Here is a 110,057-nt window from a genome sequence, read left to right as displayed (position 1 = left end):
ACTTGCTGCGACACCTGCAGTTGCGCTTATGGCCTCTTGGGGCAAGAGTTACTTAGTACTGCTTTAAGTGATATTTTTGACGACTAAAGCTGGACTAAAACTAAATCAAAAGTTTTTCATGAGACTAAAACTATGACTAAAATGTCCAGATATTTTAGTCGACTAAAATAAGACTAAATAAAAATGAAAAGGAGAGACTAAGACGGCCAAAGGAGCAGCTCCATGAAGCAGAAGGAACAAGATTTAATATGATTATAATGAATATAATAAATGCAAAGTCGACTCAATTTACGTGCAGTTTTAGTCGACTTAAACTAGACTAAAATGGAAGATATTTTTTCCCTCAAGGCTTTTACTACATTAAAATATGTTGTCAAAATGAACACTGGTATCGGGTTCAGTATCGGATATTTGGAGTTGATTCTTGATATTGTATTTTTTTCCCAGTATTGGCTCCGATCTTTACCTCCCTATTCGTTCTCCCAGTTTTCAAACCGTTCAAGGCAGAGTTTGTGGAGTTTGACACATTGGCCAAAGCACCAACTCGTTTCTAGCTCACGATGCCTCCCCCACATCCTTGAATAAACCACCCTGCGCTTCTTTGTTTTCTGATGCGATTCCACGTGCGTGAACGTTCTGACCCTTCGTAAGCTTCGCTCTGATTGGTCACTGATGTAAACGGCTTTATTTTGTTTGCGGAAACCGACACCGATCTCAAATGTACTTTGCCTTTAGTAGTAATAATAATAATAATGACGATTGTATTTTGTCAAACTGGACGCCTTTTTTCTTTTTGTAGCTTTAAACAGAGGACTTCCTGGTTTCGGGGAGGAGCTGTGTTCCCATTGGACGAGGTTTCACGCGAGCCGGATGTTGATTTTCGGACCGGACTGCGGAGAATGTGCAAATGTTTCCGTCGTTCGCTGTGGAATCAAGTTGTTTCCGATTAAATGCTGGACTCTTCTCGATCCGTGTCTTTGTCTTTTTATTTAATTTATTCTCTACAGAGGGATGTTGAAATGAGAAACAGGTGCTTAAACGGAGGCCACAGTGTGTAAATGTGTCAACGGAGGATTCAAACCTGATTTCTGCTCATTTTGAAATGTATCAACCTCTTAACTCCCACCTGAACATGTTTTCTCCAGATTCTCCAAATCTAAAAGCTTCTTCAAAACAGAGGCAAACAACGAGAAGAAAATGAGGATGTAAATGCAACAAAAAAGCTAAAAAGTGTGGGGGAAAAGCGACAAAAGTGACAAAAATCCAGCACGTTCATGGCTTGTACGGTCTCTGCAGTAAAAAAAAAGAAATCCACTGAACCTCCACAAAAACACAGCAAAGATGTACTAAAGTATCCAGGAAAACAACGCGGAACACAGAAACTACAGATGCAGTTTGCAGAAGGAAAAGAAAGGAAACGCTGCTGTAACAAAATGGACAGGGAGGTTACTGCTTGTTTACACGTTGCCATGTTGTGTCCACGGAGCCGCCTTATTTAACAGTCTAACAGGCCGCCGTTTTTCCACACTGAGATATGTTCTTACCTGTCTGACCAGACAGTTACACATCAACTCGTCTAAGCTCAGGTATGAACATATCTCAGTATGGAAAAACGGTGGCCTGTTCCTTTAAGCCCTGGAGCCTATGGTCACATTAAGGTGGGCTTCCATGTCCAGGTTCAGGTTTTTGCCCCTTTTTTGTCACTTTTTTGCCCCTTTTTCGTCACTTTTTTGGCCCCTTTTTGGCCCGTTTTTTGTCACTTTTTGGCCATTTTTTTGCCCCTTATTTGTCACTTTTTTGGTCATTTTTTGTCACTTTTTTGCCAGTTTTGTGTCACTTTTTTGCCAGTTTTGTGTCACTTTTTTGCCAGTTTTGTGTCACTTTTTTGCCATTTTTTTGTCACTTTTTTGCCATTTTTTTGCCCCTTATTTGTCACTTTTTTGGTCATTTTTTGCCACTTTTTTGCCAGTTTTTTGCCAGTTTTTTGTCACTTTTTTGCCAGTTTTTTGCCATTTTTTTGTCACTTTTTTGACACTTTTTTGTCATTTTTGGCAAATGAGCTTAGCTTTCAAATGTGTCTGGTCTTTGTGCCCCGTTTGGAGCCATAGGAATATACTGGGAGAGGCCAAAATCCAACAACATCTTTGGTCGTTTTGCGTGACTGAGGGCACACACAAAGACCAGACAGGTATGTATCAACTCGTCTAAGCTCAGGTAAGAACATATCTCAGTTTGGAAAAACAGTTTCCTGTTCCTTTAAGCCCTGGAGCCTATGGTCACATTAAGGTGGGCACTGCATGTCCAGTGTTTTCCCACCAATATTTCACCAAGATCTTGTATTGATGATGACAGAGTGTGACCACTGCTCAAAACCTTCTCCAGCACATCCCAAACATTCCCAATGGGGTTCAGATCTGGACTCTGATTAATCCTGACGTCGTGCATTGTCATCTTGGAATAAGCCCTCGCCATCAGGGAGGAAGAAATCCACTGACGGAATAACCTGGTCATTCAGGATGTCCAGGTCCCTGTAGCCTCAGCCTTCGCACTTGTAATGTCGGTGAAACTAGACCTGACCAACAGCAGCAACTCCAGATCAAGGTCGTGACTTAATTATTTCATTTTATGGGCGGAGTCTAGCACTGGAATTACTCTCCCTCTTATGTATTTTAATATGAGCAAATATTTCAATATTCATTCATGAGTTCATTTCATTTCAAGTAAATCGAGATGCATCTAAATCCAAGGCCGTGGGAACCCAGGGTGCTGAGGGCGCTGCAGCACCCCCTGGTGGATAGTTTGTGAACTGCAGGCAATATTAACCTCTTAGCTCCCACCTGAGCCGAGCACATTTTCTCCAGTTTGGCTTAACCCCCAGTCCAAAAGCTTCTGGAAAAAAGGTGTTTGGAATTTGACAAAAAAAAATATGAATAATTTGAAGAAAAAGTGACAAAAAATTTACCAAAAATGACAAAAATGGACAGAAATTTGGCAAAAAAGTGAGAAAAATTTGACGAAAATTGAGGAAAAAATGGACGAAAAAGTGACAAAAAATTGACAAAAAATTGACAAAAAAATTGACAAAAATTGGACAAAAAAGTGAGAAAAATTTGACGAAAAATGGAGGAAAAAATGAACGAAAAAGTGACAAGAATTTGACAAAAAAATGCAAATAATTTCACGAAAAAGTGACAAAAAATTTACAAAAAATGACAAAAATGGACAGAAATTTGGCAAAAAATTGACGAAAAAGTGAGAAAAAATAGACAAAAAATGACAAAAAATTTACAAAAATGGGACGAAAAAGTGACAAGAATTTGACAAAAAAAATGCGAATAATTTGACGAAAAAGTGACAAAAAATTTACAAAAAATGACAAAAATTTACAAAAAAATTGAAAAAAGGTTACAAAAATTGAGGAAAAAATGGACGAAAAAGTGACAAGAATTTGACAAAAAAAAGTGTGAATAATTTGACGAAAAAGTGACAAAAAATTTACAAAAAAATCTAAAAAAAATGTGAGAAAAAAACGAAAAATTGAGGAAAAAATGGACGAAAAAGTGATAAGAAAGTGACAAAAAAGTGTGAATAATTTGAAGAAAAAGTGACAAAAAATTTACCAAAAATGGACAGAAATTTGGCAAAAAAGTGAGAAAAATTTGACGAAAATTGAGGAAAAAATGGACGAAAAAGTGACAAGAATTCGACAAAAAAATGCGAATAATTTGACGAAAAAGTGACAAAAAATTTACAAAAAAAGGCAAAAAATTGGAAAAAGAATGTGAGAAAAATTGAACGAAAAATTTAGGAAAAAATGGACGAAAAAGTGATAATAAAGTGACAAAAAAAAGTGCGAATAATTTGACAAAAAAGTGACAAAAAAGTCACGAAAATTTGACAAAAATGAGACGACTGCCCAACAAAAAAAGTGATGAAAAAAAATCTGACATGAGGAAAAAGATCCATGTAGTTTTGTAGGTCTTTCAAATGAGGCGTCACACTGGCCTACAGGATTTGGGTAAAGCTGAACTGGAGAAAATGCTCTCGGTTCAGGCGGGAGTTAAGAGGTTAATAAATAGGATTGAAAACTAAAATATCTAGTCTAAATATCTTGTCTAAATCCCACTTTATATTCCTTCACTTACCTATTCAAAAATCGTCACCTGACCTAAGCTATTCCTAGATGACTCTTTACCGTAAACGTGTCCGCATTACCGTAAGTCCCCGTCCAGAGCCCCTATATAGCGTCCTCTGCAGTGGAGCGAGAGGCCACGTCAGTTACGCACGCCCCCCCTGAGCCTGACGCAGCGCGCTCTACCGCGGAGTAACGGGACAGTCTGCGGCTCGGAGGCTCCGCGACACGAGGTAAGCCCCAAAACCGCTCCAAATGTGGCGTTTATTCACTTCCTTAAACCGCTCCAGGCTCGACCGCGCGCGAGCAAAGGCGCATAGCTGGAGCTGTGCGTCATGCGCCACTTTTGGACGTGCCAAAGTCATGCCAGGAGCGCCTCTCTCTCCCACGCGCACGCACCGTTATGCCTTTAAAGCAAAAGTGCGGATAAAGCAGATATGGGGAAGAGAAAGTGCGATGTTTAGCTTTAAAAGTCGCGTTTCTTGCGCAATGAATGAAGTTGAAGTGTTTGCGTTGAGCGTAAAGGGCGTGTCCGGACCTTAACCCCTTACCCAAATCTATCAGGCTATTTTAGGAAAGACCACACACTTAAACAAACAGCAGCAGTGTTTGAAAAGCCTGTGCTCCCAGAATAAAGGAAACACAGCTTTATGATCATTGCCTTAAATAGAAGAATGAGCCGCAGTTTAATGGATTTATCTCTGAGCTCGAAGTGCAGCAGGAGGAAAATAATGTTCCCTCGGTTTTAAAGTGTCACAGACTGAGAGAAGGTAGAGCAGAGCAGTGTTAGCATCTTGTTCTTTTCATTATGAGACGATGTTTGATTTAAAAATGTTGTTAATGTGTGATGTTTGAAGCTTTGTGGCATCAGGGGCTGGTCGTCACTTTTTGTGGCCACACCGCCTTTGCTCTGCCCAATCCCGTCAGACCTTGGAAGCTCAGCAGGGAAGGGCCTGGTCGGTACTTGGATGGGAGACCGTTTAGAAACACCAGGAAGCCTAGCGAATGTAGTGAGTGAGTGAGTGGTTGGTGGTGGTCGGAGGGGCCGATGGCGCAGACTGGTTGCCTCGCTTCTGTCAGTCTACCCCAGGGCAGCTGTGGCTACAATAGTAGCTTACCACCACCGGGTATGGAGTGAACGAATAGTGCAATGTAAAGCGTCTTTGAGTGTCCAGAAAAGCGCTATATAAAACTGATGCATTATTATTATTATTATTATTATTATTATTATTATTATTATTATTATTAAAAGCCACTGCTCAGAAGTGAAAGCTTAAATCTTTGGCTTGAAGTAGGTTTTGCTCTCATCTTTATATCTTATTGTATTAAATGTGTTTAACCCCTTAGCTTGGCCCTTGATTTTGTGTTTCTTTTTGGTCATTTTTGGTCACTTTTATTGTCATTTTTTTGTCATTTTTTTGTCATTTTTTTAATACTTTTTTGTCACTTTTTTGTCATTTTTTGTCATTTTTTTGTCGCTTTTTTGTCATTTTTTTGTGTCACTTTTTTGTCACTTTTTTGTCACTTTTTTGCCATTTTTTTGTCATTTTTTTAATACTTTTTTGTCACTTTTTTGCCACTTTTTTTGTCACTTTTTTGTCATTTTTTTGTCATTTTTTTGTCATTTTTTTAATACTTTTTTGTCACTTTTTAGCCATTTTTTTGGTCATTTTTTCTTCATTTCTTGTCACTTTCTTGCAATTTTTTTTGACACTTTTTTGTCATTTTTGGCAAATGTGCTTAGCTTTCAAATGAGGAGTTACCCTGTAATGCTCAGCTGGAGAGAATGTGCTCGGCTCCGGCGGGGGGAAAGAGGTGAATCGACAAAGACAATGTGCCCCACGTGCAGGGAGGTCGTCACAGTTTTTTCTCGAGATAAAAAGATCAAATATTTTTTTTAAATCCACCAATAAATGCACGAGGTGTTTGTGTCACTGCTTTGACAAAACTGTTCATGTAAATGAACTTAAAGGTTCAGGAAAATCCCCCAGTGGAGTAAATGATGTAAACAAACAATAATGATTAAATTAATATTATCATGTTATTATCACTGTGACCCCGGACTGAGCAGGGTTGCCAGATTACGGCGAGTGAAAATAACTGTCTGCATTATTATTGCCGAGCTCACTGTAAAATGGGCTTTTTATTACTAATTTCTTCACATTTCATCACAAATTAAATGACAAAATCTGAAATCCAACTTCTTTTTCTATAACAAGAGGCTGTTCTTCAGAAAACTTAGCTCAGTTAATTCTCTGCCTGTTACATTGTCCCCTGAATGTTACAAACTGTTCTGATCTGCTTTTGCTGCGGTTCGTCAGGTTTAGCTTCAGTAACAATGAGATCTTTTTTTTTTTATTATACATGAGTTGCACAGTGAAATTTGTCCTCTGCATCTAACCCATCCCTCAACACCACTGGGGACTCACCTCCATGAAGTGGAGCCAGGCTGGTCAGAATCCCCTGACTGGAGGATTCACCGATTGTACATGTTTTTAGTGGTAGAGTGAACCAGAGAACCCGGAGGAAACCTGCGCTACCATGCCGCCATTTAAGCTAATGTTTGTGAGTTGATGTGTACCTGTCTGGTCTTTACGTGTGTGCTCAAGTAAAGATGTTGTTAGCATTTAGTCGAAGTGCTAGAGGAGAGGAGGAGAGGCTAAATGCTAACAACATCTTTGGTCTTTGTGCGTGACTGAGCGCACACGCAAAGACCAGACAGGTATGCATCAACTCGTCTAAGCTCAGGTAAGAACATGTCACAGTCTGGAAAAACTGTCCTGTTCCTTTAAGAAGAGCCTTGAACATTCAGTCGTCCTGAGTTGAATCCTTGAGTTGAAAAGAGAGAATCCCTGTTCAAACTCGAGCGTCCGTTCTTAGTGGCTCAGTGGCAAAGTCGCGCCATCGTGTCGGTGCGAGAAGGTCCCGGGTTCAATTCCCAGTCAGTTTGTAGCACTTGTGTGTGAAGCTTCTCCCCAAAACTGCAGCTTTTCAAAGTCCTTTTCTTTAAATAATGACATTGTTAGATATTCTTTAATCCCTTAGATGCTTTGACAACACAAAAACATGGTCCATAAAACATTCAATGACATATTTAGCCCCAAATGTTCTTTAAACCTTTTGCCAACGTTGCATCTTTTTACTGTAAACACTCAGAGGAACTGAGGCCCCACAAATCCTCAAACATCCCTTTAAAGTCAGATTCATCTCGACTACAGGTTTAACAATAGACCGGTCTCCTCTACAAAGGTAAATACAAAGCTAATGCGTAAATGAAGGTCTTATATGTAAACCCTCCCCTGTGTAAAGTCATGTGGACACAGCCTGCAGTGAAATCTTATACGTAATAAAACCCGCAGAGGTTTGTGATGTGTCGGCTTTTTGTCTTTCAGATTCTGAGATTCTGCCAAGACTCGACATCCGCCGACAATCATGGTGAGTCCAGGAACGGGTTCACTGGACCCACTTTGGAGCTCGGACCCCGACACATGTGTGATGGAGGGAGTGGGATGTTTACATATACACATAATATAATAGTTCTTCCATGTTTTATAGTGTTATTAGTGTCGTCTGTCAGATTCGTTTGGTCTGCTTTGGCGAAGAAATGTGTTGATTTTACTTTTTTAGACTCACTTTTGAAAAATCTTGAAAAATGTATTCGCTAAACAAACCGAAATTGAGAACTTCCATTCAGATTAAAGAATGTTTATGTTAAATGTAGTTTAAAACGAGGACAGAGCAGGAGCGCTGCCTCTAGAGGTGGAGGTGTGTCATTACAGGGGGGTTTCTGAGGAGAACAGACTCTGTGATGGTTCTGACCTGTCTTTGGTGGAGGATGAATTCCACTTTATTCTATTGCCCAGTGTATGGTGATTTAAGAACAGCTTTGTTTGAAAAAGTTGAATGTAAGAATCCTGATTTATTTTGGTCGGCAGAAGGTGATGTGTTGAGTTGGTTATTTAGAAATGACATTGTTTTGCTTGACGAGATGTGTGGAGAAAGCACAAACAATGAGACTGAAAGCTCTGATTTTTCAGTGGAATGTATATTGTATATCAAACATATTGTTAAGACAGTCATCTTTTAAATTATGTTTATAGTGACTTTTAAGCTCATGTGGCCTGGGCTCATGCATGACACTTTGATAAAAAATATTCATTCATTCATTCATTTTTTGTCGATCGACATGATATGAGAAAAGTCGAGCACCTTTCCTGCACAGTTTCAACACAAAATGCTCAACAAATATGCACTTTGAGAATATAATCGGTTCACTGTAATACATAATATAGTAGTTCAACTTAAAATTCGATATTAAGTTTCTGCCATAAAGATTTGAGCTCATTGAAATTACCGCTATTGTTTCAATCCAGTAAGTTTTTAATGGTCCTTAAAGCTATAAATTGTTACAACTTAACAGTTTAACTTTTAACAAACCCACATGTTATGTTGGGAAAAGACGAGCACCTTTCCTGCACAGTAGCAACACAAAATGCTTAACAAGTGGTAAAAAGACAATTGTTTGAGATAAATCAAAGACGTCCCTGGGGATGTTGAAGCAGAGGTGGAGACAGTCTGGACGGGCTGGTCTTCAGTGGACACATGTTTTTACCGATAGAACAGAGACAGAGTCAGAGTCTGGTTTGAACCTCCACATGAAGAGAGTTCATGACCTCGGTGTCTGTCGGCCTGAGAAAGGGAACACTCGGTTCAAAACACAGACATGTTGTTCTTCCTCTTCGCTCTCCTCTTCTTTACACTAACATCACAGACTGGACAAACTCATTATCCTCCCACTGTGAGTGAAACACTGTCCAGCTCTATAACAATGGTCTCGCTCTTGTGTTAAAGAGTCCAGGCTGCAGAAACGTGATCAAAACACGACACCGTACAATCTGATCAGGTACAGTTGTGGTAAAGACGGCCAATAAACATTAGATAGATAGATAGATAGATAGATAGATAGATAGATAGATAGATAGATAGATAGATAGGTAGGTAGGTAGGTAGGTAGGTAGGTAGGTAGGTAGGTAGGTAGATAGATAGATAGATAGATAGATAGATAGATAGATACATAGATAGATAGATAGATAGATAGATAGATACGTAGATAGATAGATAGATAGATAGATAGATAGATAGATACGTAGATAGATAGATAGATAGATAGATAGATAGATAGGTAGATACGTAGATAGATAGATAGATAGATAGATACGTAGATAGATAGATAGATAGATAGATAGATAGATAGATACGTAGATAGATAGATAGATAGATAGATAGATAGATAGATACATAGATAGATAGATAGATAGATAGATACGTAGATAGATACATAGATAGATAGATAGATAGATAGATAGATAGATACGTAGATAGATAGATAGATAGATAGATAGATAGATAGATACGTAGATAGATAGATAGATAGATAGATAGATAGATACGTAGATAGATAGATAGATAGATAGATACATAGATAGATAGATAGATAGATAGATACGTAGATAGATAGATAGATAGATAGATAGATACGTAGATAGATAGATAGATAGATAGATAGATAGATAGATAGATAGATAGATAGATAGATAGATAGATAGATAGATAGATAGATAGATAGATAGATAGATAGATAGATAGATAGATAGATAGATAGATAGATAGATAGACTGGGCTGTACAAAATGATTGATTGATGGAGTTGGTAGATCGGGTCGTCCCATGATCGTAAGGTCGGGGGTTCGAATCCCAGCTCCTGTAGATGCCCACTGTCATTGTGTCCTTGGGCAAGACACTTCCCACTCTTTGCCTCCAGTGTCTGTGTACATCGGTGTATGAGTAGTAGTCAAAGACAGTAGACATTTCCATTCTCTCCCATGGCTCACAGGACGATCATGTAAAGAGTGGAGTAACGCGATTGAGTTTCCTGGTATTTGTACAAGAAGTGCAGGTTTACATGCGCCCCAACGTCTACACTTCTCAGGCCTTCATTGTCAGAAGCCAGTTAGAGCAGCTGTTAAAAAGACACAAGTGAGCTGTGTTTGAAATGATCTCTCTCTCACTGAACTGCAGAATGTAAACCTCACCTTGTTTGGAACATCTGACCCTGAAACCGTCTTCAGGGAGGACGGGGCTCATCACTCACATCTTATCTTCTTCTCTTCTGCATATTTCTCTCTTCCTCTTGAGTACTTTGAGCACCAGTGTGGTGATAAAGCCTGGTGTTGAGTTACAGGGTTTAGTCGCAGCTTATTCCCACATCAGTCGTTTAAATATTAAAGAAATCCTTCAGCGTGTCCCGTCGACAAGTGTGGCCGTCGCTCTGAACTGTGCGTGGGAAATACTGCGGGTTCATTGAACTCGTTTGGCGGATTTCTCTGTTCTGATCATCTAGGATTGGACTTTTCCACTCAGGAGTCAGATTAAATACAGTTTCCGGACGTGTTTATTTGATTATAGTAAAGGAACTAATCCAGTGCAAAGCCTGGAAGTTTCCTGTCCCTGAAGACGGTGATTCTTCTTCTCCATAATTGCGTCTTTGTGTTTGGTTGCTAGGCGCCGGTGTTTGCCTGTTGTCACATCCCAGGCCTTACAGCTGTTCAGTCGAGTGACAGGTGACAGAGGGGAGGGGGCGGACTGAGCATGTGCAGAGAGACGAGGGGGGGGGGGGGGCGGACTGAGCATGTGCAGTGAGACGAGGGGGGGCGGACTGAGCATGTGCAGAGAGACGAGGGGGGGCGGACTGAGCATGTGCAGAGAGACGAGGGGGGGCGTCAAGGGTGAAACTGTTTGACCATGTCCCAAAACTCAAGAGCCCGGGTGTGAAAATGGTCCCTGTTGTGACTCTTAACCCCCACCTGAACCTGGTTTTGTAGGTCTTAGCTTTCAAATGAGGCGTCACTCTGGCCTATAGGCTGTAATCTTTTAGATTTGGGTAAAGCTGAGTGAGAGGTTAAGTTGAATCTTGGAATTCTTTCATTTCAAAGACTGTTCAAAAGACTGGCTCATTTTTAGATTATATTTTTAAGAAGGCAGGAAGAAGAAGGGGAAGAAGAAGAAGATGAAGAAGAAGATGAAGAAGAAGGGGAAGAAGAAGAAGATGAAGAAGAAGATGAAGAAGAAGATGAAGAAGAAGGGGAAGAAGAAGAAGATGAAGAAGAAGATGAAGAAGAAGGGGAAGAAGAAGAAGATGAAGAAGAAGGGGAAGAAGAAGAAGCTGAAGAAGAAGGGGAAGAAGAAGAAGAAGGAGAGGAAGGGGAAGAGGAAGAAGGGGAAGGGGAAGGAGAGGGAGAGGAAGGAGAGGAAGGAGAGGGAGAGGAAGAGGAAGGAGAAGGAGAGGAAGGAGAGGAAGGAGAGGAAGGAGAAGGAGAGGGAGAGGAAGAGGAAGGAGAAGAAGAGGAAGGAGAAGGAGAGGAAGGAGAGGGAGAGGAAGAGGAAGGAGAAGGAGAGGAAGGAGAGGGAGAGGAAGAGGAAGGAGAAGGAGAGGAAGGGGAAGGGGAAGGAGAGGGAGAGGAAGGGGAAAGAAAGAAAGAAAGAAAGAAAGAAAGAAAGAAAGAAAGAAAGAAAGAAAGAAAGAAAGAAAGAAAGAAAGAAAGAAAGAAAGAAAGAAAGAAAGAAAGAAAGAAAGAAAGAAAGAAAGAAAGAAAGAAAGAAAGAAAGAAAGAAAGAAAGAACTTTATTTATTTAGCCTTTACATGTCACCATTTTACATTCACTCCTCACTCAGTGGTGCTGAGCTCCATGTGCAGCTTCAGTTTCCCCTGGGGGCGACTGACAGAAGCGCTGTCACGTCTGCACAACGTCTGCACAACGTCTGCGCCAACAGTCCCTCTGACCACCATCGTTCATTGTGACCTATTGTACATGTTTTGTTTTCTTTTGTTCATTGTGGCCTATTGTACATGTTTTGTTTTCTTTTGTTCATTGTGGCCTATTGTACATGTTTTTTTTCCCCCATTGCTTTTATGTCACTCCTTTGTCGGGTCTTTGTCACATTTTTACCACTGATCGAAAGAAAACGAGCCATGCGGACCACTCACACAGCCACTGGGTCTCCACAAGGTTAAATACACACAAATATACTCTTTTTTCCCACATAAAAGTTGCATAATGCAGCTTTAACGACCACCGTTTCCTCGAGGGCAGGTCACGCGAGCGCAATCTCTGAATAAAAACAGCCTCGACAGGTCGTTTTCCGCTCGTTTCTGCTCGTGTGCGGCTCTTTTCAGGAGCCCCCTCCCCCGGTTTAACCCTTGACCTCGGCTGTTGCAGGTGTTCAGAGGGACGGTCACCGAGGCCCCGGACTTCGACGCCGCCGCGGACGCAGAGACGCTGTTCAACGCCATGAAAGGCTTCGGTGAGTGAAGTGTCCCAGAACCGGGGCTCCCTCTGACCCGTCCCACATCCATCCTCTGTCCTCCATCTCCACAAAGGTCACGATGGAGGCCAGAGCTTCTGCCCCCAAACTCTGGAACTCACTGCCCACTCACCTCCGTCAGCTGGACTCGCTTTCTGACATCGCTTTTGCATATTTTCTGTTCATTTCTGTTTCGGGATATGGAAAAGCTTTCAAAAACATTACATGAAATTTCCTCAAATTAAAGTGATAGTCTGTAAGATTCAAGGCTTTAGAAATTGTGGGTAATTGACCGCGTGGGCCTGAATGATGTGATGCAAGTACCGTAAATGCTCTAATATAGGCCCAAGCCTTTATTTACTCAAGGGCATCTAGGACCAGGCCTTTATTGGAACCAGGCCACAATTAGAGACAGGCCTTTATTTCTACTTGAGCAAAACGGACGACCAGGAAAATGAAGAAAAACGAGATTTGTGTCCATTTGCACCTAAAATATTAGGTTCATTTATTAACATTTCAAACCCTCTCCCAGCGGCTGGAACATTGACGCCTTTTATTTTGTCGGGACAACAGGAAGTGTTTCGTTGCTGTTAGCGGAGCTTTGACATCAGTGTCACTGCAGGTTTCTGTTTCGTTTTTACCGCGGAGGTTTGAAAAGTGGCTAAATCTGTGTCAAAGTTACGCTCGGATCAGCTCCTCCGCAGTGTCCCCCTCGGCCCGGGTTCCCGTTTGTTACTTCCTGCACGTGAGTTTTCATTTACACCAGTATGAGACAAATTCCTAACATGGGGAATATTTCTACCGCTATAGTTTCTAATAAAAGCCCCGGCCTGTTTTAGAGACCGGCTTTAATTTGCCTCCGCCAGCCGCGAACCCGGCCTCTGTCAGAGACCCGGCCGCTAATGGAATACAGGCCAGTATTAGAGAATTTACGGTAATATTAAATAACTACATTGTTTCTAAAGCCGTTCCTTTGCAGATTTCAGGCACTGATCAGAGTCACCCTGGCTATAACTTTGACCAATGAGACGAGCTGTCATGTCAGCCGGCCTGTCAGGTCCAATCAGGAGGCAGGGGGAGGAGCTTGATTGTTTACTTTTTAAAGTTGGTTCTCGTTCTCCTCATTTTGCAAACTCGGAGAGGCTTTCAGGTCCTGAAAGCCTCAGGTCCAATGAGGAGGGGAGGAACTTGATTGTTCGCTTTCATATTTCACTCTCACTTTCTCCCCCCTCTACAATCTTACAGACGATCACATTAAGATCTAAAATGTCATTAAAAAGCATTAAAGGGGATTCTAACTGGCATCAAATTTTAATTACTCAGAAAATAACTACACTGTCAACAATACTGATTGATCTTAAAATAGTTCTGATTTGGCCAAAAGCCCGGGACAGTAATAATAACGGTTCACACTTGCATTGCGCTTTACAAGCCGGTGTCACAAGTTTCTCACTGTCGTCATTGTTCATTCACTCCACACTCGGTGGTGGTCAGCTACTATTGTAGCCACAGCCGCCCTGGGGCAAACTGTCAATTTACCACTTGGCTATAATGTGTTGTTTATATCCTGATCTCTTATGATGTCAGTGCCCTCTGCTGGACACGTGTGGAACCACCGTTAAAGCCACTGCGTCACTGAAAGGTCAAAGAAGCACTAATGTCAACTTTTTTTTTTTTACATAAGCAGTTGCAAAATTCACCTTTAAGATTTCAGATTTCTAGACACAACAGGCAACATTTGAATATTTTTGACAAAATTCTTGTAAAAATAATAGTTTTGGTCTCAGCTTGTCATCCCAGGATTACGGTGGGTCCGGATCCTTCCAGTTGGGAACTACTGGTTTAAGCCTTGCAACCCCTACAACCTCTACAACAGGGGTGCCCAAAGTGAGGCCCGCGGGCCAAATTCGGCCCACTGAAACAATTCTGTTGGCCCGCCAGAGAGTGACCTACTTTTGCGCTGTGTGTGGTTAAAACTCTCATCCATTCATTCTCAATTGTAAATATGGATGCAGTACACTTTGTGACCAACAGCGTCAAATTGGGGGCGCTGTTTCACTCCTTTTGGAAACACTGTTGTGGTGTTTTGGTATTTATTAATCAAAGAATGTTGTAGCATCAACTTTCAGTTTTCCAACTTTTATTGCAAAGGTTGTTGCATCGACAACAGCATATGTTAAAAATGTACTTATTTAAGAATTGATGCTGAACTGACACTTTCAAAATAATCTAATGTGGCATTTTCTTTGAGTTAATGAATGAGGTAAAGTTACTGTAGGTGCTGTAGATGGAGGTGTTTTTATTTTTTTTACACTTTGCACTAAATTGCTACAATTGTTGATTTTGTTCAACTAAAACTAGGCTTTTGCCATAGTTAACATTTGTTTTAATATAGCATGTTATTTGCATAGATAGAATCAAAAGGAAATGTAATTTGCAGTTATGTGTGTTTCGTGCTTGACATCGCAGTGTTTGGCCCGCGACTCACAGGCACTTTTTCATTTTGGCCCTCGGAAACAAAAAGTTTGGGTACCCCTGATCTGCAACCTTTACAACCTTTACAAACAGACCTGATCAAAGCCAGGGTAAGTGCAGGTCTTCATTCCTCTTCTTTCATTCCAGGCAGTGACAAAGACGCCATCTTGGATCTGGTGACGTCCCGAAGCAACGCTCAGAGACAGGAGATCATCGCCGCCTACAAGAGCAGCTTCGGGAAGGTACGACTTTTCACCCAAACTCACAAACATGTTTCCATTCCCATCGTTTCCCTTTTTGCCCCGTCCAGGACTTGATAGAAGACCTGAAGTACGAGCTGACGGGGAAGTTCGAGCGCCTCATCGTGAGCTTGATGCGGACTCCCCCGTACCACGACGCCAAAGAAATCCACGACGCCGTCAAAGTACGTCTTTGAGATACTTCCCGAGGTGAACGTTTGGGTTTTTTTGTTGGTTAAAGTTTGGTTTCGTGTCCAAAGGGAACGGGAACAGACGAGAAGTGCTTGATCGAAATTCTGGCGTCAAGAAACAACCAGCAAGTGGCGGACATGGTGGCGGCTTATAGAGACGGTGAGGAAACAGGACTAAACCGGGACTAAACCGGGACAAACTGACCCAGGTGTCTCGTGTTTCAGCTTACGGCAGGGAAATGGAGGAGGACATCATGGCGGACACTTCTGGACATTTCAAGAAGATGCTGGTGGTTCTTCTCCAGGTCCGTAATAACTGTCGCTGTTGTTAAAGGAACAGGCCACAGTTCTTCCATACTGAGATATGTTCTTACCAGAGCTTAGACGAGTTGATACGTATCAGTCTGGTCTTTGTGCCCGTGGAAAAGTGTAGTCTCTTCCAACTTCACCCCCGTTTGGAGCTATAGGAATACTTTGGGATAGGCTAAATGCTCGCAACATCTTTGGTCATTTTACGTGACTGAGCCAAAGACCAGACAGGTACGTATCAACTCGTCTAAGCTCAGGTAAGAACATATCTCAGTGTGGAAAAACGGTGGCCTGTTCCTTTAAACAGAATTGTAGGCCCCCACCCCCCTCAGCGCAAACCCTAACGCCAACCTATAACCCTAGCCTTAAATCCCACAAAAACCCTAGCCCTGCTACTCCTACATGTTTCCCTCTGGGCCAGGTAGGGCGGGCCTACTCCAGGAACACACATAAGTGCAGCACAATCATCACATACGGGTAGACATGCCACAAAGTGAAGTGATTGACATGAAAATCAACAAATCACCTTGACTATGGTAGGCCCCTGGGCAACTGTGAAGCACTTTGAATTGCCTTGTGTATGACTTGTGCTCTACAAATAAACTTGCCTTGCCACTGCTAGCCCATTAGATAAGGTGGCTCTGATGAGGATATTTACATTCTGTATTTAATTAATACCTGATTTAATATGTACAAATACATATGACTCAGAATGTTGGGTCCCATCAGAAGAAGATCGTGAACAGAACAGGAGATTTCTTTGTGTGTAAGAGTGTTCTTAGGATTTGTTCTTTTTCAGCTAAGAACAAGTTTTGTGAAAAAAAAACCTTCCTACGAGGACATTAAGAACAGTATGTGCGTAAGAACGTGTTGTGAAGGTTTGTGAACGAGGCCCATTGCCCCTTAAAGGAACAGGCCACCATTTTTCCATACTGAGATATGTTCTCACTTGAGTTTAGATGAGTTTATACGTCTGGTCTTTGTGCCCGTGGAAGAGCGTGGTCGCTTCTAACTTCACCCCAGTTTGGAGCTATAGGAATATACTGGGAGAGGCCAAATGCAAACAACATCTTTGGTCGTTATGCGGGACTGAGGGCACGCACAAAGACCAGACAGGTATGCATCATCTTGTCTAAGCTCAGGCAAGAACATATCTCAGTATGGAAAAACGGTGGCCTGTTCCTTTAAGCTGCCTCTGTGTCCTTTGATGATTCCTCTCTCTCCAAAAGAGCAGCACTGGTGGCCTTAAATCTGAGTAGTTGGCATTCAAAACATGTGTAATGTATGTAAAATGATCAAAAAGACTCCACGACAACACCTCCACGCTGACCTGCCCCGCTCTGTGCCACAGTTTGTGAAGCTCCTGCTGTAGTATTGTAATAACATGTACATTTGTCCTTTCTCAGGGGACCAGGGATGAGTCGGGAGCCGTGGACGCCGAGTTGGTGGCAGAGGACGTTCAGGTGAGAGTCAAACTTAATCTTTATGTGGAGCCCCCTCTGGTCAGGCAAGTGTACTACAGTTTAACAGTTCCTCAAGAGCAGTAAAGTGTTGGGTTTTGTATCTCCATTTCTTTAAAACGTTCATGGCAAAACCTGAACAAGATTCGAGCAGGATCCAGGTCTGAGGCTGGACTCTGACCTCCCTCTAAACTGAAGCAACGATGGCACATTCCTGACATAACCACATTTTCTGACCACATGATGAACTCTGCACAGTGTTCTACTCAAAGTTCACTCCCCTGGAAGAGCACTCAAAACTTATGAAAGAAACGACAATACTTTAAAAGTCATAACAATGAGAAGAGCTAAGGACGAAGATAAAGCCCACAGACTGGAGTCATTATGTGTTATACTGTAATGTCTTGTGTTGTTCTTATGCTGTTTCTCCACTTTGATATTTCACTCTGTAAAGGTGCACTATGCTAGTTTTTTTTATATAGAAAAAGGTTGATATTAGTGGGCAGGGGCGGACTGGGACTGAAAAACAGCCCTGGACTCTGACCAGCCTGGCCCAAGTTAGCGTAATTGTGCAGTTCCACAAATACATATTTTAACCTCTTACCTCCCGCCTTTTTAACCTAGCGCTCCCGCCTCACAGCTAGAAGGTCCCGGGTTCGATTCCCACCTGGACGGGGCCTTTCTGTGTGGAGTTTGCATGTTCACCCCGTGTCTACGTAGGTTTCCTCCGGGTGCTCCGGTTTCCCCTACCACTAAAAACATGGACAATAGATTCCCCTCTGGGGCCATGACTCCCCTGAAAAAGAGATTCTTGATCTCAGTGGGACTATCCTGCTTAAATAAAGGTCAATAACAATAATAAAAAACATTAACGAGTGCATTTTCCCCAGTTCGGCTCTATATTGGGGCGACGGTGGCGCAGATGGTAGAGCAGGTCGTCTCATGATCGGAAGGTCGGAGGTTCGAATCCCACCTCCAAAAGGTGCACACTGTCGTTGTGTCCTTGGGCAAGACACTTCACCCACATTGCCCCCAGTGTCTGCGTACATTGGTGTATGAATGAGAGTATGAATGGGTGAGTGGATCCTTGCTGTAAAGCGCTTTGAGTGCCGAATGTAGGTGGAAAAGCGCTATATAAGTTGAGACCATTTACCATTTATATTATTATTTCATCAGCAAAAAGAACGGGAAAGGTGGTCGTAGAAACAGAAGCAAAATCATTAATATAAATAATAAATAATATTGGTCCCAAAATTGAGCCTTGTGGCACACCATACTCCACGAAATTCCTTTTAGATTCATGTTTTTTTATACTGGGCTTTACCCAAATCTAAAAGCTTCTCGACTGGAGATCAACAATGTAACGTCTCATTTGAAAGCTAAGACCTACAAAAGTGATGGAAACTTTTCGTCACGTCGCCACATTTTTGTTGTTTTTTTTAATGATTTTTTCTATCATTTTTTTGTCTGTGTTTTTCTCACGTTTTTGTTGACTTTTCATCCCCTTTTTCTCGCTATTTTGATGATTTTCTTTTTAGCTTTTAGATTTGGGTAAAGCTCGGTTGAGGCGGGACTGGTGGCCCTAGAGCCAGTGGCCCTTCTGTGCTCTTCCAGAATGGACATGTGGCCAGTCCGCCCCGTTAGTGGGTGTTTGACCTTCAGTGACATCGTGGCTGCTTGGTTGGTTAGCTTAGCGCCTTTGCTAACCATCCCGGTGGCCCCAAGACGCTCCATGACCACTTTTTGATAGGTTTTTACTGCTGATTGAACCGTCTCCATGGTTACACATACATCACACAAGCATCAGATACAGACGGCATCTCGTCATAGAAGGGGGCGTGGCTTCGCCGAGGGGGAAAATAGAATCTTTAGAGAAACACAATTTTTCACTCTTTTTTGCCATTTTCTGGTGGAATATGAATTTATTTATCACAGAAATAAAGTCAAGTGTAAATCGGGCCCATATGGATATTTTCTCACAGCAGATTGTTCAGTAGAAGTGAAAAAACGGCAGTTGTAGCAAGCGCTAGCTAACCGTTAGCATTAGCCCGATGCTAACATGTAGCATGAAGTTAGCATTCTCCGTTATTCATGTATTTATGGGCTGTTGAACCACTTTGCTCCTCCCCATGTCTTTGTATCATTATTTAGTAGAAACTATGTTCATAATTCAGCATTTGTTAAATTAGTTTTTGAATAATTAGAGAAAATTTATTTTTTTCCAAAATTGTTTTCCCCCTTAACTGTTTTCAAAAATGTCCATATATGGGTGATTCCAGAGATGCCGTCTGTATCTATAGGAGCCACCGGGATGCTAAGCTAGCCACAAATACTGCCACTGGGCCACTGCAAAGTCAGATACGCACTAATATTAACTTTTATTTGATGTTAAAAGTTGCACAGTGCGCCTTAAAGAAATGATTAGCTGTTGTAAAATGATGTGGAGGTTTATTAAAGCATAGAAAGTTTACATTTGTTGTTTCTACTGTCCGTGTCAGGACCTGTACGCGGCGGGAGAGGAGCAGTGGGGCACAGACGAGGCCAAGTTCATCATGATCCTGGGAAACCGCAGTATGCCGCACCTCCGCCAGGGTATGAAGTACTACTACTACTGCTACTACTGCTACAACTTCTACTGTGTCACAAGTTTGGTAGTCTGTACTCATCCTCTCCACACTCGGTGATGGTGAGCTGCTGTTTAGCCACATTGGCAGTGTAGCTAGATGGCGGCCCTCTAAAAAAATGGCAGTGGGTAAAATGTCTGGCCCAGGGACACTCAAGCTTGTACGAGTAACTTTTTGACTGTACTTGGAGAAAATGTTTAATGCAGTCCTTTTAATGTTTAATTCTGAAGTATGTTTCCTCTTATCTGTGTTACTCGTTCCACTGTGAGTTTGTGACAGAAGATTCATATTGAACTTTATTCTTCAGAAATCTTTCTTTTTAAAGGGGCTAGGTGCAAGTTTGTCATTTTTTATGCTCACTACTGCCACCTCTGGTCTTATGTGTAACTGCACCTTCTGTATTAAAAACCCTCTAACTCCCACCTGAACCGAGCACATTTTCTCCAGTTTGGCTTTACCCCAATCCAAGAGCTTCTGGGAAAAAGGTGTGAAAATAGCAACAAAACTGAGATGAAAACAATGATGGAAATGTGCCAAAAAAGGGAGAAAACATTGACAAAAAAGTGACGAAAAATGGATGAAAAAGTGGCAAAAATGTCACAAAAATGTCACAAGAAATTGACAAAAAATTGACGAACAAATGACAAAAATGTGACAAAAAATGTGACCAAAAAAATGTGACAAAAATATGTTAAAAATTGGACAAAAAAAATGACAAAATGTGACAAAAAAATACTAAAATGTGATAAAAAAAATTGACAAAAGAAATTACAAAAAATGACAAAAAATGACAAAAAATGACAAAAAAGTTACAAAAATGACTTGAATACCCAACAAAAAAATGATGGAGAAAAAAATGTGATGACTTGAGGAAAAAGATCCTGTGACAGTGCAGTGATTTCAGAGGCAGTTCATTGTAACACATTAAAACTCCATGTAGACCCTTTAAATAATCTTTATTGCATTTTCTTGGTAAATAATCTTTGTCATAATATATGTCACCATTCATTCTTTGTTTAGTACAGACACATGAGGTCCATATTGATTCCATAAGAAAGTGACAGAAGATATTTAGCCCAAAGATGATCCAAACATCAATCCAGTGTGTCCTCGACTCAGAGCTATATCAGACATAAACCAGACCTTTTACTTCTACAGTTATTTTGAAGTAACCTTTTTCTTTCTTGACCAGTGCTCTAATCTCTGCTCAGATTGACCCATTTTGATTCTCTGTTGTTTTCTCATAGTAACATCAGGCTTGAACTAATATATTTTTGTCCGGACACTGAAACGTCTCCCTTAAAGACAAACACATCTTCCATTTTCCTCCTCAAAACTCCAAAAGAGAAACATTCCAAAAACATTGACCAAAGATTCTGATTAAATTTTGACCTGAAAACAACATGAGTCTTACTTTTGTACTGAGTCTTTTCTTCCTGTCATTTCTCCGTAGTTTTCGATGAATATGAGAAAGCCTATGAGACCACCATCGAGGACAGCATAAAGAGCGAACTGTCCGGAGACTTTGAACGCCTCATGCTGGCCGTCGGTGAGAACAAAACCCAAACTCCCCAAACTCCTCACACTCCTCATTAAACCAATCATTCATCACATGTTGTTTTTTACAGTCCAGTGCATTAGGAGCGTCCCCATGTTCTTCGCCAAACGTCTTTACAAATCTATGAAGGTAAGAAAGTGTGCTTGGAGTAGTTTTAAGGAGTAGAATAACTTTACTAGAGTTTTTGGGGATCTGTTCTTCACTTGAGGAGACTTTTGCTGAGAATTTATCACTTTCTACTTCACTACATTTCTGAAAAGGCTCTGAAGACAACAATGTGTAAATGCAGGGGCGGACTGGCCATATGTCCATTCTGGAAGAGCACAGAAGGGCCACTGGCTCTAGGGCCACCGGTCTGGCCTCTCACTTTATCTTACCCTTACCCCCGGGCGTAACCGAGCTTTACCCAAATCTAAAAGCTTAACCTCTTAACTCCCGCCTGAACCGAGAGGATCTTTTCCCTCACGTCATCAGATTCCTCATTTTTTTGGTCATTTTTTGTCACATTTTTGTCATTTTTTGGGTCATTTTTTTGTCTAATTTCTTGCATGTTTTGGTCAAATTTTTGTCAAATTTTTGTCATTTTTTGGTCATTTTTTGGTCATTTTTTGGTCATTTTTTGGTCATTTTTTGGTCATTTTTTGGTCATTTTTTGGTCATTTTTTGGTCATTTTTTGGTCATTTTTTCATCTAATTTTTTTCATTTTTTGGTCAATTTTTTTATCAATTTTTTATCAATTTTTTGTCATTTTTTGGTCATTTTTTGGTCATTTTTTTGTCACATTTTTGTCACATTTTTGTCATTTTTTTGGTCATTTTTTGGTCTAATTTTTTCATTTTTTGGTCAATTTTTTATCAATTTTTTGTAACATTTTTTTCATTTTTTGCCATTTTTTTGTCTTTTTTTGGTCATTTTTTCGGTCATTTTTCGTCTAATTTTTTTCATTTTTTTGTCAAATTTATATCAAATTTTGTCACATTTCGTTAGCCACATAGCATAATTGCCTAACTCATTTTTGTTTTGATTTTGGAAAACATGTAAAAAGACGTTTTATAGAAAACACATTGTTTTTCTCTTATTGCCATTTTAACAATACAAAATGACTTAAGCAGTTATGCTATGTGGCTAACGATTTTTGTCATTTTTTTGTCATTTTTTTGTCCTTTTTTTGTCCTTTTTTTGTCATTTTTTTGTCCTTTTTTTGTCACATTTTGGTCATTTTTTTGGTCATTTTTTGGTCAATTTTTTATCAATTTTTTGTCACATTTTTTGTAATTTTTTTGTCAAACTTTTATCACTTTTTTGTCACATTTTCACCATTGTTTTCGTCTCAGTTTTGTCACTATTTTCACACCTTTTTTCCAGAAGCTTTTGGATTGGGGTAAAGCCAAATTGGAGAAAATGTGCTCGGTTCAGGTGGGAGTTAAGAGGTTAAAGGAAAAGCATCCAAAAACAAAAATGTGCTGGAAAAGCAACAAAAAAGTGACAAAAACACAACAAAATGTGACGAAAACGTGACGACAAAGCAATGAAAAAAGCGATGAAAAAACAACAATAACATGACAAAACCCCCGAAAAACAAGAGACGAAAACACAACGAAAAAGTGACAAAAAAACGCCAAAAAGCCACAAAAAAGTAATGAAAAAGCAACAAAAACATGACAAAAATGCAGCGACAACGTGACAAAAAGCTACCATCACTTTTCTAGATTTTAGCTTTCAAATGAGGCGTTACAGTCAAGAAGCCTTTAGATTTGGGTAAAGCCGAACTGGAGAAAATGCTCTCGGTTAAGGCGGGGGGTAAGAGGTTCACATATGTATTTGTGGAAGTGTCACATTTACGCTAATTTGGGCCAGGCTGACCAGAGTCCAGGGCTGTTTTTCAGTCCCAGTCCGCCCCTGTGTAAATGTATTCATTTTAAATGCCTTATAATGCACTCTCTATGAACAGTAGGTGGCGCCACTTACACACAACAAGGAAGAAGGTTTGTCCCCGTGGTGTTGCCGTACAGAAGGGAATTTGAAAGCATTTTTGTTTTGTTTCTGAAGCTGCAAATAAATGTTTCATGACACTTATTAAACAGATTTGTACTTTGAATACTTCCTCACATGAAACTTTCGCTTAAGTAAAAATGTGAGTAGTATCTGTACTTTTACCCAAATAATGAAATGAAGTACGAGGAGAGTTGGACATTAGCTGCGATCGATTCCCATCACAGTTTTCTTTCTACAGTTAAATGTTTTGTTAAATATGGTTGGTTTGACGTCAATATTCTAGTCAGACTTTCAACTGTGTAGAAAAAATCCTCGACCACTTTATCCATGGTTAGTTTTGGCTTTAGAATGTGATGATGTCATAATGTCAGGTGGAGCAGGTGCCAATACAACTCTATGGGAGAAACACAGTTTTTGTAAGAAATCTCCAAAACCAAAATGAATAAGTAATACAACTCAAGTAAAGTACAGATCAACAACTCTCCTTAAGTGTCGTCTTTAAGTAAATGTATTTCGTTACTTTCGTTATTTTTGACGACTAAAATTGGACTAAAACTAAATTAAAAGTTTCTCATGAGACTAAAACTATGACTAAAATGTCCAGATATTTTAGTCGACTAAAATAAGACTAAATAAAAATGAAAAGGAGAGACTAAAATCATCCAAACTTCTATTGACCGTCTGAAAGAGCCTCATATCATTTAAATTCACTGCCAAAGGATCAGCTCTGAGCTTTGTTCATGTGAAGCAGCTCCATGAAGTCGAGGACCACGATTAAATATGATTATAATGAATATTATAAGTGCACATTATTAAGATTAATATTGTTATCATGAGCACCAATCAGTCAATACAATACCTTTCATGCATAAATGCAGAGTGTGTTATGTATTATTCATGCACATTGACACAAGTAATGCTACATGGGTTGATGATGATGATGATGATGATGATGATGATGATGATGATGATGATGATGAATAACAGTAATACTAACACGGTAATAAATAAGGCATAAGGAAAAAAAAAAATTATACACTTGTTATAAAGTGTAACATACTGTGATTGTTGACTTAATGTAATGCATTGTTGCATTTGATGTAAATATGAAGCCATATGTTATTATATGCAACCACATTATTATTGAAGTGAATAGGGGGTGGGAGTTAATAAGTTTGTCTTCTTCCCACTCCTTTTCGAGCTAGAATGCTGTTTTTTTGGTAATTATTATTATTGTTTTTCTCGCTTTTGTGTCTGTTTTGTGCAGCTTGAAATAAAATATTCAATCAATAAATTAGTCTTAAATTTTGTCGACTAAATTGACATGCAATTTTAGTTGACTAAAACAAGACTAAAATTGAAAAGCTTTTTTTGACTAAATCTCGACTAAAATTAAATTACATTTTAGTCAAAAGACTAAGACTAAAACTAAAATAAAATATGTAAATAAATACATTTACACTGCATCTGTATAGTAGTAACCAACATTTAAACCTGTCATATATTCACTTAAATAGATCAGAAAGGTACATTGAGGCTCGTTCTGGTGTTTGTTCAGGGCCTGGGCACCGCGGACAACACCCTGATCCGCATCATGATCTGCCGCTCCGAGATCGACATCCTGGACATCAGGGAGTGCTTCAGGCTGCGCTACGAGAAGTCCCTCTACAACATGATCAAGGTCAGAGTTCAGTCTCGATCCGAATCACCAGGACTCGCTTTACGCCTGAAAGCCGGTGTGTGAGGTGTTGTGTGTTGTGTGTTCAGGACGACACCTCTGGAGATTACAAGAGGACTCTGCTCAACCTGTGCGGAGGAGACGACGAGTGAGTGGGACGGCCTGTAGGGGGCGCCAAACCCTATACACATGTGGCTTAACTCTTCTTCTCCATTGTGTTCAGTTTGGCCGGAGAGTTCTTCCCTGAGGCGGCGCAGATGGCCTACAAGATGTGGGAAGTCAGTGCCACGACCAGAGTCAAGGTGGGTCCAGAGTCTTAGAAAACAAGAAAAAATACCTCTACTTTACGAGGGGGTATTATGCTTTTTTCAATCACATAGCACCAGTCTATATCACACTACAATGATGACCAAACCTTCTGTTGGTCTGTAAATGCAGTAAATTAGAATAACTGCCTTGTATAAAATGTCTCTCTCAAAATGGCTGTAGTGAATGTCTTGAAATAGGCCTCTGTCTCTTTAAGAACCTCTGAGCCTTTCCGACACGCCCCCTCCACACGCTGTCTGTGGCATCAGTGGGGAGGGGGTTCTGCTGAGGAGCAGTGGTTGGTTACTCGGCTGGTGACGAAAGCTCGGAGGCGTCTCCAGGAGGTGGGGGCGTTCCTAGTAGGACTCAGGCAAACCTGTCCCTAAAATGGCCGCCATCAGAGTTTTTACAGATTACTCAAAAATACGTGAATGTGCCAAGGCAACACTTCATGTTTTTAATGAGGGAATGACATAATAACATGATGGAAAGCTCGAAAAAGTCGATTTTGCATCATACCCCCCCTTTAACTAAACATCTAAATGTTGACAGAAATCTTTTAGTTTCTTTCTGGATGGTTTAAATTAGATGTTCATTTATGTGCACAGACATAGTGTTGTAAAGGTGCTTTCAATGGGAATTTTAGCTCGGATATTTGGGGAAAAAACGCTTAAATAAACAATGTGTGATTCAATGAGCACTTGCTGATCTATTAGTTACCCATTCATTATGTTTTCGATCCATAAAACATGCATTTGAGTGATGTCACCCCCCCCCCAGACCCATGTGAAACAAAGAATCTCCCGCACACACTGTGAAACTTCTTCAGGCAAATGGCTATAGGGTGGTAAAGAGCCACTGTCAAGGGGGGAGGGGTGGCCGGTACACAGGTACACAGGCCATGTAGCATCCAATACATATCAGTGCACACACAATATCTACACAGTACATCAATATAGCAATATATATACTTTATCTATGTAGGTTGTGATATACGTATAGGAAACACATATCACAGTCAGTCTAAAGAGGGAAAACTGCGTATATTCATATAACTATTTTCACCTCAGACAGAACAACAATGTGAGTGGCTTAAACAGCATCAGTACCATATATATATATATATATTTCTTTTATCATTGATTGAGGTTGAATTCATCATTTAGACCAGGGGTCGGCAAGTTTGTGTCAGGGCGGGCCGATTTTCTTCATTGCCAAAACACCAAGGGCCGAAACTCACAATTTTAGCCCAAAGTAAAGCCCAAAGTTTAGCCATTTCTCTACAAATATAAGTTTTGCTTATATTATATGATCTAATAGTGTGATCTTCTTCTGAGTGATCTTCTTGAACGCCGACTGTAGCAAGTGAATTTCTCCTTTGTGAGATCAATAAAGGATTATCTTATCTTATCTTATCTTATCTTATCTTATCTTATCTTTTGCATGGAAATGTGAAAATATTGACAGTATTTTCCACATTTTTGAGTCCATTTTATGTATTTGGTCTCTGATTTATGAATAAATGTTTCTTCAAAATCCAGTTTTATACTGGAGGGCCGAATTTGGCCCCTGGGCCTGACGTTGCCTACCCCTGATTTAGACTCTTCGGAGCCAAAGTCTGAAGGGTAAAATCCAGTCGGCCTCCCGTTGTTTTAAGAGTTCATCCCCTCTTTTTAGTTGGCTGGTATGTCCAGACTGCTCACCTCACTCCTGTAGTCTGACTCGTCTCTGTTGCTGATGAAGCCCACCACTGTTGATGAAGAGGTTTGAGTCGTACTTTGGAGAGCAGTCATGGGTCAGCAGAGTGAACAGGAGGGGGCTCAGCACACAGCCTTGGGGAGCCCCCGTGTTCAGTGTGATGGTTCTGGAGGACACGTACAGCCTGTGGTCTCGCCGTCAGAAAGTCCAGCAGCCACAGTGACGTGTTGACCCCCAGGTGGAGCAGTTTGTGTTTGAGCTGCTGTGGGATTAGAGTGTAGGGTTATAGGCATTTCGTACACAAGGAAACTCAATCATTAACATCACCACGACGGAGAGTTGCAGCTCGATCTGTAAAGGTTGTGCCGTTTTCTTTGCAGCTGAGGCCGACAGTTCGTCCCGCCTCTGGCTTTGACCCGGCGGCCGACGCCCAGGCGCTCAGGAAGGCCATGAAGGGATTCGGTAAGAAAAGAAAAGATGAAGAATGAAAAGGAATCCAACGAATCTAACCGGTTTATCTTGTGTTTTAGGGACGGATGAAGACGCCATCATCGACATCGTGGCGAACCGGAGCAACGAACAGCGACAGGAGATCAGACAAGCCTTCAAGTCTCTGCTGGGGCGGGTGAGCTACAGCAGCTGGAGAAGTATTTCTGTTGTTGTTTTAGTAGTTCATGTTTTGTGTATTCGTGCAGGACCTGATGAAGGACCTGAAGTCGGAGCTGTCGAAGAACCTGGAGCGGCTGATCATCGGGCTGATGTTGAATCCGGCTGAGTTTGACGCCAAGATGATGAGGAAGGCCATGGAGGTACGAGCGCGGCCGCCATGTTTAATATTGTGTAACGTGTTTAACCTCTTAGCCCCCACCTTAACCCCCAACTCCTGCTCAGCTTTACCCAAATCTTAAAGCTTCTCGACTGGAACTTGCAACCTCTAGGCCAGAGTAACACCTCATTATGTCTTGTTTTCACAGTTTTTTTCTTTTGTTATTGTCAGTTTTGTTGCTTTCATCATTGCTCAATATTCTTACTTAAGTAAAAGTGCAGATACAGGACCAAAAATGTACTAAAGTAAAAGTGTCAGATATAATATATATGTATATATATGTAATGTTGCATTGTAAAATGTACTTTATAAGTAAAAGTATTTATGAGTCTATTGTGCAGGATTCTTTTAAATCATTTGAATCAAACCAGGGCTAAGCAAGTAAAGCACTAACTCAGGTCAAAAACAGGAAGTTAACCAGGTCTAAACCAGGACTAAACTACGTCAGGTCTAAACAAGGTCTAAACTAGGTCTAAAGGGGTAAAGCAACTAAACTGGGACTAAACCAGTTCATTGTGGAGAGGTCACTTTGAAAATACAATACTTTTACTTTTAACCCAATTAAAAATGTAGTGAAGTAGAAAGTACAGAGACAGGCTCTAAAATGAAGTAAAGTAAAAAGTATTCACCATAAAATGTACTTAAGTAAAGTAAAAGTATCTATAATTTGTACTTTTTACTTTGTTACTTTCCACCACTGTATTTTCGTCACGTTTTTCATCATGTTTTTGCTGCTTTTTTATTGTGTTATCGTTGCTTTTCTGGCTCATTGTTGTTGCTAAATTTCGTTGTGTTTTTCATCCTCGTTTTCGTCGCTGTTTTGATGCTTTTTTTCAAGAAGCTTTTAGATTTGGGTAAAGCCAAACAGGGGGAAAAATGTGCTCGGTTCAGGTGGAGGTTAAGAGGTTAAAGTGCCGATCTCACCGGCCTGGAGACTAGCTGGAGACTCCAGTCGCCGCCGGTCACGGAAATGTCTCCGAGACGTCCCCTGGAGACAAGACGAGTCTCGATGAAAACAAATGTTCGATTTCAGCTGAGAATCCACCGTCATGTCTGAGGCCAATATCTCCAAAACCGAAAAGGATAACGACTTCGCTGGGTTTTTTTGCATTGAAAAGAGGCTTTAAAATGGACCGTGTTTTATCATATTTTTGTTGCAGACTTCTGCTTTAAATTTCAGAACCTTATGAGATTGAGGCATACTGTTTTTTGGGGGGAAACTGATGATTTTTGTTAAGCTCCCAAAACATGAATGTAAATCAGCCCTATTTCTCTATTAAAGCGCCCCCTGCTGTCACAGTTCCACACTGACATTTTACAGTTTAGGGCAGGGGTGCCCAACTTTTTGTCTCCGAGGGCCAAATGAAAAAGTGCCTGCCTACTCGTGGTTTAGAGGCATCATACACAGGATTGGCATTAGAAAAAAACACATCGTTCACCCTTTAATTTTTGGATTTTCTAACCAGTTCTTTGATCTTCAGTGTCACTAACTTTCTCAAAATGTTCTTAGCCGCCTGGACGGCGCCGACTGTGTGAAATAGAAAGCAATAGTTCACTTTCCTGTTTTTATTTTTAGACTTTTTTCTGAGTAAAGAACCTTATAGAAGAGGAGTGAAGTAACACGGATGTAAAACTTCCTGGATTTAAGGCCAACTCATATTCATGGAAATATACAGAACATAGAGCACTGACCGGTCATTTTCTCTTTTTATTTCAGGGCGCAGGGACGGACGAACACGCTCTGATTGAAATCCTCGTGACCCGATCCAACGAGCAGATCCAGGCCATGAGCGAGGCCTACCTGCACGGTAACTAAGTACACACAAAGAAATACTGCGGGTGAAGATTTACTACTGCTCAAAGGTGGTCAGTAACTTCAGCGCAGTAGGAGAGTTGTATTTTTGTTGAGAACTTTCTACTTTCTTTTAAAAAGGCACAAAAGTTAAAAGTCCTGTTGTCCATGTCCTTAATCATCGTACTGATAAGACATGTGTGGCACAGTGAGGACGGTTTCTGCCAGACAAATACGTCAGATTAAGAGAACAGCTGCTACAAAACAGCTGGTGCCTCTGAAGTCTCCCGAACATGAAGGTGTAGGACCCTCCAGAGGCTGCAGTTGTGCATAAACCTTCTATCCGGGCCTCCCCTAAACTGATCATTGAAGCTGAAGCAGAAACGGCTGCAGTGGCTCAGAAATACATGAAGACTCATTTTCAAACAGTCTTGTTCACTGATGAGGCCGTGTGACCCTGGATGGTCAATGAATGGTTGGAGAAACTGGAGAAAATGTGCTCAGTTCAGGCGATTAGTTTATATTTGAGGCACTATTTCAAATTGTATGATGCATGAAATGAATGCTAGCCTTTAGCTTCAAGACAAACTTACTGATCCTTATAAACATAGACGTCTCCCCTACTGAAATATTTACACTGTACAGCAACTCGTCAACCTGCAGTAAGTGATCATCTACCAAGAACTCACTGTCCACCACAGAATCCGAGCCCATTTCAAGACATTCGCTACAGCCATTTTGAGAGAGCAACTTTATACAAGACAGTTATTCTAATTTACTGCATTTACAGACCAACAGAAGGTTTCGTCATCATTGTAGTGTGATATAGACTGGTGCCATGTGATTGAAAAAAGCATAATACCCCCTCTTTAATGGAAATTAATATGAACAGGAAGTACTAGCGCCTACAACTTCAGCTCAGAGGAACTAGCGTAGCCACATTGCGCGACAAGCCCATTTCATAGTTTCTAAATGCGTTTTGCAGGTTATAAGAAGACTTTAGAAGACGCCATTCAGTCAGACACGTCGGGACACTTCTGCCGCATCCTCACCTCGCTGGTCCAGGTACGGAAAACACCTGAAGTTTTCCATTTGTAAAACTGCAGGATCGACTACTACACTTCTTGTCTTCTTGCTGTTCTCAATAACGATGTATCTTCTCCAATCGTCGGCAGGGAGCGCGAGAGGACGGTCCTGCAGACGTGGACAGAGCCGACTCAGACGCCCAGGTAACACACAGCGACCTCAGCATCTCCTCACTGATCCACACGAAACAGACCAGAGCCTGACGGGTTTTCCTCCTCTCTGACAGGAACTAGCCGAGGCCTGCAACGCCGAGTCTGACGATATGGAGATGAAGTTCATGAGTGTTTTATGCACGAGAAGTTTCCCTCATCTCCGCAGAGGTGAACAATGAGACATACAGACAGACTGATGAAGCGTTTTAACCTGTTTTTGTTTCTGTTTGTTAGTTTTCCAGGAGTTTGTGAGATACACCAACAAAGACATCGAGCAGATCATCAAGAAAGAGATGTCCGGAGACGTCAAGAACGCTTTCTACGCCATCGGTAAAACACAGTCTTTAGAAATCCTGTCAGATGTTTCTCAGTTGATCTCGCTTGAAATAAGAAAGTAAAACTGCCACGGGTACAAGAGCAATTTTCTTACCCCATTGGCAAAGAAATGATTCTGAAATACAGACGAAGTGTATCCATAGTGTGGCGTGTTTACATGTATGTGACCGTCCCTCTTCTGCTTCAGTGTGCAGCGTGAAGAACCAGCCGTCTTACCTCGCAGACCGGCTGTACAAAGCCATGAAGGTAAACTGAAACTGATCCCAAATAATATCGGGTCTTAAAGTGCACGTGACAGGATTTAATGCTTTTAAAAAATATGACTTATTTAGATGACATTAGTTGTAAGTCCATAATTATAATTTTATTTCAGCGAAGCAGCAAATTAATGACGAAATGTTGGGCAGAAAAGTTATTATATCGCAAAAAACACTTCTCAGATTTACACATTTTAACAGAGCTTCAAACAAACCAAGCAAAAAACGCATACAGTGGGAGGAGAAAGTATCACAGGAAAAATCACAGGAATGAATAAACAGTGTCTGCTGTAACTAATACCACCCAAACATTTACATTTATCATATTTTTATTGATCATAACATGTCAACATTCACAGGACAGGGAGGAGTAAGTAAGTACACCGCCTGAATCTCACTGAACTGCTACAGTTTTGTAAAGAGATGATCTAAGATTCATCCTGATCGTTGTGAGCGCCTAATCTGCAACTACAGGAAAGCAGTTATTGCTGCAAAATGAATACAACGGTTCACTTACTTATTCCACGCTGTTGTGAATGCCTCAGGGTTTTCTGTAAAATATCTTCATAATCTTGTGAATTCATTTTCCCACTGATGACAGCACGTTGTCCAGGCCCTGAGGCAACAAAACAGCCCCACACCATGATTCTCCTGCTCCAGACTTCACAGAGGGATTAGATGTTGGTGCCATTTGTCCTCCACAGCTGTGAGCTCTTTCACAAACCAAAGTGAAATAGTTCAGGAGGAACACACAAGGTCATGCGTAGAGGAAAAATGGAACAGCATGGACATCTAAACCCTCTCCTCACTGTGAAGTCTGGCGCAGGAGAGTCAGGGTGTGAGGCTGTTTTGTTTCCTCAGGGCCTGGACAACGTGATATCATCAATAGAAAGATTTATTCACAAGTTTATCAAGATAATTTGCAGAAAAACCTGAGACATTCACAACAGCGTGGAATAAGTAAGTGAACCCCTGTGTTAAATATCTGCTGATCCTTCTTTTTCAGCAATAACTGCTTTCCTGTAGTTGCAGATCAGACGCTCAAAACGATCAGGATGAATCTTGGATCATTCCTCTTTACAAAACTGCTGCAGTTCAATGAGATTCAGGCGGTGTACTTACTTATTCCACACTGTCCTGTGAATATTTACATGTTATGGTCAATAAACATATGAATGTGAAATGTAAATGCTTGGGTGGTATTAGTTTAAGCAGACACTGTTTAATCATTCCTGTGATTTTGATGAAGATCCGACCACATTTTATGACCAATTTAGGCAGAAATGTGAGAAATTCCAAAGCGTTCACAAACTTTTTCCTCCCACTGTAGTAACTTCTACAGTTAGATTCAACTTATGATTCATTCAATTATAGCCTTGTTTAGTTTTGTTTTGACACAATCTGCTGAAAGTACTTGCACAGCTTTTTTCCAAATTTAGTGGAATGTCTTGAAAAGATTTACGAAATATCCCTTGTGAAAGATAAGAAATATCAAGAAAATACACTAAAACACATCCTGAAAATCACAAAAAAGCAATGATTTAGCTAAAGTCTTCTGCAGAAAGCTCAGTGTCCCTGTGCCTCTTCAATACCGCCTCGTACATGTCCTGGAGAGCACACAGGGAGCGCCTCCTCTCGAACACTGACCCTCCTGAACAGCTGCATGGTTCCTCCCCTCAGGGCCTGGGCACAGACGACAGGGCTCTGATCCGGATCATGGTGTCCCGCAGCGAGGTCGACCTGTTCAACATCAGGAAGGAGTTTAAAGACACGCACGACGCCTCGCTGCACGAATTCATCAAGGTAGAAACCAGCCTCGTAAGTCTGCGTCTTTACTAACCACTCTTTACTCTTTACGACGGGCTCGGCTTTAAACGCACCACGACCAACGACCAACGACCGCGGTTTCTCATCTGCCTCATGGTTAATGTCATCCTGGCATTGGCTGCTTGTTGTTTCATAGTCACGTATGTCTTTAGTCTCGCTGGTTCAGAACGGCTCACAGGTCCAGTTTCCAAACCCCAAGTGTAACCTGAATGCACCACAGCTGTTTGGAAATGAAGAAAGTTTGGGTCACACTATGTGGTGCTCGTTAAGTATTAAAAGAGTATTAATAAGCATTAGTGATTAACCGGCCATAAATAATATAATATAATATAAAAAGATATTATTTACCTCTTAACTCCCACTGGAAACAAGCACGTTTTCTCCAGTTTGGCTTTACCCAAGTTGGAAGAAAGCGACAAAAACGAGGGTGTAAATGCAACAAAAGAGTGACAAAAACATGATAAAAGAGTGAGACAAAAAGTGACAAAAAAGTGATGAAGAAGCGTTGAAAAAGTGGGGTTAAGAGGTTAATAAGCTGCTCATTATATTATCAACTACCCAATGCTAATAAGCCATGATTGCTGCTTATTCATGGCGTACCCGACTCCTAACCGTAACCCTGTTTATTAATACCTTATTATTATATAATAATGAATATATGTTTTTGTTTTGTTTCATTTGGATGTGATCCTGAAGAGCCCCTTGAAAACGAGACGATGCATCTCATCTCAATAATGTCCACGAATAAATAAATAAATAAAATATTTATGGTTAGCACATTTCAGCCAAAAGGCTGAGGCCTCATTGCTCTTCAGTCACAGACTGGGAAGTGAAGAAGGAAGTCATGGAGATTCTGCTTTAGAACATTAAAAGTTGAAATTCAAGTATTCCCAAGTATTTATTAACTACAGTCATTAATAAAATGTTAATTATTATTAAAGACTCTTCTAAACAAAACAAACCCTTGTCATTTGTATCTGCTGTAGAGTCATGTTTGTCCCAGTTCCTCTGAGTCGTGGTGCAGCAGGACTGATGTGGACAGATGTTACAGAAGAAGCTCATGAGGTTCATTTCTTTAACAGTTACTATAGTAACTGTTTTCTCCAAAGTAAAAGTAGATCTACCACAGTCCTGTCCACATCTGTCATGGTCCACCATGACCCACCACGACTCAGTGGAACCGAGACAAACATGACTCTACATCAGATAATATATATGGATATTTATTTATAAGGATCAATTGTGTGACTTAAAAAAAAACAAAAAAACAACAGTTTAATTGGAATTTTCATTTCATTATTAATTTATTTACAACATACTTTAGTTTTTTTTGTTTTTTTTTTAACTCACAGCAGAAGTCTGAAGTTCTGTCCAAGGCCTGACTCCATGACTTCCTTCTTCACATCTCAGTCTGACTGAAGAGCAATGAGACCTCAGCCTTTTTACTGAAAACAAAGAGGACATTGTTTTTAGCGTCATGTTACCGTCATTCATGGTGTCTGGCCTAAAGTCTGACTCTGGAGAAAATACATTCACATTTACACTGAGAAGGTTGGAATGGCGCTCCCTTGTGTCACCTTGCATCCAAATGCCTGGACCAAAACAGTAGCTTACACATTTGAAAGGGTTAAGACCTACGAGTGGGTGTTTTATTTACATTAAATGTTAATAATATAATTCCTAACCCTTAATAACAGTCTTATTACCAAAAGCTTATTAAGATCATAATTCATGTACAACAATGACTTAACTTCATACTATTACGCAGTATTTAGGAGTTTATTCATGCAAAAGTGTTAATTAGCTGCAGAATGTTAATAACAGCTTAATTAATTCTAGTTAAAAACTACTTAACAATGTGTTTGAAAGCTAATTAGCCCTTAGTTAGCTGTTCAGTATACATTAAAATCAGTCTGCGTTCATCGCCAGCCCTGACTAACACCCTGTCCTCCTGCATGGCTCCATGTTTAGCCTAAACGCACCTTTACCTTATGGCAGATTCAGCCGGACTTTCCCCCTGTCTCTCAGGCCCATTGTTTACTGTTTGTTTTGTTCACACAATGTCTTCTCGTCTGCGTCTTGGTGTTTTGCTGTTGACGTCCTGTTAGCCCTCAGCTGTTTAGGAAATTCCCTCTGAACTTCCCACTTCCTGTCTGTGTGTGCCGCCTGATTGGCCGACAGCAGCGAGACAGGAAGTAAACATGAAGACGCCGCATAAAAATAACATACGTGTGAAAGAAAAGAACCGCAGAGTGACGCCTCGCTCTGATGAATTAATGGTGTTTGGCCACACATGCAGGTCCTATAAAGAAAATGCTGCTTTCAGTTAATGCAGTGGGTTTTTATTGGTATTTCAAAACCAAAGTGTGATTCTAGTCAGGGCTAGAATATTATTGTGGAGAGCGTAGAAACCATAGAAACGCTGATAGCTGCCTGAGCCTGTTCTTACAGATGTTTACATATGTTCAGCGTTTGACCCCATACAAAGAAACGGTGAAGCCAGGCCTTATAAAGTAGGCCAGGTATGATATGCTTGTTTTGCCAGACATTTGAAAGAATTGGCAAGAAATATCGGCCAATAAAATCCTCAAAAAACGGTCAACCTCTCAAATCAAATCAATCAATCAAAGCTTTATTTATAAAGCGCTTTCATACAAGGTTGTAACACAAAGTGCTTTACAGATTAAAAGCAGTTCCCACCCACCCAACCACCCACTCTTCCAACAAGACACGGAGAAGACCTCTAGCCTTATCCGAAAGGTTTTGTCAACGAATGAATGCGTGGCCGATATTTCTTGCAGATTTTTTCAAATGTCTGGTCTATGATCCTGTAAAAACATAAATACTTGGCCAGTCCGGCGATGGCTGATTTTGTTTTATTGCTTTAGGTTCATGATGATAATTCAATCATAGTTTCTGTCCCAGCTTTGATTAGCTGCCGTTAGCATTAGCATGCTGTTGCTAGCCTAGGGCTGGGTACCTTTGCATTTTTGTTCCGATACCAATACATGAACGATTTTTTTTTTTTTCGATACATATACTAAAATATTTCTCATATAGAACCATGAAACAGATGATGCTAATTTATTCATAAATACAATTGGAGAAGTTAAAACTAACTCATCATTGAATTCTCAAGGTTCTATGTCTCAAAATTACATTCAGCATGTCCATATTGACTGAGGTTTAGTGAAACATGTACTTAAAGGAATATTTCAGGATTTTTGACATAGGGCCTCATTTCCTAGTTATCCAGAGTGTTGCTGATTTCTGGAGATATTTTTTTGTAATTCAAGCAGTTCTTATATTTGAAGAGTTCTGTGGCACTAGGCTAATGCAAGGCTAGCGCATTTCTATGGTATCAGCTAGCCTGCATTAAAAACTGTGTGATCTGCTCCACAGAGCACCTGAGGCAAATCACTTATAACACCAAACTAACCATATAAATGTCTGTGTCCATAGAATAATTTTTGTAATATAACTGACCTTGCATCACATGAATAATCACATTTTGAGGGACTATTTTCTAGCAGATCACTCCGCCGCTGCGTAGCTTATACAACCACGAAGCTGATGCTGCTCAAATATAAGGTATTTTAAATGCAAAATGGCTAAAATTAACATTTATATGGTTAGTCTGGTGTTATAAGTGATTTGCCTCAGGTGCTCTGTGGAGCGGGTCACACTGTTTTTAATGCAGGCTAGCTGATACCATAGAAATGCACTAGCCTTGCATTAGCCTCGTGCCACGTAGCTCTCCAAACATAAGAACTGCATAAATTACAAAAAAAAAATCTCCAGAAATCAGCAACACTCTGGATAACTAGGAAATGAGGCCCTATGTCAAAAATCCTGAAATATCCCTTTAAACTCTTAGCTCACCAGTTTTCATCTTAATGTTTCAACAGCAAGTCTCTAATCACTTTCGGTCCCGGAGCTATCGGCTTTTATCGGTGCTAGATGGACCGATAGCCGATATTTACCCCAAATATCGTCTGGGGGCTGGAACGTTCAGTTTAAACGGGCCCCTGATTTGTTAGTTGACAAAATGTGGCTCAGAGCTAAAGGCATTTCTGTGATTTCTATTGATAAGAGGGCCTGCAGATTTTAAACCGTCGTCGTTGCAAATTGAGTGCCGTCTATATTTTGCAAGTATTTTCTTGTTTCTCAGGGCGACACCTCTGGAGACTACGGTAAAACTCTGCTGATCCTTTGTGGAGGCGAGGACTGAACCCGCCGCAGTAACAGCCTGTATTAACGCCAATGCTGCAGCTGCCAAAGAAAATGACGCGAGGCCTTTCAAGATTTAGAGCTTCGTCGACGTCCCCTTCATGTTTTTTGTACAATGCAAAGTTTTATATATTTGTTCACGTTAGCTTCTGCGATTTTAAAAATAAAACAGTGCCTCCTTGCCACAACGACTGTGACACTAGTTGTTTAAATATGGATAATAAAAGAACCATAAAACGTTCAACTTGTGATTCGAGTTGAGTTTGTTTGAGCAATATTTCTGTGTTTGGAAATGTGGAAACTTCAGGGACCAATCTATAGCTACAGCGGGTCGTCTTCTGACTGGAGGGGCGGCGGTTTGTATCCGACGAACGGATGGATGGTTGGATGGATGGATGGTTGGATGGTTGGATGGATGGATGGATGGATGGATGGATGGATGATGGATGGATGGATGGATGGATGGATAGATGGATGATGGATGGATGGATGGTTGGATGGATGGATGATAGATGGATGGATGATGGATGGATGGATGGATGGATGGATGGATAGATGGATGATGGATGGATGGTTGGATGGATGGATGATGGATGGATGGATGATGGATGGATGGTTGGATGGATGGATGATGGATGGATGGATGGATGGATAGATGGATGATGGATGGATGGATGGTTGGATGGATGGATGATGGATGGATGGATAGATGGATGGATAGATGGATGATGGATGGATGGATAGATGGATGATGGATGGATGGATGGTTGGATGGTTGGATGGATGGATGGATGGATGGATGGAGGATAGATGGATAGATGGATGATGGATGGATGGATGGATGGGTAGATGGATAGATGGATGATGGATGGATGGATGGATGGATGGTTGGATGGATGGATGGATGGATGGATGGATAGATGGATAGATGGATGATGGATGGATGGATGGATGGTTGGATGGATGGATGGTTGGATGGTTGGATGGATGGATGGATGGATGGATGGATGGTTGGAGGAAATCTGAACAGACACATGAACACCCAGTGTTTAAAGCACATTTCAACATCCCACAGCTAAAATAAGAAGAAAAATAAGACGCTTCTTTTGGCTTTGTGAAAAGGGTCGATTCTACAAGTGATTTATTCATCCAAAGGAAATTGCAATGTTGTCGGCTGCTCACATTTACACAACACAATTTATAAATCACTAAAATACTTTTAAAAAATCTGCAAAAATGTTAAACAACAACACATCAATTCGAATCTCTTGGCTAAGTGAGAGAGTTATTATGCCGTCTAATGGCACAAGGGACAAAAGACTTCCACAGCACACAGCATAGAGGAGGGCGCTTGCCACCACTGACTGCTAAAACATATTCAGCAGTTTGGAGCAGATGTTAAATGAGTGCATGTGTCATGATGCTCTGTGTTGGTGGTCCAGTCCAGCTTATTGTCCAACGTGATCCCCAGATACTTGTAGGACGACACCATCTCCACACTGTCTCCCTCAGTTTGCACCGGCTAAGCTGTTGGGGGGCTTCCTTCTGAAGTCCAGAACCATTTCTTTGATCTTCTGGACATTCAACTTCAGCTGGTTCCTCCTTGCCCAAACCGCGAGATCTTCCAACAGCTGCCTGACGGGACACCAAGCTCTGAAACAGGGACAAACCCAGGAGGCAGTGCACCGTTTCAGTGGATCAAAGGAGACTGAAGGCAGCCATGGTTTCCTCTGGGTGCTACGGTTTCCCCGACCTCCAAGAACATGCTGGTCCACAGGTGACGGGACTAATTCCTGAACACTATTTTGTTGTACATGTCCTGACAAAGACCTTTGGGTCGGGTTGGTCCATGATTTAAAGGACTTTTGCATTTTTTCACAAACTCAAGTGCTTTGGTCATTATTCTTTTACTTGCTTTCTTTACTCAACATCAGCTGTCCCACAAGCAAGTCTTTAGATACTATTTTCCTGCAGCCCTGTCCTTGAAAAGCACCGGTCACCGCGTACGTGATTTACGACTCATCTGCTTTCCATTGCAAAATATCAATGTTGAGGCATTTTTACGGAGCCAAAATGCAAATGTTCACTGTAAGTTAAAGGTTCCCCATGCAAACTCCACACATGCCTCACGCAGAGTTGAACTGCGACGTGTCTTCTCGACGTGAGGGCAGTCTTCGTTTTTGTTGTGATACAAACTGGCTGGCGTTGAGCGGGTGGTGCGCAGCTGTTGTTTGAGTTAAAAAGAGGAAGGCTGCAAATGCGCCGAGGAAATCCCCTGCACGGAGCCACAATCCAGTTCACGGAGATGCAGCATTCGTTCTTCGTCTGTTTAGGAGACTTTCTGTGCAGGTTGTTCAAAGCTTGAGCAAGAATGTCACAATAAATTACCAGTACAGGTATAAATAATCCAATGAAAGTCCCTATGCTGAAATCAGGCCATTGCGTGCAGCCTGAATGATACTGTGAACCATTTTTATCATTCATAAACTTGAAAAAGTGAATGTCTGGGACGTGTGCAGCTATGTTAAACCCAGCTTCACAGTCTGATTGTTGTAAGTGATGCATTTGAAGTACATGCATGAAAGGAAATAGGATGTGCTGAATGGTGTGTGAGAGCTAGAAACAATATGGGGCATATAGGTTATTGGTTTCAAGTCAGCTTTCTCGCTCTGTTGCTTTTTGAGAATGGGAGAGATCGGTTGCAGCAGCTTTAATTAATGTGTGAATATAATTTAATTTGAGATCTCAAGACACATCGGTGGAACTGATGAATCGCTGGCCACACTTCAATCAAAAAATCAATCAAGACTTTATTTATAGAGCGCTTTTCATGCAAAGTTGTAATGCAAAGTGCTTTACAGATTAACCTCCCATCTGAAGGGATTCCATTTTCTCCAGTTTGGATTTACCCTAATCAAAAAGCTTCTTGGGAAAAAAGCACCAAAACAGCCAGTAAAATTAGAAGAAACCAAGGATGTAAACGCAACAAAAAAGTGACATAAATGTGAGAAAAAATCAACAAAAATGTGATAAAAACTCAGCCAAAATGGGACAAAAATTCAACAAAAATGTGACAAAAATTCAACAAAAATGTGACAAAAATGGGACAAAAATTCAACAAAAAGTGACAAAAATTCAACAAAAATGTGACAAAAATGAGATAAAAACTCAACCAAAAAGTGACAAAAATTCAACAAAAATTCAACAAAAATGTGATAAAAACTCAACCAAAAAGTGACAAAAATTCAACAAAAATTCAACAAAAATGTGATAAAAACTCAACCAAAAAGTGACAAAAATTCCCAAAAAATTCCAAAAAAATTCTACAAAAATTCTACAAAAATGTGATAAAAACTCAACCAAAAAGTGACAAAATTCAACAAAAAGGTGACAATAATGTGATAAAAATTCAACAAAAATGTGACAAAAATGTGATAAAAACTCAACCAAAAAGTGACAAAAATTCAACAAAAAGGTGACAATAATTCAACCAAAAATGTGACAAAAATGTGATAAAAATTCAACAAAAATGTGACAAAAATGTGATAAAAACTCAACCAAAAAGTGACAAAAATTCAACATAAATTCAACAAAAATTCAACAAAAATATGATAAAAACTCAACCAAAAAGTGACAAAAATTCAACAAAAATGTGACAAAAATTCAACAAAAATGTGATAAAAATTCAACAAAAATTTGACAAAAATGTGATAAAAACTCAACCAAAAAGTGACAAAAATTCTACAAAAATGTGACAAAAATTCAACCAAAAAGTAACAAAAATTCAACAATAATTCAACAATAATTCAACAAAGATGTGACAAAAAGTCAACCAACAACTGACAAAAAAAAAAAAGTGACAAAAACTCAACAATAAAATTACAAAAACTCCAAAAAACCCCGCGAAAGATCAGTTTTGTGGGTCTTAGCTTTCAAATGAGGTGTCACACATACCTACAGCCAAAGAGGACAGAAGGCATTTGGTTTGGGCGGGTGGTAAGAGGTTAAAAACAGCCTGAAAGCCACTAACCACACTTTTGAAGACAAAGAGGTTAAAATACTAGATAGGGAAGAGAGATGGTACGAAAGGGGAATAAAGGAAGCTATCCTTGTAAAAACAACAGAAACCAAGTCTCAATAGAGGGGGTGGACTGAGACAGGCCTTATCCCCTCAACTCAACTTTTTTCCCCTTAACACAGGTGTTATCCCACCAAAATGAGACGAATTACAAAAACTTGACACTCTGTTAAATGCCCTTTATTTCTCAGGCAGTTGATTTGTTTGAGTTCGTTACCCCGGCAACACAGCTCCCTCTTTCCCACAGTCTGCTGCTGCTGTGTGAAGCTAACGACTGTCATTTTAATCATTTTAGACACAGAACAGGTGAGTAAATGTGAGTAATTTCTGTTCATAAGGTTGTTTAACACGTTTTTAAGATGAGTTTTCATGTTTGTTGGCGATCACGATGAAGGGGAAGTTATGATCTCTCAGGAGCTAAAGGCTAATCGGCAGTTAGCTCGACAGGAGAGTAACTGTTGCGGTAGCAGCGAAAATATGAGAAAGTAGCATTTAAGTGAGCACTTTATGGTCAGTCTGCATGAAAATGTTTCAAAATACAAATAATGAAACAAGAATTTTGCTTTTCTTTGTTCCATCATTTATTTTGGTGACAGTTTAAAAGTCCAGGTCCAGCTTTAGCTCTATTTGACAGGAGAGTAACATGTAAATGATGAAACATAGTTTCCTCTGTGGTCTCTGTTTAGGGCTGTTTGTAAAAATGTGTGAAGGCCAAACGTTCAGAGCTTTTGTGAACGAGCGTCTGGCTGCGGCGGCTGGAGAGACACGTGCGCTGTTTGAAAGGACGACAGCGGAGTGTGAGGAGGAACTGCGTCGCTCCCAAGACGAGAACCGGAGGAAACAGCGGCTCCTGGACCCGATACTGAGCCCGAGAGTCGTACTGGTCAGAGTGGACGCTGGTCAGAGTTTGAAACGGGAAATCACCGAGACCTCACGGATCAAAGAGGAGCCAGAAGAGCAGAGCGTCACACGGGAGGAAGAGCAGCTGCCAGTGTAGGCTCACACACTTTCAAACACGTCTCAGTCACTTTATTGTTCACTTTATTCATATTTAAATCATGTTTCAGGTGTTTCCCAGAGTCCAGTGCTGTGAGTGTGAAGAGAGAAGAGCCCTCCCCGCTTCCACAGAGACAAACTGAGCGCGGGAACATCAGCTCAGAGCCACATTTCCGCTCAGAGACGGAGGGACACACTGAGCACTCGTCTGACACTGACGACGATGATGAAGAACCTCCATTCAGCCGCTCAGACGCACAGATGGAGACAGAGGCTGATGGAGATCACCACAACCAGGTCCAGAGCAGAGACAGAAGCACCAAAGTCTCCGCCCAAAACAAGTCTGACCCAGAGACGAGCGCGACGGTCGACAACGGAGAGACGTCTGGAGCTGACGGAGGAGAAGAGAAGAAGAAGCACCGCTGTCATGTTTGTGACAAGACATTTAGTCATAAACATGATTTAACAAGACACATTAGAGTGCACACAGGGGAGAGGCCTTACAAGTGTTCAACATGTCAGAAAACATTTAACCAAGTTAGTGCTTTAATTTTACATAGAAGAACACACACAGGAGAGAGGCCTTACAGCTGTCAGGTCTGTGAGAAAAAGTTTTTACAGCTCATTCACCTCAAGATGCATGAACGAACACACACTGGAGAGAAACCACACGACTGTTCAATCTGTAATAAAACATTTGCCCGTAAGTGTACTTTAGATGATCATAGAAGAACACACACAGAATAGAGGCTTTACTGCTGCTCAGTTTGTCAGAAAACATTCACCAAAAGAGGAAATCTGAACAGACACATGAACACTGTTTAAAGCACATTTCAACATCCCACAGTTAAAATAATAAGAAAAAAAAAGACGCCTCTTTTGGCTTTGTGAAAAGGGTCAATTCTACAAGTGATTAATTTAGTTTGAATTAACTTCACAGATCTCTTTTTAATGACTGCTTCTGTAAATGTAAAATGTTTTAAATGTGTTCATTTTGTTCTGAAAAAGCACTTGCTGGTTTATGAAATACTGTATATATGTTGAACGAATTATAATCAGAAGTGTTTGCATTGATTGAAGCTAATTGTTCAGTGTTTACTGGTGTTTACTTAAAGGGGGGGTATTATGCAAAATCGACTTTTTCAAGCTTTACATCATGTTATTAAGTCATTCCCTCATTAAAACCATGCCTGAAGTGTTGCCTTGGCACATTCACGTATTTTCGAGTAATCTGTAGAAACTCTGATGGCGGCCATTTTAGGGATAAAACGCCTGATTCCTTCAGGAAACGCCCTCGACCTCCAGGATACGCCTCCGACCTTTCGTCACCAGCCGAGTAACCAACCACTGCTCCTCAGCAGAACCCCCTCCCCGCAGTGTCTAGCCCTAAGATGTAAACAGTCATCATGGAGGATTAGCTTCATGTGTTGTGAACCGGAGCCACAGCAGACTTTTACAAAGACACACATCAGTGTTTCTGTTACCGAAACACCCAGGATTAAAACCGGTGACAAGAACACTTATTTCAGTGTCTGGTTCTGCGCTGGGCCTTGATGATGCACAGAGCCTCCAGAGAAAGCTAATGCTAAGCTAAACCTCGAGTCATCACGTGAAAACAAGAAATATGCACACATAAAGTCAATAAAACCACCACACACACAAAGAACCGTTTAACAATGATCACACACGGAGCCAGGCTTGTTGATTTCGTAGTTTATTGCTCACATTTCATCTACAGTGAGTCGTAGCCGAGTGGTTTTCTCCCGGAGCTAACAAGCTAGCCGCGATAAGCTAACGGGAAAATTCACTGAATACAAGCAGCATATTATGCATTGAAAACGTCACTAAAACAGGCAACTGCTTGAAGCAGCCTTTATGATGATCACACACGGAGCCGGGCTTGTTGATTGTGTAGTTTATTGCTCACATTTCATCTACAGTGAGTCGTAGCCGAGTGGTGTTCTCCCGGAGCTAAGGCACTATTAGCCGCGACAAGCTAACAACCTTCACCTTCACAACATTCATTGAAAACAGGCAGCATGTTATGCACAAATAACGTCAATAAAGCAGCAACTACTCGAAGCAGCCTTTACGATGATCACACAATGAGCCTGGCTTTACACATTTGTGGTTTATTGCAGACTTTTCATCAACAATGAGCTGTAGTCGATTATAACAAGCTAACGGGTAACCTCGAAAAACCATTGTCCACCTGCACAGATAATGTCCGTCTTTTGAATCGTATGGGCTCCTGCAGATCCTGGTGTCGTCCATGGGGGTATAGTTAGAGATCCATAGGGCATGGCAGATGCAAAGAGATAGCCTCCAAACAGCAGTTATTTTTCAGGCAAGAGCCCCTTCCAAGCGTCCGGTGTGGAAGGTTCGTCTCCAAATAATATCCTGTGTGGCCATCGTTCCCAAAGTGATAAACAGTAGCTCCTTTCCAACAATAAAAATTAAAATGCACCGATCGTAGTTTCAATACAGTTGAGACAACGAGCGCAGTGTTGTTGTGATGCCACAGACAGCGTGTGGAGGGGGCGTGTCGGAAAGGGTCAGAGGTTCTTAAAGAGACAGGGGCCTATTTCAAGTCATTTGCTAACGCCATTTTGAAAGAGCAATTTTATACAAGGCAGTTTTTCTAATTTACTGCATTGACAGACCAACAGAAGGTTTCGTCATCATTGTAGTGTGCTATAGACTGGTGCTATGTGGCTGAAAAAAGCATAATACCCCCTCTTTAACAATCGTTTGAGCCCATTTTGATTCTTCGTTTTTAAATCGTAAATAAAACTGTTTAAAATCACCCAAGAAAAAACACACGTCTGTTCAATCTGTAACAAAACTTTCGCACATAGATGTAATTCATGTGTTTGTGTTGCGAACGCTGAGCTGCCAAATGAGTTCGACATCGTGGAATCCAACACTCGCCCCGAACAGTCGACCAACGCCTCGAGATGTCATTTCTGACCATTAATCATCTTGAACAGCAGGCCCAGATTCTAAAGCATGATTAAGTTTTCAAAGCTTATTATATTATGCTTAGTGAGAGTATGACAGTGGTGATATAGCTTAGAATTTACATGTGAATAAACTGAGATTTTTTTTGTTATGGCAAAGTTTTTGTCGGCAAAGCTTTTCTAATATTCCCAAAGTGTCTGTAAAAGCATGCAATATCCACCTCTGTCCTAAAGGTTATGAGCAATTTAACACACTATAACAAAGAGGTATATAAACTTTGCGACGTTCATTGTATCTACTTGTGTTACAGTAAACTCAGGGTTCATTTTGTCAGACACTGCAAACCCTGAAAGTTATACTGAGACTCACAGCTATGCCTCCTATTGTTCAGGCTAATGGACTTTCACCGGATTAACTGCTAAGCTCTTCCCAGCATATGGTGAAAGACTGTTGTGGAGCGGATGGAGCTGCGCAGGAGGAAAAGGAAGGAGGAGGTGGAGGAGCTGAACAGTGCAGGACACCACGCTCTGAAACAGGGACAAGGGGGGTCAGAGGGTCAGAGGAGACTGAAGGCAGCCAGCCAGGTTTCCTCTACCTCCACAGATATGCAGGTCAGGTTGGCTCAGTGGCGGCTCAGGGCCAACACCTGAACGCTATTCAGTTGCACGCTTTTACGATGACAAATAAAGCACTTACTTGCTAATATAAAAGCACAGTAGATAAGTACAATAAGACTGTGAAGTAACGCCGACTGTAACAAGTGAATTTCTCCTTTGTGAGATTAATAAAGGTTTATCTTATCTTATCTTATCTTATCTTAGATCTCCTTTATTGCCTGGACCGGCGCGTCTATGGTCAGAGAGTTCCAAATACACAATAAAGAGTTTAAGACCAGTCGTTTTGAACGTGGTCGGGTTGTTGAGCTGCATGAACAGGGCCTCTCGCTGCACGCCATCGCGGCTGAGGTGGGACGCAGTAAAACAGTCACACACTTTGAATTTCTTAAAAGATTCTGAGGGTTTTGGAACTGGACGATCCTCGACCCAAATGAAGGCCGTAACTGGAGCCGACTGCAGCCCAGCAGCCATCTGAGACGTCTGCGACTGAAGGGCTTCAAAAATGTCAAAGGCCTCGTCTCCTTGAGCCACAGACGCGTCCGCTTGGACTTTGCAAGAGCGACCAAACATGGGACATGAAAAGGTGGAAGAAAGTTTGATTCTCTGATGAGTGAAACCTTGTATTGTGTAACCTGATGGTCCTGATGGTTTCCAACGTTGCTGGCATCACAAGCAGATCCACCTGAGATGTTTTCCACACCCCACAGAGAGGGGGCGCCCTAATGATCTGCAATGCTTGTTCAACAGAGCTTCAGGTGGTGCAGAGACATCAAACGGCTGCTGCAGGTTTCACTGAGAGGGAACAGGACAAAGCTACAGTTCATAATACGCAGATTTAGGACCTTTGGGGACGGATGGCAAGGCCAGGGAAGTTTACAAAAGTGGACAATAGTTCCGGTCAGTAGATGCCCTTCCTGAGGCCGCCACATGGAGGAATGTTCCCACTCACTTCCTGTAAACACTGGCATCGAGCCGCAACAAATGTTTGAAGTGATCAACAATAACAGTGAAGCCACTCATCCCTGAGTTCAGTGTGTTCAGCTTGATTTAACTGTTGTTTTCAATAGAAAAAGATCTTTATTTATATAGCACCTTTCACAGACATGGTCACAAAGCGCTTTACATGAGACAATTGTACATTCACTCCATTCTCGGTGGGGGAGACTGACAGAAGCGCTTTCGCAACTACACTCGTCTGCGCCAACGGCCCCTCTGACACCGCCATACATTCACTCACACACATCATTCATCCTGGCCTATTGTGCATGTTTTTAGTGGTAGGGGAAACCAGAGTGCCCAGAGGAAACCTACGCAGACACGGGGAGAACATGCAAACTCCACACAGAAAGGCCCCTTGCAGGTGGGAATCGAACCCGGACCTTCTAGCTGTGAAGCGAGAGCACTAACCTCTGCGCTACCGTGCCGCCCTAATAAAAGGTTTCTTCTTTCTTTTTGGTGTCATGCCCAATGCTTCTGGCTGCAGAGTGAAGATCTTTGTAGAAGGTTCATACTGTCTTCTTAGGTTAAGCCTATTACAGTTTTGTTCTTTTAGTAAGACAGAAGGTTTAGTTTACCTGCTTGACTAGTCACCTCCACCACCAGGTGACGCTTCTGAAGAAGATCACAGGAAGTGATCGAAACTTGTCAAGCAGGTAAACTAAACCTTCTGTCTTACTAAAAGAATATAACTGTAATAGTGAAGTTCTTCTTGGAACATGTCTGTGTAGGCCAGGGGAAGGCAAGTTTTCTTGGCAGAGGGACAATTTTCTTTATTGTAAATAGACCTAGGGCCGAAGCCGCTGATTATTAGCCCAAACTAAAGCACAACACCGGAAACATGACCATCTTAAATGAGATAAATGACTTAAAATTGCTTGAATAAAAGTTCTTCTATGTGGAATTTGAGTCGGTTTGAACTAATCCAAGATACGAATGCTATAGCGCCAATGGAACAAGAATAAAACCCACTTGATCAGATAAATTATTGCTTTTCACGTGAAATGACACAAAATAAGAGAATATCTACTAATAGAGGTTTTATCTTGTCTAAGACCAGACCAAATCTACTCAAACCTTAGATTTAATCTCTTAATTCAAGTAGATTCATGTCATTTCTTCCTTAAAACGATTATTCTTTTTCCAGTGCATTTCTTTCAAATGCCAGTGTTGTATATAATATATGACCTAACTGGGTGCATTGACAGTATTTCTACCTTTTTTCCTCCCATTTAACTCTAATAATGTTAAAAGTACTCTCTGATTTGTGTGGTCATGTTTCTCAAAATCATCTTGAGGGCCAGAGGTTCTGTGCTGGAGGGCCGGATTTGGCCCCCGGGCCTGACGTAGCCTACCCCTGGTGTAGGCTCTCAGTCGTACAGTCGTCTTCAAAGAAGGTTCTTGAGTCATCTTCTACGAGTCGCTGACGAAGCCTTTTGGATGTGAGCAGTACAGAAGACGACTCAAGAACCTTCCTTGAACTTCTACTTGGAACCTTGTTAAGAATCAACCATGCAAAATGTGAATTTTTGCCATCTTTCAATTCTTAAAGGAATAGTTCACCGTTTTTCCACACTGAGACATGTTCTTGCCTGAGCTGAGACGAGTTGATTCGTACCTGTCTTTGTGCATGCCCTCAGTCATGCAAAAAGACCAAAGACATTGTTAGCATTTGGCCTCTTCCAATGTATTCCTATAGCTCCAAACGGAGTGAAGTTGGAAGCTACCGCGATCCTCCACAGGCACAAAGACCAGACAGGTACAACTCTTCTAAGCTCAGGTAAGAACATATCTCAGTAAGGAAAATGGTGAACTATTCCTTTAAACTTTTGTACATCTAAAACTTGCTATATTGAATTTCATTGCTTTCTTTAACCTTTTTATGTGTTTTCTTGGGCCACAGCCTTTATTTTTCTTTATATCAATAATGCCCACAACAGTGTAAGGTAAAATATGCCTTGGAAATGAGTGGTTATCACAAACCCATGAAGATGAGGGACTTCTATGAACGTCCATCTTGTCGCTTTGAGAACCAATACTTTTTCCTTTATCTGTTTTTCTTTTTAAATATTCTGCTCAAGCACTTCATCAAGGACCAGCCCCACCGCAAGACGGGGATTTTATTAAGGGTACATAATCTTTCAAATCTATTTTTTCGTGTAAACAGACTCTATTTTGAGAGTTTCGTGGTTGGTAAGCACTTTTCACGAGATAACAGTGTGATAACAATCTAAGAAAAGGCGATTTACTAAACGCACTCCGCTGCCCTCTGCTGGCCTCTTTGCCCGTCTCTCCACCGCACCGATAAAACATTTGTCGTCGCGCTCCCCTCACATTCCCACCGCGTCAGTAAAGATCGCAAAACATCCACCGCTGTCCCGAAATTTACGAGCGAAAATGTATTTAAGAGGCCACATGAAAGCGCGGCAGATCCCCTTTAACGCCCGGGCGGCCTGTAAACAGTTGCTCGGTCGTGTGTGGACCAGGCCCTTCGCTGGGAAATCCCCACCAGTCTGCTGCAGCGCTGAGAATACTTCCCGCTGTAGAAGAGTTTCCTTAAAAAGCTCCAGTGCAGCGCAGGACGAATGAGTGGGTGAGTGCGAGAAAACTGCTTTTACTCGATTTGAGGCTATTCTGCAAACTGGACAAGCTACTTTTTGGGGGATTATTAGACAGAAAGAGTCAAAAATGAGAGTTTGGGATAGACCCTTCATCTGGTCATTGTACTAACCTGATCTTTCTGGTGATTTTCTATCTGGCACTAACTAAATACTGCCTTACTTCAAAGCTAATACACTGTGATGACTGCTAAACATCAGTATAAGCATCTCAATTTGAGCATAATAATCCAAATTTTTGTTGTTTTGACTAGTTAAGTTGTTCTTGGGCATTTTTCCTAGATTATTTCACTTGTTCTGAGATGTTTCTGACTCGTTTCGATACATTTCGTCCTTATTTCAGGTCATTTTCTTGGCCAATGGGGAAAGAAAATTATTTTACAATTTTACTTTCTTTTTTCAAGCGAGATTTGCCTTAGAACTGGTCTGAAATGTCCTCAAACAAGCAAAGTAAACTTGGTCCGATCAGGAAAAGTGTCTAAAAGAGTGAAAACCACTCAAAACAAGATACATTTCCTCAATTCAAGTCATTTAAGCCAATGCTTGATATTCACTTTTTGTAGTGTACTATCAAGATGGTTTCTTAATAGGAGTACACTGCAAAAAGCAATTAACTAGATCAGTATAAACATCTCAATTCGAGCATAATAATCAAAATTTTAGTTGTTTTGACTAGGTAAGTTGTTCTTGGGCATTTTTCCTAGATTATTTCACTTGTTCTGAGATGTTTCTGATTCGTTTCGATACATTTCGTCCTTATTTCAGGTCATTTTCTTTGCCAATGGGGTGAGAAAAACGGTCTTATCTCATTGGCAATTTTACTTTCTTATTTCAAGCGAGATTTACCTTAGAACCGGTCTGAAATGTCCTCAAACAAGCAAAGTAAACTTGGTCCGATCAGGAAAAATGTCTAAATTACGCTCAAAACAAGATATATTTCCTCAATTCAAGTCATTTAAGACATTGCTCGGTATCTACTTTTTGCAGTGCTGCCTGTGAAATGAATACTTTTGCTTTTGGAATATGTTGCAACATGATATTTCAAGTATACTGATATATGATTTATAATTTCAAGTGCAATCAGATTGTTTCACTGGTAGATTTATTCACTCAAAGTAATGTTGTTTGAGCTCAGGTTTGTATATGTTGTCTGCGATCATGGATCAGCTGTTTGTTTTTATAATGAGAAAATTGAGACAGATCAATATGGGGGGGGAAAAATCAACATGTTTTTCACTACTGTTACTGTGACGACTGCCTTAGGCCTTCAAGTTTCTATGTGTAAGATTTGTGTGAGTGAAACACAAATTACAACAGACTCGCCGTCTCGAACCTTAACTATAACCCCTGACCCTAAACCTAAACCCTATCCCCCTCTGCCCGATCCCGACCTCGGGAGCTCAGCAGGAAGGGCCTGGCTGGTACTTGGAACCTGGGTGAATGTGTGAGTGAGTGGTCGGAGAGGCCGTTGGCACCGGCTGGTCGCCTCGCTTCTGTCAGTCTACGCCAGGGCAGCTGTGGCTACAACAGTTGCTTACTCACCGATCACCTTATTATTATTATTACCGATTATACACCTTAATCCGGAGGCTCGCGTGGGCGGCGCCATGAATTGTGCCCGCCCCTTTTCTCCTATCTGTTAACATGGGGCTGGAGAAGTCCACATACTGTAGAATCAGTTACTAAACGAAAACACGAAAACGGTACATCATCACAACATCGGATTTGCGCGGTGAACTTTTTCCCCTCGTTCTCCGTTTACTGAACGGGCTTCGCGCTCGACCGGAAGTGTCGGGACAACGGAAGTGTCGAGACAAAGCAAAAAGAGTCAAAAGTGGGCGGGGCGGAATAAGGTCAATACGTTTGTTAAATGTGACGTCACGACTTCCGTCACTATTTCTTAGACTCATTAGCCAAAAATTCCAGACCTCCTGCTAAAAATGTAATTTTTACTAAAGTCACTACTTCTGGGGTTAGCGTAGCTGCTGCGCCGTTAGCATTTATCTCTGCTAACCCTGATGTTTGGTAAATATTACTTTTATAGCAGTAGGTTCAGTATTTTTGGCTAGTGGGCCTGATAAATAAGTCTGTTCAGTAACTCTCTGTTGAGTTTCAGAAATATTGGTTGTGGTCTTGAAGAGTTTTTTGTAGTTTCTCGTACATTTGTGGATCTGGAAGTAGAGCTGTGAGGTCACCACTTAGCAAACATGTGGAGTGAGTGAATAATGACGACAAGTATTGTATATTAATATTGTAATGAAGTATCTTTACTTTTAAAAGTTACCTGTGCCACTTACAGCCTATATGCAGGTGTGATGCCTCATTTAAAAGCCAAGACCTTCTAGTTTCTAAAAGTATGTGTGAGATCTGTGTGAGTGAAACACAACGTACGTTACACTTGCCGCTCTTAACCATAATTATATCTGGATTAGGGTTAACTAACCCTAACCCTAGTCAGGTAACAGGTTAAGAAATATATATATATTTGATACATTTTTATGGTATTTTCTTGTTATTTTCACATCAATCACATTTGTTTCTCTTGGAAGTCAGACTTTTACGCTCAAACTGTTACTCAGGGATCACAGTACTCAAGTAACATTTGGGTCACTACTTTTTACGTGTACTTAAAGCCCTATACCTGATTTTTTGATTGCAAACAATGAAAGGGGAGGCCAGTTGTTATCCAAACTCATTCATAACTTTCCTAATCTATTTGTAGCATCCAAATTATTTTCGGGGACAAGTTTCTATAGGCAAATTTCACAACTTGTAGGGTCACTTTTCAGGCTCACATTCACAAGAATGCTGCAAAAAATAGCCTGAAAGTTCATGAAATTGATACAAATGTTTTACAATTGGATGCATGCTGTTTTCCCTACAAGCATTTGAGTTTACAGTATACTAAAGGAGGATAATATAAGTTTCATTCCATTTCTAGAAGTAAAATCAGGTATAGCTCCTTTAAGTAACAGGTTTAAGAGGACACTGTTTTAAGTGTGTGGCCAATACAAAGAAGGGCTTTTGTATTGTGTGTATCCATCTTGTGTATATTCACCAGCTGTGTGCAGAACTACAGTTTTATATTGTTTTAACCTGCTGTTTACCGTCCCCTTGATCAGGGGTTCGGGTTATGATTTGGGTTTTTACTCACACATATCTTACTCATACTTTTAGAAACTACAAGGTCTTTGGCTTTCTCATGAGGCACACATAACCTCTTTGAGATTTGGATATGCACCATTGCTAACCCTAACCCTAAACTGGCAGGTCCTTACATACTACTACTACTTCAGATTGTCTTTATATCGTCTTGTGCGTTTTAAAGTCTGCACCTCTGACGGCTGAAAGCGAAGGTCAAACTCGTTCTATAAGCTGCACTTGTCAAATTAGGAAGTGCAACTCATGTGCAAAGTTGCAAAATGACTCGTTGGCATCGGGCTGTTGCATATAGGGTATACGCTGTTGCCACGGCGACAGTGACTGCAAGGGCGTGCCCGCGGTGTTTGTTCAACGTCGGACCTGGAAGCTCGTTTTAACACCAAACAGAGCTGATCTGTGGTTTTCAACAAAGTGTAACTTGGAGTGAACGTTTATTGCAATACAAGTACACTGCCTGCTTCAATCACGCAATAAAACAAGAAGAAAGTAAAGTAATTTGGGATTGATGATCTATACTTTTAAGTGCAAATACTTGTTCCAGTGGCAGATTGCTCTTTACTTATCTGCTCAAATCAAGGGCATGAGTTTCAAGAAAATGTGACTCTACTTTATGTCGTATTGGCTGTAGGTTTCAATAAGCTTCTGTAATGTCTTGTAATGTTTCTGGTTGATTTCAGTTCACTGTCTTCCCTAGAGTGGATAATGTGCAGTGAAATTATTGCATACAAAATACTACATTTGACTCAAAGTAAGGGGGTAGTTCGGTGAAGTGAGGGTGTCAGTCCATACGTGTTACTCACTTGAATATTTGGTCTCCACCGTGCGCTGCAGCTGGATAATGGTTTACGTGGGGCATTAAAATGTATTAAAGCAGCACTAAGTAACGCTTCCCCCTAGAGGCCATAAGCGCAACTGCAGGTGTCGTAGCAAGTTAAGATTTTTTTAACTTATTAATTGTCTTGGAGAGTAAATACTACGCTGACAGGAAAGGCGAAGGGAGAGAGGGTTACTGTGCATCCAATTATACAATGGAAATATTTTTTTTCACTCAAACTTGGCTGTAAATACTGTTTAAAGAGACGCTAGCCCGCAGTTAGCTTTACCCGTTAGCATGTTAGCTTCTTCTTCGTGATTCTATTAGTGTGTATTGCTTTCTCCGGACCGGTGGCAGTCAAGTTGCAAACATGGTTTTCTGGTCAGAGACACCAGGGGGAGATGAAAGACCCTCCAATCATCCCATAAACACTTGTATTACCCCCACAGGGACTACGAAAAGGATTTATTAAGGTAAACACGTTACTTAGTACTGCTTTAAGTGAATTCTGCCAAAATCAAGGCCTTAAATGTCCTTGTAAAGCATTGAATTAGGTTAAAACTGGTAATAAATCTACAATTCCTGAAAAGTTATGACATCGCTCAGCAATTGTTCCTGTATAAGTTCATCAAAAATCCCAAAATGAAAATGTGCCTGTGGGTCGCGGGCCAAACATGGCGATGACAAGCGTGGAATACAAATAACTGCAAATAATGATAGTTTATTTTTCTATATACATTTGCATTTCATCTATGCTTCATTAAAACAAATGTAACCATAGTTTTAGTCCAAACTGTTTTCACTGAGGGCCACATACAGAAAAATATACAAACAACTGGGACTCAGTGGAGGTCAGATATATAACTTCACCTTTATTGTTTTAAAGTTCAAATTCAATTCAAAATGTTAACTATGCTTTTTAATTGAATATGCCTAAAGTAAAAAACAACCTTCATCACAGCTTTCTATTAATGTATTTTCAATTATTTTATGTATATTCAATTAAAGAAAAAAAAATCTATTATATTTTTAGGCCGTAGTTTGGACATCCCTGTTTTAGTAGAACAAAATCATCTATTGTAAGAATATAGTCCAACATGTAAACAACAACAACACCTGTATAGCACCTACCGTGACTTTACCTCATTCGTTAACTCAAAGAAACCGCCACATTTGATGATTTTGAAAGCGTCAGTGCAGCTTAAATTCTGTTATAAGTCTATTTTTAACATGTACCTTCGTTAATGTAACAACCTTTGCAATAAAAGTTGGAAAAATTGGGAAAGCTGATGCTACAAAGCTCTGTGACTGATAAACACCAAGACACCACAACAGTGTTTCCTTAACTTTGCGAAAGGAGCGAAACAGCGCCCCCAATTTGACGCTAGTGGCCAAAAAGTGTACTGCATCCATATTTACCTTAAAGAATGAATGTGAGAGATTATACACGACGCAAAAGTAGGTCACCCTCTGGGGCCAGCATAATTGTTTTCGGGCCAAATTTGGCTCGCGGGCCCCTCTTTGGGCACCCCTGGTCTAAAATATATTCAGCTGCAGTTTTGGCTGAAATTGACCACATTTTTTTTTCTCAAATCTTTGCCTTTTAGTCCAATTCTCTTTCACTTGTCTAGTTAGGCTTTACCCAAATCTAAAAGCTTCTCGACAGTGTAACATTTCATTTGAAAGCTAAGACCTACAAAACTGATCGGAACCTTTGCTGTCATGTTGTTGCTGCGTTTTTGTCACATTTTTGATGCATTTTTGTCTCTTTTTTTGGCATGTTTTTGCACACATTTTTGTCACTTTTTTTGTTGAGTTTTCATCGAGTTTTTGTCACTTTTGCATCACTTTTTTTCATTTCTTTTTTGCAGTGTTTATCACATTTGTCACTTTTTCTTGCTTTGCTCTATACCAGGGGTGTCCAAAGTGCGGCCCGGGGGCCAAATGCGGCCCTCAGACCAATTTTTGCCTTCTTGCTGAATCGGGACACATCATCAGAGATAGTCCTTTTTCTTTGAAATGTAATAACTTCACACAATTCTAACCTAACAACTAACCTTTTGCTGTGAGACAGAGCTGGCATGAAGGTTTTGAGCAGAAATAAAGGTGTGGGGCACAATTTAAACCTCTGCTAGTCAAAGGTTTTGCGGCACTAACCACCGATCTATGGCCCTTCACCCTGTGTACGCTTCAATATGCGGCCCCACAGGAAAAAAGCTTGGACACCCCTGCTCTATACTGTCACTTTTTTGTTGCGTTTCAACCTCGCCTTTTAGCTTTCAGATTTGGGTAAAGCCAAACTGGAGAAAATGCGCTCAGACGTTAAGAAATGAAATATGTGCAGATTTTTTTCAGTGTTTGCGGCATTAGAATTTAGTATTCGCATTAAAAACATAAGCTCTGACTTCTGCCTGTGTAAACCCTGTGGATCTGTTCACAAACGTAACATCCGATCTGGCTCTTGCAACATTTCCAGCCAGACTCTAGCATTCGCTTTACTTCTTATCATTTGACGTATTTACCGCTCTTACCGTCAAAGCCAATCGAGAATTTCCCAAGTAACATTTCTCTTTGCGCACTTCCTTATTTATTCAGGCTCTATTTACTCTATAGATCTGCTGCTCATTGTTCGTTTGTAAATCCACCATGTTCTGTTCACGCACCTTCTGTATATTCAGAGTTTAGCTCATTTTGACAAATCTTTTCCCCCTTATATTATGTTTAAGCTTGAGTTCATTGAGGTCTCCATGGCAGGGGCGGACTGGGACTGAAAAACAGCCCTGGACTCTGACCAGCCTGGCCCAAATTAACGTAATTGTGACACTTCCACAAATACATGTTTTAACCTTTTACCACCCGCCTAAAGCAAATGCATGCTGTCCTCTTTTGGCTGTGTAACACCTCATTTGAAAGCTAAGACCCACAAAACTGACCTTTTTCCTCACGCTGTTGCCGTGTTGTGTCACCTTTTGTATATTTCTTTTTTCTTTTCTTTTTTTTTTCACATTTTTGTAGAATTTTTGTCACATTTTGTTGAGTTTTTGTTACATTTTTGTCACATTTTTGTTGAGTTTTTGTCACATTTTTGTCACATTTTTGTTGAGTTTTTGTCACATTTTTGTCACATTTTTGTTGAGTTTTTGTCACATTTTTGTTGAATTTTTTTCACATTTTTGTTGAGTTTCTGTCACTTTTTTGTTGAGTTTTTGTCACTTTTTTGTTGAGTTTTTGCTACATTTTTGTTGAATTTTTTTCACATTTTTGTTGAGTTTTTGCTACATTTCAGTTAAATTTTAGTCACTTTTTTGTTGAGTTTTTCTTCCATTTTTGTGTGTTTTTGTCACATTTTTGTTAAATTTTTCATTATTTTTTCTATCATTTTTTGTTGTGTTTTTTTGTCCGTGTTTTTCTCATGTTTTCATCCTTTTTCTCGCTATTTTGATGCTTTTCTATTTAGCTTTTAGATTTGGGTAAAGCGTGATTGAGGCGGGACTAGTGGCCCTCGAGCCAGTGGCCCTTCTGTGCTCTTCCAGAATGGACACATGGCCAGTCCGCCGCTGCTCCATGGTAACGCAGGATAACAGAGAGCTCTCCTAGGACTTGCTATAGGCAGAAACGGGTCTGTATCTATCGCTAAAAGTTTGAAGTTACACAATTGAACCAAACTCTCTTTTTGTCCAGCAGCTCCTCCAAACACAGGGGAAGTTTTAAGCCTTCATACTCTTAAAGGGACTGTACGGAGTTTAAAAATGTTAAAATGATGTATTTTCCTCCCCTACATGTTCCAGTAATAATGTGTAGAATGAGCTCAGACCTGTTCACCACAACTGCCTCTAAAATCCTGCACTGTCACTCAGAAAAGTGTTCATTCCAAAGTGCCGTCATGCACGAGCTTAATATAGAAGCTGCAGTTACACGTATGACCTGAGGTGGCAGTAGTGAGTATAACATGTCAAACTTGCATCTAGCCCAGGGGTGCCCAAAGTGCAACTCTTAGTCACTTTTGCGCTGCAGCGAACTCCACTCACTCCCACCATCTGATTTGACTTTAGGTAGTTATTCTCAAAACATTGGCCACAAAAGGTCCAATTGGAACGATTGAGTGGAAGAGTGAGAATGATCTTTTATATTGCACCGAAGAAAATACCGAGTTTGTGCTTCCTTTCACTGACAATTATCCATCCATCCAGTTTCTTCCACTTGTCCGTTTCCGGGTCGTGGGGGAAGCCGTTAAAGCTGCCCGAATCACATTGCACCAGCCCCTATGGCTCCTCCTGCAGGTGGTGGGTCCACAGAAGGTCGGCCTCATGGCTCTAGCCGGGCCTGTTGGTCTCTCATGACGGGCTTCTGAACCGCTCTTTGTCTGACCCGTCACCTAGGACCTGTTTGTCCTGGGAGACCCTACAGGGGCACGAAGCCTCCGACAACAGAGCTCCAGGGTCATTCGGGCGCTCAAACCCCCCCACCACGTTAAGGTGGCGGTTCCAGGAGAGTCACTGACAATTAATCTGATTAAAACAACAGTTCCCCAAAGGCACCAGCAGAGGTCATCATTGCACCTATACAATGACCCTGTATTTAGCTACAATATATGGATCACCTTTTATGCTGCAGTTTGCAAATTTAACCAACCAAACTGGCTTGTAAGTATGTGTTGTGTGAGTAAGTTGTTGGTAGCGGTCAGAGGGATCACTTCCCTCACTCTACCCCAGGGCAGCTGTGGCTATAATAATAGGTTGCCATCACCTGTGTAAAGCACTTTGTCAAAGGATCTGCTCACTTACTATTACATTGAACTTTGAATTTTATTAATTTTGTTCAGGGACAATGCACAAAAGACATTCGTTAAAAAATGTAAAGTGGTTAGCACTTGTGCTTCACAGCTAGAAGGTCCCGGGTTCGATTCCCACCAGGACGGGGCCTTTCTGTGTGGAGTTTGCATGTTCTCCCCGTGTCTGCGTAGGTTTCCTCCGGGTACTCCGGTTTCCCCCACCACTAAAAACATGTACAATAGGCCAGGATGAATGAGAATGTGTGTGACTCAATTGCACATGGGTGACGACGGATGGAAATTAACCCATGGCTACAATCTGGTGTGGCTTGTTTACATGCATGAGACCCATATATGTTCATTAAAGGGATGTTTCAGGATTTTTGACATAGGGCCTCATTTCCTAGTTATCCAGAGTGTTGCTGATTTCTGAAGATTTTTTTTTGTTGTTCCTGCAGTTCTTATATTTGAAGAGTTTCGTGGCGCTAGGCTAGTGCAAGGCTAGTGCATTTCTATGGTATCAGCTAGCCTGCATTAAAAACAGTGTGACCCGCTCCACAGAGCACCTGAGGCAAATCACTTATAACACCAGACTAACCATATAAATGTCTGTGTCCATAGAGTAATTTTAACCATTTTGCATTTAAAATAACTTATATTTGAGCAGCATCAGCTTCGTGGTTGTATAAGCTACGCAGCGGCGGAGTGATCTGCTAGAAAATAGTCCCTCAAAATACGATCATTCATGTGATGCAGGGTCAGTTATATTCCAAACATTACTCTATTGACACAGACATTTATATGGTTAGTCTGGTGTAATAAGTGATTTGCCTCAGGTGCACTGTGGAGCGGGTCACACTGTTTTTAATGCAGGCTAGCTGATACCATAGAAATGCGCTAGCCGTGCATTAGCCTAGTGCCAGGTAACTCTTCAAATATAAGAACTGCATGAACTACAAAAAAAAAAATCTCCAGGAATCAGCAACACTCTGGATAACTAGGAAATGAGGCCCTATGTCAAAAATCCTGAAATATCCCTTTAATACTTACCTTCTGAATAGTAAATACTAATGATGCATAATTTATAACTGTGATATGTGTGTCACAACCTGTCTTTGGTTAAAGTCAAAGTCCGAAAACAGAGCAGTTTGTTTTTTTCTTTCCCTTATTGCTCAACCTTCAGCTGTTCGCCGCAGATCGAAGTGCGCGGTTTTCTCATTTCTGCGCCGATGCTTGGAAATGTGAGCTCTATAAATACTACGTCGTGCACTTACAAGTGAAAATTGAGCAATGTGTGAAATTTCAAACGCGTTGCTCACTCGTTCTTGGGTTTTAAATGGTTGCACAACTTCGCCATAGCGCAGGAAGGTGTGAGTGTTCGGCTCCGGACCGTTTGATCGAGGAGGGTTTGACTTTCCTTTCATGTCACACGTGTGATGCAACACTTGAAACCCCCAAGTCTCCGATTTGTCAATGAACACGCAGTCATTCAGGGAGACAGACGCTGGTTTAGATTTAGTGCCGCGATAAACACCTCTTCATTCATCTTTTCCAGCTCATCGGGTCGCTGATACACTTCGAATGTAAGACCAAAAAAACACACATCTGATTGATTGATTTTGACTTCCAGGATAATCTAAGATAGTAATCTAATCTGAACCGAAAGTCATTGTTTTAAGGATTTTAAATGATCAGTAATTTGCTTTATTGAAGACATGTTGTGTTATTTTTGATTTGGTTCAAGGTGAGTTTGAGAAAAAGATTGTTTTTTTACTCATTTAGATGTTTTTATTTTGAGAGTGACTTTTGTTAAAGGCACTGACACCTGACTTTGTTCTGTCCTCCTTAAGTATCTTGTAAACTCGGACATTTGTGGGAAAATACCGACATTTTAGAACATTTGTGTCAATTCCATGAAGTTTCGGAGTCGTTTTCTATCGTTTCGGTGAAAAATGACCCTGCAAGTTGTGAAATGTGCCGATAAACTCGTTCCTGTGAAGAACTGGGATTCTGCAAATACGAAAGTTAATGAGTATTTTATTTGAGTGGCTTCCTCTTGGAACCTTTAAGTCAAATACCTCGCGTGCATTTGTACTTTTGATAACTTTTGGATTATTGGATGTGGTGATGCGGTGTTGGGGAGAATACTTTGAAATTGTATTAGTTACTGAATACTGAATACTTGCCTTAAAATGTAATTTGTAGTTCAGTTCAGTTTATTACGATTATACAGTAAAAACATGTACACATTCATTCATAGATGATAATGCACATTATGCATGTATAAAGGTGACGCCCTTGACGCTTATATATGGGGCCCAAGATAAGACACAATATTAAAAACACAAACATACATTCATAACATGAGATACATATTACCTTAAAATACCTATTACCTACCGACTAACCTTACCTACTCAAATTTAAAACTACCTTACCTTACTTTTACTAGCTTAGATATGCATCAGTTTTACATTAAAAAGGGTACATATTATATGCTTACACACACTAGTACACATTACTATCAGACATAAGTTACCTAAGTCTTGTTAGGGGTCATCAGCTGGGGTGTACTGTAATTTCCTAGAAGCTTGATTTTTAATTTCTTTTTAAAAATGGCCAGAGATGTTACTGTTGGTGTTCAGTTCGTTAAAAACTTGTGGGCCTTTACACGCCATACTAAAGCTTGTGCACTGTGCTCTTATTTTTCCCTTTAAGAGGGTTTTATGTCTTGTGGCGTAGTCATGAGCAGGTGCAGAGGTTGGGATGTAATGTGTTCTGTTACTTTGTCTAGTCAGAGTATTGTATTCTGAATACTTTGAATACTTTGACTACGATTATTGGAACACCTGTTTATCAACTCACATACCATTAATTAGGAACTCAAAAAACAGATCACAGCATCATGTGCAGTATTTTATTTTAGGAGGAAAAACAGGTCAACATTAAAAGTTCTTTTTTAATGTTGTGCAAAATGGAGCTAAAATGTAATGATTGAGCTCAGGCATCTATTCTCTTGATAACGAAGTGTCTACGAGGCCGTGGGACGGTCCCGGCTACAAACTGTATGTTTGATGTGGACAATCTCTAACTGGTAAAGGTTAAGGCCAGGAGTTGGAAAAAGACTAAGTTTAGAAACAGGGCAACAGGGTTACAGATAGGACTATATAACGATGTGACTTTTTAATCAAGTTTGTCAAATAACTAATCATTTATTTTATCTCTCAAACCAACACAGGTGCAGAAAATGAACCACAAACATATGAGATGTTCAAGAAAACCCATGGGTGTTTTCTGCACGTCTTATACATTATCATAAGGAGAGGCATAATGAAGTTCGGGAATGTGACGTCATATCGCTAAGCATTATGGGATTAGCAGCCATTGTAAACTAATGGAGATTTTAAAAGTTAAAATACTGGAGTTATTGTTCACATTAAAACACTCGGAGACCACAGTGTGTTAGATGTATTTACCAGCAGTATCTCAGCAGCTAACAGAGTCGTTCCACTGGTTTTTTTCTCCACTTTTTATACTGTTTTTAGCTAATGTTAGTCTATGGAAATGTATGCAAACAGCTGCAAAGATGGCGGATCTCCATGGTAACTGTGGACATTCCCGAACTCTATAGCAAAAACAATGTGTCGCCCTCAGACACTGCCTATTTGGAAAGTAACTGTATTCTAAATACTCTCAAATGAAAGTAACTTCCAGAATACAGTTCCTCAAAATGAGTGTTCTAACTCCGTATTCTAAAATGTAAATACATGTATTTAGCTTCTCCCCGACACTGCTCTCGGGTTTTAAAATTCAAAGACAATGACAATAGTAGTTTATTTCGCCTTTCACGCACACGCCATCGGGGCTTCCGTACTTTTGCTGTTTACATCAAACGAGCTGGAATTTCCCCGTTTCACCACTTCCGCCTGCCACAGATCGCTGAGGCCGAACGAGGCACCAAGGTACCGCTTAAACCCCGCTCCTCCCGCTCACATCCCCCCCGTAACCCCGGCTGCGCTCTGCCTCCCCGCGGCTCTCACACCGGGCTCGCTCCGCCGCGGACCCACCGCCTTAAATCCCGCTTCCGCGCTGTCTTTGCGGGTTAGCTTTAGCCCCGAGCTAACGAGGATGCTGCTAATTTGCATGACAACAGCGAAAACTAATATTAGCCTCCTCCAGCCAATCAAGGTGCCATCAGGAGCGGGCTGTGCGGGCGCCGGGTCGCCGTCCCTCGGATGTATTTCCCGGTCGCACTGAACGATTGGAACATTTCTTTTGTTTGTTTAGCATTCCTTTAGCCGCGTTAGCCCCGTCTTGTTGTTCTCCGGGAGGTTAGCAGCAGCTGTGGAGTTTGATATTGTTGCTTTTGTTGTCTGCGCTCACTGGCAAAGCCTCCCCAGTTTGGCATTTGTGCGGGCATTGATCATTTAAGGTAAGATCTGTCGCTCCTTGTGTCTAAAAGCGAACGTGTAAGCGGTGAAACATGTCATAGAAGTGGCTTTTAAAGCGATATTGTCTTGTTGTTTACGTCAAATGTGGCTTTGCACGTACGCGGCTCCCTCCTCTTATTATATTAGCGATCACAGACTCGTGCACCCCTCAATAAAACCGTATTACACGCTTAATATGCACTATATTGATATTGCTTTTTTATGTGTAGTGACTCGTGCACGCATTGAAGCAAAGTTAATCTTTATTTTAAATGTTTAGCGCAGATATGATTGAATTCTGCACAGAGTAAATAGTTCATGTATTGTGAACATTCAAGTTTACCCAATAAACATGGGCCTGACTTGTAATCAAAACAAAAAGTGAAAATGAAAATGGACTTTTATAGTTTTGTCTTATCTGTGTGATCTTGAGTGATATTTGAAATAATAATGATATAGTGCTTTAACTTGAGTGAACTGGATGGATGGAGGAAGCATGAACTTGTAGGCATTTATTTGGAATAATACGTTATTGTAATCAGTGTAACTAAAATATTTAGTCTCAAGTTTAGTCAAAGTGATATTTCTGTTGACTAAAATTGGACTAAAGCTAAGTTTAAAGTTTTTCATGAGACTAAAACTGTGTTTTAGTAAAATAAGACAAAATAAAAATGAAAAGGAGAGACTGAAATCATCCAAACTTCTATTGACCGTTTGAAAGGGCCTCATGTAAAGGAGCAGCTCCATGAAGCAGAGGAACAAGATTAAATATGATTATAATGAATATTGTAAATGCAAAATCGACTAAAAAGTCTAAAGACTAAAGTCTTTGCAATTGTAGTCGATTAAAACTAGACTAAAGTTGAATTACATTTTCATCAAAACACTAAAACTAAATTAAAATATGTTCAATGTTAACACTGATTGTAAAAGATGTAGAACAATATCTAAAACATAATCTGTATCTCAAAGTGAAGCTGTAGCCGGAGGGAAAATTCCTCCATCCCTCCCTGATCATTATTTCCATTTGTTTTGATATTATGTTTATTTTATTGTATTTATTTGACAGGGACATGTACAGGAGCATTAATCAGCATATGAAAAGATGCTTTGTACCAGACTTTAGCTCTCGGAGATAATTTCCATCTGCAATCAACGAGACAGACAACTGCAAAACACTACAAGAAGCATAAAACAATACAGCTCAGAATGTTTACAGACAGTATTTACATTTTATTGAAATAAATTTTAAAAAAGTGCATTTTATCAAAGGAAAAACTTGATCCTCCATAGTCTATACCCATCCCGACCCTTCTCAGATGTAAAATGTAGTTGTTGCTTTTCTTTAATGCTTTAATGTTTGAGTTCCCAGAAAATGTTGTTTCAGACTCAGGCCAAATCGTTTTAAGTCTTTGCATAGTTTTATTGCAGAGTTTGTTTAATTCTGAGATAGTTTTAAGAGAAAATGCCGTTTTGGTTCGTTTTGACTGTTGTTGTTCTGACTCTGATCAGAGGTTCATTACACAAACCTTTTTAGGGGTGGAGGTGCCGCATTCTAAACAATCTTTAATAGTAACTTTAGATTTGGCCGACTTAACTATTTTCAAAATTGATCAGGTCAGTTTCTTGTTTCTAAATTGTGTAATTTATACAGAGAAAAATTGTTTTTTGTTTTGTTTTAATTTAATTTCAAGTATAAATTTGACTTTAATGCCTATAAAATTCGAGTGCCTAGTCTTAAATGTTGTTATTCCAGGTCTTGAAAAGGCCTTAAAAAGTCTTGACTTTCACTTTGCAAACTGTGCAGGAACCTTATACTGGATAAGCAGAAGGATCGTGTTTGTAAAAGCTTTGTAAAGCAAATGTAGCTAATTCACTTTTTAAATAGTTTATTCCTTAAAGGAGCTGTACCTGATTTTACTTCAAGAAATGGAATGAAAATAATTTTATCCTCCTTTGGTGGAATGTAAACTCAAACACTTGTGGGGAAAACGGCACCAAATTATGAAACATTTTTCATTTTTTTCATCAATTTCATGAACATTTTAGTGAAAGTGGCCCTGCAAAGTGTGAAATGTGCCTGTGAACTTGTCCCTGTAAATAATTTGGATGCTACAAAATACATTAGGAAAGTTACGAATGAGTTTGGCCACAACTAACATTTTAAATTCATTGTTTGCAATAAAAAAAATCAGGTCTAGGGCCTTTAAGTTTTGTTGGTTTGCATAAATATAAGGCTGTCACAGTGGAGGATTGATTGTGGTTGATTTTTGATAGTAAGTGTTGCACTTTGAATCTTTTTTGAATCTTTGAATTAAAGCTGCGTGACACAATGTTGCAGGATTAAAGCAGTACTAAGTAACGTGTTTACCTTAATAAATCCTTTTCGTAGTCCCTGTGGGGGTAATACAAGTGTTTATGGGATGACTGGAGGGTCTTTCATCTCCCCCTGGTGTCTCTGGCCAGAAAACCATGTTTGCAACTTGACTGCCCCCGGTCCGGAGAAAGCAATACACACTAATGGAATCACGAAGAAGAAGCTAACAGGCTAACGGGCAAAGCTAACTGCGGGCTAGCGTCACTTTAAACAGCATTTACAGCCAAGTTTGAGTGAAAAAAAATATTTCCATTGTGTAATTGGATGCACAGTAACCCTCTGTCCCTTCGCCTTTCCTGCCAGTGTAGTATTTACTCTCCAAGACATTTAATAAGTTAAAAAATCGTAACTTGCTACTACACCTGCAGTTGCGCTTATGGCCTCTAGAGGGAAGAGTTACTAAGTACTGCTTTAACTCTCTCACATCACAGCAACAAGGTCCTAGGTTTGATTCCCGGGCCTTCCTGTGTCTGTGCAGGTTTTCTCCACCTGCCCTGGCTTCCCCTTAGGATTATAAACCTGCACTGCTCACACTGACTTTAACTTTTTTGTTACAGTCTGGTTACGTTATTTACTGTTTATATGTTTTGTCCTTAGTACTCATTGTATATAAGATGCCACTATTTGCTATTTAAATTTGCACCCTGAGAGTTTCTAAGAGCTGAATGTAACAAGTACATTTCTCCATTGTGAGATCAATAAAGGCTTATCTTATCTTAGCTCCAAAACATGTAAAATAGGTCCTCCTGGCAAGAGATTCTGAAAACTCAATGGGACTTTTCTGGCTAAATTAAAGTCATGAAAGATCAATTGTCCAAACCTCAGCTGTAAATCCACATAGACCTGGTTAATAAGTTTATCACAGTTTCTCTAATTCAACCCCACATTAGTTTTATGCTTTTAGATCTCGAAGTTACTTTTGCCTTTTAGGTTTTTAAGCAGAATATTTGTTTTTAACGTCCCCCGTAACCACGTATAGTGTTTCTTTGTGTCGCTATATTTATAACAAGCTCAACCAGAAATGTCAGTTTGACCGACTGTCGAGTGGACTGGCTGGTATAAAGTGTGACTTTCTCTGTGCAGGCTTAATATATGATAACTGATTCCAGTGGTGGAAAGTAGCAAAGTAAAAAGTACAAATTATTGGTACTTTTACTTAAGTACATGTTATGATGAATACTTTTTGCTTTTACTTCACTACATTTTTAAATTGCTTTAAAAGTAGAAGTATTTTATTTTCAAAGTGACCTCAACGATGAACTGGCTTAGTCTTAGTTTAGACTTGGTTTAGTGCAGGGGTGTCCAAAGTGCGGCCCGCGGGCCAAATGTGGCCCTCAGACCAATTTTTGGTGGCCCTCAGGCTGCTTGCTGAATCGGTTCACATTATCAGAGATGGTTCTTTTTAATTAATATGTAATAATTCTACACAATTCTAACCCAGCAACTAACATTTTATTGTGAGACAGAGCTGGCATTAAGGTTTTAAGCATAAATAAAGGCATGAGGCACAATTTAAACCTCTGCTACTCGAAGGTTTCGTGGAACTAACCACCGACCCATGGCCCTTTACCCCGTGTACGCTCCAATATGTGGCCCCCCATGAAAAAAGTTTGGACACCCCTGGTTTAGTGGTTTACTCCTTTAGACCTGGTCAAAACCTGGTTTAGACCTAGCTTAGTCCGGGTTTTCAACTGATTTAGCTCCTGTTTTTGACCCGAGTTAGTGGTTTATTCGCTTAGACCTGGTTTGAGTCAAATAATAAAAACAAAAATCCTGCACATTAAACTCTTACACTTTTTCTTAAGTAAACATTTTTTCAGATTTACTTTTACTTAGGTACATGTTTGGTCCTGTATCTGTACTTTTACTTCAGTAAGAATATTGAGTACTTCTTCCTCCACTGACTGATTCCCAGGATCTTATATTACAAGTTTGATTAAATAATTTCTTCAATATGTTTAGTTAAATATGTTAAACAGATGTGTGTCTCAACAAATGGACTGCTTTGCAAATATTACATTTGTCTGAACTTTAAATGAATATGCAATAGTTCTTTTCAGGATTAATATCAGACTAACTACACAGACTTTGGTAAACTGTCATCTCTGCTACTTGAGTAAGGATGTATAAATCGGGGCCATTTGACAGGAATTAACGTCCGCTTTCATAATTGACTTTTTCCTGGTAATGGTTCTGGTTCTTCCCTTTGCATCCTGTTAGCTTTGCGTATGTCAATTTGTTTTGAAAGTTCAACTACTGCTTTGAATTGTGCTGTAGATTCTCATTAACTTTCCCCCTAACTCTTGGTCACCTATTGACAGGAAATATGTTGTTTGTTTTATAATTTAAAAAACATCAAACTGAAGTAGCCTGTGAATGAAATATATGCTTTTTCCTCCAGTAAATTTTGTGATTGTGTTCCCCATTGTGTTTGCAGTTGCGTGGAGCGGGCGATGTGCAGACAGTGAGCCGTGGCCATGGAGGGGAAGGGTCCGTACCGCATCTATGACCCCGGCGGGAGCGACCCCAAAGAGCAGAGCTACAGGCAGCTGCTGGAGGAGAACAGCATGCTGCGCGAGAGGATGAAGGGCCTCAAGAGCTTAGGTGAGGGTCACGCGCACTGGTGAGGCCTTTGCACTCAGACACCGGTGTTTTAAAAACGTGCCCGGGATGAAACACTGAGGGCGGTGAGGGGTGGACTTTATGTAAAACTGTAGACTCTGAGATGAGTTCAAAGTCATGTCGTTTATGAACTTGTTCTTGTGGCCAGAGGTGCTGCAGTTGTGGAGTAGAAAGGCCGAGAAGAACATGGGGTAAAGGACACATCCCTGAGGAGAGCCAGTGCTGACCATGGTGGCTCAGTGTTTAGCGCTTGTGCCAAGGGTCGGTAAGACGCCTGATTTAAGATACCGATACCTGAACTATACTTATTTTGATACCTATGCAAATATTTATCATAATATTTGTCATTAGGATCAAGAACCATAAAACGGAAAAATAATGTTAATGTTAAAAGACTATTTCTTCTAGATTTGTATTTATTTGAGCTGAAACTACCGAGTAACTTTCTTTTAGTGCTGGTCGATAAATTGAATTCATTCATGCTGATTTGGAAAATGGTTAAATCGTAAAATCGAGTCAATTTAATCAATTTATCAGCATTTCAGTCGCTCCTTAGACTTTCTGACGATCTGCTGCTTCACAAAGGCCAATGTGTTGTGTTTAAAGAGGACAGTGGAGTTTCTGCTCCTGTGCCTTTCTCTCACTCTGCTCTGAGCGACCATTTAACTCCGCCCCTTTCCCTTGAGTCTCCATGGAGACCGTTGTCAATCACAGCAGAGGCATGAAGACGATAAAACGAAAACACTTTTGAAAACTCCATGGCTTATTAAGAGGTTTTACTTTTGAGAGCAGACGAGGAATATAAAAAAAATAAAATAAAGTGTTGTTTTGTTAATGTGCCTAATTGTAGCAACATTGTGAAATATTGATGAGCAGTTTTCTTCATATGAAAGATCAGGAGACTTTTTAAAGTTCGTTTCAAATGAAATCGTAATTGTCATTTTATTTTTGGGCCATGTTAGTCCGGGAGCCAGACCCCCCCTCAGGCACATTTTTGCTCCCTTTTCCAAACTAGTATCTTTGAATAGAGTATACCCTGGGTCATTACCAGTGGGGACCCCCCATTGCAACTCGGCCCCGGGACCCAAAAAACACTTTAACCGGACGGCTTCAGATGGAACTTTGTGATTCTCTCCAAAGTAGTGCTGTGGTCACATACAGAGTCACAGATTAATGAAATTGAGAACAAAGAAAGCTGACATGATGAGGAACAAAGGAATATGACTTGGGCTTTAGCTTTTCCCTTTTCCATATATTAAACTATATATCTACAAAAATGCTAAATTAATGTCATATAGATAAGAAAAGCACTTCACAAATGAGTGCATTATTGTCTTTTGTGTTTATCTTTACCTTTTCAAATATAATACATTAAATATTATTATATCTCCCAGCTCTACTTTCTTTAGTGCTGTTCTGGACCAACAGGCTCAAAACTCGGTGTCTGTTTTCTGATACCAGTAGTACCTACATTTTTTTTCCTTTTTTTTCTCCCCTAGTAGTATGTTATTAGCAAAAACATTTTTTTTTTTACCAATAACATACTGGCATAGTTTAATGGCCCTACTCTTCAAAATAAGAACGTCCTGGGATTGATTTCTGGACCCTGTCTGGCCTTTCTGTCCGGAACAGGTTCTCCTCGTGTGTGGGGTTTGTGTCAACCTAAAACATGTACAATATTTTAGTCCTCCAGCTAGGTGCCTGCTAGCCTGGCTCATGCCCTGGGTCTCTCTGTGCTACGTACAGGCTGCTTGAACAGCGTTGGAAGGATTGGGACAAAAGCAGAAGACAGATTAATCTACAGAGACAATAAAAAAAACAATGAACCTTGAGTCTAGTCATGAATGCGGATTCCAGTCTGTCAGTCCTTGATCCACCTTTAGAAAATAAAATGAATACTATTTTGCGAGAGCGTCTTTAATTATTGTGTGTAAAGTTTCAAGAAGGACCTGTTCATGTTTATGGCCTGGCTTGAGTGAGGCTCTGTATACACATTTTACGGTTGTGTTCTTTGTTTTGTGGTCAAAGGATCAGACATACGTTAATTAATTCTGTGTTGTAATGGAAAATTCCAGTTTCAGACTGGTCTGGCAAGGACGAGGAAAGACGACGTCATCGTGCCACCTCATCCAATCTGAGGACATCATTCTGTGACCTTATTCCCCTTCAGAGAAATCTATAAAAACGTCTGAGACCATTGTGAAGATGGCTGGTTATGTGTGTGTGTGTGTATATTTTTTAAATGTCCTGACAAACATGCTTTCTGTCGTTGTAGGGGACTTGCTGGAGGAGTCGCAGACAGAAGCGTCCCGCCTGAGGCAGAGAGTGGAGGAGCTGGTGCGGGACAACGAGGCTCTCAAGTCCAACAGCATCGCGGCCAGTCTGTGCACGGGGGGCGGGCCCATGCACACGGATGGACTGGGTACGGCATGTTTAGGTCTGACGCGCTACAGAATACAAGTGTCTAACCACAAACTTAGACCTTAGCAGTTCATTTATATCATCTGTCTTCTCTCACACGTTATGACTTCGGACATGTTTAGAATGTGCACAGTGGGGGAACTGAGTCTGTATATAATATATAATAATACAAATAAATATGTCAGTGTTGAACAGTGACAGCAGGGGGAGCTGAATATGCATGTTTAGCAGCTACAGTGGGGCAAAAAAGTATTTAGTCAGCCACCAATTGTGCAAGTTCTCCCACTTAAAATAATGACAGAGGTCTGTGATTTTCATCATAGGTACACTTCAACTGTGAGAGACAGAATGTGAAAAAAAAATAATCCAGGAATTCACATTGTAGGATTTTTAAAGAATGTATTTGTAAATTATGGTGGAAAATAAGTATTTGGTCACTTCAAACAAGGAAGATCTCTGGCTCTCACAGACCTGTAACTTCTTCTTTAAGAAGCTCTTCTGTCCTCCACTCGTTACCTGTATTAATGGCACCTGTTTGAACTGGTTATCTGTATAAAAGACACCTGTCCACAGCCTCAAACAGTCAGACTCCAAACTCCACTATGGCCAAGACCAAAGAGCTGTCGAAGGACGCCAGGAAAAGAATTGTAGACCTGCACCAGACTGGGAAGAGTGAATCTACAATAGGCAAGCAGCTTGGTGTGAAAAAATCAACTGTGGGAGCAATTATCAGAAAATGGAAGACATACAAGACCACTGATAATCTCCCTCGATCTGGGGCTCCACACAAGATCTCATCCCGTGGGGTCAAAATGATCATGAGAACGGTGAGCAAAAATCCCAGAACCACACGGGGGACCTGGTGAATGACCTGCAGAGAGCTGGGACCAAAGTAACAAAGGTTATCATCAGTAACACACTACAACGACAGGGAATCCCAGACGTGTCCCCCTGCTTAAGCCAGAGCATGTCCAGGCCCGTCTGAGGTTTGCCAGAGAACACATGGATGATACAGCAGAGGATTGGGAGAATGTCATGTGGTCAGATGAAACCAAAGTAGAACTTTGTGGTATAAACTCAACTCGTCGTGTTTGTTTGGAAGAAGAATACTGAGTTGCATCCCAAGAACACCATACCTACTGTGAAGCATGGGGGTGGAAACATCATGCTTTGGGGCTGTTTTTCTGCTAAGGAGACAGGACGACTGATCCGTGTTAAGGAAAGAATGAATGGGGCCATGTATCGTGAGATTTTGAGCCAAAACCTCCTTCCATCAGTGAGAGCTTTGAAGATGAAACGTGGCTGGGTCTTCCAGCATGACAATGATCCCAAACACACCGCCCGGGCAACGAAGGAGTGGCTCCGTAAGAAGCATCTGAAAGTCCTGGAGTGGCCTAGCCAGTCTCCAGACCTCAACCCCATAGAAAATCTGTGGAGGGAGTTGAAAGTTGCTCGGCGACAGCCCCAAAACATCACTGCTCTCGAGAAGATCTGCATGGAGGAATGGGCCAAAATACCAGCTACTGTGTGTGCAAACCTGGTACAGACCTATAGAAATCGTTTGACCTCTGTTATTGCCAACAAAGGTTATATTACAAAGTATTGAGTTGAATTTGTGTTATTGACCAAATACTTATTTTCCACCATAATTTACAAATAAATTCTTTAAAAATCCTACAATGTGAATTCCTGGATTTTTTTTTTTCCACATTCTGTCTCTCACAGTTGAAGTGTACCTATGATGAAAATTACAGACCTCTGTCATTATTTTAAGTGGGAGAACTTGCACAATTGGTGGCTGACTAAATACTTTTTTGCCCCACTGTAAATGTCTGTATTCATAGAGTAATTTTTGCATTTGAAATAACTTATAATTGAGCAGCATCAGCTTTGTGGTTGTATAAGCTACGCAGCGGCGGAGTGATCTGCTAGAAAGTAGTCCATGTGATGCAAGGTCAGTTATATTCCAAAAATTATTCCATGGACACAGACATTTATCTGGTTAGTCTGGTGTTATAAGTGATTTGCCTCAGGTGCTCTGAGGAGCGGGTCAGACTGTTTTTAATGCAGGCTAGCTGATACCATAGACATGCACTAGCCTTACACTAGCCTAGCGCCACGACACTCTTCAAATATAAGAACTGCATGAATTACAAAACATCTCCAGAAATCAGCAACACTCCGGATAACTAGGAAATGAGGCCCTATGTCAAAAATCCTGAAATATCCCTTTAATAAGCTTCATAAAGTCGTCGCTGAAATGGTTTAACAGTTTGTGAAGTCAAAACCATTTCTTTAACGGCATCGTGAAGCTCAAGCAAATGTCAAAAGTGCAAAGCGGCTGTTTTGAAGCATCTATTTCAACTTCTTTGTAGAAGACTAATCTACAATGTTAAAAGCCTCGAAATAAAAGAAAAACCAACACATACAAAAGCGTTTCCAAACTGTTTGTAGATTGTTTTCTTTATTGCGCAGCCGTTCTTCAAATCGAGCGGTCTCTCTTGTCATACTGAGCCCCCCTGAAGGCGGACTGCATCACCGATACCGAACACCTTTGGACTGATGTCATTAGTGGTTTCACAGAATAAAATCCCCGACTAAAAGGCTTTCCTAGAGGGACTTTTGTCACTTTATAGATCATCAGTGTCTAATATGCCGTCCATCCGTCCCCTCTTGTCTGTTTTCTAAAGACTTGTAGACATTTATAGACGTCGAACCTTTCCAAGTGTCATGGCATTAACTGCGCTTGTTTATTGCAGCTAAAGTGTGTCTCCACAACACCTCAGAGCAGAAGGACGACCAGACCATCTGTTTAGGGAAGACTCTGCAGCCGGAGAAGCCCATTGTGAGTCCGAAAGCTACTGAACACTCAACCATTAACCAGATCACTGTACTTAGATGAGACGTCTGCTCTGATCAACAGGAGGCCTTGTCAGAGTTCGAAGTGGTCAACATGGAGGGCAAGACGGCAGATGCCTTAACCGTACGTACTTCCAGAATACTTTCAGAGTACTTTCGACCCTTTTGGTTTCTCTTTGTTCATGGTGAGAATAATTAAGATTAGAAATATAGTCTGGGTAGAAAGATGCTGAGTTTGAGTTAATTCTTCTTCGGTAGAATTTTGGTTTGCACCCGGTTTAGCCATACTTTTTTTTAATCCAGTTTAGTCCTGATTGTATCTTTAATCTAGGTCTTGTGGTACTTGTAAGGTTCTATATTTTATGAGATGGTTCTTTTCAATCTGAATCTGAATTGGTTTTATTGCCGTGGTTATGAACAGGTTCACAACTAGGATTTTTTTTCGGTCAATCGTGCAACATGAAACGTATTACATTCACGAGTCTGTAACTTTTTGGGTCTTGTTATTCATGAGTCTGATGGCGGAGGGCAAAAAACTGTTCATGGCGGGAGGTATGGGTGGGAGTGGACCGTAGCCTCCTGCCTGAGGGGAGAGGGGTGTATAGTCCATGTCCAGAGTGAGAAGGGTCAGCTGTGATCCGACCCATATCGCTCCGGGTCCTGGAGGTGAACCGGTCCTGGAGAGACGGAGCTCAGAGCCGATCACCTTCTCAGCAGCAGCAGCACTGCAGTCGGTGCTGGTCCCGGCCTGTAGCGCCTCTGCTTTAGAGAGAAAGACTAAAGACAAGTAGCTGCGGCATCATTGCAAATACATGTTAAAATAGACATGCTCTAAATTAGACGATCCATCCATTTTCTTCCGCTTTATCCGGGGCCGGGTCGCGGGGGCAGCAGTCTCAGCAGAGATGCCCAGACTTCCCGATCCTCACACACCTCCTCCAGCTGTTCCGGGGGGGTCCCGAGGCAACACCAGGCCAGCTCGGAGACATAGTCCCACCAGCGTGTCCTGGGCCTTCCATGAGGCCTTGTCCCACTAGGTCAACCTCTCCTCGGCGTCTCCTCGGCCTCTCCTCGGCCTCTCCTCGGCCTCTCCTCGGCCTCTCCTCTGCCTCTCCTCTGCCTCTCCTCTACCTCTCCTCGGCGTCTCCTCGGCCTCTCCTCGGCCTCTCCTCTGCCTCTCCTCTGCCTCTCCTCGGCCTCTCCTCGGCCTCTCCTCGGCCTCTCCTCTACCTCTCCTCTGCCTCTCCTCTACCTCTCCTCGGCGTCTCCTCGGCCTCTCCTCGGCGTCTCCTCGGCCTCTCCTCGGCCTCTCCTCTACCTCTCCTCGGCCTCTCCTCGGCCTCTCCTCGGCCTCTCCTCGGCCTCTCCTCGGCCTCTCCTCGGCCTCTCCTCGGCCTCTCCTCGGCCTCTCCTCTGCCTCTCCTCGGCCTCTCCTCGGCCTCTCCTCTGCCTCTCCTCTGCCTCTCCTCGGCCTCTCCTCTGCCTCTCCTCTACCTCTCCTCGGCCTCTCCTCGGCCTCTCCTCGGCCTCTCCTCGGCCTCTCCTCGGCCTCTCCTCTGCCTCTCCTCTGCCTCTCCTCGGCCTCTCCTCTGCCTCTCCTCTACCTCTCCTCGGCCTCTCCTCGGCCTCTCCGCGGCCTCTCCTCGGCCTCTCCTCGGCCTCTCCTCGGCCTCTCCTCGGCCTCTCCTCGGCGTCTCCTCGGCCTCTCCTCGGCCTGTCCTCGGCCTGTCCTCGGCCTCTCCTCGGCCTCTCCTCAGCCTCTCCTCCGCCTCTCCTCGGCCTGTCCTCGGCCTCTCCTCGGCGTCTCCTCTGCCTCTCCTCTGCCTCTCCTCTGCCTCTCCTCGGCCTCTCCTTGGCCTCCCCTCTGCCTCCCCTTGGCCTCTCCTCTGCCTCTCCTCTGCCTCTCCTCGGCGTCTCCTCTGCCTCTCCTCGGCCTCTCCTTGGCCTCCCCTCTGCCTCCCCTTGGCCTCTCCTCTGCCTCTCCTCGGCCTCTCCTCAGCCTCTCCTTGGCGTCTCCTCTGCCTCTCCTTTGCCTCTCCTCGGCCTCTCCTCGGCGTCTCCTCTGCCTCTCCTCGGCCTCTCCTTGGCCTCCCCTCTGCCTCCCCTTGGCCTCTCCTCTGCCTCTCCTCGGCCTCTCCTCGGCCTCTCCTCGGCCTCTCCTCGGCCTCTCCTCTGCCTCTCCTCGGCTTCTCCTCGGCCTCTCCTCGGCCTCTCCTCGGCCTCTCCGCTGCCTCTCCGCTGCCTCCCCTCGGCCTCTCCTCGGCCTCTCCTCGGCGTCTCCTCGGCCTCCCCTCGGCCCCTCGAGAACAGTGTTTGGTGACTAAACGGCTGCAGGGAGCGCGAGTCACCGTGGGGAAAGTCCAGGATCGCCTTTCTCTGATTCACAGACTGAGTAAAGCGCGGGGAATGCACTGATCACATCTCACACTTCTGGATCAACGTTGAGAGAGGAGACGATCCACTTTGAGACAGTTTTGGATTCATGTGGATTCTTCCAGTAATGACTGAGATATGAGCCAAAAACTAAAAAAATCTGCAGTTCAACCCCGATGACGCTGTGATCCAAATATGGTCATTTCCTTTGTGGGAGACGGCGGCGGCTCAGGACGGGTGACCTGGACACGCCCATGTGCACACGCAGGGCTCCGTAAATGAAACTGACTGATGAAGAATGAGGTCAGAGAGCTCGTGTGTGGAGTAATCTTCCACTCCCTCTGGGGCATGTTTTTTTAAACTGCGAAACGGGACGGACCGGTTTCAGATCAGCTGCAGAATGTCATTAATTATTATTTTTAGACAGCGCGGCGCGATCGCCTCAGATCTGGGTTAGTCAGAAGTGCGTTGCGAAGGTAAAGACGCACGTAGATGATCCGCTGTGGAAGAAAACGCGTCTGATCTCGTGTAAGTTTTAAAGACGCACCATTATTCTTTTCATTTTATTTGTTTATCTTTACATATTTCATTATTTTGCTGATAATGTTTTGAAATTGAAGCTGTTCGACTTTGACCTATGTTTGTTTTATCTCTTTATTGTTGCAGTGCAGTTTTGTACAGTATATTTTCGGGATTCACCAATACCACTGTTTCCTTAAAACTCTGACAATGTTCAAATCCAGGCTGAAAACAGTTCTTTTTGCCCGTGCATATGACTGAAAGTATTTTATCTGCACTCTTGCCTTTTACTGTAATTGATTAATTTTATGTTGATGTCCAGAGGAGAAGGAGCGACAAAACAGAGGTTAGATAACTTTGTGTGAACGAGCAAGAAAAAATAGTGCTCAAGACAGAAATAGTGCTCAAGACAGAGCGAATCTTAACAAGACTTAAAAATGCATATAACTGAAAGTATTTTATCTGCACTCTTGCCTCTTACTGTAATTGATTAGTTTTACGTTGATGTTTTTATTGATTCTATTTGCTTTCTTGTATTTATGCAACTGTGAAGCACTTTGAATTGCCTTGTGTATGAATTGTGCTCTACAAATAAACTTGCCTTGCCTTAAAGTCCTCGCCGATGCGAGCACAAAGCTCAAATGTAATGATGGTTTATAGACATTTATTTTTTCTCAGCAGATCGGTTAGTAATTGGTTACTTTACTTATTTACATTTGTTTGAGTAAAGTAGGCTTCCCTTTTAACACATTGAGAGCCAACAATCCAGACCATTTTTCATGATATTTGTAGCACCACAGCGTATTCTACGTGCCTCGGAAATCCAAGCTAAACAGAGGCTAGTTTTTGAGCAGGAGATAATGGGAGTTTTATGCAACTCTCTCCTTTCTGATTAACTCCTCTCTCCTCTCTGGACAGACACTAACGTTATGTGAAGAGGCAAATGCCTAAATATCTCCCTTTCAAGTCAGTTTTTAAACGATAACATTGTTGACACGTTTTGAAACACCGCGTGTCGCCGCAGATCGATCTCTTTTTATCGCGTGTGCATTTAAACAGCCTGGTTCTCGGATTGAAGACTTTAACAGGATGTTTCTCAGTCGTCCTTGGACCGACTTAACAATTTAAAAACTCAGTGAAACGTTAAAATCTCAACTGTTTTTTTTTTTTTCACTCAAATTTCTGCTCAAAAGTTTCCCACTTTGTTGAAATCACTTGACTCTAATGTTAATGAATCTGCAGAATGTTTGAATGCATATATTTGTGGCACTAAAAGTCTTGTATTTGGGCAGTAAAATGGCATTGTGAAGTCTCAGTGCCGCCTGTTGACTGCTCTCCTGCCGTGTGCCCAGGCCGGTTCGGTGATCCCGCTGCTGCCTCAGGAGAACATCGAGCTGGCCTCTCAGCTCAAGCGCCTGGAGAGCTCCTTCAGCATCTTCGCCGAGGAGTCCAACCCCAACCAGCTGCTGGCCCACCTGGGACGCATGGCCGTGGAGTTCCACCACCTCTCGTCCAAAGTGCAGAAGAACGAGCAGCGCACCTCCCTGCTGCAGGTACGAGAGGGACGGGTTTTATGTCTTTGATGCTTTCATAGACGAAAAAGTCAAAAAACTCTAAAATAAATGGCTGAAAAAAGGTGGCTAACTGGATATACAGGTATATCGCTTATCACAGGATCGACGTATCAAGATTTTCATTATCGTAAGACATTGCGTATCTTATCGAATCGTGAGGTACCCAGAGGTGCCCACCCCTAGTGCCAATATAGCCTCCAGTATTTGTGATTAGAGAAGCAGCGGTGACATGTTGGTAAAGATCCACCCGGTAAATATCTTTATCTCCTCATGTTCAGGTAAATCTCATTCATAACTTACTATGCATGTCCTTATATGGCAAAATGGAGGCGTGATGAGGGTGTGAGGGGGGTCATGCGCACACATGTCTTCTCCAGGTGGAATCAGTGAAGGGGAGATTACGTAGGTTTCATAAATCCTTTTATTTTCTCCGTATGTGAAGTCTGCCTATAAGAGTACGAGCGAGAAAAACCCAGAGTCTCACGCATTTTTATGAATGAGCCCCCTAGATTCTGGCGGCCAATCCATGAGTGAAAACAAGGTCTCACGCAAAGCTTGTGACCATGTCATGTACAAATCAAGTTCTTTCCTTCCGTACCATCTGGAGGAAGAAATCCATCAATGGAATTACCCGGTAATTCAGGATGTTCAGGTCGTCAGCTGGCACATCGTGTTAAAGGAATAGGCCACCGTTTTTACATACTGAGATATGTTCTTACCTTAGCTTTGACGAGTTCTTTAGGACCTGTCTGATCTTCCCCCGTGCCTTCAGTCACGTAAACACAGCGCAGACGGCGTTAGCATTTAGCCTCTCCCTCTCTCCTCTATAGCTCCAAAACAGGTCAAGATAGAAGCTACCAAGCTCTTCCACGTTTTCCCTATTTAAATATGGTTACGTGAAGTGTTCCACTACAAAGTATAATTACACAAAATTAAACAATGTGGATTTTCTAAGTGGATAAAAGGGGGAACTATTCACCTTATTCCGCCCCGCCCACTTTTGCCACTTTTAGCGTCGTCGCGGGACCTCGTTGTCCAGACACTTCCGGTCGAGCGCGAAGCCCGTTCATTTTAACGGAGAACGAGGGAAAATATTCTCCGCTCAAATCTAATGTTTAGTCGATTGATTTGTGTAAAATGGCCAATGTTCATTTGCACCAACATGTCGACACTGCAGCGTTTCTCTGTGCGGCCTGAAAACGGCTTTGTTTTCGTGTAGTGACTGATTTTATGTGGACTTCTCCAGCCCCATGTTAACACATAGGAGAGGGGCGGGCACAATTCATGGCGGCGCCCACGCGAACATCCGGATTCGGAATAAGGTGAATATTGTAAGGTGTAAAAATACCAGGAGTAGTTCGAAATCCTCGCAGTAATCTTCACTTTACTGTGCGGATGCCAAATTACTCCTGGTATTATTACGCCTTACAATATAGTTCCTTCTTTTATCCGCTTAGAAAATCCACATTGTTTAATTTTGTGTAATTATACTTTGTAGTGGAACACTTCACGTAACCATATTTAAATCGGGAAAACGTGGAAGAGCTTGGTAGCTTCTATCTTGACCTGTTTTGGAGCTATAGAGGAGAGAGAGAGAGGCTAAATGCTAACGCCGTCTGCGCTGTGTTTACGTGACTGAAGGCACGGGTGAAGATCAGACAGGTCCTAAAGAACTCGTCTAAGCTAAGGTAAGAACATATCTCAGTATGTAAAAACGGTGGCCTATTCCTTTTAATGTTAGCAATTCAGATCAGAAAAGGCATGTTCGTGCACAGCAAGGATCCAAGAACTCTCCCAATTAATGACATTTTACTTGTTTCACTAGTTCTGCAATAAAAAAAAATCACAAACGCTGTAACTATTTCGGTCTTTGATTTTCAACTGGTGCAACTGTCGGGACCAACTATCGCCGAGACGGACAAGCAGCGACCCAAATAAGAGCGTTTATTACAACCGAGATAAAACATTTTACAAAAGACTCTGATGTTTCCTGATGTTGGTGCAGATTGGTTTTAATCTTGATACTAATGACTGACTGTGTGTGTGCAGACGCTGTGTGAGCAGCTGAGGCAGGAGAACAATGAGCTGAGGAAGAAAATGGAGGAGGACCATCACATCAGGAACAGAGACCTGGAGCAGCTCAGGTCGGACACCGCACTCACTCTGACCGGGGTTCTCAAACAAACAGGGGGGGTGCGGGGCCACAGCTGGTTCTCTGGAGTAGAGCGGGGCAATGTAGAGTTCATTGAGTAATTGTTTTTTAGTCCAAACGTCGAGCATTTTAAAGCGTTTATCTCTAATTTTGCTGAATCGGTCGCTTTGTGTGGAAGTTACAGGTTCTGGCGCCTCTAGTGGCCAAAAGTTACACAGAGTTGCTATACATTTATTTCAATCTTGGTGAGGAGTAAAAAAAAGAGTTTATTATTATCTTGACCTCAACCTTACACCGCGCTCACACCTAGAGCGGCGGAAGTGAAGATCGCGGCGAGCTTCCATTCATCATCTATGCTGCCTGGCAACCGGAAAGTACCCACAGGAAGTACACAGAGCACCGCGCGAGCAGAGCCATTTCCGGCGGAGACCACCGACCACAGAACAAGCTCCGACACCTGTGCGTGACTTCAGCTGCGTCTCAAACCCACCTCCACGTGCTCCTGCACCAGGGCAAGGCTCGCCGCTCCTAATTCTGAAATGTAGGAGCACAGTCAAAAAAAACAAACAGGGGAGCTCTTAAAGACGTACTAAGTAACGTGTTTACCTTAATAAATCCTTTCCGTAGTCCCTGTGGGGGTAATACAAGTGTTTATGGGATGATTGGAGGGTCTTTCATCGCCCCCTGGTGTCTCTGGCCAGAAAACCATGTTTGCAACTTTGCTGCCACTGGTCCGGAGCCACCAATACACACTAATAGAATCACGAAGAAGATGCTAACATGCTAACGGGCAAAGCTAACTGCGGGCTAGCATCACTTTAAACAGGATTTACAGCCAAGTTTGAGTGAAAACAAATATTTCCATTGTATAATTGGATGCACAATATCCCTCTCTCCCTTCGCCTTTTCTGTCAGCGTAGTATTTACTCTCCAAGACAAGTAATAAGGTAAAAAATCGTAACTTGCTACGACACCTGCAGTTGCGCTTATGGCCTCTAGGGGCAAGAGTTACTTAGTACTGCTTTAAGAGGGAAGAAGGGAATTTAAACATACATGCCACTTCCTGCATTCTGTTGCATTTTAGATGTATTATTTTAGCTTATTATTAACATTATTTTTTATTATTATTAACTTTAGCTTCTGCAATCAACAAAACGCATTATATTTTAACACTGTGACCAGGACACCAGATTTTGTGCCTCCCAATCGTTATTACAATACATCCATGCTACAAATCCCCGACTTTCTCTGCTCCGCCCCTGCTTCACCGCACTCACTGTGTCGTCTCCACTCTCCTCACTCTGCACCTTCACTCTCCTCACTCTGAACCTTCACTCTCCTCACTCTGCACCTTCACTCTCCTCACTCTGAACCTTCACTCTCTTCTCTTTGAACCTTCACTCTCCTCAATTAAGGTGGACTGGAGCATTTACGCTGGCAGTCGCTGGGAGCATAGTCCATAGTCCACTCCTTGTGAAGGTCCCCCTCACTTTTGAATGGCCTCTTCCTGACAGTCCTCTCCAGACTCCGCTCATCCCTTTGTCTTGTGCACCTTTTTCCTCCACACTTTTCCTTCCACTTAAAAAGGGGGTATTATGCTTTTTTCAGTCACATAGCACCAGTCTACATCACACTACAATGATGACCAAACCTTCTGTTGGTCTGTAAATGCAGTAAATTAGAATAACTGCCTTGTATAAATTGCTCTCTCAAAATGGCTGTAGCGAATGTCTTGAAATAGGCCTCTGTCTCTTTAAGAACCTCTGAGCCTTTCCGACACGCCCCCTCCACACGCTGTCTGTGGCATCAGTGGGGAGGGGGTTCTGCTGAGGAGCAGTGGTCGGTTACTCGGCTGGTGACGAAAGCTCGGAGGCGTCTCCAGGAGGTGGGGGCGTTCCTAGGAGGACTCAGGCAAACCTATCCCTAAAATGGCCGCCATCAGAGTTTTTACAGATTACTCAAAAATACGGGATTGTGCCAAGGCAACACTTCAGGCATGTTTTTAATGAGGGAATGACATAATAACATGATGTAAAGCTTGAAAAAGTCGATTTTGCATAATACCCCCCCCTTTAACTTTCTCTTAACGTGCTTTGACGCAGCGCTTTGAGAACTTCTTTTGCTCTGACCTTTTTGAGGCTTTTGTCCATGACGGTTTTCTGCACAACTGTCAGGTCAGCGGTCTTCCCCATGATGGTGAATTCTCCTGAACCACTGAGAGGCCGTTTAAAAGTCTGACACTTTGAGCTACAGTATAGTCCCTTTTCGCAATATTCTAATCTTCTGAGAATTTGAATCAGGGGTTTTTTAACAAGCTGTGAGCCAAAATCATCAATCAAGGTGAGATAAATCAAGCCATTATGTTATAGTTTGGATAATTATGGCTCACAGCTTGTTTAAACCCCATATAAAACATCCTGAATTTTGTTCATGATATTCTAATTTCAGAGTTTCACCTGAATGTTCTTCTTCATACATACTTTTTGCCCAGACTTAAGCTGGTGTCAAAAGTTCAAATGAATGAGAATGAAAGTAACACCGGAGGAGGCTTTGACGTCTTGCTCAACAATAAAAGCTTTTACTTTTACCGAGGGTGACACACTCAGCGCAGTCTTTCACTTCTCATTCATGCTTTTACAGCTCTCTGGTAGCGCCGGGTCTTCCCAGGGACTCACTGCAGCGTGTGTTTGTGCTGGGCAGACAGGAGAACCAGAAGCTGAAGGAGCTGGTGACGGGGGGACCAGGGGGGACGGCGCCGGCCCCTCAGCCCGACGACACAGGAGAAACCAAAGAGGAGCCGGTCAAAGAGGAGGCCACGGCTGTACGACCCAAAATGGAGGCCAGCACGCCACAGAAGGTAATGGGAGCGGCCTTTCTGCGGGAACTGAAGGGTTTGTGGGAGATTAGGGTCTTAAGTTTGATTCCAATGGTCAGGAAATTTAATTTTTTGAGAGAAACCTGGACACTGCTTGAATTTTTCACACCAGAATTGATTCTAAAATGCAAAACATGTGATCAGAAAACGCATTCAGTCGCAGTTTTTTTGTAAATTTCTCTTATCCGGGTAGGAGTTTGAGTGGGAAAATAGGAAATCACTGTTGTGTCTTGTTTTAAAAGTACTTTCGGACGTACCTTCAGGGACACACAAGTTGCAATAAACAATGAAGACGATCCGCTGGTCAAATTGTTCAAGTGTTGCTAAAATGAAATAAAAATTTTAAAGGGATATTTTCAGGATTTTTGACATAGGGCCTCATTTCCTAGTTATCCAGAGTGTTGCTGATTTCTGGAGATATTTTTTTTGTAATTCATGCAGTTCTTATATTTGAAGAGTCTCGTGGCGCTAGGCTAATGCAAGGCTAGCGCATTTCTATGGTATCAGCTAGCCTGCATTAAAAACAGTCTGACCCGCTCCACAGAGCACCTGAGGCAAATCACTTTTAACCCCAGACTAACCATATAAATGTCTGTGTCCATAGAATAATGTTTGAAATATAACTGACCTTGCATCACATGAATGATCGCATTTTGAGGGACTATTTTCTAGCAGATCACTCCGCCGCTGCGTAGCTTATACAACCACGAAGCTGCTCACATTTTAAATTTTAAATGCAAAATTATTCTATCTACACAGACATTTATATGGTTAGTCTGGCGTTTTTCTATCTTTCTTGTTTTTTTAAACATAAATATGGATCATGTGTTTTCGCTTGTGTCCTTAATAAAGATAAGGATTGAATGATTATAAGTGATGTGCCTCAGGTGCACTGTGGAGTGCGTAAGACCTAAATCCTGAAATATCCCTTTAAGCTGACGGCACTTTGGACCCGAAGTAACACCTTTTTGAGTGACAGTGCAGGATTTTAGAGGCAGTTGTGGTGAAAAGGTCTGAGCTCATTCTACACATTGAGCCCACTAGGACATGGCTGGAACATGTAGGGGAGGAAAATACATATTTTTAACAATTTAAACTCCGTGTAGTCCCTTTAAGGCTAGGGCTTATGGGTCTGGGTGCACATGTGCCCTGGGACCGTTATGATACCGGGGTTTGGTATCCATCCCTCGTGTGAACCATTTGCTCTTTTCCATAGGGACTTAAAGCAGCAGCTCATTGGAGGCTTGTGTTTGGGCTGTTCCGAGACAACATTCTGCTTGTACTTTTTTGGAAACAAAGTTTTGAGGCGGATCATGACCAAGATTTGTTCTTATGCATTTGTCTGCGCCACTGGATCTATACTTTACGGCAGCCTGGCCATCATCAGCAAAAGTTACAAATGGATTGCTTTAAATCTGTTGTTTTCTGTGCAGCCTTAACCATCACAGACTTTTACATTTCTCCCCTTGTGGTGCATTAACAGACGTGTTTTGTTTTCCCTCAGAGCGGAAAGGCAGCAGAGAAAACGCCGACCAAACATTGTGACGTCGACGTCTACGAGAAGAAGATCAAGCTCTTGGAGAAGCAGAGGAAAGACGTGAGTGGAGCTTATTTAAACCCAGTTTAATCGTGTTCTGTTTGCTTATGTCTGTGATAAATGATGATATGTTTGCGGCAGGTTTTGGAGGTGAACAAACAGTGGGACATTCAGTGGAACGCCATGAAGTCACAGTTTGAACAAAAGGTAAAGAGTTTTTTCATCTCGCACAAAAAATAAGCATTGACCAGGACCGAGGATCGCTCAAAGCTTTTTTTTATTAATCCAATACCAGTGCCTTAACTTTACTGGTGTTGTTTCACTGTACCCAGTCCTGATCCTGTTCCCTCTGATGATGCGAGGTCGTTCAGAGAATAGACTTTAAAACAGTTCTGCTTGTGTGCAAGTCTTTTCATTGTTTAGCACCAAAGTTCATCTCTGACATGTTAGAGCCGTATGACCATCTCAGGCCCTGGGGACTTCAGGGGGGGGTCTCCTGGTGGATCCCAGAGTCAGGACTAAACACACCGAGGCTACAGCTAAAATCTGGAACAGTCTGACAAAGTTCAAATCCAGGCCCGTGAATATGGCAATGAAAGTATTTTATTTTGCACTCGTTGCTTTCACTGTAATTGACATAAACAGCTCAGATAATCATAGCATAAAGAACAAACTCTCCACCTCACTCCAAATCACTAAATCCATTGAAATCTTCATCCTCGGTGTCACTTCTGAACAATCGCTTTGGCAACGACCTGAGCACGGAGGCGTAACTGCACCGTTGACAAGCCTCTCCCGGCAGCACGTTTTTCAAGCTCTCATTTGTGAACTCGTTCCTCCAGCTGTGGCCATCGAGCTTTTAGCCCGTGATTAGCTTTGTTTTGTTTTCTTCTCTAAGATTAACCTCCACTTCTCACTCGCTCCAAACTTTCTTTCTGCTGCTTGATTTACCTGCAGTATTAGTTTCTCCGGAGTATAAAAACTTAATGCAATTTATAGTCTGTGAAAACTGTGAAGCACTTTGAATAAGCTAAATCAGCATTATCCGTGCGCATGCGTGATGATATTCCCGTCAGAACTCACGACTACCCACGGTGTCAACAAAGCCCAGTAAAGCCATACCATCATAGTGTGTTGTCTCACACTAACACACGCTTTCATTCATCCTGGCCTATTGTACATGTTTTTAGTGGCAGGGGAAATACTTACCTATGGCTTTTTCTAGGCCTGTATCGTAAAGATGGGGGGGATCTTTACGATATATCGAATTATTTTGCTAGGCCTAATAAGTCCTATATATAAATAGGCCAACAAAATAACAGAGTTATAATAAATAAATAAAATAACGTTAGACATCGACCTTCTTTGTAGACGTGAGCAAGCCTTGTCACCACGTTTTGGTCATCCTTATGAATCAGATAATTTTTAATATCTATGTACGACGTGCAAGAGGGCATTCGTTTGCTGCTGTTGACTGAGTCAGTCTCCCAACCTCCTCTCAGCTCGAAGTGATCTTAGAAAAAAACTATGGGGCTTTTTGAAATGACAATGCCAAAGAAATGACCGCAAGTCGTTTCTTTCTCTTCCCGGCAACACCTGCCCCGTTTCTTACAGACTCGACTTTACACTCAAAGTCTTCTATATCAGTGTCACACTCGGTCAGTTTCGGATATGATCTGGGTAGTCCTGACCTTTGACCTGGTCGGCGAATCCACTTTGTGTCTGAATTGTGCTCTACCAAAACACTTGGTTCTTCATTTCACTTCTCCCGTTGAGAACAAAAACTGTTTTTTCCCCCCGTTAGATCACAGACCTGCGTCAGCGCCTGGCCGACTCTCAGAAGACGGTGGTGGAGCTGGAGGCGGAGAGAGAGCAGCGACAGAGGGACTACGACAAGAAGCTGCTGCTCGCCAAGTCCAAGATCGAGAACGTGCAGGTACTGTCGGCTTCAGGAGTACCCGCACCGCTGCATTAGACTTAACATCCAGCCCAGAATAACTCCGTCCGACCAGAGCGAGTTCAGGTTCTCCTTCCAAACCCAGGTCTGACGATGTTCCTCTTCTCGTAGGGGGAGAAGGAGTGTCTGAACTCCGAGACCACAGAGCTGAAGCAGAAGATCCGCTACCTTCAGGACCAGCTGCTGCCTCTGAGCAAACAGCGGGAGTACCAGGAGAAGGAGATCCAGCGACTCAACCGGGTCAGTTCAGGCATCCAATATATGCTCCATCTTAGTTTAATATGTTGAGGCGGGAAAATACCGAGGCGGGGCATACACTGTGCGATTTTCGAGGCTATTTTGAAATGAATCATCAACTCTCACACTGTCCGTCTGAATCACACATGAGGAGCGTACGAGCTGCTCAAACTGCACGACATGACATGACCCGAGTGTGTTACTATGGATACAAGCTTTGGTCTGTCACATGATCCACTCAAACAAAGCCTCTGAACGCCTAAACATTCACTTCGTCTCCTCCTGCAGCTGTAATTTACTTTAAAGGGATATTTCAGGGTTTTTGACATAGGGCCTCATTTCCTAGTTATCCAGAGTGTTGCTGATTTCTGGAGATATTTTTTTTTGTAATTCATGCAGTTCTTATATTTGAAGAGTTTCATGGCGCTAGGCTAATGCAAGGCTAGCACATTTTTATGGTATCTGCTAGCCTTATAGTTATATTCCAAACATTATTCTATGGACACAGACATTTAAGTGATTAGTCTGGTGTTATAAGTGATTTGCCTCAGGTGCTCTGTGGAGCGGGTCACACTGTTTTTAATGCAGGCTAGCTGATACCGTAGTAATGCGCTAGCCTTGCACTAGCCTAGCATCACGAAACTCTTCAAATATATATATGAATTAGAAAAAAATATCTCCAGGTACCAGCAACACTCTGGATAACTAGGAAATGAGACCCTATGTCAAAAATCCTGAAATATCCCTTTAAAGCAGTACTAAGTAACTCTTGCCCCTAGAGGCCGTAAGCGCCACTGCAGGTGTCGTAGCATATTGCGTTTTTTTTTTACTCATTAATTGTCCGTGAGAGTAAATACTACGCTGACAGTAAAGACAAAGGGACAGAGGGATATTGTACATCAATTACTCAACAAGAGATCATTTTTTTCACTCAAACTTGGCTGTAAATACTGTTTAAGTGGCGCTAGCCCACAGTTAGCTTTGCCCGTTAGCCTGTTAGCTTCTTCTTCGTGATTTCATTTATGTGTATTGGTGACTCCGAGCCAGAAGCAGGGAAGTTGGAAGTGTGGTTTTCTGAAAGATCCTCCCAATCGTCCCATTAACACTTGTATTGCCCCCTGAGGAACTACGAAAAGGATTTATTAAGGTAAACAAGTTAGTTTGTGCCAAAATCGCACAGTGTAAATCCCGCTTAAAGCATAAAAATGTCAGTTATTATTATTATGAGTCTATTCACTGACAAAGGCAATAAAACTATTAAGATTCTGAAAATGTAATTGATGTTTTGTCGACTAGAACTACATCTAATCCTCACTTAAAAGTTGAAATCTGCAGATAGAACTCCCTCTTTGAGTATCCGTCCTCATCAGATCTGTTAAACCCGTGTTGTTGTTTCTTTAGGCGTTGGAGGAAGCCCTGAACCTCCAGTCGCCGTCCGCGTCCCAGCCGGCCCCGGGGCAGAGCAACTTCAGCGACGCCGCCAACAACCTGAAGAAACAAGAGCTGCTCACCCAGATCCAGGTCCTGAAGGAGCAGGTACGAGGCTCACGCGGAGGCTTTCAGGGCGGAACCTTTGGGATATGTGGGTGATGTTAACGCGGCGTGATGTTTAGGTGAAGATCTTCGAGGAGGACTTCCGGAAAGAGCGCAGCGATCGCGAGAGGATGAACGAGGAGAAGGAGGACCTGAGGAGACAAGTGGAGAGACTACAGGGTCAAATCACCAATCTGACCAACCAGGTGAACTTTACACTCTCACAAACAGACACTCAGACACTGGCTTTGATTGGACGAGGGAGAGTGTAGCCAGCGACTGCAACAAGCCAAAAATCAGAAATAAAAATACTAGTTAATTACATTAAAGGGACTATACAGAGTTTAAAAAATGTTCCAGCCATGTCCTAATGTGTAGAATGAGCTCAGACCTGTTCACCACAACTGCCTCTAAAATCCTGCACTGTCACTCAAAAAGGTGTTAATTCAGGTCCGAAGTGCCGTCATGCACGAGCTTAATATAGAAGCTGCAGTTGCACGTATGACCTGAGGTGGCAGTAGTGAGCATAAAATGGCCAACTTGCATTCAGCCCCTTTAATTAATCGCCCGTTGTCGTTTTGGTATTGAGATATGAACATTCGAGATATTAATGTCGAAAAAGGTTTTCACCTAACCCAGGGGTGTACAAACTTTTTTCATGGGGGGCCGCATATTGAAGCGTACTCGGGGTGAAGGGCCGTAGATCGGTAGTTAGTGCCGCAAAACCTTCGACTAGCAGAGGTTTAAATTGTGCCCCATACCTATTTAAGCTTAAAACCTTCATGCCAGCTCAGTCTCACAGTAAAATGTTAGTTGTTCGGCTAGATTTGTATAGAATTATTACATTTCAGATAAAAAGGTCCATCTCTGGTGATGTGTACTGATACAGCAAGTGGCCGAGGGCCACCATAAATTGGTCTGAGGGCCGCATTTGGCCCCCAGGCCGCACTTTGGACACCCCTGACCTAACCCATAGTTACATCGTATCAATACAGAGATATCTGTCATGAATATCGTGATATGAAATTTTGTCCATATCGTTCAGCCCTAGCGGTAACCATAGTAACGCTCAAAATGCAGATTTCTAGTCTTATTATTGCTACTATCTCTGTAATTCTTGAGCCAAATCACATGAAACAAAAACTGTCACAAAGTTTAAAGTCATATCTTCCAGCACATGTGAACATATGTTTAATTATTTCGTCACAAAAGCGTCCAAAAGTAGAGACAAGGAATTTCAGCCAGGAAATTCATATGTCAAGTTTGTGAATCCAGTCACTCTCAAATAATGATCATAGAAAACATTTGGACATTTTCTTTTAGGAAATTTATCTCAAAAACTGTTTCTCTCCCATTGAGTTGTATTGGCATTTTCTAAATCGTGAACGCAACCTATAGCAGTAATGTGTTGCCCTCTAGTGGTCCCTGTACAAAAGACTAATATCTAATATTTGTCATTGGTCAAAATACTTATTTTACAACAGTCGGCAGCTGCTGTCTGTGGCAACACTGCTGGTTAAACCCACTACATTGCATTAGAAGTTGTTGAAATGTAGTACAGTACACAGACATCTTATTAGTGACCCGTCCCTTTGAAAGACTCTGTGCTCAAATTACACATGAGCAACTTACTTACTGCAAATGGTTTTCATTCCCGTTTTCAAAGCGTGGATGTAAATCCTGTCTTGTGTGTGTGGTGGTTTTCAGCAGTGACTGTGTTGTGTTTCTGCAGCTGCACCAGGCGCAGAACGAGTGTCAGAGAGAGAGGACGGAGCGCTGCAAACTGGAGCGACTGCAGATGCAGCACCACAAACAGGTGACAAAGGCATGGACAGACTTCTTACATATTACTGTACTATATACACGCCGTACACATGAGTCACATGATGCACGTTAGACTCTGCTCATAGTGACGGGAGAAGAGCCTCACTCCAGATGCAGGGTCAGGCCTCGTTACACTTTTAGAAATACAATCAACTCCTGATATGCTTTAACAATAGGTGACCTGGTATTTTAACCCTAAACAAGTTTCTATTTTCCCCCACAAACATTTTTGTTTCGTCCAGATCTTTTGGCATCAACATTAAACTTGATTCAAACTGAATAATCTGGACTGGGATTGGCTGCACATCATAATCTGGGATAATCTGATTTAGCAAAGCATCATTTGTATTATTTTAGAGCGACATTAGACTCGTTGGTGCCACGAGGTCTGATTTATTTGACCACACTTCATTATTCAGTTGTGTTTTTATCAGGTGGTGGCAGTTTGTTGTGAATGTGCGTTGGGCTGTTTGTGATTCTTGGTGCTAACGTGGGCTGGTGCTGGTCGTAGGGGCAGACTCAGGACAGGCGCGACCCCCCCGCTGTAGGCCCCGCCCCCGGTGTAGGCTCCGCCCCTCTCAGTCCTCCGTACTGTGGTCCCTTTGTGCAGGTTCAGGGGCAGGGGCTGGAGGCGTGGCCTGTTCACTTCCCCCCGAGGATCGCCACGGCAACAGGGCCTTCCGCCGCCCCGCCCCCTGTCCGGGAGTACCCGCCCAACGCCCCGGTAAGACTAGTACTGATACTACTACTACTGCTACTGCTACTGCTACTGCTGCAGCCTGCGCGCCCAACGCCCCTCTGAGAACTTCTACTGCTACTGCTACTATAGTACTACTGCTACACATGTTTTTTCTATGGTACACTGCGGGATGTACTAGTCTGGGGCCTAAACTGAACTGATCCACAGCCAGAAGGTTGTGGGTCGGGGGCGATTCGCCTTTGGGACCGGTTTGATAAAGGAGGAGCTACACACGGCTGCGCATTGATTGGATGAGAGAAAACACACTCTCAAGCAAAGAAAAACACAACAAACCACACAAGCGGCAACAAACCCTAATGCATCACAATTAAACAAGTGCTTGCCTGTATTTGCGATAACGGACTAAGTGTGAATGGGCTAAAATGATTAGAAAAACAAAACTATCCCATAAGTTAGGGCTTTTTATGGAAAAAAAAAGTTGATATTAGTGCATATTTGACCTTTCTGTGACCGAGTGGCTTTGTGGATGGTTAAGATGTCGCATTTACTTCCCATTTCAGTGGTGGCCTATAGGGTGCTCAAGAACCAGTTGTTTTTTTGGATCTGTGGTTACGCAAACATTCCATCTAGAAAACCTACCAGAAAACCTGAAATAAAATAGATCCTGAAGGATCACAGAGGCCACCATGATGAGTAGGGGAAAGCTCCAGACCTGGAGCCAAGACAGATCTACCGTGAAGCGAATTCACCGTGATAGTGCGCCCTTTGCTGCATAAGGCGGATCTAGACTGATCAGCTTTTAGGAAGGTTGATGTTGATCTACTTCACGCGCGTGAGGAGTTAGTAGGCTAGTTTATTTTAACTTTTTCATGAAAACAACACAAAATTCTTTGTAAGAAATTTGGAAAGTGTAATTAGATCTTCTGTTGATTGATAAAAATAACATACGGTCACTGAAAGGTCAACTTGCACAAATACACATTTTTTATTTTCCACATAAAAAAGTTGCATAGTGCATTTCTTGTTTGGAAGCACTTAGAAACAAAAAGCAATGTAATAGATTTAAAGTGAAATGTTACATACTTGGTAAATCCATTGATTTGCATGAGGATGATAAATAGTTAAAACTCCAACAGTGGGGTTTAATTCGTAAAAAATAAATACATGTATCTTTACATTTATGTGTGAAGTACAAAATAAATAATTGATCACAAAAAAACTAGTGGGATTGATCCACAGTAATCCTCCACAGTGTACCGCTCCCTTTGAAAGACTTTTACTCTCTCCACTTCTTCTACTGCCGGCTGTATCTGTACAACAGAGTTCTTAAAGGGGCTGGAAGCAAGTTCGCCATTTTATACTCACTACTGCCACCTCAGGCCATATGTGTAACTGCACCTTCTATATTAAGCTCGTGCATGACGGCAATTCGGGCCGAAGTGACACATTTTTGAGTGACAGTACAGGATTTTAGAGGCAGTTGTGGTGAACAGGTCTGGGCTCATTCTACACATTAGGACATGGCTGGAACGTGTAGGGGGAGGAAAATACTTAATTTTAACATTTTTAAACTCCTTATAGTCCCTTTAATGGGGCTGAAACAAATCAATTATTCGATATATCATAACTATTTTAGTCACAGATCAATTGTTTCCTGGTAAACACAGACTCAAATAGAGCAAAAATGACGATAAACTTTGATGAAAACTTGTTTTTTTAAGTGAGAGTATGTAATGTTTTGTACATTGTAAATTTCATAAATATCTGTGTCTCTCATCCAATCAGAAAGCAGCATTAGCACCAAGAACCTCCTACAAACATTCACTTTAACCTCTTAACCCCAACCTGAACCGAGCACACTTTACCCAAATCTAAAAGCTTCTTGAAAATAGCGACAAAAACATGCCGGAAAAGCAACAATAACATCATAAAGTGACAAAAGTGTGACGAAAAAGTGACAAATGGCGACAAGAAAGTGACAAAAACAACATTACACTGTTGCTTTCCAGTCTTTTTGATTTGAGTAAAGCCGAACTGGAGACAATGCGCTCGGTTAAGGCGGGGGATGAGAGGTTACGTTTACTCCATTAACACGTTTAAGAGTAGTACTACAACTATTACTGTCACTGCTTCCATGGCTGCTGCTCTTTACTTGTATAAAATACCCACTCAGACTAGCACTACTACTACTACTACTGCACTAATACTGCTGCATTTACTACTGTAGCCAACCAGTACTATTCCTACAACTTCTTCTACAACTTCTCGTTTTTCTCTTTCTACCCAATGCCCCGTTTACTGCTGCTGCGATAGACGACCAGCCCTAATACTTCTTCGTACTTTATTCTACTAGTATTCCATTCCATCTGTGCAAAGTTTTTGGCAGCTCTAAAAACTTTACGATCTTTAAACTTCCTTCTTTTATTTGTCTCTGGAGTGGCTACTATTTAACATGGCTCTTTTTCCTGTTTCTTGATTCTTCGATAACGCTTCTAGGCCACACGCGTCACAAACACATCACTCAGTCGTGAGGAAGTATTGCACACTGTGACCCTGCCGTGTTTCCGTAGGGTTTCCCGTGGCAGTCGTCCTTCTCTCAGCCCAGAGGAGCCCGAGCGGTCGGCGAGAGCTTACGACCGCCTCCCGAGAACGCAGGTCAGTGCGGCGTCGCTTCTCACTCATATTCACACTCCCTCAACGCTTTAAGTGTTTTTTTTGGTGTTTCGGATCTTGTCAAGTAATGTGTCGGCCAAAATGTCAAAACTTTGAGGCAGGAAAATATCGCTCTAAACCAGGGGTGCTCGCCTGACCTACTTTTGCGCCACATCTGGTTAATACCATAGACATATTATCAATAGACCGTCATTCCTCACTCCTCCCCGTTTACCATAATGACCACGTTCAAGGGGGAAATCATGGCGGATTTACAGACTCCTCCTCACCAGCTCTGACAAAGCACGTTCCTAAAAAGGGCATAAGTGCGGGATCTTCACTGTAGACTCCGCCCTTGTGTGACGTGTAGCTCGCGCTGCTCCAATGCTAACAGTCCGACCCTCATTAAGTACGAGATTTCTAAAAATTTGCTTCCGAAAACCAGCCTGGTTTCCTTACTTGTGACAAACCCAGCGTTATCACAAGAGGAATATCTATCTGTAGAAAGTTAAGAAAAAGAAACCAGTCTTTTAAAGGAATAGGCCACCGTTTTTACATACTGAGATATGCTCTTACCTCACTTTAGCCGAGTTAATATATCCCTGTCTGGTCTTTGTCCGTGCGCTCTGTCACGCAAACGGAGCACATACGCAGCCTCTCCCACACGTCACATAGCTCCAAAAAAGCTCACGATAGAAGCTACCAAGCTCTTCCACGTGTTCCCTATTTATCATTACGCCTCACAATATAGTCCCCCTTTTTATCTGCTTATAAAATCGACATGTTACATTTCTGTGTAAATATACTTCGCATGAAAACACTTCACGTAACTTTATTTAAATAGGGAACACGTGGAAGAGCTTGGTAGCTTCTATCGTGAGCTTTTTTGGAGCTATGTGACATGTGGGAGAGGCTGCGTATGTTCTCCGTTTGCGTGACAGAGCGCACGGACAAAGACCAGACGGGGATATATTAAATGGTAAATGGTCTCAACTTATATAGCGCTTTTCCACCTACATTAGGCACTCAAAGCGCTTTACAGCAAGGATCCACTCACCCATTCATACTCTCATTCATACACCAATGTACGCAGACACTGGGGGCAATGTGGGTGAAGTGTCTTGCCCAAGGACACAACGACAATGTACACTTTCAGGAGGTGGGATTCGAACCCCCGACCTTCCGATCATGAGACGACCCGCTCTACCATCTGTGCCACTGTCGCCCAGAGGTCTCAGAGGTCTCAGAGGTCCCTATGCTAAAGTGGCTGTGATAGTTAGCATAGTGGCTGTGATAGTTAGCATTGTGGCTGTGATAGTTAGCATTGAGGCTTCTTTTCCTTACTCCTTCCTAACTGACCAATATTAACTCGACTAAAGTGAGGTAAGAGCATATCTCAGTATGTAAAAACGGTGGCCTATTCCTTTAAGTTGTTTTTAACATGTCTAAAGTGCAGTTCCCCTTCCATTGGGGGACTAGCGGCTATATGGAGGTACTACAGCAATGGCGGAGCAATGGCGGCCCCATAGTGTCGTCGTCAAAAAGCAGAGCGGCCATTGGTTAATACTAGGAGTGTGTTATCGCCTTGTCTCAGGCCATACGATATGTATCCCCATACACAGGTCGAGAAGTGACATCACCAACAGCTGTTTTTCTTCTTCTTTAAAGTTATTGGTGGAGTGCAGGCCAAACAAAAGCACATGTCGCCCCCTACTGTACAGTGTCCAACAACAACATAGTGTCCAAACAATGACATTAAGGAGAAAAAAATTCCAAAAGAGAAATCATACATTTCCCTTTAGCATTATTTTGTTTCAACAGCTGTTTCATAAAGCTACAGTATGCAAATTAGCCATGTGGCTTAAGTTAATACTACCGCTCTTTAACACACTGAAATGTGACTGAGCTGTGGTGACGACAACATGTATTTTGTCACTTTTATTGTGCAGAATCTTTTTTTTTTATTATTATTTTTGTTATTAAATGTGTTTCAGAGGTCCCTATGCTAAAGTGGCTTTGATAGTTAGCATTGAGGCTCCTTTTCCTAACTCCTTCCTAACTGACAGACCAATTCGAAGGCTTCTATCATGGCGGACGCTGACGCACATCCGGTTTGGCATTAGACCTCTTCCTCGGAGGCAGCATCTCTCTCACTAGATTCTTGCGTTACTCAAGCACGGTGCGCTGCCATCTAGCGGGTGGGAGTAAAAGTGCAGGACCAAAGCGAGACACTGCTATGAATATTTCCCCATAAATAGATGTTTAAATATCGATTCGGACGCTTTTTGGATCAATACGAGAATCGTGCGACATCAAACCGCGATATATTGGCGGATCGATATTTTTCAACACCCCTATTATATATCACGATATAGGTGACTCGATACGCGCATTGTCACATATTCCGTAACGATGCATTGAGCACAGGCCTAGTGTTTGGATTTTGTTCTTCTCCAACTTTTGAAATATTGTGTTGTTGATCCAGTATAACATTTTCTCCTTCCTTCCACAGACCAATCGGCAGCAGCCACAGTGGCGCCCCCTGCTGCCGGCTTCGGGAAAAGGGAGCGACAGAACGCGGACCCCGGGAAGCACTAGACGCCTTTTGGGGGGCGACACGGTGTGGTTTGAACTGGTGTGAGATCGTTTTCCTACTGAACTGTAGATATATCCGACAATGTTGTTTATACTTGGTTTTATAAGGCTATTTGTGGACACTTTGCTCTTCTCTATATAAACACACACACACACGGATATTATTTTCTTTATTTTTTTCCTTTATTTTTTATTTTTATCAGGATTTGAACTTTGTTTGTTAAATAGGTTGGAAAATGTGATTGTTCTTTCTTGCAGATATGTATAAAAACACCAAAACTGGCACTTAGTTTTGTAGGGTTTGAACAAGCCATTCCCCCCTCGATCAGAAAATAGGACGTCATTCCAGCTCTTGCCACATTCAGCCATAACCCGACGTGGATGTTATTGAAATGGCGTGGGGCAGCGCGTGGTTCTGGAAAGTGGGGTTTTCAACACACAAGTGTCACTCACCGACTTTTAAGTTCATTTGTGTAAGGTTGTTTTAACGGTTCACGGGAAATAGACCTAACAAATGGGTTTTTCTCCCGCCCAGAAACAAATCTTGCCCTCAGGAGTTGGCAGAGTTTAAATAGGCCTCTAAAATTGTGTCCTTTTCTTACAAACAACTACAACCTCGTACAAAATCTCGCCTTCTAAGCACCGCCAGAACTTGAACTTAATCAAACCAGGACTAGAAAGGTTAAAAACAGATCTAACTTGGACTGAATTATGTGTAAACTCGGTGCAAACCTCGCCTAAGCCAGAAAACACCTGACTTTTATACTCGAATCATAAAGGAAATCATCTTCAAACTTAAACGAATAAAGCTGAAGCTGAGCTGCTTAAAAACCTCGGTATGTGATTAGTTCCGGCGGCCATTTTGAATACCAAAGTAGAATTATGCAGTACTACAACATGTAACAATATCTCTACTCAGGGTGAATGTAATCATGTAAACAGAGTCTCAGTTTCAGTCGGTGTTTAAGCTGGTCAAGATGCTAGCATGCTACTGGTTAGCAACCGTCAATTCTTCAACACAGTAAACACATGTGTGGGTCACATCTATGAACACTGAGGAAATACTACGGTAACAGCATTTTGTATCCAAGGCTAGATGTTTGTGCTTCAGGGCTTTTTCTTGGTAAGGTCGGAGCTGAGCTGTTGAAGCTAAATGCTAACCAGTAGCATGCTAACGTCTTGAGCAGCTCAAACACTTGACTCACTGGTTTCTTCACTTAAACGTGCATCTTTAAGGCCGTGTTTTTACTGTTATTTTCTTGAGCAATGATTACGAGTTCATAAAAATGCCACTGTCAATCAGTTGTCCTTCATTTATATCCTGAGTAGAGATATTGTTACATGTTGTAGTACTGCTTAATTCTACTTTGGTATTCAAAATGGCCGCAATAACAACAAAAGTCACATGAGTGAAAGGCATGTATTGAAAACTGATTCACTTACGAAAGGCCAGTGTTGACCAGTTTGAAGGATCTGACTGCTTTATACGTTGGTAAAATCGCCAACAGCAAAAACATAAGACTTTGACTCGTCCGGAACTGTCCGAGTACAACACATCAAAGTAAAAGTGAAGCTGTCCTTGTTTATTATGGGCTTGGCTGTAGATACAGACGGCGTCTTTGTGAACGAGCACAAACGCTCACATTCAAGGAGGAAAAGTACCACTCTTTCCAGGGTTTCCTCGGGGCATTAACAAGTCGTTAAATTAATTCTGCCCAAAATAAAGAGCATTAGATCTAAAGTTCTTGGAAAACAAGGACTTCGACTCGACTCTCTTTCTTGCCATGTTTGTCACAAATACGAAAAATCTGCTCCGAAAGTTTCCAGTTTTGTCCAATTTGCTTCTGGACAATTTCCCCTCAGTCCTCTGTTTGATGGAATGTTTACAACACTTTGGAAATGAAATATGCACTTAAATAATTTGTTTGTAGCATTAAAAATATAGTATTTGGGCCTTATGTTTATAAAGCCTACGTTTATTAACCCTATCCTTCACCCCCTGCTGCGACTGTGGATGTGTTTTCTACCAAATAAAGATGGAGACACGGGGAAGGACAAGAGATAAGATAACCCTTTATTGATCTCACAATGGTGAAATTCACTTTCAGCTAAGTTAAATAGTAAATGGAGGCATCTTATGTACAATGAGTAATAACAAAAAGCTTAAAGGGGCAAACATATAAACAATAAGAAAATAAAAAATTTGACTATTAGACTATAAAATTGACAAAATGACCCACATTTGTTCATACAACAAGGAATTACACTGTTAGCTTAATGCTACATGCTAACTGCTTGCTTGGAGTGCTGTTTTTTTTTTTTTTTTTTTTTACCCTAGTCGACAATCTTCTGTGTAAAATCATTCCCAAGGACCCAATTTGACTTGAGTCTGTTTGTGTGAGCGAGACATGACTATCATCCACCAGAAAACATCTTGTCGGCAATGCCTCCTATGGGGGAAGAAAACCTCTGATTGGAACCACAATTTTTCCCTCTTTTAGTTTTCTGGTGGACTGTAAACATATTTATCACACATTAATAAAGTCAAGCCAAAATCTGGTCCATATGGCTGTTTCTTTGTTCCGTAGAAGCGAAAAACTGCACTCGTTAGCTCACGTAGCATGAAGCTAATGTTAGCTTCTTAAGTATTTATGGCCTCTTGAACCATTTTTTGATTTAGTAGAAAAATATATTGATAATTCGGCATTTGTTAAAGTAATGGTTGAGAAATTGGAGAAAGTTCAGTGTTTTCTTTTGTTTTCTCTCTGGCTTCTTCGAATGTGACCATATATGGGCATTTCCAAACTTGACGTGTGTATATACTTCACGAAGAGCGCTCTGTACGAATAATTTACATTGCCATATTTTCTTTTCTCAAAAATTACCACAAAATCACAAATTTTCCAATCTGTTTCTGTGGATGAACCCACTTTCCCGAACCATCTGCGCCGCCCCTTTAAGAGGCTTCTGTCTCCATGATGTTATGGGACACTCCCGTGTAAAACCGTTCGGAAAATGGTTGTTATATTGAAATCCGAAGCTGATTTTCTTCCGATTTTTTTTTTTTTTCAATGTTCATTTTTTTTAATTTTTCCTCGACAAAAGCGAGCAACGCGATTGTGATAATTTATTTATACTCTGCTGTTTTTTGATAGTTGCATTGAATACGTGTGCATCATTGTCCTGGGTAATGCTGTTTCTGTCGTCGTGTAGAAATCCCGATAAAGATCTCGTAGTTACTGAACGCATTTGTTCGTACCGCACTCAAAGACACAGGCCGTTTTCATGACAATGGACCTAAACTCATTTCTAAGACATTACTCCCGCATCTGTTTTAGACGATTTAAATTCAACAGGAGCCGGTTTCTCGCACAATAATGGTATAAAATAACTAAGCGGACTTAAATAACAAAAGTTAAGCAGCATGAAAAGAAATGTAATAATTTCTTGAGGGCGTGAAGCAGAATGGAAACACTTCATAATAACTACACAGTCTTTAGTCTTATTAAATGAGTTAAAGTGCATATGACACATTAGACCAATTTTTGCTAAAACATAGTTAGCACGATTATATTTAAGATTTTGTTAAAGATTGTACCCAGTTTTCTTAATTTTGGCCATTTTTTGTGATGTTTATAGTGTCACTTCCTTATTGGACACTGACAGGAAGTGACACAGAAGAAGGTAAACAAACTGTTGCCGTGCCGACCATGTTAAGTCAATGGCAAATGAGTCTTAACTGCTATCGATGTTGAAAATTGTAATAAAAATAACCATTATAATTGCAGCTTCAATAAAATAAAATGATAATTAGGCAACTGATGAACTTGCAACATATGTTATCCATCTAAATAAGTTATATTAAAAAAAAAAAACATTAAAACCTATCATTATGCACTTTAACACTTAATTAAATTATGAACAATACATTAGTTAAGTGCGGCTGACATTTATTTACTAAACAATGAACAAGTGTCTGTAGTAGTTAAGTAGTTATTAAGTGTTAGTCACACTTAACTAATGAATTGTTCATGATAAATTGTGTTTATTCATTATGGGCTATATGCACAGTGACCCCACGTGATTTCCGCCTGGACAGTCAGCCAGAGGCTGTCCTTCCTGTCTGTCATCTCTTCCCATTAAAAATTAGCAGGTCCCACAGAAATGAAGCAATAGCTTAAGATTTGGTAAAGGACAGCGAGTAAAAGTTCGGATGTGGCTGGAGCAGGTTAAAAAATATTTTGTGAGACGCAACGACTTCACTGGAGGAAACCTCCGTGTTCATAACGGTGGATGTTTTTGTCTTGAAGCTAACGCGGCTAACAAAATAAAAAATAAAACTAGCGCAAAGTTTTGAACGAGCCTGCGCAAAAAAGAATCGTCCTGTTAGTAGTTTAAATAATATTTACTTGTTTACATGTTATATTATCATTTTTCAACACTAGCCTTTAGCTCTAAGATAAAAGCTCCTACCTTACGACAGCTGGCGTTTCCTTTGGGTGCTGGATTCACAGCGAACATGATGTTTGTAATACGTTGCTGTGACTGTCCATCGGTAACTCGTTGTCCTTAACCAGATCCTGAGCTATCGCTATTTTTGTGTGGGAATCTGCTAATTGTGAACGTAAACGACCAGCGACAGGAAGTGCTGCGTCTGGCTGACTGTCCAGGAAGACGTCACGTGGGGAAACTGTGCATATAGCCTATTAACTGAGGCTGAATAAGGTGTTGTTATAATAAAGTGTCACCAGAATAAGAATGCAAAAAAACACCCCGAAAATAAAGCAAAAACTACAAAATACACTTACATTTCCAAAGAAAGACTTGCTTAATAAATCGGATTACATTGATTGATGTAATAAATTGTAAGCAGTTCATTTATTTATTGCAAAATTTCTAAACAATAATATAATTTAAATGTTTAAATAAATGTCTGGGATGTAAAAAAAAAAGTTTCACAATTTCAGCAGAATTAATTAATTTCAATTAATTAATTTCAATTAATTAATTTCAATTTCAGTTAATTAATTTTAATTAATTAAAAAAATAATTAATTTCAATTAATTAATTTCAATTAATTAATTTCAATTTCAGTTAATTCATTAATTAATTTCAATTGCATATATAGTTTTCAAACTAAACCATTAATTTGAAATTGGAAAAAGCTAGTTTAATTGTCAGACACTAAAAATCTGATTAAAACTTTTAAAACAAGTAAAAAAAGTAAATCCCACTTTAGGTGATTGGATGTAATTTGTCTTTTGCTGCGTCAGAAACCCGCTCCTGCTCCTTTCTCTCCATCTAAGTGTATCTTGTATTTTATCTTCTCGTTTCCAAACACACAATTTCCGTCTGAAATATGTGTTTTCAATGAAGTACAATACCCGAGTACTGCGGTAGTAGTACCACGATAACTACATTAGCGTTAGCGCCGCAGGCTAACGTTTTACAAAGGGTCCGGACTTGAGGATGAAAAGCAGTGCTCACATTGTGCGGAAATAAATCAAAATGCCGAAATTACACTTCAATTCAAACGCAAATGATTGAACAAATAGGAGGTAAATGTATTTGTCACGTTGAAATGCTAGAATGCTAAATTAATAGTGAAGTTTGGTGAAAAAAGGGACCAGTACAATTCACAAATTAACTGTTAGGATGTAATTAAGTGTTAAAGGAGACGTATCATGCAAAAGCGACCAGTGTTTTGCTTCATTAAAGTTTTTTACGGTCATTGCTGCTTCTTCTACTGCTGAAGCGCTCCGGTCTCTACTTCCTGGATTTTTCTGCATCATCGAAGGACCACAAACCCCTGTCCTTCACATTTTGAAAGCCCATAATCCATCACCGGAACCGTCCCATGCTCAAAGTGTGTTCATCACGGTGCCGTCGATTTGCAGACATGCCTTTTAGCTGAAGGTGAAAGCTCGTTTTCCCTTTTTTTTTTTTTTTTTTTACTCGTCATTCCCACTGCTGCCTTCAGAGGGCGCCAAAACCAGACTCTTGATTCCTTACATTATTTTACATTTTAAATCGTAAAATATCAATAATGGCGTGCCTGAAATGATGTTTTTAAACCTGATTTTTGCATGATACGTCCCCTTTTCAATGGAACCAGACAAAAGAAAGCAATTAATGGGTAAAAGTTACATCTTTATTCACAAATTAAGGCACAGGAAACATAATTTTTTCCAAACGTAACAGTCTGAGTGAGGTCGGTAGTATTGACTCTAAATTTATACTAAGTAGATGTAAAATGTATGGTGTTGTACGATAGAAACGATATAGCAAATGTGCCAAATTTTTTGCTTTTGAAGTAAACAAACACTGTAACACTAAAATCTTAGGTCCCATTCCTCTGGTCCAGACTCCGGTTCTTTAGTCCCGATGCAGTAGAACTCCTCCAGTCCCGATCTACTCCTGGAAAGGGCTCGACTCTGAGTTAAGGGAACACACTTTAAACACGTGGTTGCACTTTTTAAGGTACGCTGTAAAAAAAATGCAGTTGTTTCTTCTCTTTTTTTCTTTGCTCTAGGCAAAAGCACATGTGAGACTTTTGTATTTGACTGGCTTAATAAATCTATTCTAAATGTTCAGCGCCTCGTGGTTTGATTGCTTCATCGTTTTCTGGAATTTAGTTTTGTTAAAAAGTGGGCGACAAGTCTCAAAGAAGAGGATGTTGTACCAAAACCAAAACCTTTCCAAAGGCTTTTTCATTTCCGATATGAGCAGCACCGTGAGTCACATTGCAGATGCATTTACTTTAGTTCGGAACACGTTTTAACACAATCTGCAGTTATTTTAGTTAACCTCTTAACTCCCGTCTGAACCGAGTGGATCTTTTTCCTCACGTCATTAGATTTTTTTTTGCATCATTTTTTTGTTGGGTATTCAACTCATTTTTGTAACTTTTTGTCACATTTTTGTAACTTTTTTGTCAATTTTGTATCACTTTTTTTTTGTCATTTTTTGTCAATTTTTTATCATATTTTTGTCATTTTTTTTATCACATTTTTGTCACTTTTTTTTGTCATTTCTTTGCCACTTTTTTGTCATTTTTTGGTCAATTTTTAATAAATTTTTGGTCAATGTTTTCTCACTTTTTTTGTCATATTTTTGTCACTTTTTTGTCAATTTTTTATCACATTGTCATTTTTTGTCAATTTTTATCACATTTTTTTTGTCATTTTTTGTCAATTTTTTATCACATTTTTGTATTTTTTTTGGCACATTTTTATCATATTTTTGTCATTTTTTTGTCATATTTTTGTCATTTTTTTTGGTCATTTTTGTCACTTTTGTATCACATTTTTGTCACTTTTTTGTCATTTTTTGGTCAATTTTTTGTAAATTTGTGTGAAATTTTTGCCACTTTTTAATACATTTTTTGTCAATGTTTTCTCACTTTTTTTTGTCACATTTCCAATATTGTTTTCGTCTCAGTTTTGTTGCTATTTTCACAGCTTTATTCCAGAAGCTTTTGGACTGGGTTAAAGCCAAACTGGAGAAAATGTGCTCTGTTCAGGTGGGAGTTAAAGCCACACCATGTAGAATTTTACCGAATAAAGTTCAAATACAAGCATTTATTTTAGATAGATTTTAGATATTAGATATTTTCATCATTGAGAAATACCTCATAAATGTACAAACAAACATTTAAGAGTCTCACCTCTCCAAAGATACGACTGTAAACTTTACTGGGAGTGGGTGCGTCTCCAGCTCGTTTCCACGGAGATGTGACGAAAGGCAGCAGAGTTTGAGATTTAAAGTTTCTCATCCAAATCCATTCTTTTATAACCCACTGCAGTAATAGCATTTTCTGTGTTGAGCTGGTCATCAGGAGCATGTTTTGTTTAGCAGTAACAGTATAGTCCAAAATGTTACGCAGTGTACCTTTAAGTGTAAGAACTCAAGCCAGACAGTGTGAAGTAGACGCTTTATTTCTTTATTTTCTTTCTTTTTATTTTCTAATGGCCACTAATAACACTCCAGGGTCAAGTCTAAATGCCTTTGAAGCAATTTTATTTCGTACCGAATGAATTCATGTTTATTCGGACAGTTAAAAACCTTAAAAAGATCAAAATTGTGAGTCATAATTCAATGTCAAGAATGAGGCCATTGTGACGTACAATTATGCAGAACATTACACACATGCTCCTAATGACCGGCTCGACACACATTCATGTTTATGTCTGTTTCTATCTAACCTCTTAACCCCTGCCTTAACCAAGTGCTCTTTTTCTCCAGTTCACCTTTACCCAAATCTAAAAGCTTACAGCCTAAAGGCCAGTGCAGCGCCTCATTTGGACCTACAAGACTGATCTAAACAGATCTTTTTCCTTGCGTTGTTGCTGTGTTGAAGCTTTTAGATTTGTTTTAGCCAAACTGGAGAAAATGTGCTCGGTTCAGGTGAGGGTTAAGAGATTAAAAAACACATTCTTGCATTTAGTTCGTTTTAAGTTTTCAGTCCGTCTGAAAAGGAGGAGGGAGGGTATTTTATCTCACCCCTTTAACAAAAAATATGTTTCATCCTGTACTTAACACCATCATGGCCAAATGTCACTGCCACTGTGATGTGTTGGAACACAGTGGTCAAAGAGTGACATCTGGTGGTTTGAAAAAGGCATTGCTGCAGCCAGACTGTGAAGGGTGAACCTTATTGTTCCTGTAGGAGCCAAAATGTACCTGCCTCCCAGCCGTTAGGGGGCGCTGGTGAACATGTGCTTGAAAGTTAGATTTCCCTACATAAAGGGCCTCATCAGTCACCCAGGTGCTGCTGGTTTAGGTACATTGTTTCTTCACAATATTGGACTGGTTTTGTGGAGACAAGAGTTGGGGAAAACCTTAAAAACCTAGCAGCCACGAGGCCTAACCAGCACAGGGCTGTTTCTCCTCTATGTTTCCATTAAAGGGACTATACAGAGTTTAAAAATGTTAAAACTAAGTATTTTCCTCCCCCTATATGTTCTAGCCATGTCTTAATGTGTAGAATGAGCTCAGACCTGTTCACCACAACTGCCTCTAAAATCCTGCACTGTCACTCAAAATGTTGTTAATCCGAGTCCAAATTGTTGAGTGTTGCTGGTACCTGGAGATATTTTTTTTGTAATTCATGCAGTTCTTATGTTTGAACAGTTTCGTGGCGCTAGGCTAATGCAAGGCTAGTGCATGTCTATGGTATCAGCTAGCCTGCATTAAAAACAGTCTGACCCGCTCCACAGAGCACCTGAGGCAAATCACTTATAACGCCAGACTAACCATATAAATGTCTGTGTCCATAGAGTAATATTTGGAATATAACTGACCTTGCATCACATCAATGATCGCATTTTGAGGGACTATTTTCTAGCAGATCACTCCGCCGCTGCGTAGCTTATGCAACCACGAAGCAGATGCTGCTCAAATATAATTATTCTATCAACACAGACATTTATATGGTTAGTCTGGTTTTATAAGTGATTTGCCTCAGGTGCTCTGTGGAGCGGGTCACACTGTTTTTAATGCCGGCTAGCTGATACCATAGAAATGTGCTAGCTTTTCATCTTGTATTTTCCAGTCTTACTATAGATAGAAGTGTAATGTCTTTGGCTGCGTCTGAAACCATGCAATTATAGGCTCTAAGCACTAGCAATAGCAACTAATCCTTAACCTTTCATGGGGTCGACTGTTAGATCTCTATGCAGTTAGGGAACTAGAGCTTCAGAGATTTTTGCCCAATTCGACCGTCTTTACCCAGAGGAAGGAGAAGTGACATCAACAACAGCTGTTTTTCTTCTTCTTTAAAGTTATTGGTGAAGTGCAGGTCAAACAAAAACGCATGTCGACCCCTACTGTAGAGTGCCCAACAACAACACAGTGTCAAAATAAAGACATTTAAGGAGAAAAAAAATCCAAATGATCCTTCACATTTCCCTTTAGCATTATTTTCAACAGCTGTTTCATTAAGCTACAGTAGCAAATTATCCATGTGGCTTAAGTTTCTACTAAATGAAAACAAAAGCACAAACTGTCTTCATTTAAACCATTTACTGAGGCGGCTGTTGGTGTGGGGATTGGCACAGTGGCTTATGGGATTGCACATAGCTCCTAATCACCAGTTAGTTAGCGCCAGAGGTCCCTATGCTAAAGTGGCTAAGATAGTTAGCATTGAGGCTTCGGCTCAATCCGAAACCATCAAATTATAGCCTCTAAGCACTAACACTAGCAACTAACTCCTTAACCTTTCATGGGGTCGACTGTTAGATCTGTGCAGTTAGGGAACTAGAGCTTCAGCAGCATTTGCACAAGCCGTCCATCCTTAAACAGGGGAAAGGGAAGTGACATCACCAACAGCTGTTTTTCTTCTTCTTTAAAGTTATTGGTGGAGTGTAGGTCAAACAAAAGCGCATGTCGCCCCCTAGTGTACAGTGTCCAACAACAACATAGTGTCCAAACAAAGACATTTAAGGAGAAAGGTTAAAGTGTTAACGTTTCCTCTTTGACACTGACATGTGACTGAGCTGTGGTGACGACAACATGGATTTATCACTTTTATAAAGTTTGGTTTGTGCAGAATCTTATTATTTTTATTATTAAATGTGCTCCTGTCAATCAACAGTGGTTGCGCATGAATCACTCGAGGGTGGGGGCGAGGGGGGTGGGGGGATTTGGCGCAGTGGCTTGTGGGATGGCACATAGCTCCTAATCACTGGTTAGTTAGCACCAGAGGTCCCTATGCTAAAGTGGCTATGATAGTTAGCATCAGAGGTCCCTATGCTAAAGTGGCTATGATAGTTAGCATCAAGGCTCCTTTTCCTAACTACTTCCTAACTGACTTACCAATTCGGAGGCAACTTGCCATGACGGACGCTGACGCACATCCGGTTTGGCGTAAGAGCTCTTAGCAATCTGCCCGTTTCGGAAGCAGCCTCTTTTTCCTAATTACTTCCTAAGTGAAAGACCAATTTGGAAGCTTCTTATCATGGCGGACGCTGACGCACATCCGGTTTGGCGCTAGACCTCTTACCAATCTGCTCGTTTCGGAAGGGGCCCCGATTCAATCAACCCAGTCCAGTCACTGATAGTCACTACTACGCTTAACTTATACAAAAGGTGCATTATTTAACGTTTTATGCCAAAAAAGTAATAACATTTGTTTGTATTTTACCCATAGAAATAAAAAGGAGAAGCTGCGTTCAATCCTAACGTATGCGGACAGTCGGCAAGTCCGGGCAACTTCTCAAAGTCCGTTAGCAATAGCCGTCAAACAATCCAGATGTTTTCAGCTGTTGTCAACTCATGGACCACATGTAGGTGAGGTCAAATTTCAAAATTAACCTTAAAAATCCCCATTCTCTAAACCCAAATTTAAAACACACTCCAAAAACTGTTTCAATTGTATTTTATTTCAAGTGATGCAAAAACAAAACTTATTAAAAAACACCTTTTTTCCCCCCAAACACACACACACACGATATCCAACCACTTATTTCAAATCTCACCAGACCTGAATCACATGTCAAAAGGCTAAAAGGTAAGTCATGTGCAGATTCGAAAAGACGGATTTGTCGAGTGAAAAACATCGAAAGGGGCTGACGACAAATGCACTTCTAGATGCAGTACTGTGATATTGAAAATGTGAAAATGCTGTACAGGTACGCAGGGATCGGTGTCATCGAAGAAAGCCACACACATGTACAGTCGAACGTAACTTGATAACCTTTTGTCAAACCAGATCAAGAAATGAAGCCGGCTTGTTGACAGCGATGTGCAGCTGTGCCGTGAAGCCCCACAGAAATGTATGATGCGTCTCTCGGTCTCGGTGCCTGATAGAGACCAGTGGAAGACGGTAGTAACAGCAGCGGATGGTAACGACAGTACTACGTTATTGCAGTAGTGATGTTGTGTTTGAGGTCTGAGCCTGGACTGGAGAGGTAGAAGTCCAAACGTGGCGTCTCTGCTGATGGGATTCTGTCCCAAGGCCCTGAGATCAGTGATGGTCTGTTCGATTTTTGGGCTGCGCTCATGTGGTACGAGAAGTATTCAAATGTTTTACTTCTGATGTGTGTAACCTGAGGCTCATAGTTACTGGAACAAAGTTATGAATGTACACATAGGGATGAAGGATCAGTGACCATAGGATTACCAATTCAAATCACTGATGTGGTGTAACTGCTCCTCACAGCAGAGGTGCTCTCCAATCTACAGAGCTCTATCCACGACAGAACTTCTGTTCATGCTGTGCTCCTCTTGGTGTCCTGTGTGAGGCGCTCTGGGAGTGTGGGTTTGGAAACATCTCAAATGTTAGACAGTAAAATCAAGGATACATTTACTTATTTCAAGATTACTTTTTGCTGTATAATTCAAAGAATTCTGTCCACGAGGAAATATATTTACACTTAAAGCAGTACTAAGTAACTCTTTCCCCTAGAGGCCATAAGCGCAACTGCAGGTTTCATAGCAAGTTGTGATTTTTTTTTACTTATTAATTGTCTGTGAGAGTAAATACTACGCTGACAGAAAAGACAAAGGGACAGAGGGATATTGTACATCCAATTATGCTATGGGAATCATTTTTTTCACTCAAACTTGGCTGTAAATACTGTTTAAAGTGACGCTAGCCCGCAGTTAGCTTTGCCCGTTAGCATGTTAGCTTCTTCTTCGTGATTACATTAGTGTGTATTGCTTTCTCCGGACCGGTGACAGTCAAGTTGCAAACATGGTTTTCTGTCCAGAGACACCAGGGGGAGATGAAAGACCCTCCAATCATCCCATAAACACTTGTATTACCCCCACAGGGACTACGGAAAGGATTTATTAAGGTAAACACGTTACTTAGTACTGCTTTAAATTAAGCCTAAAGATTTTGTCATTACTTAAATACAACTGTTAGATGTTTATTCTTAATTTAAGTGTAAAACAATTGCCTCGGGGACAGATTTCGGTGGTGCAGTGGTTAGCACTCGTGCTTCACAGCTAGAAGGTCCCGGGTTCCCACCTGCACGGGGCTTTTCTGTGTGGAGTTTGCATGTTCTCCCCGTGTCTGCGTAGGTTTCCCCCGGGTACTCTGGTTTCCCTACCACTAAAAACATGTACAATAGGCCAGGATGAATGAGAGTTTGTTTGGGGCACAACCTGGCGTGGTGTGTTTACATGCATGAGACCCATGTATGTTCATTAACATTCCAAATCAAGACAAATCACTTATATTTCAAGACTACTTTTTGCAGGGTACATCCTGCAAAAAAATTATTATTATTATTTTTTTTTTTAGCTTTTGGCCATAGTATTGTTTTGAAGCCTGAAGTTTGAGTCTGTTTTCAAGGTTTGAGTAGTTTTGCATTTTCAAGTGTACATTTTCATCAAACTTATTTGCTTCTGACCGAGGTCAAACAATCTTATTTATTTATTGACCTTTATTTAACCAGGATAGTCCCACTGAGATTAAGAATCTCTTTTTCAAGGGAGTCCTGGCCCCAGAGGAGAACCTATTGTACATGTTTTAGTGGTAGTGGTAAACCGGAGCACCCGGAGGAAACCTACACAGACACGAGGAGAACATGCAAACTCCACACAGAAAGGGCCTCGTCCAGGCCTTGATTTCTTTTTGATTTCCTAGGCCTGAGCTCAATGGCACATGTCGCCAAAAAAGTCTTTGCTGCTGCATTATGTCCATGTTTGTTAATGCTGTATGGGCGTTTATGGGCCGTCTGAGGAAAAGAGATGGGAAAGGAGTTAAAATAGCCTAAAGTAATTTGGGTTACATGGCCCCCTATGACTCTGATAAAAATATTTTTACTATCATGGTGATTTTTTGCTGCAGTATCCTAGAATGGCCATTAATTAAAAAGTTGACAGGCCAGAGTGGTCGGTTCTCCATCTAAATCTATTAATACATCCGTTCCCTTTATGACCAGAGCAGGTTCACCACCTGCAGTGTCGGACCTGTTCCCAGTGTGTTTCGGCGTCCCTCAGGGCTGCCCCTTGTCTCCAGTTCTGTTCGTCACCATTATAGACAGAATACCTCAGTCTCATTGAGGTGTCACATGGTGTGGCTGATCACACATTCTTTAAGTACCACATGAGGCATTTGCTACAAAGGACTTCAACCTCAAACTCCTGATACAACCGTTTTTCTCCCAATCACACACTGATTTTCAACTTAATCTCAGATGGAACTCTCACCAGTGCGACAAAACGACATCCAAACCTGACGCGGCTTCGTGTTCGCATTAAATCAAGTAAACTTTCGAAGATTCCCAGCAATTGGACAAAGAGTTGGTAACAGATCAAGTAAAA

At 41.3% G+C, this 110,057-nt stretch overlaps 2 protein-coding genes across 14 annotated transcripts; both read left to right on the top strand.

Moving 5' to 3' along the window:
• Positions 1 to 4,269: 4,269 nt before the first annotated feature.
• On the top strand, positions 4,270 to 37,758 carry anxa6 (annexin A6). 3 transcript variants are annotated; one of them, XM_079582313.1, is made up of 25 exons: positions 4,270 to 4,365; positions 7,525 to 7,567; positions 12,409 to 12,493; positions 15,116 to 15,210; positions 15,279 to 15,392; positions 15,468 to 15,558; positions 15,624 to 15,703; positions 17,114 to 17,170; positions 19,666 to 19,759; positions 21,245 to 21,340; positions 21,420 to 21,478; positions 24,904 to 25,026; positions 25,113 to 25,171; positions 25,247 to 25,325; positions 27,408 to 27,489; positions 27,558 to 27,652; positions 27,723 to 27,836; positions 29,571 to 29,661; positions 30,631 to 30,710; positions 30,821 to 30,874; positions 30,958 to 31,051; positions 31,118 to 31,213; positions 31,407 to 31,465; positions 33,157 to 33,279; positions 37,475 to 37,758. In XM_079582313.1, the coding sequence occupies exons 2-25, from the start codon at positions 7,565 to 7,567 to the stop codon at positions 37,532 to 37,534; spliced, it is 1,983 nt and encodes a 660-aa protein (XP_079438439.1). In that variant the 5' UTR covers positions 4,270 to 4,365; positions 7,525 to 7,564; the 3' UTR covers positions 37,535 to 37,758. The 3 variants fall into 3 exon arrangements, with proteins under 3 accessions (XP_079438439.1, XP_079438438.1, XP_079438440.1); XM_079582312.1 differs by having other exon boundaries at positions 33,157 to 33,294; XM_079582314.1 differs by lacking the exons at positions 12,409 to 12,493; positions 15,116 to 15,210; positions 15,279 to 15,392 and having other exon boundaries at positions 4,272 to 4,365; positions 33,157 to 33,294.
• Positions 37,759 to 49,669: 11,911 nt separating this feature from the next.
• tnip1 (TNFAIP3 interacting protein 1) lies at positions 49,670 to 96,285 on the top strand. 11 transcript variants are annotated; one of them, XM_079582305.1, is made up of 18 exons: positions 49,670 to 49,774; positions 67,791 to 67,957; positions 70,251 to 70,412; positions 73,156 to 73,241; positions 73,320 to 73,379; positions 77,500 to 77,700; positions 79,771 to 79,865; positions 82,574 to 82,730; positions 84,253 to 84,345; positions 84,427 to 84,492; positions 86,090 to 86,221; positions 86,354 to 86,482; positions 87,881 to 88,015; positions 88,093 to 88,218; positions 89,745 to 89,837; positions 90,348 to 90,560; positions 93,107 to 93,191; positions 95,701 to 96,285. In XM_079582305.1, the coding sequence occupies exons 2-18, from the start codon at positions 67,831 to 67,833 to the stop codon at positions 95,784 to 95,786; spliced, it is 2,046 nt and encodes a 681-aa protein (XP_079438431.1). In that variant the 5' UTR covers positions 49,670 to 49,774; positions 67,791 to 67,830; the 3' UTR covers positions 95,787 to 96,285. The 11 variants fall into 11 exon arrangements, with proteins under 11 accessions (XP_079438431.1, XP_079438432.1, XP_079438435.1 ...); XM_079582306.1 differs by lacking the exon at positions 49,670 to 49,774 and adding an exon at positions 60,072 to 60,129; XM_079582309.1 differs by lacking the exon at positions 49,670 to 49,774 and adding an exon at positions 62,407 to 62,508 and having other exon boundaries at positions 70,251 to 70,397; positions 89,745 to 89,828.
• The last annotated feature ends 13,772 nt before the right edge of the window (positions 96,286 to 110,057 follow it).

This window comes from Gobius niger (genome assembly GCF_951799975.1).
Source record: "Gobius niger genome assembly, chromosome: 24".
Lineage (NCBI taxonomy): Eukaryota > Metazoa > Chordata > Actinopteri > Gobiiformes > Gobiidae > Gobius > Gobius niger.
This window is presented reverse-complemented; position numbering and strand designations above follow the sequence as displayed.

What these genes read in the sequence shown, in the direction of transcription:
- anxa6 (XM_079582312.1), top strand. An exon ending in CAACGCCATGAAAGGCTTCG is followed by an intron (nt 12,494 to 15,115) that starts GTGAGTGAAGTG and finishes CTTTCATTCCAG; the next exon opens with GCAGTGACAAAGACGCCATC. An exon ending in TGCTGGTGGTTCTTCTCCAG is followed by an intron (nt 15,704 to 17,113) that starts GTCCGTAATAAC and finishes GTCCTTTCTCAG; the next exon opens with GGGACCAGGGATGAGTCGGG.
- tnip1 (XM_079582305.1), top strand. Translation starts at nt 67,831, where the DNA reads ATGGAGGGGAAGGGTCCGTACCGCATCTATGACCCCGGCGGGAGCGAC. An exon ending in AGAGACCTGGAGCAGCTCAG is followed by an intron (nt 79,866 to 82,573) that starts GTCGGACACCGC and finishes TGTGCTGGGCAG; the next exon opens with ACAGGAGAACCAGAAGCTGA. An exon ending in AGGCCAGCACGCCACAGAAG is followed by an intron (nt 82,731 to 84,252) that starts GTAATGGGAGCG and finishes GTTTTCCCTCAG; the next exon opens with AGCGGAAAGGCAGCAGAGAA.